This window comes from Paroedura picta, chromosome 8, assembly GCF_049243985.1.
Source record: "Paroedura picta isolate Pp20150507F chromosome 8, Ppicta_v3.0, whole genome shotgun sequence".
Classification (NCBI taxonomy): Eukaryota; Metazoa; Chordata; class Lepidosauria; order Squamata; family Gekkonidae; genus Paroedura; species Paroedura picta.
In genome coordinates this window covers 76,392,493-76,536,671 of record NC_135376.1, presented here as the reverse complement: position 1 = coordinate 76,536,671, position 144,179 = coordinate 76,392,493, and the positions used below count along the sequence as shown (strand labels likewise).

The 144,179-nt window shown below is 43.8% G+C and overlaps 1 protein-coding gene across 1 annotated transcript; it reads left to right on the top strand.

The window, feature by feature from the left end:
• Positions 1 to 26,572: 26,572 nt before the first annotated feature.
• On the top strand, positions 26,573 to 143,737 carry MCU (mitochondrial calcium uniporter). Its single transcript, XM_077350423.1, has 8 exons — positions 26,573 to 26,781; positions 121,558 to 121,627; positions 127,725 to 127,895; positions 129,501 to 129,605; positions 134,754 to 134,914; positions 136,090 to 136,293; positions 139,381 to 139,497; positions 141,604 to 143,737. The coding sequence occupies exons 1-8, from the start codon at positions 26,629 to 26,631 to the stop codon at positions 141,679 to 141,681; spliced, it is 1,059 nt and encodes a 352-aa protein (XP_077206538.1). The 5' UTR covers positions 26,573 to 26,628; the 3' UTR covers positions 141,682 to 143,737.
• The last annotated feature ends 442 nt before the right edge of the window (positions 143,738 to 144,179 follow it).

The window sequence follows — 144,179 nt, the reverse complement described above, 5'->3', positions numbered from 1 at the left end:
ATCTTCACGCCATTGGTCAGTTTCGGTTTAATTTCTGTGAAAGAACACTTGCATAATTTTATGGTTGGGGGTCACCACAACATGAGGAAATGTATTAAAGGGCCGTGGTATTAGGAGGGTGGAGAACCACTGATGTAATGGATGAACCCATCATTGGGGAGGGGAGGTCTATGAATTGAACTATAAAAGAAAGAAAGAAAGAAAGAAAGAAAGAAAGAAAGAAAGAAAGAAAGAAAGAAAGAAAGAAAGAAAGAAAGAAAGAAAGAAAGAAAGAAAGAAAGAAAGAAAGAAAGAAAGAAAGAAAGAAAGAAAGAAAGAAAGAAAGTTAGTTCTGAGCCTGGCAATTTTAGTAAAATGTGTTTTTATAAAATAAACTAATAATAATCATATAATAATAAAATTTTCTTTTCAGCATGCTCTTCTCTGGGGCTGCAGGGCAGGTAACAACATGACTTGTTACCTGCCTTTTACATGAGCTGCACTGTCTATTAAGAGGCAGGTGGAAATCCAGAGAAGACATCTATGAATGGTGGTGGAAAGTGCTGTCAAGTCACACCTGTAGGGTTTTCAAGTCAAAGAGACCTTCAGAGGTGGTTTGCCATTGCCTGCCTCTGTGTCACAGCCTTGGTCTTCCTTGGAGGTCTCCCAACCGAGGTGTGACCAGGGCTATGATTAGCAGCCCAGATCTGATGAGATTGGGTTAGGCTGGGTTATCCATGTTGGGGCAATCTATGAGCACCAAAGCAAAATTGACCAAATAAGAGTATGTATAAAGGCCCTGGATCTGTTCCATAGAGTACTCAAGAACGATTGCAGTTATTTTAAACTATGCTGTTGTTTCTCCAGGCAAGGCTGCCAGAACTGCACAGAGTAATCCAGATGTCAGTATAATCATGAGGAAATTTATATTTCCTATATAGTTTTGTTTCCTGCTCATAACTGTTTGCCTTTTTTCATCATAGCAAAATGTTGCACTGTGATTTCCTCTGAGCTATGTACAAAAATTCCAAAATCTTTTTTTTTCTTGAATAGAAGGAGACAACACTGAGATTACTTTTCCCCCCAGTATGAATCTTATTATATAGCAGCAGTGGATTCCTTCTGCCATCTCATTACCTGCTCCTTCGGAGTTATGAGAGCCATCATTAACTACCTTAACGAGGAAAGAGATTTAAGTCATAGAATCATAGAACCATAGAGTTGGAAGGGGCCATACAGGCCATCTAGTCCAACCCTTGCTCAACGCAGGATCAGCCCAAAGCATCCTAAAGCATCCAAGAAAAGTGTGTATCCAACCTTTGCTTGAAGGCTGCCAGTGAGGGAGCGCTCACCACCTCCTTAGGCAGCCTATTCCACTGCTAAACTACTCTGACTGTGAAAATTTTTTTCCTGATATCTATCCTATATCGTTGTACTTGTAGTTCAAACCCATTACTGCGTGTCCTTTCCTCTGCAGCCAATGGGAACAGCATCCTGCCCTCCTCCAAGTGACAACCTTTCAAATACTTAAAGAGGGCTATCATGTCCCCTCTCAACCTCCTTTTCTCCAGGCTGAGCATTCCCAAGTCCCTCAACTTATCTTCATAGGGCTTGGTCCCTTGGCCCCAGATCATCCTCATTATGCTCCTCTGTACCCTTTCAATTTTATCTACGTCCTTCTTGAAGCGAGGCCTCCAGAACTGCACACAGTACTCCAGGTGTGGTCTGATCACTGCTGTATACAATGGGACTATGACATCTTGTGATTTTGATGTGATGCCCCTGTTGATATTTTCTTTGAACTGTCTGCCCTCTATTCTGATTTGGAAATGGGCCCATAAACATATTTCCAAAAATCATTCCAACCAAAGTGTCAGGAAATCCAAGTATTAGACTGGAAACCTCAAAATGCACATCTTAAGACAGCCTTTCTCAACCAGGGTTTTGTGAAACCCTCGGGTTCCTTGAGAACCCTGGAAGGGTTTCCCAAATGGGTGGGATTTAATATATTTTTTAATATATTTTTAAGAATCTGTTAAACATTTATTGGGTGATATCTCCATATATGGCCATTATTATTATTATTATTTAATTTTTAGACCGCCCTTTTCCCAATAGGTCTCAGGGTGGTTTACAACATAAATAGTTAAAACACAATAAAATCCCCATAAAAACCCCAATTAAAAGTTACATATAACATATAGCGGCGGTGGTCACAATTCTGATCTTAGTTCAGCCTGGTGGAGAGAATAATGTTCAGAAGACGGTGGCACCAATACAATAGATCTAACCATGATCTCGATGTTAGAGATCTCAATATTGGAGGGGATCCTCTGATGGATTAGTGGGAGAGCTGCCCTGGCCTCAACCATATGCCTGGCGGAAGAGCTCCGTCTTGCAGGCCCTGCGGAAAGCTGGTAGGTCCCGCAGGGCCCTTAGCTCTTCTGGGAGATCATTCCACCAGGTTGGGGCCAGGACTGAAAAGGCCCTGGCCCGGGTCGAGGCCAGGCGAACATCCCGTGGGCCCGGGACAACCAGTAAGTTCATACCCGCAGAGCGGTGTGCCCTGCGGGGGGCATAAGCAACCAAGCAGTCCCGCAGGTAGACGGGACCCAGGCCACGTATAGCCTTAAAGGTCAATACCAATACCTTGAATCTGATTCGGAAACAGACTGGTAACCAGTGCAGATGACGAAGCACCGGCTGAATGTGGGCCCTTTTACCTCCTCCCCCTCCCCAAATGGCCAGTGATGGGCCTGGGAGTAGGTGGAAGGAAGGGGCCCCAGGTGGGTGTGTACAAAGTAGGGATGTGTGCTTTGGCTCGGCCACCTCGGGGATCACTGATCACCACCCCTCCTCTCTGCGCCATGGTGCTGGCCCCCTACGCACTTCGGTGATAGCTGAGACAGCCAAGCCGAGGCGCACATCCCTAGCACAGAGCTATGCTTCTCAACCATATTCTGCATGATCGCACCCCCTCTGGGGTTTCTCAAAGCCTGAAGAATATTTCAGGGGGGTTGCAATGGTCAAAAAGGTGATAAAGGCGGACCTAAACAGTTACACCTTTTAAAATCCACTGACTTCAATGGACTGAGATCACTATAACTTGGCTTCTGATTTCACTACTGGAATTGTAAGCTGCAATCTTAAGAACAATTTCCTGATAGTAAACCATGATGAATAAAATTGGATTTGTTGCTGAGTAGACACGTTTAAGATTGTTCCATCTGGCTGGATCTTTGTCTAGCAGCTACTATAGTGTACTCTCAAGAGCTCAATTGTTTCCCCAAAATCAGGCAGCATGAAACCTGTGGGTTGGCCAGGCCACTATTAAATACTAGCTTTCTATCTTGGCTTGGTCAGCATGTCAGTATATTCTGCATCCTGCTAGATATTGATTTCATAGGTTCCTGAACTATATAATGCATCATCTAAGTCTTGCTTCAGGAATGGTAATCCACAGATCCTGCTTAGATTCGATAACCTATTTGAAAACTAGGCACTGTTTGCATATGATAGGTCAGGAAAATAAATATTGTGCTTTTCCCCCGCATGCGTTAGATAATGCACTTTCAATGCCGTTTAGAAGTAGATTTTCTTGTTCTGCACAGGAAAATCCAGCTGCAAAAGCACATTGAAAGTGCATTATCTGATATGTGCAGAAAGGGCTCAGGTCTCCCTTGGCCACTGACAGGGGACAGGGGTATAGGGATGCCAGATTTGGGGGAGAAGCCTGGGGAGGACAGGAGCCTCAGTGGGGTGCAGTGCAATGGAGTCCACCCTCCAAAGCATCCAGAGAAATGCTTCTGTAGTCTGGAGACAAGCTGTAATTCCAGGAGATTCCCCAGCCTCACCTGGAGGCTGGCATCCCTATGTGATCTAAGGATGCAATTCCAAGCATATTTACTTTAAAAAAAATTATGGGACTCTACTTTAACTAAACATATTTAGATCAGAGTGTCAGAGGGAAACTATGCTTGCTTCATGAAAAGCAGCAAAATAAACAACAGGTTATGACACTATAAGAAAATAACATCTATAGGTGGTATCTGTCACCTAATGGTATAAGGAAAATGTCCAATCAATTTGACAGTAGCAGTTGGAGATGTTGTGATTCTGTAGGTCTCTTTTTCATATGCGGTGGTCTAGTGAGAAAGTTAAAAGGTTTTGGATAAAAGTTCATGGGGAGCTGTAGAGTGCTGGAATGATACACACATACAAAGAGCTGGTCTAGCCAACTCCAACTCCAACTCCAACTCCAACTCCAACTCCAACTCCAACTCCAACTCCAACTCTCAATCTCTCCAGGCCGGTTTTATTGAAGCACTAGCAAGAAAGCCCATTGCAACTAGGAATACAATGGGCGCTAGGACCCAGGGGACATCGGCAGGCCCAGATCTCTCCCCCCCCAGGATGTAATCAGGGCTCTCTCTGTCTCTGGCAGCAGGAGCCATAGCAGGTAATCAGGGCTCGTTAGCAGGGCTCTCAGTGTCTCTCTCACACTGGCTCCTGCAGCGTCTGAGAGCAAAGTGGCTAGCATCCAGGGTGGGAGGGCAGGAGCTGTAGATGCAGGGCCAATCAGGGTGTGGACAGCTTTGTTGGCTGCACCCTGATTGGCCATATTCCAACTTGGACAGCCAGAACACTCTCCACCCCCAGGGCTGTTTCACAAATATTAAGGGGAACCACGGATAAGCATAAGATTGCGCAGGTGCATAGTTAAGGCTGCTTTTTTGTGCAGCTGCAAGATGATACATTGTCAGCCACAAGCCTCTATTGCAGTGGTTCTCAACCTTCCTAATGCCACGGCCCTTTAATACAGTTCCTTATATTGTGGTGACTCCCAACCATAAAATCATGCAAGTGTTCTTTCGCAGAAATTAAACTGAAACTGACCAATGGCGTGAAGATCCATTGTTCATGATTGTATGTAAATTGTTTTTTACCCAGGGTTTCTCAGTTCAGTCACGCCAAGATGTGCCACCACCTGGAACGCTCGACGGGAAACTGCGCTGCACTGGAGGCACTGCTGGAGTGGCTGGCAGTCAAGTGTGGGCACCTGCAGGAGGAGTGGCAACAGTGGCAGCGCCCTGCCAAGCTGCTCGCCCAGCTGCGACCCCTGTGAAAGGGTTGTTCAACACCCAAAGAGGTCCTGACCCCCAGGGCGGAGAACCACTGCTCTACTGTCTAATGTTTGAAGGTTAGAGTCTCACGGTAACCACATCATGTTAGCCACAAGTCCCTACTGTCTAATGTTTGAAGGTTAAACATCAGGAGGTGATCATGCAGTGTTCTCATGTGCCACGCTTGGACATGGGCCAGGAGAGTGTGCTCTATACTGAAACCTGAGTCAGCACAAACACAGATAAATCCTACAGCTGAGGATACTTAAGATTCAATTTCCATTAGATTCGAAGTATATGTTATTATCTTTAACCGCTCCTGTGGTTAAATAAAAGGATAAGGCCACCTGGGGAGGAGTTAGGGCGGGCCCTGTGTTTACCGGGGAATTTTTCTTCTGCAGCCAGATTCCATCCCTCACACAGTCAGGGTAGCAGCCGGACATGCTGCCCCACCACTAGGAACTGGCAGTGGCCTGGCACAGCATAATCGGTCTAAGAGACCATGCCGTGATGGTGAAGCTCACCATCCTGCTGAACAGAAGACCACCAGAAGAATTTCATGAATGCTGGGATTTCTTCTTAAAGCATTTTGATATATAGTTTGCTGGATGGATAGATTTCTCTTCCTTTTGTTCTTTTTTTCTATCTGTTTGTCTACTGTTTCAGAATGAAAATTCTTATGCCAGATGATGACATCTCATGTTTATTAGGAAATACTGTCATTGGGATGCATTGAATTAATGCTCCTGCCTGTCATAATGGTGTTTCTCTTCTTTCCCACAAGTGTTTCTGAAATAAATAGGTGGTCCCATTGAAAGTGGAAGCAGGAGACAAAGCTAACGGGAGAAGTAAGCAGCATATTGTTACAAAAAAAAGAGGTGGTTCAACCCCCTTCCCCAAGTACAATGAAGTTTCAAGGACCATCTCTTTATACAAGGCTTGTTTTGTTTTTGTGAGAAGAAAGAAAACACAGAGGATTTAAGGTGTCTTTCTAATATTCCCTTTCAAACATTCAAACAGAGCATAACCTTAGGCCAGTCACAATTCTCTTAGAGCTGTTCTTGCAGAGCAGTTCTCTCAGAGCTCTCAGCTCCACCCATCTCACAGGGTGTTTGTTGTAGGGAGAGAAAAGGAAAGGTGTCTAAAAGCTGCTTTGGGACTTTCTCAGGTTGTGCAAAGTGGAGTATAAAACCCAGCTCTCTCTTTAAGCAGACAGTACATATGTTCGTCTTGTGTCAGATCCCCTTGGAAAAACAAAGAATGGTTGCATCACTGATTTATTTTTTGCTTTCAAAAATTCTGTCCTGTCTCCAGGAAACCTGGTGGGGGGGAGGATGCATGGCTCCCCACATTTTACCCTCAGAACAACCCTGAAAGATAGTAACTGGCATGAACATCATGGCAGAGTGAGAAAGCTCCCCAGCTCTCTGGTTCTCCCTCTTATCAAACGTGAAGTATTTCAAGCTGTCTCTGTGCCTCCTCCAGATTGTGATGGGTATGATATTGCAGAGGCTGGAGAGAAATATCCAGTCATTAAAAATAATTAAGCCCCACAAACTCAAAGCCAACTGTATTGTTTCAGAAGAACAAAGGAACACGCTAAAGGCAGCGTCACACTGGGTCCTATTCTGTGTGTCTCAGGAAAGCGAGGGTTCTTCTGCGATGGCCTTTACTGAGGGACATTTTTTAAAAAGCTTACATCTGAAGAGTGGAAATCATACTTCCGCTGAACGTAACAGATGCCCTCATTCATACGGTGAATACATGATGCATTTCCAAAGAAAAGCAGATGATATCCTGTGGGCTTGAGTGTTAATGGTTTGAAGAGGCATAATAACTCTCCTCTGTGTTTCTGTCTTATGGTTCAAGTGTTTTGTACTTCACTCCAGCAATTCTCTCATCATCTCTGAAAACTAAATCAGTACTATTGTCCCCAATACTGACTTAAAGCCAATGATTACTTGGCTGAGGGAAGACGTGGGAGGGGTCAAAGGGGCTGGGAATGGATCTCGGGGGTGTTTTTGATTTGTTTGCAGTAGCTGCATGCCCTCCTCTTTGGATTTGGGCCATGGTTCAGATGGGAGGGTACAGTTTCCATAACTTGGAATGGCCCCTCTATGGCAGCTATGTGCAAATTTAAAATGCTGGAGATCCATCCATGGATCTGCTAGTACTATCTCGAGTTTGGCCCATCCATGGATCTGCTAGTACTATCTAGAGTTTGGCCCTTAACCAGTCTAGTACAATGGTGTGAACAGGTGACAAACTCACCAACATAAATCTTAGGTTACAGCTGGAAGTCAGGTAAGTCAGCAACTTGGCCCTAGTATGGCCCCAGTGTGAACCTGAGTGACAGAGCCCGGGGAAGAAGGGGAGGATTTTGGAAGACAGAAGGACACAAGTTCTGTTAGTTCTTTGTGCAAAGGCCTGGGTCTACATATTTTATTCCACAGTTTTGAGTATATTGACATTAATTGACATGGAATGAAACCAAGCTTCACAACACAGAGGATCCAGTTACAAATTCTGGAAAAGCTTGCAGAACTTGTAGATCAAGTGGTATGGAAGCTTTGGCTAGGCCAGCTAGGAGGTGAAGGTTTGCTTGAAGTGAACATGTTCAGAAAAGAGGCAGCTTGGTGTAGTGGTTAGGAGAACAGATTTCTAATCTGGAGAGCTGGGTTTGATTCCATGCTTCCCCACATGCAGCCAGAAGAAGAAGAAGAAGAAGAAGAGTTGGCTCCCGAAAAGCCCCTTTCTCTTTAAGGAAGGCTTTAAAAAAAAACACGTTGCAACGAATCTGCGTTGATTCGTTGCAACAGAGAGACCCATCTAGCTAGCAGGTGGTGTTTGAGCTGCTGTTTCATCGTTGCCACGCTCCCCCTGAGTGAAAAAAAATACACCCCCCCCCACCCGCACGGGCGTGATTTTCGGCCGAAAATAGAATGAAAAATAAAGGGAAAATAAACCAGCAAACGGGGCTCTGTGGTGCTTGGTGCTTGGGGACTTAAAACAGCTCCGGGGAGGGACTGCAGCCAGGGCAGCCTCGCTGGGTAAACGAAGGTTCGCTGGTGCGTTGATCTCCACTCGCTTCAAGAAAAAAAATTGGCGATCACTTCGCCGGAAGATCAGAGGAGAGAGCTAGGGGTGGGACTTTGCAGAAACCGCAACAATGGTAATGCACAGAACTTTCCCGCTAGTGTCGTAGATTGGTTGCAAGAGTGTAGCGCTTTCTGGAGGGTGAATCCACTTTTTGGGATTTCCCTGAAAGCGCTACAACGAAGCGCTTTTTGCGGATCGGTTTCAGGAGTGTTGCAGATTGTCAACGACATTGTGCATAACAGCAAATCAGTAGCGATTTCAATTTGCAACCATTGTGCAATTTTGAACGAGTGTGGAATGGCCCTAAGAGTCTTGTAGTGAGAGTTTGCGATCAAGTCCTTCTCAGTGCGTTAGCACCCCTCCCACCGGCTTTCCTTTTGTGCCTTTAACAGCAGCAGATACAGAGATCATAAGCAGATGAACCTTTTTTCATCCATATTTACCTACAGGGGGAAACTCCACCTATTAAATTTCCATGTGGTATACTCAGGAGCAGAGCTAGAAAAATGTGGCAACCTTAACAAGGTTTGCATTTTGGCAAAGCATGAAGGACTTTGATGTTTATGTCCTCTGGGTATGCCTTTCTAGCCTCTCCGTCACTATTTGGAGCAGGAGTCACGACACCAATTTGACAAACATGGTCAACTTTGACAGAAGGACTAAGAGATATTGTAACACTGTAGGGCACTTTCCTGGCTTCCCAAACCTTGCCCTGGAAGGTCACAACTACCATTTCTGAGTTTAATAGCAGAGGACCCAGAAGTCTGATCAGTGAGCTATCAAGGCCCTACAGAACTTGGTGATAGTATACAAAAAGATGACTCATCATTTTGGCCCACGTCTTATCCTCTTTCCCAGCAGAGACACACGGAACAGATGGTAAAGTCAGAGGAAATGAATAAAATCAGATAATGATTAAGCTTTTTAAAATGGGTGGTGGGAATGAATATTTTTCATATTAATAATATCTAAAAATACGACAAATATTCCAACAACTGGAAGCAGCCCAGATCCATCCGTATCAATGGATGTCATTTGTTCCTGTTGTTTTACAAGAACCCGGGAATAAAATACTCCCATTGACAACTGTAGGGCCACTTTTGTTCACACTGACATGTCCAACTACACCTCTGCTCTCATGCATTCCTGGCTTGTTCTCTCTGTAGCAATTTACTGTCACAGATCTCAGAGGTCATGACTGCAGGACAGCAGAGGAACGGGGAATATTGGATGCAAAGTGGGCATACAAGTTTGAAGGGAAGGTTTGGGATAAACAAGCCAGTCTCTCTCGTCTGAGAGGCAGGCATTGATTTGATGGGCTGCTTGCATGTTAGAATTCCTAAGCAATTTCCCACAAATTCTCACCTCATTGGACATAGGTCTCTTGCCTTTTTGCCTCTTTACAAATATTACATTGTTCCTGGACTCCAGAGCGTCACTGAGATGTAATCCTGAGGAACTATGTAGAATAGTTTGTGTTTGAGATTTCAAACCCTCTCCAATAGAGATGTGATTTAGAACACTATCAAAAACCTAGTCGAAAGGCACCTTGTTCGTTATCTCTGTAAGGACAATGAATCCAGATGAAATTATTTCCAACTTCCAGCAGGAAGCAGAAGCCACATTCTATTGTTATTTTGGTGATGCCTAACTGCCCATGGCAGCATTTCCCCCCCTGTTTCCATTTACCTGCATTGGTTTTTTAAAATTTTCTCATGGATAGAGAAGAAGGGAACACAATTCAGTGGTAGAGTATATTATGATGATGATGATGATGATTATGATTATTGGATTTGTTTCCCGCAGTGGGTTACACAATAAAACCCCACAATAAAAGACACTATAATATCCCCATTAAAATCATATATCCTGGCAGCAAAATGTCTTCTACCCCCACCCCCACTGTAGGCTGTCTTTTGGTGCACCATAGGGGCTGCAATGCTGGCGATCCGCCAGCAGCAATGGTCTGGCCTGGTCATGCTCTCGTCTATGGGGACCATATGATTTTCCATGCCCCAGCCTCAGCCATAAATCTGGCGGAAGAGTTCTGTCTTGCAATCCCTGTGGAACACTGAAAACTTCCGCAGGGCCCTCAGCTCCATCAGGTCAGGGCCAGGACTGAAAAGGCCTTGGCCCTGGTTGAGGCCTGGTGAACTTCCCAGGGGGCAGGAACCACCACCAAGTTACCACCCGTAGAGCATAAAATCCGGGCAGGGGGGGGCATAGGACAACAGGCAGTCTTTCGGATATGTGGGTCCCAGACTGCGAAGGGCCTTAAAGGTCCTTGAACCTGATCCGGGCTACAATTGGCAACCATTGCTGCTGCCTCAGCACTGGCTGGATGTGGGCCTTCCAAGGGGTGTTCTGTGAGGACTCAAACAGCCACATTCTGCACCAGCTGCAATTCTGCTTGGAATGCAGGAGGCCACAGCTTCAATCCCTGGTATTTTCAGTTTTAAAAGGTATCAATTGATACTTTAAAAAGTATCAAGAGCCAGTGCTCTCCAGAGTCTGAGTAAACAGGACTTATAGACTTTGAAGGGCCAATGGTCTGATTCAGTATAAGGCAATTTCATGTATTTGTGTACTAAGAGATGGGCAACTGGGCAGACGGCCTCTGTGGAGAGGTGCCTGATAGAGAACTCCTCTAGGCAGAGCAAGTCAGACATGTCAACACTGGTCCAAATGGGGTATCTCTGGAGCATCAAGTGTTTCTGCTCATAACTGTGCCAACTCAGTGCCTTGTGAAGGCTTCCTTGTTTTCTCGCCTCCTTGGAGCAACTCTCTTATCTAGAGCTGTACTGAGACTAGGCAGGAAAGGAGGAAACTTTGCTTTGAAGTGATAAGAAGCAAGACCTGGATGGGTGGCTTCAAGCGTCCCCCACATGGTAACATGTAAACAAATATACATCTGTCTGGTTTTAGCTCTCTGAAGAAGTTTCTTCACTTCCATCCATGGTGACTCCATTTACCACAGAACTTAAAGCCTTCTCCATAGGTGAAAACAAAACTTGCCAGCCTTCTTGGTGAATATACAAGGACTGCAGGCAACCAAAGGCTGAGTAAAAGCAGGCCGTGGCCACCTGACTGTACATCACGGGAAACCTGAAGGCCAGGAGGCATTCAGTGCTCCCTTCCTATCTTCCCCAACCCAGAACTCATTCAGAGACTTATGGATGATCTTGCTTAAGCCAACAGATCTTGCTTGAAGCTGCTCAGAACCTGAAAGACATAACTGGCTAAAAGGTGCACTGTGGGAGAGCCAGGGAGGGGAGACCAGATCTCACCTAAGGCAGCCAAGGAGGGGTTACTGGTAGGAGTCAGAAAGGGAAGAGAGCACTATAAACCCCTCTCACTCTCTTCAGAGTTTTTCCCCAAGGCAAAGGAGAAGAAGAGCTTACAATTGCTTTCCCTTCCTCTCTCCACAGCAGACACACTGTGAGGTAGGTGGGTTTGAGAGAGCTCTGAGACAAACTGCTCTGTAAGAACAGCTCTAACAGGATTGTGACTAGCCCAAGGTCACATAGCCAGCTGCATGTGGAGGAATGGGGAATCAAACCCGGGCGGCTCTCCAGATTGGAAGCCGCCACTTTTAAACACTAGACCAAGCTACCCCAAACCCTACTAAAGGAACCCTGAAGGAAGAGACAGCCCTGGACTCCAGCCCATGTCGGAGTCGGACAGACTTATATCTAATTCGTAGGATTCTAGCTTAACCAGTACTCTTGAACCCTTTGTTGTGGTGTGAGGACACATTATGGATGCGAAGTTGTGGAAGGCCTTCCTCCCCCTTGATGTACTGGTTTCCTTCCCCTTCTTTTCCTGCCATGTCATCTGCTTATCTGTGCTCTTCTAGAAGCAACTGCAGTCCCCATCAGCTGGGGAGTCGACTTACAGCAGGACTTGAAAATAGGACATTACTGAAAATGTTGATTTCCCATGATTACCACTGTGCTGGAGCCCATGCGGCAGGATTCTACGCTGCTTTTGAGTGGCTCAAACAAGGTATGAGATGCGGAACTTTGCGGCAATCTTCAGGTGCTTCAAGAAAAACTGAAGCACTGTAGTGACTGTTGCCAAACAGGAATGTTGCCAGAATGTATGAGGAAACAGTAATACGCAAGAATTACTGCTAAATGAAGGACCGTATTAATTAGCATGTTAAGTAAACTGCGGACCTGTGGTCTAGCCCATTTGAGGCTCCACTCTGGGGTAATTATCATAAAGTCCCCCATGGTGAAATGTACACTACTTTCCTTTGAAATACTTGCTATAATCATAAGACAAGAGGAGCAGGGATTATATCATCCAAAACAGAGAAACAATATAGAATATACAATGCCAGCTCAAGGAGCAGAAAAACATTCTATGCACAAACCAATGAAAATGCGGACAGATAGGAGAAAGGAACAGTGTGTGTTTGTGTCTGTGTGCACATGTATACTTGTTTTACTTTTGTACTTTCACACCAGAAGTCAGAAAACTTGTCAAAGCTGTATCAGGGCTTGGATGTACCAGTGTGGTGTAGTGGTTAAGAGTGGTGGTTTATAATCTGTCAAGCTGGGTTTGACTCTCCGCTCCTCCACATGCAGCCAGCTGGGTGACCTTGGGTTCATCACAGCCTTCATAGTGCTCTTCTGATTGAGCAGTCTTGTCAGAAGCTCTCTCAGCCTCACCTGCCTCACAGGGTGCCTGCTGTAGGGAGAGGAAGGTGATTGTAAGCCACTTTGAGACGCCTTCTGGTAGAGAACAACAGGTTATGAAAACCAACTCTTCTTCACCTCATCATACATCTTTCTGTCTGCTCCTGGGAAAAGTTTTCTTTACAATGTCTCATGCTTTTTCAGGTCTGTCTCAATGCCTTCTCCTAAACTGATTGCATAAGCAGGAGAGGTACCATCACAAAGTCTACAGAGCAGAAAAGGTGAGGTTTATTTTTTTTTTTGAGAACTTGCATGTATTCCTTCACTGAGAATCGCACAGCAGGAATGTCAGCAAGGTTTCAGAAGCGTTGTGACTCTCTAGCAGCCATTACAGCAGACCAACTCACCCCTGCTTCATCTCAGATCTATTTGTATGCCTAACAACCATAGTTTGTATTGTTTGCAAGTTCAGTAGAGGCAGACGCAATATCTTCAGCAATTCCGCTTTTTATTAACACCAACCAAACACTGAACAGTAAACGCTCAAGACCAAAGAACTTTTATACACTTGAGGCTTCCCAACAAACAACCTGATTGGATCTTAATGGAACCTTGTGACTGGAACTTAACTAATGCTTTTCTTTGGTTACAGGAGTTAAGCAGAGTGGTTCCTTACCGATTACATTACAATTTCTACATGCAAAACACAGCAAGCATAGTACAATGTCCACACACAACAGTTTGGAAGGAAAGGGTTACCTTTCTGTATATATGGGCACCATTTTGTGGGCATGTTACTTGTACATCAACATTGTACTGATCATTCAGAACTGAGAAACCAAGAGTGGATTGGTATCCTCTTTGCTATGCTTTTGTTTGCTTGACATGTTTCAGGTCCATCTCTTGAAAGTGGCCAGGAGAGATGAGCCAAAAAGCTCTTTTCCCTTGCTGCTCATGGTCAACTGGTCTGCTGGATCCCAAACCAGCTCCAATGTAGGTTTGCTCTTGTCATCTTTTTGTATCTGATTGTGTTTTTATTTGTGGTAAGCTACGTTGGATCCCCTGGGGAAGGCACTGGCAAACCACCCCGTATTGAGTCTGCCAAGAAAACACTAGAGGGCATCACCCCAGGGGTCAGACATGACCCAGTGCTTGCACAAGGGATACCTTTACCTTTACCTTTACGTTGGATCCCATTGGGGAGAAAAGCAACCAATAGGAATACTAGCTAGATAACTCTGGAAGGATTCACAAAGACATAGTTTAGATATCTACTGAAGTGAACCCACAATTGTACTGGCACTTCAAAATGAGAAAAGGAACCCTACCATTAACAAAAAACAAAACAAAAACCAATTTGAAGAGACTTGTGAACGTTCTTCAAAGCACAGCACAATTTTAAAGAACAATGGATGTTTTAGATAAACCAGTTGAATATCTTTTGACCACTTATTCAAACTTATACCTTGAATAAAACTTAGTTGGTCTTAAAAGTGCCATTGGAACCAAACTTCTGAATCTGCTGCTTCAGAGCAGCACGGTGACCCACCTGACTCTAACTTCATTTCTCCTGTGAGACAATCATTAAAAAGAATCCACAATTTAGTCTCCATTTAAATATAATCACACAGCATTTAGATTCTGAATTACAATCACTACCTTTCAGCTCACCCGAATGCCCATGGAGAATAATATTTTAACAACGTTATCCTTTGGTAAAGTATTACCATATTAGATTTATCTACAAGACTGCTGATTAGCACCTTCATGGTACAGTTAAGAGCACTTGATCCTAGCCTCTTCCTTTCTGTAACGCTGTGAGTTTGTGGGCAGAGCTCAGCAGAAGCAATGGGAGAAGGGGCAGTGGCTCTGTGGCAGAGCATCAGCCTGGCATGAAGATGGTCCCCAGGACCACTCCTCAGCACAGACCAGGCAGTAGTTGATGGGGAAGACCCCTGCCTTAGATGCTGGAGAACTGCTGCCAGTATGAACACTAACCTTGCCCGACCAATGTTCTGATTAGATACAAGGCAGCTTCATGTGTTCAAAGTATGCTTCATGTTAGATGGCACAGGAGGGGGTCGAGAATGGCAGACTCCCCCTCTATCCTACGTTAAATGTTTAGAAGTGTGAATCCTGATTTAGCAAAGTTCTGCAGGTGAAAGCAGTTTCTACATATAGATCACCCTTCTCTTGATTCAGCTCCCACGTACTTTGATGCGGCAGGGGATGTACAATCCTCTAAAGAATTAACTTTGTAATAATATCCCACGTGACTATGAACACATCTTGCTTTCTGTCCACCTACTCCTGCCTCAAACTGTTGCTGAAACATCACTCTTCGCAAACACCATGCAAACTAGCAAACAAGAAAGGACACCAATGGGGGTAAGGTTGCCAGCCCCCACCTCCACCCCAGCACCAGTGGGGGAAGGTTGGTAGGGTTTCTAGATCCAGGTTAGATCTGGGGATGGAGCCTAGGGAGGACAGGAACCTCAGTAGAGGACAATGTCATAGAGTTCAGCTGCGTTTATGTACCTTATTATTATTCTATTTTGTATTGCTATGTTTTAAGATGTTTTAATTCCTGGTTTTAATGGATGTTTTTGCATCATCTTGTGCTGGTCTATGATAGTAATAAAACTAACTGAACTGAACTGAATGTCATAGAATCCCCCTTCCACAGCATCAATGGGAACTGATCTCTGTAGTCTGGAGTTGAGCTGTAATTCTGCGGGATCCCCAAGTTGCACTGAAGAAGAAGAATAAGGGGCTTTCCGCACCGGGATCCTTGTAGCAAATTGTTTGCTGAACGAAAAATCGCCATTTAAAATAGTGCAATTCGTCATTATGCATACCTGACTTTGTAGTGGAATCAGTTGCGTTTCTATCGTTTCCCACAAGCTTCCGGTCTCAGCAAAAATCGCTAGAAAGGAAGCGCTATTGCCAAGCTCGTCCCGCCCCTGGCCGTCAAGCAGCCAATGGGCAGCCGTTAGCATGCTCCCAAACAGCCCCTTTCCCTTTAAGAAAGGTTTTTTTTAAAAAAAAACACACCCATTGCAACGAATATGTGTTGAATATGTGTTGATTCATTGCAACGGAGAGACCCATCAGCTGGCAGGTGTGTTTGAGCTGTCGTTTCATCGTTGCCACGCTCCCCCCAAGTGAAAAAAAAAATCCCCCCCCCTCACGGGCCCGATTTTTGGCCGAAAACAGTGTAAAAAATAAAGGGAAAATACATCAGCAAACGTTGTTTGTGCTTAGTGACTAAACAGCTCTGGGGAGGGACTGAAGCCGGGGAAGCCTCTAAACAGGCTTGCTGGTGGGTTGAACTTCGCTCGCTCGGAGAAAAAAAAATGGCGATCGCTTCGCCGGAAGATCAGAGGAGAGAGCCAGGGGGAGGGACTTTGTAGAAACCACAACAATGGTAACGCACAGAACTTTTCCGCTAGTGTTGCAGATTGGTTGCAGGAGTGTAGCGCTTTCCGGAGGGTGAATCCACTTTTGGGGATTTCCCTGAAAGCGCTACAAGGAAGCGCTTTTTGCGGATCGGTTTCAGGTGTGTGGCAGATTGTCAACGACGTTGTGCATAATGGCAAATCAGTAGCGTTTTCAATTGGCAACCATTGTGCGATTTTGAAGGCGTGCGAAAAGCCCCTATGAGTTGGTTCTTATATGCTGCTTTTCCCTACCCGAAGGAAGCTCAAAGCGGCTTACAGTCGCCTTCCCATTCCTGGGAGTCTGGTATACCTAAACAGGGCCTGATATAGCCTAAAATCAATGGTGCTGATGCAGCAAAAACCCCGCATGATTCCAACAAACGATCACAAAAATACTAGGTGAAACTTAACAGAGGATTCTAAAATTATGCACAGGATGGAGAAAGTGAATAGAAAGACATTTTTTTTCCTCCCTGGGGCATCCAATTAAGTTGATGGGGACTAGATTCAGGATAGACTAAAGGAAGGACTTCTTCAGTAATCCCATTGTGGAATCTAGTGCCAGTGGAGACCGTAATGGCCGCAATCATAGAGGGCTTTAAGAGGGCATTAGAGAGACAAATTCAAGTTGTCAATGGCTGGCTACTAGCCGGGATGACTATAGCAAGCCTCCATATATAGAGGCAGTAAATCTCTGAGTATTGGGGCTAAGAAATGTCTCTGTACTGCTCAAACCAAGAATAGAGGGGCAAGAGACCACACAGTCCTGATGTTTATTATAAAGATTTTAAACCTTCTTTCCCACACAAGCTTCCAAGGCAGTGTACAAGACAATAATAGCTGACTCATAAAATGTTATAAACTTTAAAAAAAACCCTGCAAATACAAAAGCAAAACTCAGCCAGGACAGTGCAGAAAAACATGCTAGTGGATTTACAAGAATCAAGCAGGCTTTAAGAAATTGCTGTTTTGCAGTTCTAAATTTGCACGGCAGTTTCATATTGGCATATATCTAATGAGGAATCAATGTGTGACCAGATCTGACTCCATTTGGTATCACTTCCTTAGCTAAGCCGTGTTCACGACTCTGGCCTTCCTTCTCCATTTCCCAAAAGACGAGTAAAGATATTTCAGGCTCGATTCAATTTACTCCCCCCTGTGCCTATCGGTACAGTTTTCTGCACCGAAGGATGTCGCTTGTCTCACCAAAACATCCATTTCAGTTTTTGGCCTGAATTCCATGCCTTAAATCTCCACCCTCATGTCAGGATCCATTGAATATGCTAATCACTTTGTTGTCAGCAGCTTGTCAGCTTAACTAAGGCTGCGTTTCTAATTTGGTTCTAACATACTTACTTGGTAGTGCTCCGTTAATCTTAATGAGAACTTCCTCCCAAGTAAGTGTACTTTGGTTCAGGTTATCACTTAGAAGCAAGTTCTACCAAAATAAAGAGGGGAAGGGAGGGGGCATAGGATAGCCAGATCACACCAAATCGTGGAAGCTAAACAGGGTTGGTACTTGGAAGGGAGACTACAAAGGAAGACCGTGGAGAGGGGGCACCATGGAAAACCATCTCTGCTTCTAACTTGCCTTGAAAGCACCTTGCTGGGGTCACCCACCCTAAGTCCACAGCGACTTGATAGCCCTTATTGGAAACAAGGTGTCACCAGAGAGTTTTATCAAGGATGCAGAATTCAGCAAGGTCCAAAAACCGGCTCTTGGGTATGGCCCAGTCAAATGTCTAATAAGCAGTAAGAATATATGTTGTGATCATTTCCCATGTTATAGCTCATAATAACGGGAGCAATTTATCAGCAAAGGACAGATGTGCTTGTTTTTCTTGAAGCAAATGGATTTCTGTTTTTAGTATGCATTCCTGGTCCATAAATCTATACAATTGATTGTAACACAGCCATTCATCCGTAAAACAAACTGTTGAGTTGGTAAGAGAGACAGGCAGTCTGGAGGTATCGTCATAAATGATGCTTAATATCCAGAGGGAAAGGAAAGCATTACAACTCTTGTTCTTGTACAAAAGACTGGCGTGCTCTTGCAAGTCACTCTCCCAACTTTGAAATACAACCCAGTCTAGATATGTGCCTGAAAAATGCAACCAAGTTGCTAAACATGGATGTTCTTTTGTAAAGTCAGCCAGACTTCGATTTTCAACATACAAAGACCTGTTTCACCCACAGGCAGAGTTACCTCTTTCCCCATGGCAGGGTTGCCGACTTTTAAACTGGTATGTCTAGCTGTCCTTATCTTAGTTTGATCTGCAAGCAATTATCAGGTGATGTTATTTAAGTTCACACAATGGAAACCTTCAACTGCCCATTTCCACTCAATAAACTTCTATTATAGGAATATCCTCCCCCCCCCCCCCGGGATCAGCTGGCCACCTTATCCCATTGTGTTTGTAGGTATAACAATTATAACCCTTCTACCAGCAACCCAGGTTAGCCCCATCTCATCATATCTGGGAAGCTAAGTAGGGACAGCTCTTGCTCATATTTGGATGGGAGACCTCTAAGGAGGGTCATGATGCAGAGGCTGGCCATGGCAAACCACCTCTGAACATCTCTTGCTTGAAAACGCTACAGGATTGTCATAAGTCAGTTGTGTCTTGACAACATTCCCCCCGCCCCAGCATGGCTGAGGCCATCAAGGCTTGGTGCCTAAAGGTTGCAGACTTCCTCTGGAGCTCTGCAGACCCCTGGTTGGGAATCCCTGCTGTAGAGGCTTGCTCACTAGTCTGAATAACTAGTACACCTTGCTGACTCTGAAGGGCCCTCACCTTGGTCCTCATCGGCCTTTGTTTATCCCACCCTCAGCTTCACAAGAGCCAGGTGCAATGTATGATAAAATGACATTGTGTGAGAATGCATTACCATGCAGAGCAAGATATACCATCAGGCTGGCAGGGTGTGCTTTCAAGAAGGGTAAAACAGAAATTGTATGTAGAGCTGTCCACAAACATGGAAGACTCCAGAACACTTACAGAAAACTGCCTGCAGCTGACATGGTCACGATCCAGTTCTTTCTAATCAGGGAACCAATCATCTTGCACTTTTGATTAAAGCTGGGGTGGGATGGGACAAACCCAATTGCTTTTGAGCCAAATATGTTTCTTCATTCACTGTCATAAATAGCACTATGCGTAAGAACTCCCTGTACCTTTCCTGAAAACCGTGTCTTTTAAAAAACAATTACTTTAATGTATCAATTTCTGGGGTGATTTCCAAAAAAGCAAAACGGATAATGTTACCAGATTGCACCTTTTAATGAATTAAAAAGCAGGTACACAAAATAAGAAGGGAAATAATTCTAAGGAAGCCAACTGAATAGCCAACCTTTCAAGGAGCTCCTGTTCATTTTGCATCACCCATTTATCCTGCATGTGTTGTATTAATTCCTAGTAGGAAATCACCTCTGAGATTAAATATTGTTATACATCCCACTTCCCCAAGTGCTTAGAATGTCAAGCTAGGATCTGGAAGACCCAGGCTCAAAGCCTCACTCTGCCTTTTGTTGGCAGAATTTGAATATGCAGAGAGGGTAAAGCACCAGGCTGCTTATTATTTATTATATTTATATACCACCTTCCCTTGTGGCTCAGAGTGGTTTACGAAGAACATGAGAAAACATAGGCTTCCAGAGAACATAGGAGTAGGTATAATATGATTCAGTAACAACATCAAGTGAAACAACCAACAATAGTGATTTCAACAATATTTCGAATATAATCTGATTAATTATGGTCCCCTCAGTTGCTCAGTTCATGGGGAGGGGTTTGGGGCCCCCGTGGATGTTGCTGGTTCGGTCGACCTCAACCAAAGAGCTTAATTTTGCTGACTCTGCAGAACTGTGCTTGTTCTTGCAGGGTCCTGATCTCTTTTGGGATCAGGTGGCAGCTTAAATAATAAAATCATTTTTATTCAGAAGAGAAACAACTATGGGGGGAGAGAGGGAGGGGGGAGAGAGGGAGGGAAGAGAGGGAGGAGAGAGAGAGAGAGAGAGAGAGAGAGAGAGAGAGAGAGAGAGAGAGAGAGAGAGAGAGAGACCTTCTGTCATTCTTCTATTCAACAACTGTTTTGGAGGCAAGCAGGGAGAAGTGTGCACAAACAAGCAGGAAGTCCCCTGTTGAGCCAAACAGGACACTGAAGGAGATAATTTGAAAATCATCAAGAAATGCCTATTTGAACTATATTAAATACACATCTCCTCCGATGCTCACTACAGGACACCATATTCTGTTATATCATGCACACTGCAGATCTTGCAACACCCTTGAAACATACAGGGTGATTTTCAGCTGGTCATACGTTCTCTCAGCCTCATCCACCTTGCAGGATTATAGAAGTGGATAAAATGGAGAAGGTGAGAAGGACATACATTATCCTGAGCTCCTTGGAGGAAGGGGTGGAAGTAAAGTGTGCTTCATATATAAACAAGGTTGGTTCTTACAGCATTTTTGGAGTGTTTACTATATTTACAAATGTGCAGGTAGCGCTCAAGTACTACAGATCCTGTACAGATCCATGGCCTCACATCAGCTCTCAAAGAGAGAAATTCTGAACCCCTCAAGGTGTTCCACCACTGCATAGCAGTGACTCATGGCTTCTGTCTCCTTCTGCATCAAAACAGTCATTCCTTTTCTCTCACACACACAAGCCTCCGTCACATTCAACTAGACAGAAAGTCATCTCTTCTGAGGTCTGAGGGCCACTTGAACAAGGCCATTTCTCAACATCTAAGAAGAGTTGTTTTTTGGAACCTGCTTTTCCTTACCCGAAGGAGTCTCAGTGACTTACAATTGCCTTCCCGTCTTCTTCCTACAACAGGCACCCTGTGAGGTAGGTGGAGCTGAGAGAGCTCTGATAGCTCTGTGAGAAGAGCCCTAACAGGACTGTGATTAGCCCAAGGTCACCCAGCTGGCTGCATGTGGAGGAGGAGTGGGGAATCAAACCTGCTCTCCAGCTTAGAGGCTGCTGCTCTTAACCAATATACCAAGCTAGCTCAAGGCCCACTGAAGTATATCCATAGTCATTAGGACACACTGCCATTCCTTTAGATATACAGGTCAGGCAGATCTACAGTAACTAGAACTCAAGCAGGTATTTGTTTGATTGATTTTTAACTCGCTGCTCACAAAACTGGCTCGCGGTGAGTTACAGTATTTAATCCCACAGTAGAATAATAAAACACACCCGTTAAAACATTCCCTCCCAGGAGACAAACAATCCTCATCCCCCTCCCCCTGCTCAACAACCTCCCCAAGTGCCTCAGGGGAGATGTCCCTGGGGAGTTGGCTGACATGGCTGAGCTTGGGAGGGGCCTCTGATCTTAATTGTTCTGGCCTCAACCAAAGGCTTGGTGGAAGAGCTCCGTCTTACAGGCCCCGCCAAACCGTGAAAGTTCCATCAGGCCCTCAGCTCTTCCAGGAGCATATTCCACCAGGTGGAGTCCAGGAGTGGTTGAGGCCAGGTATGCCTCTTGTGGGCCAGGGATCACTAACGGATTAGCGCTCACAGAGTGCAAGGCCCTGTGGGGAGGCATAAGGCGGTAGGTGGTCCCTCAGGTATACGGGACCCAGAACACAACTGGAAACCAATGCAGCTGCCTGAGCATTGCCTGGATATGGGCCCTCCAAGGTGTTCCTTGTGGCTGCATTCTGGACCAGCTGCAATTTCCAGGCCAAGGAAATACTAGAGGTGACCACTGCATGCATCACCATAGCTAGGTGCTCCAGGGACAGATAGGGCCCTAGTAGCCTTGCCTGGTGTAGGTGGGAAAATGCTGTGCGGGCTACTCTTGTGACCTGCGCCTCCATTGTCAAGAATCGCCCAGGATTCCTGGTGGAGGGAGAGATGTTAAGCTGCACCCTCACCAGGCTGGGTAAATCTGGTTCGTTCTCTCCCATCCATAGGACCTCTACCTTGGAGGGGTTAAATCTCAGATGACTCTGCTCGAGCCATCCAGCCACAGCTTCCAAACATCTGACAAATGTTTCTGGGGGAGAGTCTGGGTGGCTGTCCATTAGGAGACAGAGCTGAGTGTCATCCGCATATTGATGACTTCCATCCCAAAGCTGCAGACCAGCTGACCTAGAGGGTGCATGTTGGATATTGTTTCAGCAGCTCGACAAGAAAGCTGACAATTATGTTCCCATGGTTTTATAATGCACCCATCCAATCAAATGGGCTACTTGGCTTCCGTGAAAGGTGTGTCCAAACAGCTGCATTTGGAACTTCCTCAGATGCTCTTACAGCCTTGATTTCTCTAATCACTGCTGCCTCAAGACCATTTATCAAAGGCAGGTGAATGTATCTTAGATACAAATAGTACAATCACATTTTTACTTGTAAGTGACATGGATTTAATTGAGGTCGAATGTGCTTTTGACTGCCATCTTTTAATATTTTTCTAGTGATAAGAGAATTGGGCATGACACACGTTACAGCAAAATTTGTCTTTTTTAGCACAAAGAAGCTTTATTTGCGTCAGAATAGAGCACATTCTCTAGTTATTATCAACCCCTAGATTATTATATATTGATGAGCTGAGACACACACATTTTTATACATGCATCAAAAATATTTTGACGGATAAAACCCTCTTTTTTGGAATATTGTTTTGATCTATTCTGCCCATGCGTTTGGTGGCCTTCTCATGACCTATTGTATGGATGTAGAACATTTAAACAATTTTTGTTCAGGAGATGCTCATTCTTTTCTATTGCAATTATACCCTGATCTGAAGATGCATTTCATATTTTATGAAAGGGCTGCGGCCATAGTCACCATGTGACGCTCCCTCAAGTTCCCAGACGCCCTTAAAAACAGCTTGCAGGCTTCACTCGCTGCCCCATGAGCCACTTGATTTAGCCCAGGGGTGCCTCATTTCACGTGTCAAATGATATGATTGAGTCAAGCGCTCCCGCGATAGCCATGATTTGCATCTTTATAGGTAGCTTGCAGCATCATGCTTCCACAGGGGATAAAATAGCAACCAAGGGTCAATCGCTGCATCTTCATCACTCTGAGCCGAACCCGTCTGCATGATGACAGAAATATGCCAAAGCAGATCCACTCCACCTGTTTCCCTTATGTCCCTGTATCTGCACCCTGCACTGTGACCGGATGCCAATGCTGTGTGCAGATGCTGCTGAGTGGCTATAGTGTTGTGCTGTATATCATGGCAGCCTGCTGCAGGGCACAGCATTACAAGGCCAGCCTGTGGCCTGAAGTCTAGAGACACTTTTATTCCTTCACTCTACCTATCCTTCCACACAGCTATCTGTCAGCCTAGGCCAGGCTTTCTCAACCAGGGTTTCATGAAACCCTGGGACTTCTTGACATCCCTGGGTTTCCCATATGGGTGAGAGTTAAATTTGTATATATTTTAAAATGTTGTTAAATATTTATTGAGTAATATTTATTTATTTTAGATTTATATGACCATACATCTGTCCCCCTCCTCCCAAAATGGCTGAGTCTAGAAGGGGTGGGAAGGGGAGGGGCCCCGGGTGGGTATATACTTAGCTATGTTTCCCAAGAATAATGGGGTTTCTCGAAGCCTGAAGAATGTTTCGGGGGGTTCTCAATGATAAAAAGTTGAGAAAGGCTTGCGTAGGCTGTTCTAGAGCAGTGGTCCCCAACCTTTTTATCAGCGGGGACCGGTCAATGCTTGACAATTTTAGTGAGGCCAGGGGGGGTAGTCTTTTGCCGAGGGACGTCGCCGCCGCATGAACCCCTGCTCCACTTTCTTTCCTGCCTGCACCCCTGACTTCCCGCTGCCCACTAGGGGGTGCTGCCAGCAACAGCTGCACAGTGCCACGCCGAGGGGGAGCCCCAGCCATGGTGGCCGCTGGAGAGCACCAAAGGTGAGCCAGCGGCAGAATGGCAGGGCAGCCCTCAACGCAGCAGCCGGGGAGGACGAGGAGGACCCGCGGCCCAGTACCGAATGATCTACGGACCGGTTCCGGTCTACGGACCGAGGGCCACTGTTCTAGAGGAACAACACCTGTTTCTCTGAAGACTTTATTTTCAAATGTCTATGTCGCCCTTCCCCAAAGGCTCAAGGTGGCACATAAAATATCATGAAACAAAACAATGAGAACAAGAACGCTTGTGGAAGGTTCTGCTGGCTGCTTGTGGTTTTCCTCCAGTTACTTTATAGGAAGCCTTTCAACTGTGATCTTCCTTTTGCATATGATGATCCCATCTTCGAAACCCCATACCATGCATCCAACGTCACAACCGTTTTCCCAGCCAGGGTTGTACTCATCTAGCTTAAATACATGGAAATGTACTTAGAAGCTCCTGAACAAACCTGCCCACAGGTATGTCCATTTCGGGCAGCTTACACCAAAGTTTTGTGTCTTTAAAAGAACTTTATTCTAATATGCAGTGGGATTGTTGCTGTTTCATACAAGGTGGACAAATTCCAGCAAATTCATGTTCCTGTGGGTATCAGTGAAGCATTTCAAAGTGAACAGAAGGAAGGGGCATCAATTTTAAGACAGTTATACTTGTTAAATTTTGATTTTGTTCTTGAGGTTTTTAAACTGTTTTTAGCTAGGCCTTCTAAAGTATGCGCAGGGATATACACTGGAAAACAAATCAAACAAAGATTTCAAGGAAAAAATGGGAATATCCTGAAGATTTTCTTAGTCTCAGTGGGCTACTGCTGTATTTTTATACCCTCTCTTTCACTACCCAAAGGACTACCAAAGTGGCTTACAAACACCTTTCTCTTCCTTTCCCCACAACAGACACCCTATGAGGTGGGTGGGGTGGAGAGAGCTCTGAGAGAACTGTGACTACACCAAGGTCACCCCACTGGCTGCCTATGGAGGAGTGAGGAATCAAATCAGGTACTCCAGATTAGAGTCTGCTGCTCTTTAACTACTACACCGCACTGGTATCCGGCATCAATATGTTATGCATTATTTAGATTTACCTTCTCTCAGGCTCTATTTAGACAGCATTCTTTCTGTGGGGCATTAATACTTACAATTACAGCCCTGGCTGAGTCATTATTATTGCTCCATATAACTCCATCAGGAATGGAAGCTGAAAGACAGTGGCTTGCCCTGGGCGGCAAGTCCACGGGAGCGTTCAAATGTGAACCAAAGTCCACATCTGACACACTTCCGTTTCTACTGCATCTTTTAAAAAGATGTTCCGCAAATCCTTGAAGTTACAGCAAGAGATCTTTCTTCAGGTTCCGTTTATGAGTCAGTTCCTAACCTAAAATGAAACGGAAACTCAATGGATTAGCCAGTGTGGTGGAGTGGTTAGGAGCTCCCTCGCTGGGTTTGCTTCTCCCCCAGGCACAGCCAGCTGGGTGACCTTGAAATTGCCACAGTGCTGATGAAGCTGTTCTGTCAGAGCAGTGATATCAGGGCTCTCTCAGCCTCACCCATCCCACAGGGTGTCTGTAGTGGGGAGAGGGATGGGAAGGCGACTGTAAGCCGCTTTGAGAATCCTTCGGGTAGAGGAAAAGAGGCATACAAGAACCAACTCTCCTTCATCTTAAAAAAAAATACATTGATTTTGGTAAATTGGCTTCTTGGTCCAGCAAGTCTGCGATTCACACCTGAACGGATTGTCAATGCTCGGTGCTTTCGTCCGCAAACAGTTTTATGGGAGGAACACGAGGCGGAGGCAAGGAGTCCCCCCCCCGCCCCCACACCACCACACCACCACACCACCACACCGAGCTCTCCGCAAAGCGTATTGCCCACGGCCAGCCTTCCCTCCGCACGCTTCGCTTGCCCCGCAGGGCACCTCTGGCATCGCGCCTGGCTGGAAACCCGCCCGCGCGAGAGTCCCGTTGCAGCCACTTGCTAACGAAGCGGACCGAGAGGCAGATGATCCATGCCGCTGCAAAAGCACATCGGAATTGGGTTAGGCCATGAGTGCGGAAGGAGCCCTGACGACGCCCCCGCGGGCACCCCACCTGCCCACGAACTCGCAACAGGCAGCACCTCTACCCCCCCCCCCCCGACGCCCGGCTGTTGCTGAACAAAGTAGCACTTTCCTTGCTCTCTCCCCCCCCCCCCCCTTTTCCTCTGACAGACAGCTTTCAGGCCGCCCTTGTCCCGCCTCCCTTCCTCGCCGCGCCCCGGCGATTGGTGCCGGCACTGGCGGCGAGCCTCGGCCTGGGAGTGACACGCGAGGCCCGCGCCCTGCGGCCGGCGGAGCCTCGCGATTGGCTGGCTGTCTGGCGCGCGGAGGGGGCGGGCGGAGAGGCGGGGCGGCGGAAGGCTCTTCCCCGCCCCCTTTCCAGCAACCCCGCAGCGCTGCCTGCCGGAGAGCGGGGCGACTTCCAGTCGAGCGATGGCGGCCACCGCGGGCAGATCGCTGCTGCTCCTCCTCCTCTCCCGGACTCCCGGCGGCGGAGGAGGGGCGGCGGCGGCGCTGACAGCCGCCGGCTGCTTCCCAGCGCTGGGCAGGCATCGCCAGCCGCCGCCGCCGCCGCGACACCGGACGGTGAGTCCCCCTCGGGCGCGGAGGCCGGAGCCGGGACAGGTGGCGCCGAGGCTGGGGCTGCCGCCCTTCCGACGGCCAGGCTGAAGCCGTGTGGGGACGCGGGGCGCGGCTGCCGGTGCCGCCCTTCTCCCCTCCGGCGGGGAGCCCAGCCCAGAGCCCGCCCCGACGGCGCAGGGACCGCCCGCCCGCCCGGGACAAGGGCGACCCCTGCCTCTCCTGCCCGCCTTGCCGGGGCTTCCCTTGCCGGCGCCCGGGGCTGCTGGAGGGCAGGTGGGAGCGATGCCGCCGCGGTGCGCGGGGGAAAGAGGCGGAGGAGGGGGATGCCGCGGATTCTGCTGCCGCCGCTGCTGCAGTGGCTCGGAGGAAGAGCCTTTCCCTCGCCGCGGCGCTGCGTCCCTCTGGAGCGCCGCACAGCCCCGGCTGCCGTCCTCGCGTGGCGCGGGCTGAACTGGGCAGCCGGCGAAGGAGCGGTCGGGGGCTTTTTCCGGGGAAGGGCTGGGAGAGTTGGCATCGGCCCAGCTTGCCCGCCCTCCCTCCCTCCCTCCCTCCCTTCCCGGAGCTACAGCCAGGGAGGGGAAGAGGCCGGCCCTGCCGTCGCTCTCCCTTCTTGCTTTCCTGACGGGGGAGAGGAGACAGGGCACAGGGTCGCCCCCCCCCCCCCCGCTCCTTCGATCAATAAAGGGACTGACTCCCGGCCAGCCAGTGATTTCTCACAGTTGCATGAGAAGTACAGCCCCCCCCCCTCCTCCTCTGGGCAAAGTTATTTGTTAGAAGCAGAATCGATGCGGTGAGGCTGGGCGGAATGCAGATCTTGGGGGACAGCGCTTCTCCCTGGGTTTGCCACTGTTTGCTGTTGCAGGCTGTAAGATACGGGGGGGGGGGAGCGTGGGGCCCTGCCTTGATGACCCAGCCGGTTATGAAGACTGCAATGAATGAGCGATCTGAAAGTTTGTACACTGCACATGGTGCCCCAGGGCGAAAGCCAAGCATTCAGTTGGGTATTGTGGGTGCTCCCTTGCTGCAGTTGTTGTGTGTTTGGTCCTCCAAATCAACTTCCTGTTCTTTTAAGTTACATTTTTATTACATTCTGGATCTGGATGTTCATGGTCACACAGTGAATCACATTTCAGGATGCGTTTGGTAAAATCCTGTTGTAGTCTTGTACGTGTCTTATGCTTGCTAGTTCACGTGTGTAACACCCTTCCAAGGATTCTCCACAATCAGTCCAAAGTCTTGGCTTGTCTTTTATGGTCTAAAGTTGCTGTCAATGTTTCATTAAGGTGAGCAGGTCAACTTGGTACAACATAGGCTTTAGTAATATCTAGGGTAGGAGGCGTGAAGGATGAAAGGCCTACAGGATCTTTTTCAGTTTGACCAGATCTGTTACTTTAAATATATACCCAAGTGCAAAAATAAGTTAACTGTGTTACTTCTGTTTACTTTTTTCATGTGGGACTGTTGTGCAGAAGTGAAAGCTCAACTAGACATTGGGTTGTGCATGGTATGAATTGAGGGCTTGTTTGTATAAAACGAACCTTATGATTTCTGGTGGGAGAATATATCAAACTTGGAAAATCTGCCAGACCTTTTTTCCCAAGGGACCAGATATTTAAAAAATAGACCTAAGCATATTAATCAGCAGCTAAAGCAAAGAAACTCTGCAGAAGTGCAAGGAAACAAGGAAGTTCTGATTGTAGTGAATTGCTTAACAACTTCATCTGATAGAAGCCCCTGTTTACTCAAATCCTCTATGCTTTGCTCATTGCTTTTCAAGTTCCAGTAGCAAAACATTAGTTGGTTGAAGTGAATGATGGCAGTATGGAGAAGGAAGAGGCTTACAGTACTGTCCTGTGCAGAGGTACTCCAGTCTAAGCCCACTGCCTCCTTTCCCAGACACAGTAGCCACATGGGAATGTCACCCCCAGATCAATGGAAGCAGCTGGTTTCCTGCTTTTACGGCAAGGCCAGGAATACCTTGTGGCTGAGTCCAGTAAAACAGGATACAAGGGAAAGTCCGGGGGGACCTTGAGGAGCTCTAACGGAGCCTCGGGGTTCCAGGGAGCCCTGGTTGGGAATCCCTTTTCTACAGGGTTGCAGTGCCAATGTTTCACATTGTCAAAAAAGGCCTTTACGATGACAAGCGACGCACATGGACCCTTAGAGATGATGCTAATTCCAGTCAGCCACCAACTGAACTTTGTAACTGGGCTGTACTGTTGAGAAGGTTGTATCTGGTGAGCAGGGCTACAGAAAACTGTTACGTTCTTCCAGTACATGAGGAGACATAGGTGAACTATGGATGGTTATAGTTTCATCCTGCTCTCAGCTTTTATCTTCCCTGCTACCATCATATTAATCATTCTCCCTCTCACACACAAACACACACGCACACAGACAATTGCTTTTTTGGTTTTCATTCTGTTTCAAGGTTATAGTAGATTTCATGGAGCAGTTTTCCTGTGTATGGAGTAAATGACCCCCTACATTGATCAGTCAGGTTATGCAAGGTCAGAATCTGCTCTGACGTCTACAGTTCCCTCAGTCTAGTTCAGTGGTTCTCAACCTTCCTAATGTCGCAACCCTTTAATACAGGGGTAGTCAACCTGTGGCCCTCCAGATGTCCATGGACTACAATTCCCATGAGCAAATGCTGGCAGAGGCTCATGGGAATTGTAGTCCATGGACATCTGGAGGGCCACAGGTTGACTACTGCTTTAATACAGTTCCTTGTGTTGTGGTCACCCCCAACCATAAAATTATGCAAGTGTTCTTTCATAGAAATTAAACTGAAACTGACCAATGGCGTGAAGATCCATTGTTCTTGATTGTATATAAATTGTTTTTTCCCCGGGATTTCTCAGTTCAGCTCTGCCTCTGGTCCCACCATGCCTATCTTGCTCTTTTCTGCTGCTCCAGACAGATGAACACTCTATCTCGATCAACCCTGCACGGCTGTTGTGTGCATGGTGCTCTGCCGGCCAAGCTGCTTTCCCCGCCATGACCCCTGTGAAAGGGTTGTTCGACCCCCAAAGTGGTCCTGACCCCCAGGTTGAGAACCGCTTGTCTAGTTGGTGATAAAGGCATGACAAAATTGGTTGGATTGTACACAGTTCTTGACTGCATGCTGTCGTATGAAGTAGCCACTTCCACTTGACTCGGCTGCTCTCAGGTTGGAGAAATCAGGGTGAGAGAATGTGTTCTGGATCTCTTTCACCTATGTGTGGAAACTAGCTGTAATCTACTTAAAGCATGTTTGAGTTTGGCCTGTTGAACAACGTAGGCCACTGCCAGATAAAAATCATCTTGTTCTCTTAACGTGTATTACCTTTATCCGACTGATATTGAACTGAGGAGGAAAAAGACATTAGTCCAGTGAGCTTCGCTTATTTATTTTGTTTCCAGGCAACGGCAAACAGAGCTGCGGCTGTGCATGGGAAGTTTTCTTCATAGCATGCATCTTTGGGGGATGGCCTTCATCCATTAATTCGCCACATACTTCTTTGGAGGATGGCCTTCGTTTATTTGTACAGCACAAGAATGAGAGTTCCCCCCCCCAGCAGATTATAAGATGAAGAATGCCTTTGGTTAAAGGTGTTGATGTAATTCGATCCCCATGAGGAAACAGCTGTATACAAATGAGATTTGATCCAGATTTGTGTTTTCAGTGACCGTCATTACTGCATATGTACTGCAATGGCCTTGTGTTTTTCTGCACTGATTTAACACCTCTGCGGTGCTACTGTAGTGAAAGTAGATTGGGGAGTGAGGGTGGCGTCTCGTTGGCTTACGCCTCCTCATCTCTTTGCGCATAAAATTTCATGCAATCCTATTTGATGCAGGATTTGGAGCCAAAAGCGAATTTGCGGAAAGCCCTGCCCTCAAAGTCTTGCTGGGTGGATAACCCTTAACTCAATTAACAGCTGTAGTATGAGAGCACAACAGATGAGTTTCTGTTTACTAAGGAACTGTCACCTCCTAGTGGATAAATGGGAGAGTTTAGTAATATTTTGGGGGTTGGTGACAATATTGAATACAATCACTAAACGTCCTGGTTAAAGAGCTGATCAGAGGTTCAGAGTTATGTAAAGCTGAATTCTGTATAAGCTTACATGTGGAAGAAGGCTAGGGTGTGGGGAGGCCATTTGATACGAGAAGGTCCTGTACACATTATCATATAGTTGTCTTGGCTGTGCTATGTGTTTGTGTGAACATTTCAGTCACACACAGCAGTAGTGGTCGGGCCTGCAGTATACTGTTTTGCAAGTTAGCAGTTTACTTTGTAAGCTGCATATTTGGATATTTTCATACATTGATGCCACTTCTGGGGGTAAGGCAGCACATACATTGTGGTATATTACAGTTACTTGCTTTATTTCACCCCACCGTACCAGTTTTAAAAGGATTCCCCCATGATATATGTAAACTGCCAGAATTATTATATGAACATCTTGTGTTTCAAAGAAGTAATCTGTTCCACATAATATTTCTGGTAAGGCCTTGGAGGAGGAGCATGTCTCATGGCTTAAGTGCCACTCAGTGCTTAACACCCACTCAGAGCGGCTGTCCCCACCCCTGAGTGCCTCTTCCCCCAACCGGCTTGCCTGTCTGTCCAGCAGTCAGCCAATCACCTTCCATCCCCCACCCCTGACCACCCCCCTCCTCCTTCCACTTCCCTCCGAGGCTCAGAGGTTGCAGATCCCTGCTGCGTGACAGCTGTCCCTGCTGGTGAGTTCCCTTCCTGGGGGCCTGCAGCCTTTCCAGGTCCTGGGGGGAGGGAGAGGCTATCTGCAGAATTTTTCCACCCTAATTTGTATATAATTGAAAAAGAAAAGAATGGAATCTATGGGGTCACAAAACTTTTGAACCGCACACATTTTAAATGCAGAATTTAACTTTGTTGGTCCTCAAGGCGCCACTGGACTCAAACTGTGTCCTTTGCTTCAGACCAACATGCCTACCCACGTAAATACATTTTAAATGTGTACAGTTCAGAAAGCTAACGTACTTTCAGCCATGCTTGTATTTTGTTAGTTATATACATTCTCTGCCTAATTGGTGAAGCTTTAAAAAGTTATTTCTGAGCAGATACCACCTTTCTTCCTCACAATCACTATCTGGTACGTATGTGCAGTGGTAAACTTCAGGACAGGAATTAGCAACTGCTATTTCATGGAAAAACCAGCAAGGTAAATGAAAGGCCTTTTAAAGCTAAGATTGATGTGGTAGAGAGTTCTAGTGGAACAGCTCTCTGTGCCTAAAAGGAGTAGGACAGGGGTAGTCAAACTGCGGCCCTCCAGATGTCCATGGACTACAATTCCCAGGAGCCCCTGCCAGCGAATGCTGGCAGGGGCTCCTGGGAATTGTAGTCCATGGACATCTGGAGGGCCGCAGTTTGACTACCTCTGGAGTAGGAGAACAACGAATAAAAATGTACATTGGTTATTGAACCAGAGGTTACCTGTGATATGACCATTTCTTTTGTGCTTGGCTCCCAGTTGCCTTGTCTGTCACTCATCGGTCTGCCTTGGCAAACTCTTCAGCCTTCTTCAGGCTTCCCGTTCCTCTGTTTGACGTTTCTTATTAGGTAACCTCTCGAGATGAGCCCTCGCTGGCTAAACTGACTCCCTTCCTCCACCGCAAAAACCATCTGCTTGTGGGTGAGCGCAGAGGCAACCTTGTTTGTGTAGCCTTCTGTTTCATTTCACACTCTATGGTACCGACTGTTCCAATGGGAGTCTTCCCCCTTTCCCTCTCCTTCGTTGGCTTTAAAGGTATGACATGAGAATGGCTAGCATCAGCAGTTAGGTTATTGAAGTTGCTAGTGCTGTTTGTGTGCTTCGTGGATCTTCAGGATCATGAAAGGGTTGCCAGGTTCATTGTACAGATTGATTGGGGAGGGGGGAGTTCCTGGCCTGTGGGGAGATGAGGTAATGGGGGCTGCTGCTCTGAATGCTACTTTTCCCCTGCGTCACTGTTTCTGAGTGGTATTTGCTGCCTTATTCCCATCTGTTTGCCTTGCTCCTGCTTTTGCCGGGTCTAGACCTTTGCTTAGTGGTAGACAAAGCGGCTGACAGTGATAGGAAGGTATCACCAAGTTCATTTTCAAATGAGTGGGTTTTAGAAAAAATAAATGGAGAATGTAGAGTGCAGTAATAACGCTTGTAAGTGAATTTTGCAGATGAAGAGCATGGCTGGAAAACTGTTTTAAACATTACATAAACGACCATGCTTGGGACAGAATGAACATCTGGGTGACTGGCTGATTGGAATTTTTTTCTTCTCTGGTCTAGAGAACGTTTGCTACAAGCACAAAGCGTTGTCATGCTGTTGCTATTTGATCCTTCTGGCTGAGCTGCTCAGTATCCAAAACAATGTTCAGCATCGGGCAACGTCCATAATAAGGAGTGTCTATTTTTCCACTAGCTGCTAAATCTCAGACTACTAAGGAAATGCTGGCATCTTCGGTTCACATCTGCATTGAATTTAATACATACTGAATGGCCCCTTACCTGTTCTTGTTATTATTATTAGTTTTTACTCATTGGTCATCTTGAAAGGTTTTGCTTAATCCAAGCGTGGCTATTTAAGAACCTGGAGAAGATACTGCCAATGGAAACATAAGCAACTTTGATTGCTGTAACACACAAACAAAGTCAAAGGCAAGTCCCTTAAGTAAAGTCTCTCTGGATCCAGTGAGTTCAGCAGTAGTGCCCTGCAGTGGGGCATTGTGAACCTACTGCTCTTAAGATGCTCTGCTGTGAACCTACTGCTCTTAAGATGCTCTGCTGAAAGATAATAAACCTTTTTTTAAAAGCTTTTTTTGTTTAGAACCAACTATGTGTCAAGATTTTATTCTGAATGGCTCAGAGTTATGAGGCATTGCGTTCAGATGAACCTCTTGGAGTGACAGAACAGAATCTTTTTAAAAGCTGCATTTGGATACGTGACTCCCGCTGCTGTCATGGGATGAAATTGTTCCACTACTGAAAGTGTGAAAGAGGCTTGGAAAGGCCCTGGACCATGCACTCGACCACCAGTTTGTACTTGGCATGCATTCCGAGACTGTAATTACTCCAGTACTAGTTCCTGTGCAGCTTTGGTATGTGATAGTAGTGGAAAGTGCTATCAACTTACAGCTGACATACGGTTGCCCCCACAGGGTTTTCAAGTCCAGAGACCTTCAGAGATGGTTTGCCATCGCTATCTCCTTTGTAGTGACCCAGATATTCTTTAGTGGTCTCCCCTTCCGATATAAGCCAGGGCTGACTCTGCTTAGCTTCTGAGATTTGACGGGATCAGGCTAACTTGGGTATGTAGCTGTATAGAATTGAGTAATATTCGCTTATTGGTCAAGGCTTTGAAACAACTGAAGGAATAAAAGAAGATATACTTGCTTTATGAAGGACAAAATCTGAGTCCAGTGGTATCTTTAAGACCAACAAAGTTTCATTCTAGGTATACAAAGTTTCATTCTAGATATAAGCTTTTATGAAGATTTGAGCAGGGCCTCATTGTTTTGAAATAGCACAGCTCTGACATGAATATAATTAAGTTTGTGGTGGCTCTCAGAGCGAAAAGTTGCGAGTGCTAACAAAGAATATTTAAAGTGTGTGTGTGGCTTAGTATGGATAAAATTGAAACGCTTTTCAGAAGTGTTGGGCAGCTTAAGACATTTCTATAGAATGAATTGGGAAGTATGTATAGCTCTGTGCTCATGCTTTTTTGATAGCATCTGGTTTAGGGAATATATGCATGGGTTAGTGATTTGGGGCTGGAATAAGGTTGAGGTTGTTAAATTTGTAAAACCTTTTTTATGGTATGAAGAAACAGGTGAAAGATGCACAAAGTTTGATATGTTTGGTGTATAACAGCAGACTAGTGATTCTTCCAAACATTGCTTCAGAATATACTGTTCTTCTGTTTATGTCATATAACTGTCCTTGTACGTACTCTGTTTACATTTCTAGACAATTTTTCTTTTAACAATAGGAAACCGTATGTCAGTTCTGATTGAGACTGTTGCTCTTTAACAGTGACCTATTTACACTCTATTAATGCTATTATATTACGCAGTATAATTAAGTATTAGACTTTTTAAATTGAGAAGACCATTTTTTTGTTTTATTTAGTGTTCTAAAAGTTACCAGCATCAATGATCTTTGTGGTTTATTAGCCAGTATGTATAATTTGTTTGCAATATACCCATAAAATATTTTAGTAGTACATGTAAAAACTTACTACATCCATGTATGTGATTACAAATTATCTGAGTACGCTCAGCAAGGAGATGGAATTGGCTGCATCTCAAAAGATGAGAGCCAGCTTGGTGTGGAGGTTAATAGCGGCAGCCTCTAATCTGGAGAACTGGGACTGATTTTCCACTCTTCCCCATACGGCCTGCTGGGTGACCTTAGGCCAGTCACAGTTCTCTTAGAGCTCTCTCAGCCCCACCTACCTCATGGGGTGTATGTTGTGGGGAGAAAATGGGTAGGCGATTGTAAGCTGCTTGGAGACTCCTTGTAGAAGAAAGTGGAGTATGAAGAACCACCTTCTTCTTGATCTCCCTGTGTTGAAGAAGCTGGAATGCAAGGCTGACAGTCTTGATAAAAATGGCGCCTATTTCCACACACAGGCATATGTAAAGTCCTATACCTGGTCAATCAGAAAAAGTTATTATGATCATCTCTGTGGTGTGTGTGCATTCCACTTCATAGGTTCTGAAATTTATTTGCTAACAACTAGTTGGCAGCAGTCAGTGTGGTTGCTATGGCATGTGATTTTGTGATCTTTTTGTGGTTGCTATGGCATGTGATTTTGTGCAGTTACAGTGTACATTCAGCCAGTACAAGGGGCAATGAAACCCCAGGCCAGCCTTATGGTCTGCCCCATATTTCATAGCTGTGAACTTTCATAGTGCTACTCACTTCTGGAGTTCTGTACTAATCTGCTGTCGCATTGATCAAGTTTCATGCTGAAGCCATTGCTTATTCTTCCTTCTGGGTCATCCCATAAAATCAGGAAGGAATCTTTGGGCGCCTTTATGTCTAACAGGTTTATTATGGAACTAGAAAATAAGCCCGCTGTACTCTAAATACAGCGCGCGCTAATGGGGCTCGGGAGTATTGCGGGTCGGCTCTCCGGCTGTGCTGGGCCAGGGGCCGGACCCGAGGCTGGGTGTGGGGCGGTGTGTGAGCTGGTGCCGGCTCTTCCTGGCCCCCTTCCACGGCGCGGCCTACCTGGGCCCGTGGCGGTGAGGGCTTGAATGTAGGTGGTGGAGCTTGAGGTGAGGCTGCTGCCGATGGGCTGGCTCTGTGGTGGCAGGTGAGGCCGGCGGCAGCGGCACGACCTCCGGCTCCGCAACGGGCCTCCGAGTCTCTTCCGCCAGGCCGGCCACTGGGCGACGTTGGCTGGTGTCCGAGCGGGTCTGTGTGCAGGCGGGGCTGGCAGTGGCGGTGGCGCCATGTCATCCTGCACTGGGTGGCAGCGCGGGCCACTCCTGGCTGTGCAGGCCAGGGGCGAGGTGTTGTGCAGGAGCCCGCTGCTGGAGCTGATGTGTGCGGGCGGGTCTGCCGATTGGGCACTCCGATTATCAGTCGGGGGGAAGGGGCCCATCGGCACCCTTCCTCATCCCGGACAGGGCCTGCCCTCGGGTCCCTTACTGCTTTATTTAATCCGCTCCGCTCGGAGCGGTTAAAGATAAAAGCTTGTAGGCTAGAGCCTATTTCATTCAATGCATGAAATTTTTCTTTTGTTGGCAGATATATGTATGAGCACAGAGAAGGAAAACAATAAAACAGTGGGGTCAAAAGCCAATGAAATGCAAGAGATACAGGTTGCAGTACTTGCGTGCAAGACATCACAAGATTAATCACAAGATTAAGAAGTGATGATTTCCATTAGCAGTAATTGGTGATAACAATATTTCTTAGGTATGTATAATTAGCTTTCTGTGTGAGAATTTTGCCTGTCTTCTAATGAAACTTGTGCTGAGCCTAGAAAGACTGGGAAAGAATCGTCAGCAGCGGTGGATCCTGAGATATTGGAATGTTCTTCAGCTGGCTTTGGATGCTGCCATATTTAGTGTCCAATTTGTGTATGCTTGTTCTTTTGCATTGAGATCTACCTATTTGGCCAGAAGACCTTTTACTGGCAAGTCATGGTAACTGTTCTGCTAAAGATGACTTAGTCTCTGCTAGTATAGCTATTGTTAGTGGATCCTACTGCTTGAGTTAACACGAAAACAAAGTTGACCCCAGGGCTTGTTGTAAGGTCTAGTCTCTGCTTGTGTTAAGTGTCCTTTTGCTGATGGCTAGTTCCGTGCCTTCATGGCAATACCAGGTATAGCTTGTGGCTGAGTCCATTAAGGCAGGATATAGGGGAAAGGCTGGGGAGCCCCTGTGTGAGAATCCCTACTGTAGAGAATGGATATGTTGGGGTTGTTTTCACTGGTGGGTTTTTTTTTTTTTTTTTTGCTTCATAGGGCAGGTGCTGTACTCTAAAGATGTTACAGCCATGTCCAGTAGCAATGAAAGGCATTCACTGAACTGCAAGATTAGGGGATTCTGCTGCATAAACACTAGAATAGAACGGATCATGTGTTATGCAGCAAGATTTTGAAGAAGAAAATTGCTAGATTTAGTTAGTATTAGATTCTTGTGAGAATTCTGCAAAGGGACAGGGAATAATGGGAACTCTGTTCAAATTGTTAGAAGCTGATGATTTGACTGCAGTGGAAAACCCCCTTCCTTGAAGCATAAATCTAAAATGTTCAGTTTCTCCCCTGTATCCAGGGCATGTCCTACACAATTCTGACTCGTCATCAAGTAGAGAGGGAGGGTAACAATGCTGTGCCTCAGTGGGAAGTGAGAACCTTTGGATTTGTTGCATGTGAAATTTCAAGGCTGTTATAGCTTGGAACATGGGAAGGCCAAAAATGAAAGCCAAAGCACATGGTCAGCATCCCAGTGTAATAACATGCTGACTATATCCCTTCAGATTGCAAAGGGAGGTATGGAGGATGAAGGAAAGATGGTTTCTCTGGGAATACTTTTGATATATGCTTTTTCCTTATATTTCTCTACACTCTGACAAATTAATTGGATGAAGATCTGGTTGTTATATCCCACTTTTCACTACTCAGAGGAGTCTCACAGTGACCTTCCTTCCTCCCCCCACAACAGACAACCTCCTTGGCAAGTGGGTCTGGGAGAGCTCTGAGAGAACTTCTCTGTAAGAACAAATCTATCAGAACTGTTACTCGCCCAAGGTCACTCAGCTGGCTGCATGTGGAGGAATGGGGAATCAAATGTGGCCCTCCCAATTAGAGGCTGCCGCTCTTAATCACTACACCACACTGGCTCGATTATAATCTGGTCAAATTTACAGGATTCCCATATGCCAAGAACCAAATGGCCAGTGTTCATTTGTTTTTTTTTTGCTCGTTGCAGTTCCATTAAAAGTTGAGTTGACGTTGCTCTATTTTACTTATTCCTCGGTCATCTCTTGCTTGCTTGTAGGTACAGTCCTTAGCTTGGCTAAGCGCCTCCACAGATGGGAATGTTGTAAATAGATAATGAGTTGTCTCCTCTTAATGAGAGGGCAGGCTTTTAAGAAACAGTGAGGAGCAGGGAGGTCGCTTGGGCTTCACTTCTGGAGATTTGCACTTCTGGTTAGTATGGGAAAGTCTTCCAAAAGGCGCAAAATAAACCCGAATGTAAGGCTTGACACTTGGAGTATTGTCAGTGAAGTAGTGAATAAAAGTGTACAACGTATTCATTATTTTATCTTATTTCTGGGCATTTAGACACACTTGGAGTCAAATTGCTTATGAAAAGTGAGGATTAGGAATATATCATGTTATATACATACTTATGCTGTAGTTCTTCCTAATGCTTGTAGATCAGATTATATGGAAATTATCTTCTTTTCAAATAGCACTTCTACCCAGGAGTGTGAGTTTCTTATCTTAATTCTAGCTGCTAGCTTACTTTGTGTTTGTATAGAAACTCCTTGCTTGGTGTAGTGGTTAGGAGTGCGGACTTCTAATTTGGTGAGCCAGGTTTGATTCCTCGCTCCCCCAAATGCAGCCAGCTGGGTGACCTTGGGCTCACCACAGCACTGATGAAACTGTTCTGTCCGAGCAGTAATATCAGGGCTCTCTCAGCCTCACCCACCACACAGGGTGTCTGTTGTGGGGACAGGAAAGGGAAGGCGATTGTGAGCCCCTTTGAGCCTCTTTCGGGTAGAAAAAAGCAGCATATAAGAACCAACTCTTCTTCAGTAATATCAGGGCTCTCTCAGCCTCACCTACCTCACAGGGTTGTCTGTTGTGGGGAGAGGAAAGGTAAGGCAAATGTAAGCCTCTTTGGTAGAGAAAAGCAACGTATAAGATCCAACTTTTCTTTTTCTTTTGTTGAATCAGATTTCCAGAAAGGACTGTCCTGTTTTGTTGGAGGTAAAAACATAACATGCCATGTTGGAAGAAACCCTTTTGACTTCCCTCAATAGGAATAGATATTTTGAGTTACCATGCTTAACTAACGCAATTTGCATGTTGCATGCCCATTTTCTTTTTATAAGGAAAGCTGCTTAACGCAAAGGTGAGCAATGGGAATCTTTGGTTTCGACATATTTGCATTGCAAACCACAATAGGTGGAGGCATACCTGATTTGATTGTGCTAATTGTATTTTTGCTCCTTTTCTCCTCAGATATTCTCATTAAGTTTAAACTTGGGCACTGGGAAGGCAAGGATTATTAGGTTGCATAAAGGCTGTTCAGATTTGTGTAAAGGAGGGTTTTGTAAAAGCGAAGTTCAGACAAATTAGCGCTGGGAAAAAAATCTGTCTCTGAATTAAAGAATTAGCACGGATGAGTGTTGCTTCCCACTGATAAGCTGCTGTCGTAGTGGCGTGCCAGAGGGGAAACTGCAGCACTGATTGGTGCATTCTCGGTCTGAGCTAGCATTATGCATCATCTAAAAACGCTGAAGCGGCAGAAGGAAAGATGTTTCGGAAGATCTTCAGAGGCTGAAGCTGAAAGAAGAGAAATTGGAAGCTAAGCTGGAGAGAAATATTTGAAGACTCTCACTGCTTGTTTGCTTGTGAGGATGTTGCCCCTTTGGATTGAAGCAATGAATGTCACTAACTTAATTGTACATAAAGTCCCCTGTGCATGTCTGACCCTTGGGGTGACGCCCTCTAGCGTTTTCATGGCAGACTCAATACGGGGTGGTTTGCCAGTGCCTTCCCCAGTCATTACCGTTTACCCCCCAGCAAGCAAGCTGGGTACTCATTTTACCGACCTTGGAAGGATGGAAGGCTGAGTCAACCTTGAGACGGCTGCTGGGATCAAACTCCCAGCCTCATGGTCAGACAGCTTCAGACAGCATGTGGGCTGCCTTACCACCCTGCGCCACAAGATAGATTCAAATGGGTAGCCGTGTTGGTCTGAAGCTGCACAATATCAGAGTCCAGTAGCACCTTTAAGATCAACAAAGATTTATTCAAGGTGTGAGCTTTTAAGTGCAGGGTCTGATGAAGAGTGCTTGCACTCGAAAGCTCACACCCTGAATAAATCTTTGTTGGTATTAAAGGTGCTATTGGACTCTGATTTAATTGTACATGGAATTTAATGGTATACTGGAAGGGTAATGTCAAGCGTTGCAAGAACTCACAACAAGCTTCTTTAGGAAAAAAGCGTTTATTGAGAAGTTACTTCAATACACCTAAACTTAGAAAGTCAAATCTGCCTGAGGACAGATTTGCCTCCCCTTATCAATACATTTCTCCCGCCTAAAACTTGAAAGTTCCCATGGGAGGGGGGAAAGGAGGCACCAGGTGCCATAAACCATAGTGTTACAACTCACACGTCCTTGGTCGGTCTCCGGACAAGATAAGATGTTATGGTTACAAAAGACAGACCCAGCCGGGAGGTTCAAAAGAACAAATAATTCACAGCTCCCTGTGATAACAGGATGCAGCAACATAGTTTCAGTTTCAAGCATGCAAGCATAATATATGGGCCTTGGGTTACATGGGGCCCTGAGAGCAAAGCAGAGAAAAGACAAGGTAAACAAAGATGGAGAGACTCAGGCTAACTTATGGCAGGATTCAGCAGCAATCCTGACATTCCTCCGCATTAAAATTAGCCCCCACCCCTCACCCCGCATCCACTGGCCGAGGGCAAAGGGGAAAGGCGTGATGAAAGGCACGCAGCAGCCGAGGGGCTTTCACATTAGCAGCCTCCACCCAGTCCCTCTCCCCCGAGGGGAAATCTTTCCAGTCCTCCAAATATTGGAGCCTCCCCTTATGAATGCGGGAGTCCAGAATTTCGTTGACTTCGTAGTGGGTGTCTTTGTCAATAAAAACAGGAACAGGCTTGGAGTGCGGAGGGTGCCAGGCGTCCGGTAGGGGGGCTCGTTGCAGCAAGCTGGAATGAAAAACCGGATGCACATTCCTGTAAGTTTTTGGTAGCCCCAATTCAACAGTTACAGCATTGATCACTCTAGTAACAGGAAAAGGTCCCACAAACTTGGGTCCCAATTTGCGGGACTTCTGTTGGCAGCGAAGGTTTTTTGTGGAGAGGTAGGCTTGGTCCCCCACAACCCACGCCGGGGCCGGGGTGCGCTTTTTGTCCACCAGGGTCTTATACGACCGTTTAGCCTCCTCCAGGTTGGAAACAATAGACGGCCAAGACTCACAAATGTTTTTAGCTCATTTGGTCACCTCAGGGGCCTTGGAGGATACTAGCTCCCAGGTGGGAGCCACCAGCAGGTCAGTGCCATAGACAACTTTAAACGGGGACACCCCTGTGGAAGCATGAACCCCATTGTTACAAGCAAACTCGGCCATGGGCAGGAGGGTGACCCAGTCGTTCTGCTGGTGGTTGATGAAGCAGCGCAAGTATTGCTCCAAAATTTGATTCACCCGTTCAGTCTGACTGTTGGATTCCGGATGGTAGCCTGACGTGAGTGCTTGCTCCACCCCCAACAGTCGCAAAAGCTCCCGCCAGAACTTGGCAACGAACTGGGGGCCCCTATCTGAGAGCAATCTCCTAGGGATACCATGTAGTCTGAAAACGTGGGTAATGAACAGGGAGGCGAGCTTGGCCACCGAGGGCAAACCCACGCAGGGGACGAAGTGCGCTTGTTTCGAAAAAGCATCAACCACAACCCAAATCACGTTTTTGCCCTGGCTCAAAGGTAAATCCGTTATAAAATCCATTGTCACGTTGGACCAGGGACGGGAGGGGGTGGGCAGGGGCTGCAGCAACCCCCTCTTCTTGCCCCCCAGTGGTTTGGAGGCGAGGCAGATACTTCTCCACACCCCCCGTAGGGTCGGCCACCAGTAATGTCTCCTGACCAAGTGCAGAGTTTTCACAAAACCAAAATGCCCTGCGGCTTTAGCACGTTGGCACAATTTCAAAACGTCCCCCCGCGCCGTGGCTGGGATGTAAAGACGCTCGTCTTTGAAAAACAGCCTACCTCTCCACAAAAAATTCAGCAGCAATCCTGACAGGTATGCTTAGTGGTGTCTCAACTTTTCCTAACAAACTTTAGCCAGAAAGTATTTTTTTTTTGTCATTCATGCCTTAGGCATTATGGAACAAGCATCTTCAGGACTACTTCTTAGAAAAGGGATGTAAGAATGCATTTAAAGATACTGGAGGACCAGAAGGGGATGGGAATCAAAAACTTAGTTGGGATAGTTGTTAACATAATATGGCTTCTTGGTAGCAGCATTTTTGTAGAGAACTATAGTCACTGTATTCAGTGACACTTGGTGGGAGTGTAGTTCAGGGGCTGGACACATTCGCTGCATCAATAAGCTTCCTTCAGTTCATGGCCTCTTATATTGAAGATTCTCTGGTTGCAGAGTTCAAGGAGTCTTAGGTTTTGGAGAGTGGTTGCCAGGCAGAATAAATGATAGCACATTATATTGGAGAATGCTTGATTGAATATAAGGCAGGGGAATATGGATAGGGAAGTTAAAAATAAAATTGGTGCTGAACCAATAATTGCTCATAAAAATCTTCATTGAGGGGGCGGGGTGAGAGGCAAGTACCTACTTATATAGAACAATCTGGAGCCTAAGAGTGTCAGGCAGATTGTCACTGGAATTCCAAACCTTTCTGCTAGTTGTGGCCTCAGTGTTGAACAGTTTGTACACTGGAAACTGTCATTCTTGATTGCTAAGAGAAGCCTGAAACTCTGGTCCTTAAGGAAATCTGAGTTAGGTTTTTCCTTTTACTAATTTCTGCAGTAAAATGCTGCAGAGAATCTACACTACACAGGCTTGTACTAAGCACAGGATTTAGGCCAGCATTGGTAGAGTGCTCTTGGAAAATCAGGCAGTTATTTGTTTAGAACAGGGGTAGTCAAACTGCGGCCCTCCAGATGTCCATGGACTACAATTCCCAGGAGCCCCCTGCCAGCATTCGCTGGCAGGGGCTCCTGGGAATTGTAGTCCATGGACATCTGGAGGGCCGCAGTTTGACTACCCCTGGTTTAGAACATAAGGTTGTTGTGAATCCATGGAAAGTCAACAGCAACAACAGAGTAGTGTTTCTCAGTGTTCAGTGTGCTTCACATAGTAGTGGTGGTTACCCCTGTGGGCCCTGGTGTGGCCACCCTTGAATAACATCTAGTGAAAATGTATGGATGAAAAAGCAAGCAACGAAATGAGACGACCTGAGATCCAGCAGTTCAGATCTATTCATAGAGACTTTCTTTAGAATTGTAAATAACGACTTTAATTATATAACTGCTGTAGTTGATTCTTAGATTAAAAATGCTTCAGGCTTTTGTTCATCATCCCAGCCTTTTGCAGAAACTTTTATTGGGTTTTTCAATTTCAGTGGTTTTGCACATGGTCTTTATCCAGAGAATCAAGGGAAGCTTAGCAAATGTGTCAAACAGATATAAAAGCAAGAATTGCATGTAATCTGCTCACCCTGTCTGTGCTACCTTCCATACACTTCCTGCTTGTTTTTTTTTTTTTTTTTTTTGCATATTGGCTTATACTACTGTAATTTTCTGTTGCCCTCAAGCAAACCTCCTTTTTACGAGCCTTGTTGATCAGTACAGAAGGATAATGCTTTGAAAGGTCTTCAGTGTTTTGGAGATCCATCTTCTTATGTTCAGGATGCTCAATGTGACAGAGGTAGGGGGTGTAGTTTGGTTCCAGGGCGTGTTCTGTGCACGTTGGATAATACACTACCAATGTGCTTTTGCAGATGGATCTTCCTGTGCGGAACAGGAAAATCGACTTCTAAAGGGCATTGAAAGTGCATTATCCAGCTTGTGCAGAATGGGCTCAGGTATCTGAGTCTTAGGAGGGGAACCCCCCCCTCCCAATCTGCTGTTTAGTCATAGTGGAGACATATGCAATTTAATAATTTCAGATCATTTAGAAATACCTTTATTGGCATTGTTAACTAAAACATGGACATAGAGAAGTATAGTTAAAAACATTCAGGCTGTAACTCAAACTTGCTATAATAATTATATAATTTTATAACCTGCCCTTCCTGGAATGCTCATGATGGGTAACCGCCTCCTTAAAAACCTCACTGATATACAGCGTATCATGGGGGCATATACTAGAGCAGTGGTCCCCAACCTTTTTATCACTGGGGACCACTCAATGCCGGGGACCACTCAACGCCTTTTACTGAGGCCCGGTGGGAGGGGTAGTTTGCTCCTCTACTCTCAATCATTGCCCTAACGCTCTCTGATCATTATGGTAATGTTTAAACATCCCTTCAAAATAAGATTCAGACACGCAACCACAATGAATTGTGTTGTAAAGGGCTGGGGGGGGGATGAAGTAAAGGGCTGGGGGGGGGGGGGAGAGAAGGCGTCCTTCGGGGCCCACCTCCAATTAGTCGAAGGATCACATGTGGTCCGCGGCCCACAGGTTGGGGATCGCTATACTAGAGGGTAGTACTTTTAAAAAAAGATTGTATTAATTTATCTGAAAAAAATAATCACTTGTCATGCCAGATTGCAGCAATAAATGGTAGCATCCTAAAAAAAATCATTGTAGTAACATCAGCAGCCCAAAATCAACAATAATTAGCTGATACAATTCATATCATTCATGAGATTCCATGAGCACACACAGAATTCAGTAGGAGCATGGACAGAGATTTAAAGTCACTGTCAAAGAACATTATACTTATCTTTCCTTTAGGAGGAATTGGAGCACAGTTTCTTCAGACGACTTTAAAAAGAGAAAAGGGTGGGGGGTGGGGGTGGTTCATATGGGGATAAACTAGAACAGGTATGACTAGAGAATGGTATTTTCTCATTTAATAGCTCACAGCAGATTTGGTTTGGAGGCTTGCTGCCTTGAAAATCCATTCAATTCTTGAACTCTCTCCAGAAATAATTAGTATTTGCTGTGAACATCAAAAATACTCATGACTTAAATCTGGCCGCTTAGCTGGTCACCCAGGTGAATTAGCTGAAACAATGCTGGTGATGTGAAATTCTTTCTCTAGTAATGTTGTGAGGTGAAAGCCCTCTTCAGGAGGAAATGTTTTATCAATCTTGGCTGCCCAGGGAAAGAGAGAACTTTTCCAATATATGTATTTAATAATCCATGAATGAAATTTTCACGCATCCATTGGACTGAGAAATAAAAATTTCCATTTGAGAAATAAAAATAGACAAACATTTAATAAGTTTTCCCATTTGTGAAATTATGAAATTCATTATTTAAAATTGTACAGTCATTTGGTCTCAGACAGAATTGTGACAAGTGTTGTGTCAGTTGCATGGGTCCTTAATTGCTCTATTGTTCGTGCTCAATGTGCCTTGAATTGTGTACAGTACTCACCAGAATTGCATCCAGAATGCAAGAGGCACTTCATCTTTTAAACATGGAGTTTTTCAGGTTCAAGGGTGGGGATTGTATTGAAGATAGAATGTGTCCTTTGTGTTTTGGAGAATTACAGAATACAGTGACTTTTGACTTGCCAGGATAGTAGCTAGCATCTACTCTACATTTTTGCCAGTACTTGTGTACCACACAAGCACTCATGCTTTTTTAAATTGTGGAACAATTGTATGCAGGTGAAGAATAAATGGAAACGCTGTCAATTTGCTGCCGACATGGCAGCCCTGTAGGATTCTAAAGGCAAAAAATGAACAGTGGTAGATCCACTCAAAGCAAATTAAGCACTTCTCCAGGAATATGCACACTTAAAAGTTGCATAAATTACAGAAAAGCTGAAATATGAAGCATCTTCTGATCTTAAAGTAGACGAACGAAAAGAGTTGATTTTTCTCTACCCTAAGGAGGCTCAAAGCCTTTCTTCCCAACAGATACCTTGTGAGGTAGGTGAGGCTGAGAGAATTCTGAGTGAACTGTGACTGGCCTAAGATCAGTGAGGACTCAAACCCAGTTCTACAGATAAAATTCCACACTTAACTACTCCACCATGCTTTGTTTCAGTCCATGAGCTTGAGATTGGCCTTTGTACCACTGGATAATGCATTTGAATCACTTAAGATGGATTTTCCAGAAATGGTATTCTTATAACTTACCCTGTGTGTTGTATGGCCTGGTCTGAGGTGGTCGAATGGTGAAGTGATGTAATGTTACTTCAAACTGTCTGTGATGGGGTTTGGTTTAAGTTGTCCTGTCATTAATAATGGCCTATAGGAGGAAAATTAGCCCACCACATTTTTTCTGATGTGCTTTAAAAAAATTTACAGGGAGATTTAGATCCAGGATCGTGAGAAGTTGTCTTGTCGTTAATAATGGCCTGTAGAAGGAAAATTAGCCTACCACATTTTTTCTTATGTGCTTTTAAAAAGATTTACAGGGATATTAAATCTAGGATCATGAGAAATGTGTCATTTCCAAACCTTCAGCTGAGTGTGGTGTGGCCCATTTTACCACCTTAGGATTGTACTATACTTTTCTGTGGCATGTTTAGACCACCATTATCCCGGGTTCTATCTCTTCATGGAAAAACCAATTGGTACTGACAATTTTGGCCTGTTCTTAAAATCATTTATGTGCCTACACGGGTATCTTCAACTGCTCTGTTTGAAGGCCAGAACAGGTGGGACAAAGATAATGGTCTGTCAGTGGTAAACTTGTGTGTGTCCATTCAATCCTGATTTGGATCAGGGCCATGTGGGGTGGGAGATATTTTAATTAATTGAACTGCTGCCTCCCCTGTTGCTCTTAGCATGTTAAAGAAGGGAAAGAATTTGATCCTTAGCGTGATGATCAGGTCATAGGATTCGCTTTCATGGCCTGACCTAAATTGCTTTTCGTACGTGTGTGTGATATATCTCATTTTGGTTGTTGGAAGTGTATAATATTCTTTGTATCTGTTTTGGACATAAAAGAGAACAATTGTACACCCAGTCACTGTTTTCATAAACAGAAATGCTGATGCTTGAAACTCTGTTTTTGTAATGGAAATTTAAGACCTGTATTTAGACAACTTGTTTCATTGGCCATTCATTTTAATGCCAGGGTTCTTTTAATATCTTGGCATATTTTTGAAATATTCTGTCTCCAACTGAAGGGCAGTTGAGGTTTCTAAACAATAGGCGACTTGACAGGAATTGTTCAGGAAACCTGAAACTTCAATATAAGGAATGAATGCGACTAACGTGACTTGCCTGTTTTATTGGATGGTTATTTGTTCATGTTTGTTTATCCCGCTTTTCTTTTGGCTCCCAAAACGACTCACAAGAATTAAAAAATATATATAAATATAAATGGCATGAAGATTCAATAAACCATTCCGTTCTGGCTAAGCTAGATCAATTCACGTTAGGGATACTTTGATGATTCCTGTCTTTCCCCTGGTGATTTCATCAGTAATAGGTGTGTGTGTGTGTGTGTGTGTGTGTGTAGATTTCAGGCACAATAGAAAACTGCCTTGTTACACTCTGCTCTCCCATGGAAGTTGAAATGGATATTGAAGATGTTCAGAACTACGCCTCTTAAATTTCTGGGATTCTTAAACATTTAGGGTGGGGCATGTCTTTATGATATATATTGTTCATTGAACCTTTTTGAGAGAAGTTCTTCAATGACTCAACTCAAGATTGCAAGGTATAAATCACGCTTCAGTTCCCAAGCAATGTAACTGCCAAATCATACTGTTGTCCAATAATTAGTTCCTGACTGTCTCATACAAGTCATCCTGATTTCTCATACATTTTAATACTCTTTTTACACAGTAAACACAAACAAAACTTCCATATAAAGCCTCCATTAGGAAGGTGGAAACAATTGGTGTTTTGTGTGTGTGTGTGGGGGGGTGGATTTACAATATACTTGTTTAGGAGGTGTAAAACTCCAAATATTAGTAGAGTCTTAATCTCAATGAAGTCTTGAGTCTGCCATGAAAACGATAGAGGACGGCACCCCAAGGGTCAGACATGACCTTGTGCTTGCACAGGGGATACCTTTACCTTTATCTAATCTCAATGAGGCAAGGTTTGGGGATTTAGCCATTTAGTTGCTTACAAATTCCTGTGTCCCCTCTGCTAGCTTTCTAGGTTAGGCTGCTGCCAACTTAAAGTATAATCGTATCTGGTATAATCCTAGACACACTTCTGATAACCCAGGTTTAATCAGAGGTTTTCACAGTGGCACACAATACAGTGGCACCCCAATCAAGGGTAGATTTGTCTACTGCCCAGCCCTGATCTCTAACCTCTAGTGCAGCCTGGAAATTTCTGGCTTGGCTCAGTTATGCAGTTTCATACTTGTAAATAAAGGTTACTATGAGATATTGACGAGCCTCTTGTGGCGCAGAGTGCTATTTGGCAGAAATGCTGTCTGAAGCTGTCTGCCCATGAGTACTCAACTTGCTGGGGGGTAAAATGGTAATGACTGGGGCAGGCACTGGCAAGGCCACCCTGTATTGAGTCTGCCATGAAAACGCTAGAGGGCGTCACCCCAAGGGTCAGACATGACTCGGTGCTTGCACAGGGGATACCTTTATCTTTATCTTTATGAGATATTGATGAGGCTGCATCAGAACTCTGTCCATGTAGGAGGTGTGTGGAGAAACGTTTTAACTCTTCTGTTATAGTATATCTGCTGTGTTTTGATTTGTCATTTCTTTTTTTAAAAGATGTCTTCATTAGCAAATTCACATTGTAACGGTCTGGATTTAAGTGTGAGAGAGTGTGTGGCATCTCTTGTTGACAGAAGGGAACTGCTCAAGCTGTGGCTAATGATGGTATCCAGTCAATCATTGTTCTATCCACAGAGGGAGATCTGTATATGTTGTAGATGAATATTAAAGCCAAAAGATATTGAAACTAAAATTCACACTGAGTGAAAACAAAAAATGCAATGGAGCGCAGTTGTTTTACTAGAATTGCTATGCAGTTACTGCCAAATACTTGTGTCTTAATTTAGTAACAGCTACCACTGGCAAAACTGCATGACAAGTAACCCACTTGTACCAGGCTGCTACTAAAAGTTTCCCCCCCCCCATGTTAACTCAATGTAGATGGTTTGTTCAGCAGATAGAAGGAAGCTGTTCTCTATAAGATGGAAGATATAATAACAAAACATATTCAAAATAACAATAACAATTACATATCCTAAAATGCAATATAAAACCTAATTAAAGTTAGAAATTCCAAACAAAATTATACTCTAATATTGCCCATGAAATCCATCCTGGGGTGGGGTGGAGGGAGGCATGATGTAAACCTCCCTAAGGAGTTTAGTTTGACAGATGCAGATGCAGCTGGCAAGGTCTGTGAGATCAGATGTCAGTTCTTACTAGGCCTCAACCATCGTATAGATATGCATTGACATGGACCACATAGTGACGTTTCTTCTGCCTAGTAAGCAGGGAGATTCATTTCAAAATCAGCGGTAGCAAAATATGTTTTAATTAGACGGGCTAGTTCCATTGAGATTGCTTATTTTGCTAGGTTACTGGGCACTCTGAATTGCATCTAAGAGAACACTACATTCTGTAGGGGTGAGCGCTTTGGCGCGGTTCGGACGCCTTGGCGATCAGCGAAACCTGAGGCAGTCAGCGCTGTGGCATGGAACGGAGGGGTGGCGGTGCACCAGCTGGCGGCTGCACACAGGTGCCGAGCTCTGCGCTTGTGTGCTGGTGCCAGCTAGCGTGCCGGTGCTGCTCCTTCTTTCCACGCCGCAGCGCTGGCTGCCTCCGGCTTCGGTGATTGCGGAAGTGGCCAAACTGTGCCACAGTGCTCACTCTAGTATTCTGTTCAAACTGTTATAAAATTAGGGATACCAGCCTCCAGGTGAGACCTTGGGAATCTGGACTTGCAGCTTATCTCCAGGCAACAGAGATCACATCCCCTGGAGAAAATGGCCGCTTAGAAGGCGGACTCTATGGCGCTATACCCTCTTGACGTTCCTCCCCTCTTCAGACATCGCCATCTGCTGGCCCCGCCTCCAAAGCCTCTAGGTTTTTCCTTTTCCTTGCGCTGGCAACCCTATATAAAATTCTTGTACACTCGTTCTGGTTTTGCTGGCACAGCCTGTTCAGGGACACAGGTTAAGAGCTGAAGCCCAGACGATAATTAAAACAAGCGCATCCAAAACAGTTGTTAAAAGACGAGGAAGCCCCTTATTGCGTACTGTGTCTCTGCTTATCTGAATGGATTATACTTATCCATAAGAGTCCCTTATTAATTTCCTTTCAGGGTGAAGGCTACTTTCTGTGTAGCAGGCTGTACAGGGATTCTGAAATGTAATGATGTAGAGGTGTTGGTTTCTTTCAGCAAGGAAGGCCAGAGCATTACCATACGCCACCCATTTAACTCTGCTTTAGGCAAAACATTTAAATGGTCTGTGCCATTAACTCATAATGCAAATCAATGTATTTTTCATGTTTTGGAGAGTATCAGATTATAAATAGCAAAGTAGATTGGAAAAAAAAAATTCCTGCCAACCTATTTTTAATTTGAGTAGCTGAAAGAGTTGTGTAGAATAAATCAAATTTAGATTGAAGCTTTCAAGCTCTCCTTGTCTATGGGTGCGGACTAGGTAGCCAATTAGCGCTTTATGAAGATGCATTTCCCCCCATCAAGACCGTTTGCCCAATTACTGCAGATAAAAGCCAGCTAAATAAGCTATAGTGATAAAGTAGCTCTTCATTAGGGGTTCGGCTGTAATGAGATCGGGCCTGGAGTCCAACTGTCAGGAAACATTAATATCCATTTTTAACCTTTGCCTTGCCAAGTTAAAGTGTAACAATTTTGGCAGATTTCTGTTGTTGCAGCGATGAATAATGACTGTACTAGGCAAAATATCCAGCATTACTGTGAGGATTTTGGGTTTGTTGTATATATGCTTCCCTTAGTATGTTAGGCGTATTAAAACCTTGACTTTGTTATCATCGGCGAAATCAAGTGACAGTGTTTTTTCTGAATGGCACCACATTAGGTTTTGGGAGTTCCATGCATAGAGACAAGATTGTCATCTGTTAATTTATTAATTAAAATATTTATTCCCCGTCTTTCCTCCTGATTCCAGAGAACCTACAGTTATAACTTAAGTACTACAGATTAAAACTTACGTATATTAAAAAAACCCCAAAGACCTCCCCACCCAGTTTGCCCAAAAATTTTTATGTGCAGATATTTTTGGTAAGGAACCATTCAATCTGCATCTCAGAAAGGATATATGAGCTGAAGCAGATTTGACCCTTCTTCCTCTTTATTGTCACTAGACCTATTAGCTGGCATATCCCTGGTTCATCATTTATTTATTTATTCATTCATTAAATTTCTGCTACCCCTCACTGTGACCTTAGTAAGTTCGTCAGGTGGCCCTAAGTAAGCTACTATTATAGAACATCAGTATTAAACCAAACTGGTTGAAGCATTCTGTCCCCCGGGCATGGTACACTTCTTTGTTACATCTCACTAGTTATGAATGACCTTAGTAAAATCTAGATTTCTGTCATGTAATTTTATTGTTGAATTCTTTTACTAAATTCATACCCCACCTTTCTGGCCTCATCAGAGCTGCCAATAAGTTTTGCAAAGAAACAGTGTATAATAAAATCACAGTTGTAAATCACATAATTAAAACATTAAAATGTTTAAAATCAGAGCTAAAATATATCCAACTCCAAAAACCAACAATGAAAACACAGGGCAGGAAAGAGGGGTCACTGAGGAACACCAAATGAAGAAGAGTCTCCATCACCGGCAAAAAATGACAGCTGAGAGGGACTGATGAGTTGCCCTGGGGAGAGAATTTCAGAGATTTGGCACCATAACTGAGGAGGCCCTCTCCAAGGTTGCTACCCACCCAATCTGAGAAGGTTGGGGGCACCCAAAGTAGGACTTCAGATGATTAATGTAGTGGCTGGGTAGGTTCATAATATGGCCGTTCAGGTATGTTGGTTTCAAGCTGTTATAGGGCTTTGAAGCCCTACCACCTTCCATTGTGCCTGGAAAGAGATTGGGATCCAGTAGCCAGGACAGTCAGCATCCTGGCCATAGCCTTCTGTACCAGCTGAAATTTCAGAACACTATTCAGTTGCCAGCCCCATGCTGAATACATGCAATAATGAACTCTAGATGTTGGCAGAGCATACACCCCAGTGATCAAAAGAAGCACCCTGACCACAGGTACCACCAGTTTATCTAGCTATGGACCTGTTCTTCAAGTTGAGTTCAGCCCCATCCATTAACAGGTAAAACTTTACATCCCAGGTCAGATACTCCAGTAATACTATTCCCTCACTGAGATTAAGCTTCAGTTGATTAGCCTGCATCCCCTCCCAAACTGTCAGCAGGCACTGGTTCAGGGTTACTACTGCCTCCCTGGGACCAGCTACTCACAGCTGAGTTTTGTCCATCATTGGAGACATTTCAGCCCGCATCAACAGATGGCTTCACTCCGTGTTTCCCTGTAGATAGGAAAGAGCAAAAAGGGACAAGTTTGAACTTTGCAGGACCCTGGAGGACCCCCCAGCGCCACCTTCTGAAAACCTACCTTCCATGTATCACTGGAAGCATCGCGACCCCATGGACAATGATCCTCCAGCCTTCCTGTCCTCTACCATTCTTCGTATTTATTGTACCCCAAATAACAGCTGAACAGCAAATCTTCTGTTAAATTCTAACCAGGGCTTAAGCAGTCATCTAAATGCCGATTGAGCTGTGTACAAATAGAAGCGTCACAAACTGCACCTCTCACCTTTTACAAAGGTGCTGTTTACAACCCCTTTTGTGGATTTGTGAACAAATTCACCCAAGAGAAGGAACTGTGCATTGCTTGGTAGTCTGAGCATCTCGCAACAGGAAACAACGAAACGGGTCAACGCATTGTGATGTACTTGGACAGTTACAGGGCACCAAGGATTCCTAACCAGGACTTCTTACAGCCAGGCTCTGGCATCTTCTCTCCTTTGCCGAAGAGGCAGCATCTGTTTGGAAGGAGATGGAGGTAGAACCTATTACTCATAGATGCCGCGCAGACAGTATACAGGCCTAGCCTGTTCACTCAGGACCCACTCAGGTGTTACACAGAACTGATACAGCTCCACGGGGATCTATATCAGCCTTGTGGTTTTTCCTTTGAGTCTGACTAACTTACTCCTCATGAGACTAGAGGTTCCCGACTGTGTTCTCACTCTGCATCATTCAGCACAGCGGCTGCTCTCTTGGGAATCTGACCGTTTACTGGGCTGTTTACCTTTAGTTGGGAACTTCTTGCATATCTACCTATGTGTTTGTTTCAGGGACTTGAATTTATGTCTACTTTAGATGAGCCCTTTCCTCAGGCATTTATACGGCTTATAGGGTCCAGTCCTGTTATCAGTTAGGATGACATCCTGCAGTGAATGGTCAGTCACACAACTTGTACACAGTGCCTGGGGCACTTGTATCAAATTAATTTCCTACTATGAGTACTACGAATCTATCCAACAGATTGGTCTCGGTAAGAGTTGAGGCTCCTTGTAGTTCCACTATTCCTTAATGTTGTTGTCGTTATTATGTTAATGTTATTGTTGTCATTCACCTTGCTGTTCTAGAAATGATGTTGCCTGTATCCTTTTCTTGTTCCATGTAAACTGCCCTGATCCTTTGGGGAGGGCGGTATATAAATAAAATAAATTTAAAAAAAAATCAGTATGTGGTCTGATTTGCACATTTTCCTTACCTTATCTTGTTCACAGTGGCACATAAAAGTGCAAAATGATGATGTACCCCCATAAAATGGAGAGGACCAAGGTATGGAATTAGGTACAAGAACCCCTTCCTTCTTCTGCGGAAGGGTATAGGTTGCCACTATAGAGACTCTCTTTTTTAAAAAAATCAGCACTTCAGACTTGACGGGGGCAGCAGCCATGTCTCTGGATGCAAAAGGCAAGTGAGAATCCTTAATAAAAGTATGTTGTGAATTCTATTGACCTGCCCTTCCCCCCACAAAAAAAAATTGCCAGTGATGGGCCAGGAGGATGATGGGAAGGGGAGGGGGATAAGGTGGGTATATACACGTTTATGCTTCCCGACCCTATTCGGCACAATGGCGCCACTTCTGGGGTTTCTCAAAGCCTGAAGAACGTTTCAGGGGTTTCTCAATGGTAAAAAAATTGTGTTGACTGTAGAACATGAACTTGCAACGTGTTGTTTGTTTTTCAGAATCAGGCTAGACTTTATTCTTGAAAGGGTGTTTCTTGCCCAAGCGATCTTGTGCCTTTCTGAACTGCCGAAGAGGTCTTAATCTGTTTTGACAACTTAGTGCCAATATTTGTTGCGTTCAGTAGCCTGTTTGTTTATATGTATGGTAATGTTCCATGACGCATCATTAGTTCTACAAGAATTTCTCATAGTGGTATGTTCCACTAGAAGGAGTTGTGACTGTCCCTATCCAGAGCTAGTCTTGAAGTACTCCAGATGACTCAGAAAGCAATGGAACTGGAGTGGCAGAAAGCAGATTCTTGTCAGCTGGAACCTCCCTGAATAAATATAGGATTTCCCTCATGATTTGTAGGAGGTCTGGCAGGATGTTTGCACACAGCCAAACCACAAATATCTAAAGAATGCTACTTTATTGGTTTTGCTGTATGCCACTATGAATGTGTGAGTTATATAGCAACAGAAAAACAGCAGCAGGTTTTATGGCTACTCAGGTGGGATTTCGTTTGCAAATGGCTGTATTGCTTTATGATATTTTGTATTGTCTAAATACTGGTTCTTTAGGCCATATGGGCAGCAAAGTCATTTTTGTGATAAGTTTCAATAGCTGTTTTGGGGTTTTCTTGTGCAATACCTTACTGGGGAAAAAATAAAGGATTTCTTGAAGAACATTTAAAATATAATTTTATTACAATAATTTTATTATTATTGCTTATAAAGTTTCATTATTTGGAAATAGGATCACTTTTGTATGGATTTCTGGCAGTTCTGGAAGAGAGAGATATAATCCCAATGATTATTCTGCTCCTTTTAAGATTTGATTTTTTTTAATGCTTTAATTCAGGGGTAGTCCAACTGCGGCCCTCCAGATGTCCATGGACTACAATTCCCATGGGCTTATGGGAGTGTAGTCCATGGACATCTGGAGGGCCGCAGTTGGACTACCCCTGCTTTAAATTGTACAATGTTGTGTATGTAGTGGTTGAGGACTGTGACAAACTGAGTGACTGTTTGATCCACCGCTGGATGTTCCTGGAATTCCAATAGGAGGTTCCATGTTGGGGGAGGCGGCTTCATGTTGGTGTTTCATTTGCTTGTGGCACTGATTCTGAATGACAGTGATTAATCTGTACCACATTGTTTCCCACACTGGCATCCACATGGGGTCACCAGCATAGGGCTGGGGAGCCAGTGGGAGACCCACCTAGTGGGGTGGGCACTAACAGTGACATCGCTGGCAGAATTGCGTCCCTAACAGTGCCAGTGGCTGCTTTCCCCCACTTTGCTCCCTCTGCCTAGGCAAGTGGTAGTGGGAATGGGCAGCAGGGGTGGTGGGAGATCTGCATGAAAACCTTGCATCTGCATCACCTCTGCAAACTGCAATTATTAAGAAGCGCCAGTCCTGAAGTGCATTGTTAGCTTGTGGAAAATAAATGTCACATAATCTTATTTGAGGGCGTTGAAGGACAAAGGAGGGCATTTGAATACAGAACTGTTTAACCCCATGAATGGAGAGTGCCTTATAAATTGTGAATCTACATTTCCCTTCATCTGATTTGTCTTTTCATTTGCTGCATAGATCAAATCTTCGGTCTTTTCCCGTCATCTCCCGAGAACCTTATTTCTAGAGACCTGAAGTCGCTTTCTAAAAGTAATTGAACAGAATTGTCACCTCTACCTGAGCTAGTTAGATCAAGCCAGCTCTTCTGTTACTTACCTTTCTTCCTCTTAGCGTTCTGCTTCTGTTTTCCCCCGGTTCCTCCTAGGACAGCTGAGCTAATGAAATCTCCTGCTTTGAAGGTCAAACATCAATATTTCCCCTTTCAGTCCTAATGAAAGTAGCTGCTGTATTTACGACTAAGCCAGTATTAATTTTGAAAACGTGGCCTGGTTCACACACAAAATGGAACTGTGTTTTACATGAACTGTGGTGATTTTGCAAAATGAGGGGTTCCGCTCACAGATTTTCGTTTAGTCCTAGGTTGCCTTTGCACATCCTACTTTCAGACTGTTCTTACCCTTTGTCAACTTTTTAACTGTTGAGAAACCCCTGAAACGTTCTTCAGGCTTTGAGAGACACCAGATGTGGCACAATTGTGCAGACTATGGTTGGGAAGCATAGTCCCCAGTGTCAGTCACCTCAGGCCTTGCTTTGAGAGACCCAAACTAAGAATTAGTGCAGAGATCTGTATACAGGCAGTCATGCTAATCACAGTTATGGTTTCGTGTTGTGTAAACCAAACTAATCCGCTTTTAAAATCCAAAACGACCAATAGTAGTGTGGGAGAAACAGATACGATATTGTAGAAATCGTATTCAAATTAATGGGATAGATTCATGGCTTCATAAAATACAAGAAGCCGATGTTTACCAGTATTTTTGTTTGATTTTTACCTAGCAAAAAGCTTTATTTTTTAAACCTTACTTGTTGTTAGACCTGTATATCTCTCAATATGTTATATAGGAAAAGACTACAAAACCAGTGAAAGCAGCAGTATACTAGAAATGAACAGCAACAGTTTTTTTAGTGACAGGTCTGACATTACAGAATTTAACTATGTTTGGATTGCCTCTGCTTCAGGGACTGTTGTTTACTTTCAGTTTTGACAATTATTGGACAGAGTTCAAGGGAGTCAGCCATTAAGAGATGGTACATAAAGTGAACGCTTTTTTGAAGCAACCTTATCAGGCAGCCATTTTATAAGACCCTCTGACAGAAATGCTGATTTTATAAACTTAGGCAGAATGTGAGTGGGTGGGCAGGAAGGGATGTGCCAGCGTTTGTCTCTTGTAGCCCATCCTTGCTTGCCCAGGGAATGGCTGATCTTCGCTGTAGGATGGTAAATGAATTCCCTCCAGGCCAGGCTGGTTTCTGGGGATTTTTGGTGGGAGGGATCACTTGGGCATGACATTGGGGTCATTGTGGGTAAGTTGTGAGTTCCTGCATTGTGCAGGGGGTTGGACTAGATGATCCTGGAGGACCCTTCCAATTCTATGATTCTAACTATAAAGAATAGTAATCCAAGTTTCTGCAAAGTGATAGTACTTTGTTGACTAGGGGGGGTGGGTTCAAACAGTGAAAAAGAGGTTCTGCCATCTGATTTTCTACATATTTACATTGATGCAAATGCTTGGAGAGAGATCTCAATTACAGAACGAACATCCCCCCCCCCCCCATACACATACTCTGCTAGTTTCTGAAGCAGGGTTTTTGTTAAACTGATCTGGCTGGCTTCCTTTGTTTAAACAAAATAGCTCAGTAAAATGTATAATCCTTCACAATGGATACTGTACTTACTGTAGAAAAGATGCAACTCAAATGTAGTTTGCAGTGCTTCTTATCATGGATAAGTACGTTGTTCTGAGGATGGCAAATAGAAGGAATTTGGTGCATGAGTGCATTGTGATCATGCATGTGGGTCCCATGTAGATGGATGAGAATTTTAGGCAGCAACACCGGACTCCCCCTAGGAAACATTGGCCAGTAGTCTGGAAGCTGTGGCTGGATGGCTCAAGCAAAGTCTCCTCCAAGACAGAGGTCCTGTGGCTGGAGAGGAAGGGAACAGACCAGGAAGTGTGCTTACCCAGCCAGGTAGGGGTACAACTTAACATCTCTCTCTCTGCCAGGAATCTGGGGTGATTCTTGATGCTTCCTTGTCAATGAAGGCACAGATCATGAGAATAGGGTACACAGCAATTTCCCATCTACACCAGGTTGAAGCTACTAGTGTCCTATCTGGAGCACCTAGTCACAGTGATCCATGCAGCAGTCACCTCTAGGATTTCTGTAACTTGCTTTACGTGGGCCTGCCCTTGTCCCTGACCTGATAATTACAGCTGGTACAGAATGCAACTGCTAGGGTCCTCACTGGTGCACATTGGAGGGCCCATATCCAGCCTGTGCTGAGGCAGCTGTATTGGCTGCCAGTTGCATTCCGGATCAGGCTCAAGGTTTTGGTGTTAACCTTTAAGACCATCCACAGTCTGGGCCTCACATATCTGAGGGACTGCATATTGAATTATGCCCCCTGCAGGGTTTTGTGGTCTGTGGATACTAATTTGTTGGTGGTTCCCAGCCCACAAGAGATGCTCTTGACCTTGACCAGGGTCAGGGACTTTTTGTTCCTAGCCTCAGCCTCATGGAATGAGCTCCTCAGGGCCTGCAAGACGGAGCTCTTCCACCAGGCATTTGGTTGAGGCCAGGGTAAGAAAGATCATGGTGCCTCCTTGAAATGGCCAGAACATTGGCCACCCCCACTTACATCAATACCCCATAGTGATGGATGCTAGAGGTCTTTTGAACGGGGATGGGGGGGGCATGATATTTTCTTTGCTGCTGGGGTTTGTTTTATTATCATAAATAATGGTTTTATTGTGGGGGTTTTATTGTGGGGGTTTTATTCTGTACCCCACTACGAGCCAGTGCCTGGGAGTGGTGGGTAACAAATCCAATAAATAAAAAAATAATAATAAATTATATTTTTATAGTTATAAATGTATACAACTGTTGTAAACCACCCTGAACCTATCATGTGGCTCCTATAAATTGAAGAATGTATGAACCAATAAAATATATAGATAATGAATCTAGCTCTCCCCATTCCTAGTTCACTGATTAATTACTGTATTGCAGGCCTGTTCATGGCAATACTTGAGCAGTGAACATACTATCTTAAAAAGTGTGTGAGGCAATTTGGAAACCACCGTTTTCTGTGCAGTTCGACTTCCTCTTTGACGGCCAGGTAAAGTGATGGGTAGTTTGATTGCGTTAATACCATGGATTATATCTAAGACGTGCAAACATCTGCCAGTTTGCCATTGCAGAACTGGAAGTGAGCCAACCAGAAAGCTGATGGATCAACAGGTTGTTTGCAACTTGTTCCCATTTACTATCAGGAACAGGCCCTTTGCAGCCACCAGGAGTCTCCTGTATGAAGGCATCAGCTGGGAGTTGGCTTCTAATCTTTTGCTGGGAAAGTTTTGCTGTAAATGTAGCAAGTTTTTAGGCGGTGGGGGATTAGGAGCTGATTCCCAGATGATCACAAAGATCAGCAGGAAGTTGGGTTCTTCTGACCCATCACCCTGGAAACTGTGACTAGCCCGATGTGGCTGCATGTGAAGGAGTGGGAAATCAAGTTCGGTTCTCCATATTAGTTCCCGCCACACTTAACCACTACACCAAGCTGGCTCTCCCCATTGTCACCAGAAACAGGGAAGGTGCACACTGAAAAGTAAATTAACATTTAAATGGGTGCTTCATCCACGTGATGGCCTCACAGGTGTGGTATCGTCTAGTATGGCCCTGTTTGGTGGTGTGGTTAGGAGTGCGGACTTCTAATCTGGCGAGCTGGTTCCATTCTGCCTCCCCCACATGCAGCCAGCTGGATGACCTTGGGCTCACCATGGCCCAGATAAAGCTGTTTTGACCGAGCAGTGATATCAGGGCTCTCTCAGCCTCACCAACCTCACAAGGGAGTCTGTTGTGGGGAGGGAAAAGGGAAGGTGATTGTAAACGACTTGGGGACTCCTTTGGTTAGAGAATATTGGCATGTAAGAACCAACTCTTCTTCTTCTGTGATGCATCAAATGTGGGGAGGGGGATCAGAAGCTGTCTTATCACCTGCTCAGATTCTCAGCTTGAACTGTAGAGATAAGGAAGAAATTGTTCCTTTTCTCTCTGACTTGGTTTCTCAGTTTGGGGTGAGGAGGGAAGAAATGGATTGCTTCAACACCAACTTGTAGGGGAAACTGGAAAACTCTCTTTCTCCTCTCCCTTTTACAGTGGGAAGATATGAAACCAATCCTGATCTGTGCCTTTAGTGTGTGACAGTTTTTCTGAAGGGTGTGTGTGACAGATCAGAGACCCCGTTCATATCTGATCCCCCATCATGAGTTGGCTTCTCATTACTCCCAAGTTTTCCTGTGTCCTGGCAGAACAAGGCTAGAGTATAGGAAAGTCCAGGTTTTGCCTTCTTGTGCCAACACAAATTAAATATTTAAATTTGACTAGGAAAATATTCCTGGGAAAATATACCACTGATTGTCATGCTTAAAGTATGACTAATTTGCCACTTATGCTAAGCTGCCATTACTTGATCAGCTGGACTGATTTTGCTGGCCACCAACAATACGTGAGAGGCAAACGAAGAGCCCCTAAGGAATTCGGGCAGAGAGACAAATGGATGTGGAAGGTCCTCCATAACGCAGATACAGTTCTGTATGGTCCACTTTTCTTCTTTTTCTTCATTTCTGTTTGAAGCATGGAGTAAGAAACCAGTTCTAAATGTAGTTTATGTAATTGTACTATCTTATCTTAACCATAAATAATTTAACTTCATATTTTTTGGTGTTTTCTATATGGTTTCCTGCCCCCGGAGAATGTAATGGAAGTTGCCTTTAAATTCATTTTTAAGAAATAGCATTCCACCTTAAGACCACTGAGCTGTAAATTAATAGCTTGTCTGCACAAGGACATTTCTATATTTTTGGTCAACATTTTTGCCAGTAAAATGACAGTGTGCTAATTAAATGGTTGGATTTATGAGCTAAGTTTATTACATTTGCACTGCCAGTAACGTTATAAGGCAAATAAGCATGTGTAAGCTTTTCTTCTGAAAGGGCACCCTAAATCTTTATTTAAAAATATTTTACAATGTCTTAATTTTTTGCTATGGTAGTCCAGCATTGTCTCTCAAGACTGCTGATTTGCAACACTATCTTGCTAATGAATGGACAATCTGAAATCATTAGCATTAAATCAGGAGACTGCTACCTCACTAAACAGCTTCTTAATTATGGGTAAGAATGCGCCTATATTGCATGCATTTTTTTATCACTATGTTATGTTGAAAAACTGCATCAAACTGAGTTTGGTGTTAAGATGTGCAAGAAACAACACATAGTTAAATTACACAACTGCAGTATACTTAGACATTATGGTCTTGAAGATTTAAGGGCATTTGAATTGTCAGAAATTGTACTTTCTTCCAGTTTGTTTTCTTAGAGGTTGTCCCACCTCTTCCTGCACCCACCTGGGGGAGCATTTGACCCAGTGTGCCTCATCTACCCCTGATTTATGTTCCTGCATGGGAGCTGGGGCAGTGAAGTTCCCAGTGCATAAACGGTCTTACTGAAGCACTCTGTGCAGTTCTGGAGTATCTGCTAAGTCTTGTAGGTAAAACTGTTGAAAGCATGATCCATGGTGGGGGGTGGGGATGGAATTACAAAATTGATGTGTTCATTTGCCCAGCTTCTCAAGTTCCCTTAAATTTTTGCAAGTGCGTGGTTAGGTAACAGATGCGTACATTACATGTCCATATGTTTATATATGAAAAGTTGAGAAAGGCTGGTCTAGAACAAGTGTTAAGAGTGGTAAATCATTTTTGTTTTTTGACCTAGGGTTTCAGCACAAAATTTAGAGCTTAACTGAAGGTTGAATGTGGCTTTTAACAGATGCTGACATTAACTTATCCAAGGTTACAGGGTGAAAAATGCACACAGATGGTTCTTGGTGATAATCTGGTATATTGAAAAAAAACCTCATCTGCATAAATGGATCTCCAGTGCATAGCAGGACGTGGGGAAATGGGAATCAGGTTTTAGTATGAATTTAAAGTCTTTAGGGAAATCTTTTCCATGATCTGAGGGAATTAGCCATACTGGAATCTATTGGGTTTGTCTTGTTTAGAGAAGTACGTTTCTAGAAATCAGGAGGTGCTATTGAACATCATTGTGGACAAAGCACAATGAACCAAGGAAATATGGATCCAAAAAAGTTCCCTTCTGCTTCCATTAATGTTAGCTTATACCTGGCAGGAGAGAGTGAACAATCACAGCCTTGTGACTGGATGGGAGACTTTTTCTACCCTCTTTGGGTCAAGGATCTGCTTTGGTATTTAAGTCTGCAATACATGTGAGTGCTCAGATGTAGGCATCGTATTCAGATAACTCAGCCAAGAAAACTTCCAAATATATCCTTTGCTCTTGCCAAAATTATTTCAACCAAAGATGTTAGCTAGATAACATCAGCACAGACATAATTTTAATAGTGAAGTGTAGAATTTTTATTCGTTATGAAACTTTTAATTCAATAATGAAGCTTCTCATTATGCGGTTGCCATGCTTTGCATCTGTTGCCATCTCCCTGTTCCTAAATTCCATTTTTTGTTATTCAAAAGATACATGATACACAATTAGCCCATTTTGCTGTGCTGTGTAACTCTAGGATAATTACAAGGGGGGGAATCTATTTAAACTTGAAATACATTTGACCTAATAATGCGATTTTTCAAGAAGAGCTGAACAGCAGGTCGGGTTGCTTCATACAATTTTTAAAGGAAGAATACGCATCCGAAATCTCATTTGTCTGTGTAATTATTTTAGATTAAATAATTTTGTTATGATCTTGGACTGATGGTAACTGTATATGTCTTTTGTTGCTGAAAAACTCGGAAGTTTCACTGTTTTATTTTTTTCTTTTTCTGAACTTTTATCTTTTGTAAAGTTTATTGTGTCAATGTAGAAGTTGGCGCGGATCATTTTCTAATTGTTTCTTGAATTTTCTCCATTGAGACAATGGGAAGCAAAAACAAAGACTTTACGAAAGGAATTTGAGGAAGTGCAAGCAAAACAAAGAAGTATACCTGCATCTTGTCCCCTACCTATGACTGTTTGCTGTAAGAACACTTGGCTACACATCTGCCTTTGAAGAGAATGTTGCATTATGAAGAAAAGAGACCTTCACAAGGGGAAGTGTTTTGGGAACATAGACAGGATTATAATTTGAGGACAGTAATTACTGGCATTTACTAAATGGCTTTCTCTGTCTGAGAATCTTCTAGTTGTTTGATGCACTGTGCACTTTAATAATTTTTTGGGACTCAGAGAGCCCATGTATGTAAATTGTGAGACACCTTGTGCATATAAAAATGATATATTGTTATTGTTTGTGCCAAATAGAGTTGTTTTGGTAGTTAACAGTGTTTGCTTGTTTCACGTATAGTATTCTCCGACAGTGTTCCACTGCATTTTGTTTTAGGCCTTAGATTAGTGACAATGCTTTGTTTTCTAGGGTTATGATGTTTCTGTTTAATTTTTTAAGCATTGCTAGATCAATTTTGCATTTTAGAAGTCACAATATAGAGCACACATGCTTGGAGAAACTCTGTGGGAATAGAGGAAGTCTCAACTTGTGTGGTTCTGTTGTTAAAATATGCTATTTCCTCATTGGCATTCTTATAAAAGTTCCTGTGCAGTCACGCCAGGGAAGGCAAATACCTGGAGGAAAACATGCAGACTTATGGCTATTCAGATCAGCAAGTGAGAGGAGTATCCTCTGAGCTATTCTGACCTACTGATGCAAGGAAGTTTTCTTTTCTGGTCTCATTGTCGGCAAAGAGATAATAATGGTGGTACATATGCCACTTGCCTCGTTTGATTTCCTTCAGTTCACTAATTCAAGACTCAGTGGGGATTTGAATTTTTATTCATTCCACATTGTTGGTTTGCTCAGCTAGTCTCAGTGCTGAGCTGCTTTGGGAATATTATTATTGTTATTGTTGTTATTAAATTTGTATCCCGACAGTCCCGTTGACCTGGCTCGTGGCGGGTAACAACATAAAAACCCACAACAATAAAATCCCATTAAAAAAACACAATAAAAGCATTACAGAACATCACGTGGGATTCCTCTCCTTTTCTTTAGCCCTTGGCATTTTCTTTTATCTATATTTTCCCTCTGTGCATCATGCTTCTGTTTTACAAGAAAGGGAGAACAGTTTAGGCATTAGTTCTCAGGTGCAAGTGTTGTGCTTGGATTGCTTGCAAAGTCTGATTACTTTTGCAAACCATACTGCTTCGTGCACTAATCCTATGCAGCTTCCAAAGCTGGAGACAGAACATTGCACCCCTTTAGGCTCTATTTTAAAGCAAAACTCATCCAAGTGTCTCGTAAATCCCCCATCAACAATTAGCTTGTGGTGATAGCATCCCTTGGGACTTTCTCACACTGCTGCTGTTCTTAATGAGAAAGAAAAGAAAGAGAGAAACTCCTTTCCTTCTGGGAGCTCTCCCACTTTCCCCCCCATTCATAGTTTGCGCTGCAGCTGGGCATACAGAGTCCCAGCCATGTATATAATCAGTTGGAAAATATGCCATGAGATACATCTCTTGACTTTAATCAGGGTTTCCAAATGATTGTCATACTGATAACTGAGGCTGCCTTCCTTCTAAAGATTCTGTTACCAGAGGCAAGATAAATGAGTCTCTTTATCATCCCTTGGCATGAAACATGACTTGCAAGAATGGAGCCACTCAGAACCTAGGCAATTTTATACACTGCAAGAATTTTAACAAACGATTTCACCTCTCTTAGACATCACAATCTTAAGCTTGTTCTCATTGTTTTACACAAGGCTGAGGTGCTAGCCCCATAGATTAATATATCCTAGATATTATCAATGCATGAGCTGGTCTGCTCTCTAAGCGTTGCAGATTCAAGGTCTGCCGGACATCTCAAAACTCTTGAAATACATATATAAGTAGCCAACTTGGTGTAGTGGTTAGGAGTGTGAACTTCTAATCGGGCGAACTGGGTTTGATTCCTCGCTTCCCCACATGCAGCCGGCTGGGTGACCTTGGGCTCGCCACAGCACTGATAAAGCTGTTCTGACCGAGCAGGAATATCAGGGCTCTCTCAGCCTCACCCACCCCACAGGGTGTCTGTTGTGGGGGGAGGAAGAAAGAGAAGGTGATTGTAAGCTGCTTTGAGACTCCTTCTGCTAGAGAAAAGTGACATATAAGAACCAACTCTTCCTCTTTTAGATGTATTTACTTACCGAGACCATCCTGTTTTAATTACTGTTTTTAGTTTATTTTATTTCCCTTGTTAACTGTTCGCTCATTGAGGTTCTAATTAGGCTGCAAAGCAGGACACATGTGCTTTTTAAATTAAAAAATATTATGAGGTTCAAAAGAGAAGGCGTTGGATAGAGAATAATATTATGTATCACATAAATGTAATGAACTACCTGTAACATATGATAAGGTTTAGCATACAAGGCAAAGGACTTGTGTTTAGGGGGGAAATTACTGATCAAAAGACATTCATGATGCTTAAACAGTTAACTATAAAATGAGGAGTTTCCATTTCTGCCTAATTAACCTGTTTATACTTCATTGTTATTTTGTGTTGGGAAGAGCTACATATTTATCTGAGATTTCCATTACTAGTGTGAAATATCAGCTGTGAGGGAAGTTACATTAAACCAGGCTTTCTCAACCAGGGTTTCGTGAAACCCTGGGATATCTTGACAACCCTGGAAAGGTTTCCTGAATGGATGGGAGCTCATTAACTTTTAATTTATTTTTTAAGATTGTTAAACATTTATTGAGTGATATGAAGATCTGTGGTCAGGTTGACCTCCCCCCCCCACCCCAAATGGTCACTGATCGTGCATATTCAGCACGATTGTGTCACTTCTGGGGTTTCTCGAAGCCGGAAGAATATTTCAAGGCGTTCTGTAGTTTAGAGATCAGGTGTCATTCCAGGAAAATTCCAGACCTTACCTGGAGGGTGGCACCCCTTTCTGGAGTTGAGTTCATATGGTAGTTACCAGGCATATTTAGAATCTGTACTCTTGCAAAATTGGGTCTTCTTTCTCTCTGTTCTTCATATCATAAGTGTTTCATGGCAGTTCTGCTTATGAATTACTGTGCCTCTAGGAGATTCAGGAAACAACTTTCAAACTTCCCCAGTAGTTTCCATTGGAAATCTAATATTTACCATTTTTACTATGTCATCCATGACATATAGATGGACCATCTGTCTTTCTGTGTCTTGTATCTTAATACGTTGGGCATTTTTAAGTTCGACTTGCACTGCAGAAAAAGTTGAGGCTGAAATAACCATTGAAATGCAAGCCGCAGGCCTGTGAATTCTCACTGCAGCAGTTCAATTCAAAAGCTAACTTAATAAACATTTAATAATTTTTTCCTGTAAAAACTGGATAGCAGAAATGGAAAAAAAGAATGTGGCATAGAACTGAGGCTGGATTCTGCATAATTAAATGTCGTGCTTTAGTTTTGGGAAAAACCTTATCACATTTAATCTTGAAATCTACTTTTTAAAAGAGTATCGGTCAAATACCTGCCTTCTGATTCCTAAAATTACATTGAATCCTGGGTATTTTTTTGGGTGGGATGTAACAAGTTAACTGTAGCTACAACAAGAAACCCATAACTTACCTATTAGTATACTGTTGCAATTTTGTTATTTTCCTGACATGCACGTTCATTATTTCTCCTAAGTAGAGAAAGGTCAGAAGTAATGAAACCTTCAAAGATCTTAACAGTGGACCAGAAAATCATTCATTATAGTTTTGCCCTCATTAGTTTACTTACAAATTCCTGTTACCAGCTATTCCATGTTTAGATATGTACAAATAGTTATAGAAAGGGCAGAGGTTGTGTTTTTTTTTTCTGAATTAATGTCTTTTTTGTATTGCACTGGTTTACATTCTGGAGTAATCTATAAACGTTAAGCATAACATTGAGGATACCGCTGTTCTTAGATGGAATACTTACATTTTTAGGTATCTACATTGTTGTTACAACATTATCTAAATTGCTTGGTTTAAATAATATTTGTGGCTGCTTGAGGCAAGGGAAGGCAGTGATAAGCATGTAGCCAGCTGGAGTGACCTTGGGCCAGTCATAGTTCTCTTAGCCCCACCTGCCTTACAGGGTGTCTGTTGCGGGGGGGGGGGGAGGAAGGTAAGGTGATTGTAATCCATTTTGAGACTCTTTTGGGTAGTATAAAACCAGGGTAGGAAACCAACTCTTCTTCTTAAAGCCAACCTCTGGATGTAATTCTCTTCATGTTTGTTGCAGCTCCAACCTTCTAAAAGCTATGCTGAGCAGGTGCAAGGCTTCACTTCCTACCCTTTCTCACAAAGATGGCAGAACTGACTGGTTAGGCATGCTTTCTCAGGGTGGAAGACTACCATGTGGGCAAGCCAGACTAGCCAGGGCTTTCATCTTTTCACATGAGGCATTTTGAGGGTAGCTGCTGCTAATCTTCAGCCAGCCTGGCTTGTTCAGGGCTTGCCCCACACATTGCTGTCTCATCCTGAGCTAGTGTTCCTCGTCAGCCTTCAACTGCTCTCTTCGTCAGCCTCAACTGCATGAAGGCAAAGGGGGTGAGACCCATGCATGGCTGCTCAGGACCAGAGCAATGTGCTGCTGCAACATTTTATAGGTGCATGTAGCGTAAAGAGATGAGTGACCAGGACCTGGCAGGGTTGATGACGCCTGTCTCATCAAAGCCATATTGATCTAGATAAGGGTCTGCGTTATGGGTTGTGTGGGTGCCCTTGGATGGTCAGGTGCAGACCACAACCTGTATATTCAACAACCCCATTCTTTTTTAAAAAGTTTTAAACATTTATATACATAATAATAAAAGATCATATGAAATGCATGATAAATTTGTTCCTCCCTGCATTTAGTTATCATATGTAAGGCAAAACCTATCACAAAAAACTGCTCAGTTACTGAATTCATTCTGTGTATCACAGAATACACATTCTGTGTATTCACCACATGGATAGTTTTGTTATTTTGGTAAGCAGTTAATTTGAATAGAATATACATTTCTTTTATTTTCACCAACCACTACTGCATCATATAGTCATAGAGTTGAAAGGGGCCATACAGGCCATCTAGACAAAGAGATATATTTTGTTATATCTTAGGGATATTATTTTGCCTGGTGTAAACCATCCTAGCAGTTGTTTTCATATGCAAAGTAGTCATTCACTAGGTAAATAAATCAATAATAGTATCTCTGATTTATAGGAGACTAGGGGCAAAGCCCATTGTATTCTGAAATTCAGTGGGTGCTAACATGGGTGCTGGTGGGCTGGGGGGGCTCCGCCACAGCGTCCCACCCGGCCCCTCTCCCCCCCCCTGGTCTGCCGGCTTTGGCGCGGCGACAGGACCATGCCCGGCATGTCTCTGACGTGCCAGGCTGCTCCTGTCAGTGCGGCAAAGCCTTCCAGGGCCCCCCCCCGGCTGCGCCGTGGTGAAAGGAGCAAGCCCAATGCATCCTCGTGTTCTCGCCACGGCGTTGGCTTTTCGGCCGCCCCTCCCCCCCGAGGTCCTGGCATTGGTGCAGCCAGAAGAGCAGGCCTGTCGCATCTCCGACACGGCGGGCCTGCTCTTGAGGGTGCGTCAAAGCCTTCGCCCCCCCCTCCCCACCCAAGGTCCCTGCCTTGCCAGCGGGAAAGGAGCAGGGCCGACACGTCTTCGACGTGCCGGCCTTGCTCCTTTCCCAGTGGCGAAGCTTCTGATGGCAGCCAACTAACTGGGCAGTCCAGGGCGGGTTAAGTGGCTTCGCAGCTCCCAATTGGCTCCTCCGAGTTTTTATCATGGACTCGGACTGCCCCTTTCTCCTCCCACTTTGCCCTTACTGTTTTATTTATACCGCTCCACAGGAGTGGTTTACAGATTTGTACTTACAGCCCCATAGACATCATTTTAACCCCTTTTCCCCCAGAAGGTTGGGGTACATACCCAAACCCACCACCCCATTCTACCGTCATCATGTGGTCAGAACAATAAATAGAACCCAGGATGAGCAACAGGGAGGAAGTAGACCTGATTCTCAAGTTTCTCCCATGATATTGTATAGGACCAAACTGGAAGAACTATTGGGAGAAGTGTCAATCAGTCAAAGGTCAGTCAATAAAGTCAGAAGAAGAGTAGGCAGGTTGAGCCATAAATGGTAATGTGTAGTGCATGCACCATCCTGTGTTCTAGTGTGAGTGAGCAAATATGCATTACTCCTGGGTGGAGAAGAAGAAGAGTTGATTATTATACCACACTTTTCACTGCCCAAAGGAGTCTCAAAGTGTCTTACAATCTCCTTCCCTTCCTATCCTCACAACAGGTACCTTGTGAGGTAGGTGAGGCTGAGAGAGCTCTGACAGGACTGCTCTATGAGAACAGCACTATCATGGCTGTGATGAGCCCAAGGTCATCCAGGTGGCTTCACATGGAGGAGTAGAGAATGAAACCCGGCTCGCCAGATTAGCAGCCACCGCTCTTAACCATTACACCGCGCTGGCTCTGCACTTGCATGATTGCTGTGTTTGGATCATCTTCTGCTCTTCAGGGTCATTGGTCTATTCATGTGTCGAGAACTAGATTCAGGGTAGTCTGCAAACCCTTCCCTCTTCCAATCCTGACAGGTAATTGGCTAGCCACAGAGAAGTGATGAACTGACTGGGCTCTGTGACAGAGGATTAAATTGATATTCCATGGAAGTTAATATTAAACCATAAAAGCCCTTTCCCCCCAGAATACTGAAAACATCTCTAGGTAGGTGTGCCCAGAGCAGTCTAGTGGACTAGACTGGGTCACTTCAGAGACTGCAGCAAGTACCCACTTCACATCTTGAAACAAGTTATTTTATAGACCATGTCATTGCCTTCAGCTTGTACAACCAAAAATGTTAATGACTGTAAAATAACTGGAGCTGTTTTACTATTGCTTTCTCATTTGGAATTACGACGTTTGAGTCCAACGGCACCATCAAGACCATCATAGTTTTAATCAAGGTATATGCATTTGCATACAAGCACATGTCTTCAGAGTACTTATTCTGAACACACACACGCACACGGACACACACAGAGACACACACACACACAGTGGGGCTGGCATATCAGCATCTTAAGCTAAAGCAGTTGATAAGCTTCAGATAAATTATTTGTAAAACTCTGGGAGAATAGTTCCTCTACAATAATATAATATAATATAACACAAGCAAATGACCTGCTGGGAGACCTGAGAATGGATGTTCCAAGGATTTTGCATTGACAAATAAGTTTTACTATACAGGCCCACTGAATAATATATATGTCTCTAGCCTCTCTGTGGGACTTTTTTGGAGGTGGGGGAAGTTGAGGAACAAACGTAGTCTCCTTGTGAGACCACAGATTCCAAACTGGGAGCCCCTGCAGCTGTTGTTTGCTAATTAAAATTGCACAGGAGACTTGGATTATAGGTCACCCAACATCTCATTTACTGTCTAAGCCAGGGATTCCCAACCAGGGGTCTGTAGACCCCTGGGATCCATAGGAGCTCCAGAGGGAATCCATGGCCTTTCCCCTCCTTTCATGGATTCAACAATCAGCTAGGGAACTGGCCACTTCCATTGTTCTCCTCGCCCGTCCGAGTGTGAGAGAGTTCTCCCATGGTTTCTACACCTGGGAAAGGGTGAGCTGGCACGCCTACTCCTGCCTTAAACCTCCTCCTGTCTCTCCCCACCCCTGTCCTCCCCCAGCCTATCTGTTAATGTGAGTGGTGATGTCACTTCTGGGGGACATGACAAGGAGGTCAGCTGACATCACTTCCGGGGCACCTTGAAGCCTGAAACATTATTTTAGGGGCTCCTTTTCTGCCAAAAGTTTGAAAAAGGTGGCTCTAAGTTCAGCATCATGAAAGTGCCAATGTAAATCTAAGAGATGATTTTTTATGTGATGCTGAATCTTTGAAGGTATGTCTCAGAATCATTTTGAACAAGACAGTTATCTGCTGCTAAACTAAAACGGAAGAGACCTCGTTTAGGCTTTTGGGCAGTTTTCTTTCCGCACACTTTGTAGTGATATGCTGTACTTTGCCTCAGGCTCTGTTTTTACCAGCCTGGGGCCTCTCGTGGGGATGGAGGAGGAATATGATGCACAATTAGCGCCAGGTGCATTCACAAAAAGGTAGAGTCAGCTCAAGCTTTCTGGTCAGAATGGCCAGGGGCAAATAAAGGGTTTAAAGCGGTGGGTTTCTGTGCTTGCACCATTGTCGACTACTGGCCTTGGCTTCCTGGGACAACAAATGCCAACCCCGCAGTTGCGACAGTAGCAGGAAGCTTGAAACATTTCCCCTGTTTCATTACAAAGACAGTAATAGAAAAGTAGTACAAGCAAGGGAAATATCTTAAAGGGTGTTACCTTCACAGCATTGCTGACTTTCACCATAATTTGCTCAACAAAATTTAAGCCCAATGGCACCTTTAAGACCAACAAAGATTTATTCAAAGCATGAGTTTTTGTGTGCATGCACACTTAGCTCACGCCTTGAATAAATCCTTGTTGGTCTTCAAGGTGTCATTGGACTCAAATTTTGTTGTGCTATTTCAGACCAACACGGCTATCCACTTGAACCATAATTTGCAGGCAGCTTGGAAATTTTGGTTTTTTACTCCATCCCCTGGACACAGCCTGATTAGGTTAAGTAGTGTGATAAAGAAATATATCTGTATTGTACCAGACGTTTAGCATTTGGGGCTTCTTGTGGGTTCTTAGTTGATGACAGCAGACTTTGTGTTTATGAGGTGTGAGGTATCCTTGAGTGTTAGCTGCCTCAACTGGAAGGTGGAATGTAAAGCTTTAAACATATGGCACTTTCCAAATGACACACTGTTTTAAATTGCAAATGAAAGATTAAACTGCTAACCTAATGAGTGGGATGAAGGAAGTTGAGGGAAGGAGGAAAAATGTCAGATGGACTCTGCTGTTACTTATACACAGTTGTATAATTTCAGTATTTTAAAACACTTTACTTGTGTGTGAAGCTACTTGGAACAGATTTTGTAAGAAAATGGGAGTTCAATATCCTTGAAATTCTGTAACTAATGCTTTTGGGGGACTATAGATATAGTGGTTATGCAATGTTTAAAACACTTTTTTATACCATTTTTTTCTGTTTTGACAATAATGCATCTATTTTTTTTCTAACAGAAAATACAACAAATTTACTCCTGAAAGGTTGACATATAAATGCCCAATGTATTCTTGTAGCGTGCTTCATAGTAAGTCCTGAAACAGCCATAGAAATGTAAATATGAAGGCTTATTCTCCAAAATAACCCTTGTATGTCAGGGGAAAAAACATTACTCAGATGTAGCTGGCATAAATGTTAATAGAGTCGTCAGACGTTTAGACTGGTGGACAGATTCCATAATATCAGACATGAAGAAACATGCACATGGTTCTAAATTGAATATGGTCCAAGCCTCTCTTACCGAGAAAGGATTGTGGAACAGCCTGATATTTATAGGATGTAGCAAGGGAGTTCCCTGCACCAAAAGGTAACTCCCAGACATCCTGAGGAGAAGATGAAAGAAACGGTTTTAAAAATAAATGGCATTAACTGCATGCATCGTAAATCTGCCAGTACGACTGCAATCTCTGTTGTCGAGGAACAATTCTACAATCGTCAAGGGAGTGGGGAATTCCGTCCATTATAGTGCTCCTCCCCTGCCTTGGCTGCTTAGCATGCAGAGAGAGTTTCATCATCCCGCTTGGGTATCTCTCTGCCTCTCATACATCATGCGCTCAGCAAAGCAAGCTGTGGTGGGTGCAGAGAACCCTGGCAGTACAGACGCTAGAGCTCTGCTAATAACCTTCATGCTGCTGCTGCAAGGTGACTGGAAGCTACAACTTTATTTCCATTATCATTTCTTGGTGTTTTGTTTAACACTTCCTGTTCTCTGTAAGGAGGAACTTAAAGTGCAGACTGAGCTTGGTATACGGGCACAACCCTTAGATCAGATTGGAACCTCAGGTCCTGGCATGTCTGGGAGAAAGCTGGGCATATACAAAGGAAGTAGGTTTTTCTGTCTCCTTTTCTCTACTCAAAGTCGCCTTCCCTTCCCCCCTCCCCCCAACAACAGGCAAGTTGTGAGGTGGATGGGGCTGAGAGAGTTCTGAGAGAACTGTGACTGGCCCAAGGTCACCCAGCAGGCTTCATGTGATATAATGAGGAATCGAACCTGCTTCTCTAGATTAGTCTGCTGCTCTTAGTACACCAAGCTTTAAATCCTATAAATAAATATAGGCTTACTGCTCCTGCTGCCTACTTTCTTTCTTTAAAAATTGTGCAGCAGAGTCCAGGGATGCTTTCAGATTATTACAGAACCAAATGTGTTAAGTTAAAAATTGATATGGGGGCTAGACCATAGGTTTGTCAAAGCTTATTGCTAGCAATTTCTTTTTGACACTTCTTCCTGCAGTTAAATGAGAAACTGCGTAATTCCAATTTAATTAAAATGACCTAGCATTTTTATAGTAATGCCTACACTTACTTTTATATTAAAATGCTGTTTTGCCTGACCTTGGACTGTTTCTGCACTGACAGCAGACTGGAATTTGAGCTGGGGCAAGTTGCCCCTCTTCTTCCTGCTCCCGCGCAGGTGAGCATTTGGCCCAGTGCACCTCGTCCACCCCAGATTTGTGCTCCCACACAGAAGCTGAGACAGCGAAGTTCCCAGTGTGGAAATGGTCCTTGTGTGTTTTCTCTTGCCTGTCTCTTAAAACAGCACTTTCCACCTCTCCCAGCCCAGCAGTACTGCCCAGCATAAATGATTTTATGCTGGAATAGGCAGCATAAGTTTCAGAGACTACATTCAACCTTACAAAATTTTCCCTGCATTCTTCTGTTGACAGGATAGACTGTAGCCCAGTGGTAGATTATCGGCTTGGCATTCGAGGGTCAGTTGCCCAGTAACTTCAGTTAAAAGGGTCAGGTGGTAAAGGTAAAGGTAAAGGTATCCCCTGTGCAAGCACCGAGTCATGTCTGACCCTTGGGGTGACGCCCTCTAGCGTTTTCATGGCAGACTCAATACGGGGTGGTTTGCCAGTGCCTTCCCCAGTCATTACCGCTTACCCCCCAGCAAGCTGGGTACTCATTTTACCGACCTCGGAAGGATGGAAGGCTGAGTCAACCTTGAGCCGGCTGCTGGGATCGAACTCCCAACCTCATGGGCAGACAGTTCCAGACAGCATACCGCTGCCTTACCACTCTGCGCCACAAGAGGGTCAGGTGGTAGGTGATGTAAAAGACCTCTGCCTGAGACTATGGAGAGTGGATACCAGTCAGAGTAGTCAGTGATGAACCTTGACTCTGTATAAGGCAGGTTTATCTGTTCATATGAGTGCCTGAATCCCTTTCTTCTGGCATGGCAAAAGGAGGACAAGCAACTAAGTGGAAGCATACTAGTATTGTGGGGATGATCTTTCGGGACCACTAAGTAATCATGTTTCATTTTTCAAGTACAAAATAAATGCCTGACACCAGCTGCAATTTTAAAGTATCGAGCTGCATTTGTGTGAATTTGGGAGGCAAAATATGGTGTACATAGGTGAATGCAATTTATGAATCACAGTTAAATGTTTACACTGTAATTTAAGAAATTGGGTGACCACACATACATTGTATAAAAGAGCCCTTCATTGTTCTTCTGAACCCATCCAGAAAATCTGAATTGGCTTCCAGGATTAGAGGTGGAAAATAGGGCATAATGAAAGAATTTTCTCCTCAGAGTTCACTACTATTTGATGCCGAACACTGAAGTAGACTTTAGATATTGATCAACTCTTGCTGATTATCCTTGGCTGGAAAGGTAGTTAGATTCCACTTATGATCAGTTGTATTGTCAGTGACGAGACATGCTAGCTGTTATTAGGCAAACCCAGTCACAAAACTCAAGATTTTTCTTAGAATCTAAAGGACCAATTTCGTTTACTATGAGCAGGATTTTGTAGCTCTTAATAGTGATGGTGTTGGGGAACTCATTTTCATTTGCCTCCAGTTGTAGGTGGGTCTGGGTTTGGGCATGAGGAAGAGACCAGCTTCTGGAAATATCTTATGAAGGAAATAACCTTTTCCTGATGTGGCTAACTTCAGAGGTGATCAGTTCCCTGTGGCAGTGGTCCCCAACCTTTCTGAGGTTGGGGACCAGCAGGGCATCGGGGTGCGGCCCGTGGCCCACGTGGGCCATGCCCACGCATCGGGCCGCACCCGCGGGCCGCGCCCACGCATCGGGCCGCGCCCACGCATCGGGGTGCAGCCGGCCCTGATTCCCTCTCCCCGCCCTCCCGCAGTAAGAAGCTTCCCGGGCCGCAAGCTTGCGGCCTGGGAAGTTTTTTACTGCGGGGGGGGGGGGGCGGGGAGAGGGAGCCGCGGCCCGGCACCATGGCCTTCGCGGCCCGGCACCGGGCCACGGCCCGCAGGTTGGGGACCACTGCCCTGTGGGATTATCAAATTGGTAGGCAAAACACTCCTGATTCTTCCCAAGGGTTCATTCAATCTTGCAGGTGTTGTTAATTGGCCCTCTCAGCCTACCTGGCCCTTATCATCTTCAAGGCCAATGTTAAGGATGGGATGATTGACTCCTCATCAGAACCTGCAGGCCACAGGAGAGGGTCAGAAGTGTTGGGGTAATTTTCTAGAATGCTCCTGATTGCATTGTTATCATCATTGTTATCATCATCTGAGGCTGGTTGACCCAAAAGAGATAATTGAGCTAAGAGCCTGGAGGAAGACTAGTTTGGATTCTGATGAACTAAAGAACTATGATATGTTAAGATTACAACGACTGCCATCTGTTGTAGATTTCAGTTGTGTTAGATATTTAAACTACTTTTTCTTGATGAACGATTTTAGAGTTGTAGGTTGCCTGAAGACAAAACTATTATTCAAATGAATTCTCTGTATTTTACAAGGATTGTTTTCTTGTGCACACTAGCTCTGGAAACTCATAGCGTTCCGGTTTGAACACCTTGACACAAGTCCTGAAAGTTCCTGGTAGAAACCAGGCTGGGATCACAACTACAACCCCCAACAGAGAATGGGTTGTTGTCAGCCTTGTCTGTGAACTGATCTAAATTTCTGACCAGTTCTGTTTCAAGTGCCAGGGGAGGGGCACAATATAAATGAATGGAATGACATCATACGTATCTATTAATAGCTTTTGAGGACTCTAATTTAGACTGTGATGTTCGCTTCATAGGTAATTATGCTACAGTCTATATAGTTGCATATATACTGTAAGTTCATTGTTGTTTTCTTCCTGGTGAGATTCTGTATATGAAGATCTACATAGGAGCAGAGGCTATTTAGGTCACAAATGAAAACTTATGTGATGGTTTACTTGATTTATAGTCTGCCTGTGCTACTGAGTCTCAGGTTGGCTTGGGAAATTTTAAAAACAATGCAACAAAAACACCTAAGTTATACGATGTATGCACTGCACATTAATTTAGACTCGTTGCTTTTTGCCAGAAAGAATTTAGATATGTTGGGTAGAGTATAAGTAGCTAGGGCTCTTCTGGAAAAGGATTTTGTTTGTGTAGGATAGAGAGCTGCTGAAGTATGAAACTTTAATCAGCAGCTGCTTTTATCGGCAATTGTCGTGAACGTGCTTTTTCAAGAAAAAAAATCGCCAACTGTTAGCCGTAGGTTGCCTTGTTCCGGTGGCAGGTGGCTATGCTGGTGCAGTGTCCAGCCCTGGGTTGAGAAGGTCAGCAAATGGACTGTGACTGTGCAGGAAGAAAACAAGATATTTGTGCAAAGCCTTTATCTGTGCTTTTGACTGAAATGTCTCTAAAGAATAAAGCTCTCTTTCCTCCACAAAGCAATATGTATACAGCAGTCTTCTGAAATTGCCTTTCTACACAAAGCTTATAGGCACTGGCCTTACTTTCACTATTCAATCTATAGTAATGAAGTTATTTCTTTATTGTGATGTTGATAGTAAATATATGTCTAGTGTTTGGCGTGATTCTGGTTTCCCTTGGATGCTCTAAATAATTTTCCATCCCTGGGAATATTTTTTTTTGTTCAGTCAGTAACAGTTCCCACAGTCTTGTTAACTAAGTTATACAAGAAGTATACACGTTTAAAATTTGCTAAATCATTTATGTATTGCAAGATGTGGAAAACTTGGTGTTCTGCCGTTCTTCTTCTGGATGATGCTATGTTAGCAAAGAGCAACAAACGAGATTAGCGGGCATACATTATTTAATACTGCAAAAGTATCAAGAGTTATGGGAATCACATACCCTCCCTGTACAAAGAACATTCCAGTGAATCTAAGAAGCATTTATAATTGCAGGTAGCTTGGAACATAACTGCTAGATCTAGTGTGCTAGATCTAGTGTGGATCAGAACAATACTGCAGACTTTGCTGTTAGGGCTAGATCAGGGCAGAGTCTGCACTTACTTTGTTTTTTCCATTGTCAATCCTGTTGAATCCAGATCGCTTTGAACTTGGGTCTTCCTCTCCCCCCCTCCCCATTGAAACAGGAAAGTGTTCTGCACGTGGCTAGGGAAGCTCAGAAGGGGGGGGGGAGCCCAGCCTCTTTCTTTCTTTTCTGGGATGGGGAGAGAGGATCGAAAAAGGCAGAGAAGGGAGAAAAACATCCAAGACCGACAGAAGTTGAGAGAAATTAGGGGCTTCTCCTTTAAGGCAAGCTGGTCACATGAGCAGCTTTGGCCAGTCAGGGGTTCTTTACCACGGAGCTTGCTTTCCCAATCCGGATTTGAAAAATATTGAGCATTAAAAGCACTCTAAGATATCGCACAGTAAAGGTAGGGTCACTCCGGATCAATCCTTCTTGCTGCAGAAGGAAAATTTAGATGGCCCCAAATCCAAACGGAAATCGCATTCTGTGTAGAGGGCAGGGACTGAATCGACCTGGGATTGGAATAAAAGCTCCATGCAGTTTACACCCCAGTGTGGATCAGAAAAATACTACAGACTTTAGGAAGACACAGTATGCAATGATTTGGCCCATCTAAGAATGTGAAGTAGAGGTCAGTGTTGTTCATGAAATATCGGTCATTTAGATTGGTCTTGGAGGCAGCTGCACTTAAAAGTATTGACAGGTTTTCCCTGCCAGTTAAGAATAGTCTTTGTTACAGAGAAGTCATTTAATTGACTACATCAAAAGTTTGTGTTCAGATGTGGGAGGGGGTTGAAATCTGACACCAAGAATAGCTGAGACACACAACAAGAATCAACACTTCATCAAGACATTGCTAAAGAGCCATAGCAACATATTTACTCCTGACAGGCGATATATGCCTTATCCCCGCCTCCATCCTCCTGCTTTTTCTTGAAAACCTTCACTGAAGGCAGTTCTCAGCGTTTTGTGGGATAACCTCTCACAATAAGGCTGTGCATATGATGGATGTTGATACAGTTAACACAGTGAGTGCATTGCCCTATAGTCACTGGAACAAGCAGTTCAAGAGTGATGGTACTGTACTGCCAAAAATCTGTAAATTGCTACCCTAGCAAGCAGATGAAGTGTTGACGCCTTGGACTGCCCAGTTGGATGAATCGCTCAGTGTGATAGGCTGGGCTGTACTCTTCCAACATGCTCCAGGCTTGGCATTAGCAGCAACATGAATGGGTATGTGAACCCAGTTCTTGAACTTGAAGGTATGTAGCACATCATTATTAACATCAACATCAAGATTGCCAGGATGTATAACTTTCTGCATGGACCTTACCGGTCATGAGGGGCAATTCAAATCTGACAGCTTGCAAGCACAATGTGGACCCTGGAGATCCTTACTGGTTCCTACTCTTATTTGTGTTTCCATTGTACCAAAGACTGGGTAGGGAGACTTGGTAAAGAAAGTACATAGGGTTACAAATCCAGTTTTCACTGTGCCGTCATTTATGGCACTCTCTTCCAATCCCTAGAATTCTCTGGCATGCACATTGAGCGGGAGTGTATGTTCTTTTATGATTTTGTCCTAAATTTTGCGGAGTAGCTCTGGAAGGCAGAAGAAGCACAAGTCCTAGTGCATCTGCCTTCCAAAAAGCACAGCAGAAAATGAAGAAACTTCTTCTAACCCTCAAGTTCAATTGTGGGAGGAAACTTTTGTGTGGAGCATTCAGAATAGTATACTGTTACTAGGAAGGAGTGGTCACCACTTTCCATCAAAAATGTTGTGAATATTCACTGCACTGTGATATCCTTGCACAGATTATGAGAATCTGGCAGTAATGCTAATTGGAAGTTTGCAGGGTGCGCACTTAGTTCCTGCTAAATATATGCTACAGATACCCGAGAAAGGGTGTGTGTGTGTGTGTGTGTGTGTGTGTGTTTGTGGCCATTTTTATTAGATTTTAAATTTATAGCATGTGCAAATTCATCTCTCTACTTGGTACATTTGCTTCTGGTTTTGTTATGGATTATTTCCCCTCAGGGAATAACTTGCTATTTAAAAAACCTCCAGTATTGCATCTATCATGTTTAAAACTGGGCATGTCATATATATACATATCGTTGTTTCATGCCTTGGTCCTGTGATCAGGTTGATGAGGATGAATAAACTGCAACACAGTCCACAAGGCTGAAATGCAACCAGTTAGGAATACTGTTTAGAAATGTACTGGCTTACCTGTAATTGCTGAGGTGATGTGTTCCTTCTCTGATTAAGTCCATGGAGGTATAAACAGGTAGGCATTGCTAAGAATGCTGTTGCATCTGCTTTTGACACATGGGCATCATCTAGGGATGCCAGTCCCTGGGTGGGACCTGGGGATCCCCCAATTTTATAGCTCATCTCCAGGTGACAGAGATCAGTTCAGTACAATAGCAATCAAGACCAAGGATTTTCCTATGAACAGGTGAGGAGGACTTAAAAAAAATTACCAGGAATTTGTCATGCAAGTTAGCTGTTTTAAATTATTTAAATGTGTTTTTAATGTTAAACCTTCTGCACTATTGCTTTATCAGTCTGGTATTTAGACATAGTTTAGATGCTTTGTCATACTGCTTTGAACTTTAGAAAAAACAGCTTATATATTTTAAAATAACACCTTTCTCCTGACACCTCAGGACCTAAAGTCAGTGACAGCATGTAAAATGCATTAAAGCTGTATGTATTTGTGCCTTTAAAAACATTTTAAAAACATTAAAATGACATTAAAATAACCAGGCTAAAAAGAACCCTGTTCACAGCCAGGGTAACATTTCCTTTTGGCTACATATAAGCTGCCCCCAAAGCTCTCCAGCATATTTCCATTTTATAGCCTCTCTTGAAAGTCAGTAGACTCATGACCCATTCTGGGAATCTGTTACACAAGCATGCGGCAGCTGCTGAAAACCCAAGTCTAGACAAATGGGGTATAGAAAATAGACCTTGCTGAGATCAAGGCTGCCAAACTGGAAAATACCAGGAAAGGCACTGCTTCGGTCATGGAGAACATTGTTCATGAAGAGCTTTAAATGTAAGCTACAGCACTTTGAATTGGACACGCAAAAGCAGCCAGCGAGGGTTACGTCAGAATCAGAGCCCTTTGGCCCATGGTCTTCTGTATTATGTACCAACTAAAGGTTCTTGATCATTGACAATAGACGCCCCCTGCAAAATGTGCGGCAGTAATCTCTAAATATTACACAGTCAACCTGGGCTTGCAGCTGCTTCATGACACAAGTATGGCACTACTGTATGCTAGCTTTGTTTTGCATGTAATGTGTGCCTTGCTCAAATGGAACAACTCCTCAACTGATGAAAGCATGGAGAGACTACCTGGGTTTACTTGAATATTCTTGAAACGATAGTTGACCCCATATAGGTGGCTGTGAAGTGAGGGAAGATAATAAAGACATGAGTCTTTATGCAAATGTATGCAGTAAAGCGCCAAAGTTTTATGTGCATTGTTGTGGAAAGGAGTGGGCCATCCAGCGTTTGCTATGATGTCCTCACAAGGATCCCTCCCACCCCCCCATGCACTTTCCTTCCATCCTGAACCTTTTAGCCCTAGAGTAGCCTTAATTGGCTGCTACCACTTTAGTTCTAAAGATTTACTTAAGAGAGCTTAGAACTTCTCCCATGCTGATTCTGCGTGGGCGGAAAAGGCCAAGAGGGAGCTCATATGGAAGCAGGGCCAGAACTGGCCTGGCCCCCTCCTGGGCCTGACCTGGATTGGGCCGTGGTTTGCCCTGCCCAAAGGGAATGCAGAAGAATCCACATTCCATTTTTTTAAACCAGGGGCCAACAGGGCCTGCCCAGCATCCTCCCCATCTTATGGTGGGGGCAAAAAATGCCCCAGTCGGCTTCGCTGCGCTTCACCACATTGCGGGGTAGACCGGGTCTTTTTTTATTTTGCAGGAAGGTGGGACTGCATTACACGCAATCCCACTTTCCTGCAAAATAACGCCCCCTGCTACTCCTCCCCGCACAGCGGAACCTGTCTGCTACCACCGCGTTTCCCGTGAGGTCACATTTCAGCATGGGACCAGGTGCGCCACTGAAATGTGTCTCCCATGGGGATACAGAAAGCTCTCCACAGCACCGATGGCACTGCTGTGTGAAATCCGCTCTTTCATTCAGAGTATGCTTATATGTTTGTCTAAATATAAGATGTGAAGGACCCAGCTTACTGAACAGATATAAAGGTTAAGTAAATAAGAGATCAGTTTAAAAAATGGGACAGCATTAATATAGGGTGGCTACAGTGGCACAGGGCAGAATGCAAACAGAAAAGAAGCCAGCTGGAAAACAGCAAAGCTCCCTAATGTGGCCACCTTACTTAGTTGTATTCCTTTTTCAGTACCTGATTCCAGTAGGTTGGGGGATCAACTCCCTCCAAAGTAGTATTTCCACCTATCCCCTGGTAACTGGCAGGGGGTTGGGGATAAGAATTGATGGGAGAAAAACTAAGCCTAGGCCTACATCACTGGAAGTGATGTTATTGCTTTCTGGTGATGCAGGGACGCTCTAGTGTTTGGGGGGAAATTCTATGGTGGATGTCATTTTTACCATAGATGTATTACCTAAATACCAGAGTGTTCTTTTACCACCGATGATGTAATGTCTGGTGTGGGTAGGTTGCCAGCTCTGGGTTGGAAAATACCTGGAGACTTTTGGGGGTGGAGCTAGGAGTGGATGGGATTTGTGGCAGGGAGGAACCTCTGTTGCTATGCTATAATGCTATGGAGTTGACCCTCCAACCAGCCATTTTTCCAGGGGAACTGACCTCTTTAGTCCAGGGCTGACCTGCAATTCTGAGGAATCCCCAGGGTGGGCCATAAGTTACATCACTGGTAACACAGACTGACCAACAGGGACCTGGCAACCCTACTCCAAAAGAAGCCTCATTATTGCTCAGTTTCAGGGGGTGAACACCCTGTCATCTTTACAATGCTCCGTGTTAAACCTCAGCCTATTTGACAGTGATTGGTGCCTGTTTCCCTCCACACACACACCCCCTCCAAACTTGCAGGGAAATTGGCAACCAGACCTGAGAACCAAGTGATAGGACGACACTGCCTTGACGCCTACGGGCTACTCCACTCCCTAGCCTTAGGCCTAGTAATATTATCTATGTATTTAATGAAGCAACTGGGACAGATGCTTAGCTGTTTCCCTACCAGCTGTTTCTGTATTCAAAACCCTTCTTGGTTGCTCCCTTCCATGAGGTTCTAAATGTGTCTAAACATCCACAGAATGCCACGAACCAGCTGCTCAGAGTTTCAGTAGTTCTCAGTACGCCTGCCGAATGCTGTGTGTACATGAAATTCATGGAATACAAGTGGCTAGGTTAGTGCACTTGCTTTATGAATTTCGCTCTGGATTTCAAGTTCTAAAATGGTATAATCCTGTGTCAATGGAGCAGACTCAAAAGGGGGCATGATAGGATTTGATTACTTAAATTGTCAATCCATTTCCTACTCTCATAGAAATCGATAACTGCTGTCTTTTCAAATAACAATGTCAATAAGGAGAAAGTAGGAATCTGCTGAAATGCAATATTGAATGGCAGTTTTTATTCCTTAGACGTCTAATTTTAAATGGCCAAGACTTATTGACTCAAGGTCCAGATGAGTTTGACTGTATATCAATTTTTCTGGGGTGAAATTATCTGAAATTCTGTCCTACTTCCTTTTTTATGTGTACATATTCGTTTTTATGTGTACATATATTTTTGTGCAAATGGTCCAAGATATACAAGTTTGGATTTGTTGAAGTTTCACATCTTTAATGGTACTTTCTGTTTGGTGCTCTGAAGTTTGAGTTCTATAGTCTGGTGTTTTGAAATCCTGTTCATTGCACACTACTTAACTCTGTGCTATTTCTGGGAAATCTGTGTTCAGAAAGCAGCATTCGGCTTGGTATCCCTTAGCATTCGTTTTCTACGCATATAATTGCTACCACTGTTGTCCATTTTCATATACAGTATATTTTAATCTGGCTGAAATATGTTTGACTAGGAGGCACAGAGGGAAAATACTGCTAGTCTTCAGAAAGCAGATTCTCCATCATTCTTCCTTGCTTAAAAAAGCATTGGTTGGTGTTTTGTTTGGGGGTTGGGTTTTCCCCCCTAGAGTTGTACTACAGTACACAATTCTGGTATCCATCCATTGATACTTAAAGCCTTCTGAAGGAGTACTGGTTAAAACAAAAGCTGTATGAATGAAATCAGAGTAATGAGTCATTCCTTGAAAGAGACTTCACCCGAAATTGGAATGCAAGCCCACTCACCCTATGTCTGAGTTGCTTATTTTCTTATTATGGCAGCAGAGGTGGTGTCGGCATTGGACTGAAATATAAACCTCCCATGGAATTGGTTTTCCTTTCAAGATGAAAATCATGCTGCTCCAAGCATTAATGGGATTCCCTGCTGCTTATTTATTTATAGACCTCTATCAAAGCCCTGTTGTTCAGTAGTTTAAAAAAATACTAGAAGGAACAGTTATCATAGGACACTTGTTGCCAGCATTAATGTCCAGAGCCTAGGCCAGAATCATAACTGTGCTCCCATGCAGCGCTGCTTGTATGAAAATATGGAGTATAATATTAAAAGGAAACTTTGAAAAGTGGGAGAAAAAAGAAAGGAAATACAAGGTACTGGATTTGTCTTGATAGAAATAGTTCTTGATGGTTTTGTTGGCTGCATGAGTCTAAAAGGTTCTTTAACATCTCCCATGGCTAGGAATAACCACTTAGCTTATCCAAAACCCATAAGCACCCCCCTGATGGTTAGTATCAGTTAGAGGCTGAATTAATATGCAACATTATTAGACTATTTTAGCATAGTTTGTGTCCAGAAGACAACTCAGTAACCTAACCTGCTCTAGGACTGCAAATATATTAATTCTTTTATTTTGTGATACTGAAAAAACTATTTGGTTTGAGCATCATGTTGGTTTGTTTGGTTACGTTACTGAAGCAGATAGCACATAGGGGAACTGATGCTGCATTGTGCTATCCACAGGAAGTCCTTGATATTACCTAAGTAGTACTACGCTATGCAAAGAGCACCATAAAGCAAATATTAGAAATATTAAGTCCACCTGAATCATAGAAGTTGGAAGGGACCTCCAGGGTTATCTAGTCCAACCCCCTGCGGAAGGCAGGAAATGCACAGCTACCTGCCCATCCACAGTGACCCCAATTCTATGTCCAGATGATGTCCCCCCCTCCCCCCCGATGATGGAGAGTGTATGCTTAAGTCACCATTTGAACTGAAAATCTGGATTGTGCTCAAGCGCTTTTACTTAATTATGTTGATCATTCAAGCCTTTAAAAGGTCATCTTGCTTGTTTAAAATGTTTATTTTAGATCACAATCTTTTTCTCAAGTTTCATTCAGAGCACAGCAACCTGTTACATTATTAATCTGTGACCATCTTCTCCAATGTGGCTTACGAACATCTTTCCCTTCCTCTCCCCATAGTAGCTATCCTGTGAGGTAGGTGGGGTTGTGAGAAATTCTGTGAGAACAGCCCTAAGAAAACTATGAGTAGCCCAAGGTCACCCAGCTGGTTATAGGAGTAGGGAATTAAACATGGTTCTGCAGATTAGGGGCCACTGCTCTTATGCTGGATTTTAAAAACGATTCTCCTTCAGCATAACTTCAAAGGGAAAACTGATCATGAAATGGTTGAATCAGAATTCATCAAGAAGTTTAATGCCACCTCCTTCCCTCTCTGGTCTTACAGACTTTGGATTTCTCACTTACTCATGTCTTGCAGTGGCAGTGGTGTCCTCAAGTTGCAACTGACTTATGGGGACCCCACAGGGCAAGAGATGCACATAAGGTAGTTGGCTGTTGCTTGCCTCTGTACAGCATCCCTAGATATGCTTGGTGGTCTTTCATCCAGTTGCTAACGAAGGCCCACCCTGCTGAGCTGCTAAAGTCTGACCATCCAGTTCAGGTCTGGTAGTGTTCCTCATCGATTCTCAGTAGATAGACTTTATCTCCTCTTTCTCTTCTGTGCCGCCTTTAATACAAACGCATCAGTCCTATGGATATACACTCCCTGCATCTCATGAAGTGAACTAATGAACATTCATGCTGAAATAATTATTTAGTCTCTAAAGTGCCATTTGATTCTTGTTTTATTTTCCTTCCACATACTAATGTGGCTGCCCATCTGGAACTGTGTTAACAGGGAGTTGCAGATTGTTTCTGCTCTCTCCTGCGGAGGTGTTACATGCAAATGTGCTCTCTCTGTCTTAAGTGATATGCAGTCCTTGCATTTGTATATAGCTTGAAACGGTGCTCTTCCGTTCTGCGTGATTTCCTGTGTAGCTGGAAGTCTTGCATATTTTAGTCGGTGGATGCTGGTCCAACAATAAATACCATCTCACTTGGATCCTTTAAAATTCTGCTTATGAACTGTAAATAGTGTGATTCACATCCATGTGAGGTATTTAATTCATCCTTAATTGGGCTGGTTAGCTTGCATAAACATGCTTTCCTCAGTGGTTTATATATTGGTTCAAGAGGCACAGTAAATGGTCAGACATACATGCATACATTGCTGACTACATATACCTTTTTAAAAGTACCCATTCATGGACAGGAAATAAACATCTGGTTGAGTTTCTAACAAGTTATTTATCATGGATTGTTAGTATAAATATAATTTATTGGTTCCTTGTTGTACTTTCTGCTTTTTCCCCTAGAAAGAGCAGCTGGCTGAATATAGATTCACTAAACTTAATACAACTTCTGTAACGCTTATAAACTATCCAGTATTTGCTGAACACTTTATTTCTAAGTGTATCATTTGAGGAGTAGGTCCTTGTCTGTGCCTTGTTTCTGGTGTATTCATCACAATAGTATGCGCTGGCTTGTGCATCAGCTTGCATGCATTCCTGAGTCAGTCAGATTTAGCCAAGATGCTCCATGGCTTAGTTGTATCTTGACTGGATTACTGCAATGTGCTCTTTTTGAGGCTGCCCTTGAGGAGTGTTCAGAAGCTGCAGTTAGATTGCTGGTTGGAGCTAGTAATTGCATGCACATGTCCCCACCACTACAGCAATTACACTGGTTGCTGATCCATTCTCAAACCCAGTTCAGGGTTTGTCCTTTAAATCCCCTACATCAGGGGTAGTCAACCTGTGGTCCTCCAGATGTCCATGGACTACAATTCCCATGAGCTCCTGCCAGCATTTGCTGAAAATTGTAGTCCATGAACATCTGGAGGACTACAAGTTGACTACCCCTACATGATTGGGACTGAGGTATCTGAAGGACTGTCTTCTCCTACACACTGCAGCCTGAGAATTGAGGTGCTCTCTGGACTGTTCCACCTATTAAAGATGCTTGTTTGTGGGTTCCCAAGAGAGGGCCTTATCTGTGGCCGCCCGACAGTTATGGTACAGCCTCCCCAGGAAAGTGTGCCTGGCCTTCTTATTGTTGATCTTCAGGAGACAGCTGAAGGCAGTTTTATTCAGGTCTGTGTTTTAATTGATTTAGCTTTTAGTATTGGCAGTCCTAAGTGGAGATTTTAAAGTGTGACTTTCATAGGTTTTATAACATGTTTTATTGCATTTATTGTGTTTTACAACAATGTTTTATTGTGTTTTTAATTTATATTTTAAGCTGCCTTGAGTTCCGCAAGGGAGAAAGGCGGATAACAAATGAGCCAGCATGGTGTACTGGGTAAGAGCAGCAGTCTCTAATCTGGAGAACCGGGTTTGATTCCGTGCTCCCCCACATGCAGCCAGATGGGTGACCTTGGCCCGGTCACAGTTCTCTCACAGAGCTCTCTGAGCCCAACCTACCTCACACGTTGCCTGTTGTGGGGAGATTGCAAGCCGCTTTGAAGCTCCTTTCAGATAGTGAAAAGCAGGGTATAAAAACCAACTCTTCTTCTTCATTAGACCTTTTAAACAAAAAAGATGTTCTGCTGTGCAATGCAGCATTCATACTGCACTGGTCAGGTGTTGGGCTTCTTGAGTAAAATTGGTATCTATATTTACAGATAACATGCTTGTTTGGATAGACACTGATATTGACTGACCTGACAACATTAATTGTGTTTACATTGGCAGCTATAACACCACAAATGCCCAGTTCTTTGTTTAATTGGTGCATTTTAGAAAGTAAACTATCTAGTTGCGTTTGGACAGCAATGAGTAGAAAGCCCTGGTTCTTAACATATTGGAGGTGTCCCTGTCAATTCCTTTTATAGCAACACAAATACAGAAAGGTTTTCCTGGGTTCTGTGATCCTGTGTGGGATTATTGTTACCTAAGAGTGCAATTTGCCCACTGTTCAAGCAGTATAACTTGTGAATTAGATACAAATCCATGACATAATTAAACTTTGTTATCCTCTACCCAAAGTTTAATTATGTCATGGATTTGTATCCTCTACCAAAGCCTCTTGTGGTGCAGGGTGGTAAGGCAGCCGACATGCTGTCTGAAGCTCTGCCCATGAGGCTGGGAGTTCGATCCCAGCAGCCGGCTCAAGGTTGACTCAGCCTTCCATCCTTCTGAGGTCGGTAAAATGAATACCCAGCTTGCTGGGGGGTAAACGGTAATGACTGGGGAAGGGAATGGCAAACCACCCTGTATTGAGTCTCCCAAGAATACGCTAGAGGGCGTGTCAGACATGACTCAGTGCTTGCACAGGGGATACCTTTACCTTTACCTTTTAATCCTCTGCCAACGCCAGAAGAAGGATTCTACATCAATCATATTTAATGTATACCCAATTCACACCTTGCTAGAGTCAATGCCAACATTGACTCTAGCACTCCACCACATATTCAAGTATTAAGGTGTTTTTTGTTTCAGTTCTTTTAAGGAGCTTTAGACAGTTTTGAAGAAATTGTCTCCAGGGCAGGGATCAAGCAGAACTGGAAAGAGAAGAGAGGATGAGTGTCTACCCCTTGTTCCCAGAGACCTTTAAGGGGGCCTGTCCCTTTTTTACATTCATGAAAGGAGCCCATCGCTTGCATAACCCTGAATGATGCTCCCTGTCTGGTTTTGCTAGTAGGAATTTGAGAACTCCATAGTGTCTTGGCCAATCTGAACTGTGAATAAAATTCCTTTGCAGCCCTGTTTAACCAGCAGCCTGATTCCCAGGGGAGAAAATGAAAACCATGGGTTGGGATAGCTGGTTTCTAGCTAAGGGCATCAGGTACCTGGCTTGCCTTCAGCCATGTCTCTTTCCAGGCCCATCATGGGCCAATGGGAAGAAGTCTCTTTATTGGTAATTTAATACTGACCAACAGGCAATAGTTGGTGGATGAGGTGAAGGAGGTCGGGACCCTAGGGGGAAGTGACCATGTCCTCATAGAATTCCTTTTGAGATGGGGAGCCAAGGAAGCTTGTAGCCAGACGCGGATGTTGGATTTTCGTAGGGCAAACTTTAATAAACTCAGATACATGATGAGTGTCATACCATGGACGAGAATGCTGGAAGGGAAGGGAGCATGTGAAGGGTGGGTGCTACTCAAACAAGAGCTATTGCATGCTCAATCAATGACTATTCCAGAAATACGAAAACACTGCAGGAGCTCTAAGAAGCCTATTTGGATGAACAGAGAACTTCAAGAGGAACTAAGAAAGAAAAGGAAAATGTTCAGGAAATGGAGGGAAGGACAGAGCTCTAAAGAAGAGTACCTACAGGTTACTAGGCACTGTAGATCAATCATCAGAAAGGCCAAAGCTGAGAGTGAGCTAAGATTGGCCAGGGAAGCCCATTGTAACAAGAAAAGATTTTTCAGTTATGTGAGGAGCAAACGTAAAGTCAAGAAGGCAATAGGCCCACTGTTGGGTGCAGATGGACAAACTCTAACGAAAGACGCAGAGAAAGCAGAAAGGCTTAGTGCCTATTTTACATCAGTTTTTTCCCACAGGTCAAAGTGTTTAGGCACATCTAGAGATGGCTGTAGCCAAAGGATAGTGTCTGGGTGGCAGGTTAACATGGATAGAGAGGTTGTCGAGAGGCATTTAGCTGCACTGGATGAGTTCAAATCCCCTGGTCCAGATGAAATGCACCCGAGAGTACTCAAAGAACTTTCCAGAGAACTTGCACAGCCCTTGTCCATCATCTTCGGAACCTCTTTAAGGACTGGAGATGTCCCGGAGGACTGGAAAAGAGCAAACGTTATTCCGATCTTCAAAAAAGGGAGGAAGGATGACCCGGGAAACTACAGACCAGTGAGTCTGACCTCTGTTGTGGGGAAGATAATGGAGCAGATATTAAAGGGAGCGATCTGCAAACATCTGGAGGACAATTTGGTGATCCAAGGAAGTCAGCATGGATTTGTCTCCAACAGGTCCTGCCAGACCAACCTAGTTTCCTTTTTTGACCAAGTAACAGGTTTGCTGGATCGGGGAAATTCGGTTGATGTCATTTACTTGGATTTTAGTAAAGCTTTTGACAAGGTTCCCCATGATGTTCTGATGGATAAGTTGAAGGACTGCAATCTGGATTTTCAGATAGTTAGGTGGATAGGAAATTGGTTAGAGAACCGGTTAGAGTTGTTGTCAATGGTGTTTCATCAGACTGGAGGGAGGTGAGTAGCGGGGTACCTCAGGGCTCGGTGCTCGGCCCGGTACTTTTTAACATATTTATTAATGATCTAGATGAGGGGGTGGAGGGACTACTCATCAAGTTTGCAGATGACACCAAATTGGGAGGACTGGCAAATACTCCGGAAGATAGAGACAGAGTTCAACGAGATCTGAAAACAATGGAAAAATGGGCAAATGAGAACAAGATGCAATTTAATAAAGATAAGTGTAAAGTTCTGCATCTGGGTCAGAAAAATGAAAAGCATGCCTACTGGATGGGGGATACGCTTCTAGGTAGCACTGTGTGTGAACGAGACCTTGGGGTACTTGTGGATTGTAAACTAAACATGAGCAGGCAGTGTGATGCAGCGGTAAAAAAGGCAAATGCCATTTTGGGCTGTATCAACAGAGGCATCACATCAAAATCACAAGATGTCATAGTCCCATTGTATACGGCACTGGTCAGACCACACCTGGAGTACTGTGTGCAGTTCTGGAGGCCTCACTTCAAGAAGGACGTAGATAAAATTGAAAGGGTACAGAGGAGAGCGACGAAGATGATCTGGGGCCAAGGGACCAAGCCCTATGAAGATAGGTTGAGGGACTTGGGAATGTTCAGCCTGGAGAAAAGGAGGTTGAGAGGGGACATGATAGCCCTCTTTAAGTATTTGAAAGGTTGTCACTTGGAGGAGGGCAGGATGCTGTTTCTGCTGGCTGCAGAGGAGAGGACACGCAGTAATGGGTTTAAACTTCAAGTACAACGATATAGGCTAGATATCAGGAAAACGTTTTTCACAGTCAGAGTAGTTCAGCAGTGGAATAGGCTGCCTAAGGAGGTGGTGAGCTCCCCCTCACTGGAAGTCTTCAAGCAAAGGTTGGATACACACTTTTCTTGGATGCTTTAGGATGCTTAGGGCTAATCCTGCGTTCAGCAGGGGGTTGGACTAGATGGCCTGTATGGCCCCTTCCAACTCTATGATTCTATGATTCTATGGTATACCTGACTTGCCCTCCTCTATAGCCTTTCTCAATGGCTACCATAAAGCATTGGCCAGAGGGGCAAGACTACCACAACAGTACTTGACTCTGTGGCTGGGAGGCCACACAGGGCACAGCCACGCCATGTCCTTTTGCTCCCTCTCCTTTTTCAGCTGGGATGCAGTTGGTACCCAGTCATGGAAGAGAGTCCTTGTTCTTAATTGTTTGTTTTGCTATAGTTTCTTAGGCAGCTGTTTAATGAACACAGATGGTTTATTAAAATAATGTTATTCCTCACAGTGAAAAGCTCAGTGCTATCTGTATTTTTGTAATCCCATGGTAGTTCCGCACATATGTGCCAACACCTAAAGCTTTTTTGTTTCCTGTGGTTCAAAGTTTTCTCTGCTGTGCTGCCTTGGGATCCATTTGTACATTAAGGAGAATGAAGCAAACAATGCAAAAAAGTTTCCTTCAAAAGGATTTGAACGTTAGTGACAGTCAAATGTGGCCATATTTGGCTGTGTCATTAATTTTCAAATCCCTTTGAAGGAAACTTTTTGGCTTCGTTTGCAGTATGTAGCTAGAATTATTCCTGTATACATCGACTTGTGTGTATTTTGAAAATTGCTTTTGTAAAAGCAAAACCATTTATATTTTTATTTCTGTATAAACGTTGATGCTTCAAAGATGGGATTACGCCGGCTCACGAGCCACCGTTAGAGATTCATGTTGCTGGCAATCGTGTCCGCTCAATAGTTGTGGTGTCTATTTTGGAAAGAGAGAAATCCAAATGACACATGGTTTGATAGCGCAATTTGGTGACTCAAATATACCTTTTATCACTGGGCAGCAGGTTCTTCAGTCAAGCATGACACTTTTGGGCATTGGTCCAGGCTGAATGTAGTGACTTTCAAGCCATTGCCATCTTTCTATTCCTGGTCCGACAGTTTATTAATGTGGTTTTCTGAGCAGATCATAGTGTTAAAGTGGCCCATCACAGAGGTATCAAATGGAAGTAGATCCCTGCTGGCTAAGACAAGGAGGCAAAATTCGTTTGATGCTTGTAATCATTGCCTGTCGCTTTCTAAACTGCTGTATATTTTGCTAGCCTCTCTATTTTTCTGGCATTATCTAGGCATCCTTTTTCAACCTTTTAACTCTGGAGGTACACCTGAAATATTTTTTAGGCTTCGTGGTACCACGGAAGTGATATCAGTTGGCCGCACCCCCTGCCATGTTCCCATACAAAAATAAAAATATGCAAATAAACATAAAAACTAGCCCTCTCCCCCATCCCCTCACTGCACCACACTTTGCCTGCAGTGGCCCATATACAAATGAAAGTAAAATTAAAATATGACTCCCCCACTTAAGATAGCCCCGATGCCCAATAGAAGAGCTACTGGGCCAGCTTATCTCAGCTACAGGGGAAGAAGCAACGCTGCTGTGGCCATGGCTACTGGCTCCGTACAGCCGCCCTCTTGGAATCCCCCATGCCATGGTACATCTGAGGAGCTCTCAAGATACACTGCTGTACACTGGTTGGGAAACCCTGATGTAGGCAGTTGGGCGTTAGTTGTTTCTGATGTTCATTGCTGGACAGAACTCCTTTTCCCCCTTCGTGAAGATAGGGACAACATTTGTTCATCTCCAATATTCTGGCACTTGTCAAAAATAATGGACAGAGACTCAGAAATTAAATCTGCAATTTCTTCTATTTCCTTGGATATAATTCATCCGACCCAGAGGACTTTGTTTCATTTAAAGAAACTAGGTGTTTATGGACAAGCCCTACAATGCAGTTCCTATCCCTCATCATATGATATGATTTTGCCATAATGAGCACAATTTCCCTCACAAGAGAAGACTGAGGAGAAGTAGGAATTGAGCCATTTATCCCTCTCTTCATCACCCGCTTCAATTTCACTTTCTTGTCCCCGCAATCATCCTACCATATCCTTACTGTTTTTCTCACTTTGAACATAACTAAAGAACCCTTTTTGTTGTGTTTAGTATTTCTCACTAGCCTAAGCTCATGCTGAGCATTAGCTTTTCTAACACTCTCCCTACAATCATTGGTTATTTGTTTATATTAATCCTTGATTATAAGGCCATCCTTTGATTTCCTAAGTTAATCTTTTTTTATTATTTGGATCTTGTGAAAGCCACCCTGACTTCTTTAGGCTCCTCCCATTTTGACTATCAAGAAATTGACTTCCTAACAGGTATTAAAAACAGTATACTACTACATAACTAAAAAATGAGTGTGGGCAACCCAGAAGAGCTAATAGTGCATGTGGGAGAGTTTGCACACATTGAGCTTTGTTGAGCTCAGAAATTCCCAGTCCAAAGCAGTTTTTTTAAATATTGACTGTAGCCTTATGCGAAATACCTCTTACCACTCAAGGTCAGGAGACCAGCTGAGAAGGAATATAAAAATCTTGGAAAGCTGTGCTGTGAGTTTGAAGTCATCTGTGCTTATATTTGTTCTGGGGGAGGCCGGTATTGGGGCTGGCCATCCTTTTGCTTCCCCCTTCAGTGAAAGAAACTGCCAATCCCCTGGATTTCTAATTCTTTGTGCACCCCAAAGCACTCTGTTTAGTTTTCTTCTGCCACTTCTTCTGCCAGTTTAATAACTACTCTGGGTTCATAGTTTATTATTCGGGCCAAGCTGTATTTCATACAGCTACTTGCATAAAACCTCCATGCTGACATGGGGATTCAGGTTCATACAAGCTTTCTGGGATAGAGAACATTTGGAGATGTTTTTCTTAGCTGAAAAAACACATGCAGTGCTCACAATTTAACCAGTTTTAATCTTCTGTATAGTTAGATCCTTAAATAGTAATCTCAGGGTCATGATTTGGACTTAGGTGGTGGTGGAAAGTACTGTCAAGCCACAGATAACTAATGGTTTTTCAGAGCAAGAGATATTCGGAGGTGGTTTGTCATAGCCTACCTCCATGTCACATCTCTGGTATTCCTTGGAGGTTCCCCATCCAATTATTAGCCAGGATCAACCCAGTTTGGCTTCTGAGCTCTGATGAGATTGGGCTAGCTGTAGCTATCCATGTCAAGGCTTTTTGGAGAGAGAACTGCCCACAATTAGGATGGATCACCAAAGCACTGTGTCAGCATCTTTGAATAAGCTGGGATTTTCTTTGTGTTATGAATATCTGACCACACTGTGCTTTTGATTTCATTAGAGGAAATTGTAATTGCTGCAAGTTGTCTTTGTCGTGAATGTATATTATGTGCTAGAGGTTGGGGAAGGCAGAAATGACAGCTATCTAAATTCAGTAGCACTTATAGTTCATCAGTTGTATGCAAATGTCATTTTTCATCAGCAGAAGGAGTGTCGGTTTTTGCATATTTCCACTTAACCTTCCCCCACCCGTCACTGTTCCTGAATGTTCCTTAGAAGTGGCATTTAAGGAAACATGATAAGTTAGAGCCTCTTGTGGCGTAGAGTGGTAAGGCAGCAGTCTGAAAGCTCTGCCCATGAGGCTGGGAGTTCGATCCCAGCAGCCGGCTCAAGGTTGACTCAGCCTTCCATCCTTCCGAGGTCGGTAAAATGAGTACCCAGCTTGCTGGGGGGTAAACGGTAATGACTGGGGAAGGCACTGGCAAACCACCCCGTATTGTGTCTGCCATGAAAACACTAGAGGGTGTCACCCCAAGGGTCAGACATGACCCGGTGCTTGCACAGGGGATACCTTTACCCTTTACCTTTTAATAAGTTGTAGAATGAAGGGAAAACTCATATTCTACTGTTGGGAAGTGTCTTATATCAATGAAACACAACCTTTGGATCTAACCCTGTATCTCTAAAGAGCTTTTAGAGGTCAATAGGCTTTTCTGATACAGGACACTGAGATGGGTCCTGTTGGCTATTATTCATAATCAGAATGTTCAACCAGGTTCTGAGGATTATCCCTACAAGCCCTACTGTTCTTCTTGTCCCCCCCCCCCCTTCCCAGTCCATTGTGTTAGTGTAAGGTATTGGACTACACCAGCCTTTTTCAACCTGTTGACTGTGGAGGAACCCCTGAAATACTTTTCAGGCTTCAAGGAACCATGGAAGTGGTGACATGCCAGTCAGAGTAATGGGCACAGAAGTAAGATGTGGGAGCCAGCAGTCAGTCGATTGATCATTTACCTTTTCCATTGTGTGTCTATTGAGCAACAGGGGAAGTAGGCGCCAGTCATGTCTACCTATGCCCCCCAGAGAGCCCTCACTCTACTTCCCTGCCCCCAGGGGAGCTCGTCTGTCCTCAACCAGAACCAGGGCTTTCTTGGTCCTGGTCCCCACCTGATGAAATGAACTCCCAGGGGACATCAGGTCCCTGCCAGAGTGAAAACAATTTCAAGGGCCTGCAAAATGGAGTTCTTCCACCAGACTTTTGGTCTAGACAAGTGAACCAACTACCCACCAGAACCCAGAGTTCCCTCCCTCCCACTATCAGCCTCACCCACCAAAGAAAGAACTGAAGCATAGCACAGCAAAACCGAGTTCAAATATTCCATTGTTGAATGCCGAATTGCAAACAGTTTTATTTTGATACAAATTCCTATTGTTAAAAATATCTATTCAAATCAAGATGCTTATTTTATCATTCTGTTTTATGGAAGCCTACTGACCTCTAAAAGCTCTTGCCCTGAGCCACAAGGGAGGGTGGTATATAAATTGAATGAATGAATGAATGTTAGCTGCCAAACGAACTTCTGGGAAAGGCCACATAATGTCTGGGAAGCTCTGGCCTAACCCCAGGGTTCCTTGGGAACCGTGGCTGGGTATTGCTGCTACACGTGGCTACACATTCCACATTGAAGCTAGCACAAGTTGTGTAGAAGAAGAGGGTCTTTTTCCTGCTATTTTGAAAGGGAATGTTTCTAATACTAATACCATCCTCTCAGTTTTGTCAAGAGAGAGCTTCTCAAGATTGCTGAGATGTTACCCTATTAGAGGTCTTCTGTAGGTTGGGGTTGTGGGGATGGTAGCGAATATAGCAAGGGCATGGTCTCCTTCCATGCATGGAAGATATTTTGTGGCTTGTTAGTGACACCTGACTAAACAGCTGCAAGCGTGGTACACAGCAAGCGGCAGCATGTCTCACTGTGATATTTTAAGGCTGCGTTTGTCCTGAGAAACGTGTGAGAGAGAGGCTAGCACACATTTGGATAATACCCTATTATTTAGGTTCCTGTTATAGAGCACCAGTCTTCATGGGTTTGCTTCGCTTTGGTTGTTTTTTGTTTTTAAGCATTTCTGTTGCTGTTTTGGAGTGATAGAGGGGTTACCTCTCGGAAAGCTAGTTCAGGTTGCTGTCTGGTCATGAGCCATCATTTTAAGGTGGGTGCATTAGAATTCTAACATCCTGCTGGAGTAGAAAGGATTATTTTCCTGAAAGAGGTGTTCTTGTACTTCACACAGAGGTCAAGTCTCTGCGAACATCCCAGGGGCTTCTTCCTTTTCCTTGATGTCTGGAAACACAGACAGAGGATAGCTTCCATTATAACACTTCTTGGTTTCTGTTCAGTGGCAGGCAATTGGTGTGATGTCACCATTTTATTTAGCTATATCAGTGCAGATACGGTTCCTGATTGCTCCAAGCCAGCTGAAGGAATGAATTCTTCCCATATCCATGAGCTCTGGATGGCTTCCATTGCTGTTAAGGGCAAAGGTAATCTAAGGGCATTTGAGCAGACAAAGGCACTTATCATTACCCCATGGAAATATAAACATATGTTTATTTTTCCCCTTCCCATATATTTGGCCCAAACTCACCAGGTCAGCATTATGGCAGAAGTTTGGACTCACATCACTCAGGTCCAGTCCAGCACTGCAAGTAATGCCTCATTAAGTTGTCGATATTGGACTCTAATCTCTCAGCCATGATACCTTATATCAGGGGTGGCTCTACCAGATGTCCATGGACTACAATTCCCATGAGTCCCTGCGGGCATAATGCCGGCAGAGGCTTCTGGGTATAGTAGTCCATGGACATCTAGAGCCACAGTTTGGCCTTATATCATAGATGTTATGTGTAGCAAGAGCAAGCGTACAGGTTTGCATTTTTAAATAAAAATGAATAAAAGTGTTCCTGAAAGTTGTGTTTGCAGATGCTGAGGACAGCAAGATAAGAGAATCCCCCCCCCCCAATGTCAGTAACTGGGAGAAGGGCTTGGGCAAAGCTAAGAGAACTGGACGAGCTGAAGCATCCAGAAGGACTCCATTAATAATTAACATTTGTGTAGTGCTTTCACCTTTTCAGAGTGCTTGGAGTTGGAATCCATAGAGTTGGAAGGGGCCATACGGGCCATCTAGTCCAACCCATTGCTCAATGCCGGATCAGCTCCACATATATGACCTGGCTGCTCTTACAAGATCACAGCTGTGGCTTATGAGAGAGAGTCTGTTTAAGGGGACCATGGCAAAGGCAAAATTTGAGGCAGGGTTTCAAGGCTTAGTGTCTTAACGCCTAAACTACCCCAGCTCTCTTAAAACAAATTGAGTAGAAAATGTTATGGCAAAAGAAAATTTCACACACGCCACATATAAATTGCATATTCTTTCAGGAAAAGCAATGGGGGTGGGGTGGGGGACGAAGTTTTTGCATGCCTGGTATTCCCATTAACACAGTTGGGGTTTTAGAAGGGTGTCAAGGAGGTTTCTCATTATTTTTCTACTTAAGCCATGTTTTGTATTGTTAAGGAGAAGATACTGGGGGGGGGGGGGAGTGTCCTTTTAAAATTATAACAGTCTTACGAATATGCTGTTAATGTCAGAATTATGTGTAACTTGAAACTGGTTTGAAGAACACTTTCAAACACCTTTATTACACAATGGACAAATAAAAACTGAGATGTTACACAAAAGCTGATAGACTTGCCTCAGAGACTTGAGAAAAAATTCTGGCAAATAGGAATCGTTCTCTGAAGTAAAAATAGCATTTGCTTAATCTTTCATATCAGTATTTTGGGGGGTGGGGGAGCACCCAAGGCATGGATGGAGTGTGAAGGAGAATTAACATTTCATTTTTTATATTCTTTGTCATGTTACAAAACTAAATGAAGTTCATCTTTTAGAAACACCTTTTTAAAAAAAAATGCAGGCTTTCAAATCCCACTAGGTTAATTTCAGGCAGAAATAAAATGCTTGAAGAGAGATTTAATGAGAGCAAGGATTTTTCCCCCCAGGCTCCATAGTTCTTGTTGGCAGAAACACAAATACTGAAGCCAAATGTGCTAATGTGGAACGAGTCAGATTTGACTAGTGGTAGTGTCTTCAGTTAAAATGGAGTGGTGGAGAACAACCTGCCACCATGAAGTTGCCATGTAGCAATGAGGGAAGCTCTCTAAAAAGGCCATTGCACCACTGCCTGCTTCTAAAAGAATTTTAATTAAGTAGTGTGGGTTCTCCTCAAGGGTAAAGACACAGGTATTAAACTGGGACATGTGGCCCCTGACTGAGTGTGACGTATGGCCATAAAAAATAGGTAGTATCTTAAATCAGTGGTCCCCAACCTTCTTCTGGTCGAGGACCATCTCCGGGGGTGGGGGTGGGGGAGAGCCGGCGGCCCACGCGTAAACGCGCATGCGTGGCAACCGGGTGGCGCTAACACACATGCACAGAGTTGCCACGCATGAGCGTTTTCGCCAGCCGGACAGAAGGCTCCCTGTGGTTGAGGAGTAAGGGACCTGGGGCAGGAAAAGAGAAGGGAAGACGTGGCATCTCTGCTCCTTTCCTGAGGGCGAGGGGAAGCTGGCCGGAGGAATTACCTACGAGGAAGGCTTCTTCCTTGGAGCGGTGACTCCCCGGCCGGGCTAGGTGAGGCTGGGCCAACCAGCCAATGGGGAGCCGTGCTTTAGGCGGCTCTCGATTGGCTGCTTGGCCCCCCGAGTGACACTCGGAGGGCCCAATCAGGAGCCCGCCCTATCTCCTCCCCTTTAGCCCTTACTCCTTTATTACTACCGCTCCACAGGAGCTGTTTAAAGATTCTATGATTCTAGTAGGAAAAGCTTGTTGTTACTGTTATTGATATTTATCCTATGCCATGTGTAGTGTAGTCAGGAGAGCCAAGGATTGTCTGGCAGCCGGAGAAGGGACATTTGAAGGTGATTTGGCGTTTCCTGCTTCCATGGTGGTCTTTGTGGGAGTTGGTGGTCTCCCATCTAAAGATTAGCAGGGGTTGGCCTTGCTTAGCTTCTGAGATCTGACAGGATCCGGCTTGCCTAGGAAAAGGTTGAAAAGGCTGTAATGTTTATGAGAGTAAGCCCTGCTTGCACAATGCATCTTAACGCACCCATAGTGAGAATTGTTGCAGTAAATAGATCACACGGCCAGAGTGTGTTGCTTATAAAATACTCTGTGTGTGGTGAGGAAGGCAAAGAAACATCAGGATGTTGCTCTCATCATTGAACAGACCTTCACAAACAGAGTTTTGTGAAACCCTGAGGTTTCTTGATGGCCCTGGAAGGGTTTTCCGAATGGATGAGAGTTAGTTAATGGTTTACATGTTTTTTTTTAATTGTTAAACATTTATTGGGTGATATGATGATCTAAGGTCATGTCCATCCGCCTTCCCAAAATGGCCAATGATGGGCCTGGAGTGGGTGAGTTGGGGAGAGGCCCTGGATGGGCATGTCCACAGCTGTGCTACCCAATCATATTCTGCATGATTGCACTACTTCTGGGGTTTCTCAAAGCCTGAAGAATGTTTCAGGGGGTTCTCAACAGTAAAAATATTTTAGAAAGGCTTCTCTATAGTAAGTTCCATTTTCGGTTCGTTCCAGTACTGCTGAAATGAGTGATTACTTCTTCCTCTTAATATTGAGTTAATTGTTGTTGTTAGGTGCAAAGGCGTGTCCGACCCATCACGGCCCCATGGACAATGATCCTCCAGGCCTTCCTGTCCTCTACCATTCCCCGGAATCCATTTAAGTTTGCACCTACTGCTTCAGGGACTCCATCCAGCCACCTCATTCTCTGTCATCCCCTTCTTTTGCCATCAATCGCTCCCAACATTAGGCTCTTCTCCAGGGACTCCTTCCTTCTCATGAGGTGGCCAAAGTATTTGAGTTCATTAGGCAGGGGAAATTATGCTGCAAGAATTCTGCAAATAGTTTTGTTTAGCTGTAACATTTTGCCATTGGGGGATTCCATTAACAACCTTATAATTCTGTATCATCTGTTGGATAGCAAAATGAACTACTGTGATCTTGGCGTTCATTTGTTTCTTTTGGACTCAATAATTCCTATCTGCCCCCCCACCACCACCACCACACACACACACTTTCAAAATCAATTTCCCACCAGTTTTGCTGTTGCTGTGCTTTCACCAGGACTACTCCGCATGAGTACATCTTAGCTAAAATAGCTGCAGCCTAATGAATTTGTCCAAGTATAGTTTCTTTCCCTAACAAAGGAGAAAACTCTTGATAGTTTGAGACTTTTCCGTTGTGACGTTTCAATATTTATACGATGCCAGACTTTCCAAATAAATTAGACCTGTGCCCAGAATATACAGTTCAAAAAGCTTTCTGTGCAGGGCTGTAGAACAGTACCGAAGCAGTCAGTACTCACTGCTCAAATTGATATTGCTTGTGTGTTCCCATTCCAGTCAGGTGCTCAGTTATGAAAGTGATTGACGGCGCTTATAAACAGATGTGCCCATTGTATAAATGCTGCTCCATCTTTCATAAAGACTCACTGGTCATTGCAACACTTGATTCTACCTGGGCAGAGCATACTTTTTCCCACTGGAAATATGCTTGCCAGTTTTAAGCTGGCATGCAGCCAGGAACAAAGAACACTCAAGCAGATTTGCTATTTTTGCATACCCGATCCCCACTTTCTTTGTTGCCTTCCATCAACACTAGGTTAGGTTGGGATCTCTGTCATGTAGCTTCCCCCACACACACACACACACACCAAATTTTCCTTTTCCAGCTTTTACTTCAGTGCAGTTCTGTAAATATTTTATGGTAGACAAATGTTTAGATGCCTTTTTTCCCAAAAAGTTGGGATGGATGGCTGTTCTTACAGAAACAGCTGCATGTTGCTCATTAGAGCAGGGGTAGCAAATGCTGGCAGGGGCTCATGGGAATTGTAGTCCATGAACATCTGGAGGACCACAGGTTGACTACCCCTGCATTAGAGGATGGAATTATAATCTATCTATCGATCTATCTTTAACTGTTTTACAACATAGGCTTTATTTGAATAGATGTTACTCAGTATATTTGCAAACACCAAAATAACTTTTAAGTAGCTAACTGTTAAACCAAGTAAAGATATAAAATGGTATAAAAACAAAAGGAATTAAGGTGACCTAATGGGAAAGGCCTTGGGAGGGGTCTGAGGGGAAAGGACTTGGGAGGGGCATCCGTAAGAAGTAAATCAAACATTTTAACATTGCTGCTGTTGAACAATTTCTTGATTTTGCTGTATTATCCACCCAGAAATTCTAGGTGTGTTAATTTTTTTAATCCCTTTTTCTCCTATGAAAATATTCTAATAACCATTGTGTTGTGCATTTTGTGGTTACTAAAATAGTTTCTATTAATCATTAGTTATTCTGGAGTATTTTTTAAGTATATTTTTGTTTGGTCAAATAGCTGAAGAGAACTATGTAGATCATGACTTATTTTCAATTCATGAAGAAGTCAAATCGATTTGTTCTGCGTATGTTCTAGTTGTTGGCTACTACTAAATCAAGTACAAATCTAATGAAAGTCTGTGCGTTCATCTTTCTGCAGGGCCTGTAGGACGGAGCTCTTCCACCAGGTTTAGGGTTGAGGTCAGCGCCCTAAGTAAGAGCTGGACCCCCCCCCCGGCTATTCTTGGTGGTGAAATGATTAATGACCCCCTTTGCCCTCTGGGCTGTGGGTGGGTTGGGTTAGGTGTGTTAGTTGTTCCACTGCTTGGTTTCCTGTGTTCTGGTTTTTAGGTTTGTTGAAATACTTTCAATGTACTAGTGGGAGTTTTTATTGGGGATTTTATATGTATTGTAACGTGCCATGAGCCTTTGGGAGTGGCAGGCTAGAAATCAAATAATAACAACAATAACAACAATTTTGCTCTGGATTTGAGAAATATTATGTTCTGTATCCACTAGTCTGTGTTGCTCAAGAAGTTTAACAAGAGTTAACAATTCTTGTGCAAGTATTGTTTTACTCAGCTTCAGATGGGGTAGTATGGATGGCCGACAGAAAACCATGGAAGAGGCTTGCAGAATGGATATTGGTTTTGTAAAAGGCCATAAATCATGGTGTAAAACTTTTTATTTACCTTTATTGTGGAAGCAGAGAGAGAAAACTGCATGGATGAAAAATGATTAGCAAGAAGAGCTAATAAGATTGTAGAACTTCAGTCTGTGCCCCTTCTGGACTTCTTCTCCACTAAGAATATGCACTTTTTCAGTTGTTTTTTGGGTTAACTGAATGAACAAAAGGATAGTGCAGAAGAGGTGAGAGAGATTCATGCAAGTTTGCTGAGAGTTTTCATTGGTGCTGGATTCTCTTAAATCTCCTGCGCATCACCTGCATTCTCTCTCTGTATATGCAGCTTTGGACAAGGGATGCTTTTGAGCACTCCAGAAATGTCAGGGCTCCTGGGCCTGCCGTTCAGTTTCAAAAGCTATCTGGTTTTGTATTGAAACAGTCGAGGCTTGCTTTCTCCAGATCAGTCTTGCCTCGTGTTTGGGAGCCTGTGAAAGAGGGTGAGTGCTGGTATGAGATTACAGCCCATTGAAGGTTGTAAAATTACGGCCAGTCACACCACATGAGTCAGTTTCCATTTAAGCTTTATGTGGCTGATCTTGGAACACTTGTCTGACCTTTGTAGTTTTGCTGCAGTAATGAGGTCTTTTCTCTTTCAGCTTCAGGAGAATGATATAAAAACAAAAGGAATTAAGGTGACATAATGGGAAAGGACTTGGGAGGGGTTTGTGGGGGAAAGATTTGGGGGAGGGGGATCTGTGGGAAGCACTTAATTATTCCACTGGCTGTGATAGCAGAATTGTCATCAATGTGAAAATCACAAAGATATATATTTTCTAATGGAGAAATGAAGTTTGATAGTACCAAATAGCCTGAAATCTTGTAAAATGTAAAATTCTTCTTTCAGTACTTGAGTTCAATAAAATCAGAGTCCTGTAGCACCAACAAAGACCAACAAAGATTTATTCAAGGTGTGAGCTTTCGAGTGCAAGCGCTCTTTGTCAGACTAAGAACTGACCATCATAACAGCAGGAATTTATAAGCAAAAGTTAATTCTGTTACATTAGTAAACTGAGTCACAGCATCCACACACAGCCACATGATAATTCCCCATCAAACTTGAGTTGTACTTGAGTTGTGATGAATGTTTGCGGTTCCCTATAATATATTGTCATTTTTTACGATTGTATAAGCGGGAGCCCACAAAAATTAATGGGGACACTTCATTTCTCCCTGTATCCCCTCCCCACGTCAGTTCATCCTTTTCTTTCTGGCAGCACCCATATCCCCTCCCCTTTTCCCTGTTTTCCACTCATCAGCTTTCATTTTATCCCCCCCCCTCGTATTCAGCTTTATTTTTTTATTTACTTTGTATATATCCACATTTCCTCTCCAGTGGGGACTCAAAGTAGCTTACATCAGTTTCCTCTCCTCCGTTATATCCTCACAACAACCTTTCATGGCAGAATGAGCTTTTCAACCTGGGTCTCCCAGATTCTAGTCTGATACTGAGTTTCAACTTTCCCTTCTTTCTTTCTCCTGCCACCCTCTCCCTGGTCTAGCCAAATTACAGAAGTTGTGTGGTTGCAAGTTGCCCAGGTGAGTTGCATGGTAGCTACTTGCTGGGCCTGGCCAGACCAAGTTGTGCGGGCATTGCCACCCGGCCTAAGTGAGTTATGTAACATCAAGTTGTAGCCATTGCCACATCTGGATGGCCCGCGCAAACTGCATGGTAGCAGGCTGCCTATGGTTGCTATTGGGCTTAGCCTGGCGAGTCTTCCTTCCAGGGCAGGTGGGAGGAGTGCAGGGTTGGACTGAGAAGCCAAAATATTCCCTGAAAGAGCCTTCCCTTTTCCTCCTTCCTTTTACTGATAGAAGCCAAGGTTTGCAGGCTGATAATATTGTGTGGTTGCCTAGCAATCCCTACAATGGCCATTTCTGAGTTTTCAGATAGAAATTTTATCATATTTTTTCTAAATATGATGTGCATAATTAACAACATTTATGTCAAGAGTAAAAGCATAAACAGTTGCAAAGATAATTTGTAGACATCAAATGTGATATGGAGCCATTCATGGGATTGCCTGTAAATACTTTAGTTTTTTCCATTGGTTTTTGGCCAAGTACTGAGTTACAGGTAGCAAGTGTCAAGTGAGGATAGAACTGACTCATGGCTTTCATAGCTTTTTGGTGGTAAATTGTATAGTATGGAGACCAGATGCTGAGTTTTAGCTGTGCCCCTGGCTTCTACAACCAGAAGTTCAAATACCACTGCTGTCTACAAGCATGGGGATGCAGAAGAAAACAAATGCATCTTTCTGCTACACCTGCACCCGCACCTCCCTAACTGATTGGTGGCTACAGTTAGATCATTGGGAGCCTGGGCCAAGAGGATTAAAATGTGCCTGGATTCTCTCTCTTCTTTGATGTCTGATCAGGTGGTCTTTGATTATTCTGTGAACATTTCAGGATTGGATTTCTGTGGCATTTCATATGTATTTAATAAGAGTGGCTCTCCAGGGAGAAATGTATTGGAGAGTTCCGTTTTCTCTCCTAGTTATTCTGCTGTGTGTGGTAGGAGCAGGACTGTTGTAAAGATCTGAGTGTTGAAATGTGTGTGTGTGTGTGTGTGTGTGTGTACACTGTAGTACCAGTCTATCATCAGGTTCTGTAAATTATATTATTATGTTCTGTAGACTATAATAGAAGAATTCAATTGCTTTGGGTTTTTTCTGTTTCAAAATATCAAGATTAATAGCTTCAACTAAATGTTTCAAAGACTACCTTGTAATGACAGAACATTGTCCCTTATTCTCCAAGTCACTGAATTGCAACCTGTTGACTACTTTACTGTTAAAGTGGCACTGTGTCTTTTTAGAACTATCACTTTGACATTGTATTTAGTATCTTTCTGCAGCCACAAAACTAAAATACATTCTACACAAAGGAAATTTCATTTTTTCCAAGATAGTGTTTTATTGGATTTCCATCGTGCAGCTATACTTCTGGGAGGAAAATACAGCTGTATAAATCAAATAGTCCCCCAATCCTTCTGGTATGTATTAGGTCAGTGATGACCCCCAAATCTCATTTTGGTACAATGGGAACGCAGTTGCTTATTTCTGCGGAAGATGCAAATATACCTTGTGAATTAGAAGAGTATTAGCAGGCCTAAAATAATTGTGTACTATTGGGAGGAAATGAGTTTGCAACAGCTACAGAAAAGTCTTCCTATGAATCCTGAAATTTCAACTCTCCTTGCAATTTCCATTATTACAATTCCGAATTTTTTTTTTTTTTTATTTGAAGGGAAGTATGCATATCAAGCTAACAGGACTGAAGTAGAGGACTATACTGAAGAATTCAGTTTGTATTCAGCCTTGGGTCTAGCTCTTTTTGGTAGCTTTAAATATAAGATTGGAATGCATAGAGATCTTCCTTTTTACATTTCTGCTGCTTGCCAACAGCATTATGAGTTCTGACCAGAAGCTCTAGTAACAGAGCAGAGGTAGAAAGAAGCCCAGAATATCATTGGGTCATTTACCATAACCTTTGCAAGCAGGTCTGAAGAGCAGGCATGCAAATAAATCCTTGTAAAATACCAGCTGATCCCAAGCTTGGAGATGAATTGGAACACTGGGGTGGGGAAGATGTAATTGTTAAACCTCATTGATTGGCAGAATACTTTGAATGAATAAGAGTCTTTTTCTAGCCTTGACGAATTTTCTCAATCTAGGAGCCAGACTCACTTCTAAGATTTCAGAATTTTTTATTTTATTTACCACTTTTTCTAATTAATGCTACCACAAAACCCTTTGACAGGTTATGTACTTTATTAATGCTATAATGTAAGTTTTGTAGTCTATAAATAACAGTGGGGAACGAAGTCTGTCTGTCTGTCTCTTTTTGCCGTCTGGTTGCAACCAATTCATGGCAACCTCATGGGGTTTCCAAAGCAAGAAATAGTGACCCTGGTATTCCTTGGTTGTTTCCAATCCAAGTATTAACCAGGGACAGCCCTGCTTAGCTTCCAAAATCTGACAACACTGGGCTCTTCAGGTCAGGTCATCATACGGAATGAAAAAGCTAACCTCTAACCTTATGTAACGTTCCCACAGTTTCTTATAGTACCATTGCTTATAGTTCCATTCAGTTAAACTGGATATTGGAGCCAGTATAGAAAACTGCTGGCTAAGAAATTAATCCATCTGCCATCTTTGAATGATGTAAAATAATGTTTAAGTATCAAAAAACAATGAGAAGAACTTTATGTACCGTATTTGCCGGCATATAAGACGACCCCCCAACATTTCCACTCAAAATATAGAGTTTGTTACATTACATTATAGTACTATGGACCACTATGGGCAGGTATGTCTATCCCAACTGAAGTGCACCCGGCGTATAGGACTACCCCTCCACTTGGAGGCATGTTTTTCAGGGGGGGAAAGTAGTCTTATACGCCAGCAAATAATGTATGTACATTTAGTTTACTGAATTTTGTTGTGAAATGAAATCATCTTTGTATTTCCATTGAAAACCGCTAAAACAAACCACAATAAAATAATTGAAAATAGACACCTGAAATTTGTTGAGGACTGATGTACCCATGAATTAAGTTTTTCTTCCATCTGTAATTTGCTAAAGGAAGTTCCAGCAATTCCAATGTTTCCAAAATAAAATGGCCCTTCCCTAATGCACCCATGCAGATCCAGTCAACTTTCATCCAAGTAAGGCATTTCTTTATAACTGGTGGCCAACAGATTGTGTATACTGAAGAACAGAGATCACTTTATAATATTTTAAATAACATCCTCCCTCACATACCATGTTTCTTTTGGGTTTGTTCACTGTATGTGATGAAGAAGTTATTAAAATTTTGTTTATGTTTTAATGATTGCATTGTGCTTAAAAATTGAAAGTTTTCCTCTTATAGCAAGATGAGTTGCACCTTGAAATTTTACTGAACTTCCAGCAGATACATGAGCAACAAAAACATATGTCCCTTAAATCCTTATGTGAACTATTTGTGGGTTAGTACAGTGAATTTGTCCCATTAACTTTAGTTAACAGGGATGGGCATGAGCCAAAATTCAGCACCAACTTGGGCTAGTTCAGAGCCCCTGAACTGATGCTTGGGGAAGAAGCCTTCCTGAATATTTCCAGATTTTTGTCTGTTCCATTCAGCTGTTCTTGGCCAATTAAACAGCCGAGCAGCGTAGGTTACATAGCTAAATCGTTGGGTTTAAATGGCTGTGAGCAAAATGGTGAAACAAAATGGACCAGTAAAATGGCTGCCAGACATCTCATTCCAATAGCTGACAGGCAGATCTATAAGCCACAGCTAGGGGAAAGGGGGAACCAAGCTCACTGAACCAGCGTGGTTTGGATGGGGGCCCTTTGGCTCAGTTCGGGGTTCAGTTTGGGGGCCACCTCAAACCAAAGCGGGTTTTTTAGGTTCATGCCTATTCATACTAGATAATATTAAAGCTTGACTTGTTTAAAATGCTATACAATTATTTTTATAGTATGGCTTTTTAATATTTTTGTATCTTATTGCAAAACAACCACATTTAAAATACAGTAATGGTATTAATTAAAATAATAAACATAAACATTCCCAAATCCAGTACACAATAATGATCTGGGGCCTCTTATTCGCTAATAAGGGGGAAAAGCCTACTGACAGTCTGACTCACAAAGGTTTTCTGGGACATATACCTGCTCTGGGGCTACTTGGTTGGGACCCCTCCCTCCCTTGCAAACACACACACACACACACACACACACAAAGAGAGACATACAGAAACACCCTTCCTTTCCTCCCCCTTTCCCCCACTTACCTGTTGGTTTCCCAATTTCCTCCTCCCTCGCAAACACACCCACACACAAACATACAGAGACTCCCTTCCCCTCCCCATGTTTCCCTCCTTATCTGTTGGTTTCCCAACCTCCTCCTTGGTTCCTCCCCCTCCCACACTTGTAAACACACACACACAGACTCCCTTCCCCCCTCCCGTTTCTCCTTTACCTGTTGGTTTCCCAAACTCCCTCCCAAGCAAACACACACAGACTCCCTTCCCCCCTCCCCCTTCCTCTATCTGCTTATCTTGTCCTCCGGTCTGTGCCACTACCTTAGCTCCTGCTGTGCATGCAACGACTAACAAGTCCCCTGGGGCTTGTGCAACCACTGCCAAGGCCTCGGGGGTGGGGCAGCCACTGCCTTGGTCCCTGCTGCCAAGGCCACAGGAGCGAGGCAGCTGCCGCCTCAGCCCCCTACATCTTCTGGTGTGCTCTGTTGGCGGGACTACGGAAGTCATGTTCGTATTCATTTCTGTTTGACAAGGTGCGCCAGAAGATGTGTCTCACATCAAAAATAGCAGCAACATAATATTTAAGTCATGTATCTTGTGAGTTATCCCTTGCTGGAATTTTCTGTGTTCTCGGACTGAGTATTATTATTTATTAGATTAGATTAGATTTGTATACTGCCCTTCTACATGAAAATTGTCTTCCCTTATTTTACCACTGAATAAACGATTTTGTCTTTGAGAGAGAGAAAATAGTGTCTCCCCATTTCAGGAAAACAAGTGACATATAAGACAAGCACAATAAATCTTCCCAAACGGTAATTGTTAAACTATGATGTCATGACACATAAGACAAACCACTATTTTTCATTGCTCGAGTAACTAGATAGGATTTATAGGTGTGCTGCAACTGGAAATGCTCAGGGCCATGCTGTGTTCTGAAGGGTGCTGAAAAGGAATGTGCATGGCCCAGGGTTACAGCAACAGTTGTGAGTAGACGCCTTCTCTAATTGGGGGTTCTGTGAAACTGACATAACGAGTCAGACCATACTTCAATCTAGCTTACTACCTCGATGGTAGTTCCTTGAGGCCCCTCCAAGTCTTATCACACTTATACACACTTTTCTTGGATGCTTTAGGATGCTTTGGGCTGGTCCTGCATTGAGCAGGAGGTTGGACTAGATGGCCTGTATGGCCCCTTCCAACTCTATGATTCTATGATTCTATCCAGCCTCACTTTAACCAGGGATTCACAATGAGACACTGCATGAAGGCATGCTTTCTGCCACTAAGCTGTGGTTCCATTTCTCTTGGAAAAAGAGGTTACCCTCCCTAATCTGGTTCACGAGTTGGCCTTGATAAGTATCTGTTTTCTCGTCTGCATATGAATGCATTAGAAAATGTGTGCTGCAAACCAAGGGCTCTTCATCACTTTTCTAGAAGAGCCTTAATAGCGGCTATGTCAAAGTTCTTCTGCATGCCAGGTGTGAGTTTCTATTTGCCTTAGTCTTTGGAGTGAATAGGTGATAACAGCAGAACTTCAACAGAACCTCTTTTGACATCTGTGGCCCTTTGTCTTGTATGAAAGCTCTCATGGAGTTAGTAGGCAGAAGACCGATTAATGTTGTCCCTTCAACCATTTCCCATTTAAAAACATGTCTCTAACCTTTTAAAAAAACGTGAGGCATTTGCAGCCAAGTGAGAGACCTGACCAGTACCCCAGGATAGAAATCAGTCCCAAAGGCCTTAGCATTAAAAGAAAACATGTCTACAATTTCATCCTTTCTTCCCTGAAGCACAGCGACCATGTATTTCTCTAGCACATAAGATATTAAGTTATCACTATAACACAAATCTTCCTAACTTTCCTAATGTAATACCTGCAACAGAAGAGAAATGCATGGCCCTATTTACATCTACAGGAATAGAATACAACTGGATTAAAAAAATCTAGTTTAACAGTTTCACTGTAGATTTGCTCTTTCGACATGTTTTTTATATTTCAGGTTAGCAGCAGAATTTTTTAATGTTCTGCTAGCCAGGGCTGCTGAGAGTCGCCACAAACCCCCCAAAGTCACTTGTCTGGCTGTTGCCATATGTCTATTATAATTATCCGGGGGGGGGGGGGAGTGCTTCCTTTAACTACTTTGATAGATTATGGGAAAATATTAACTCCCCCTCATCTGTTCATAATATTAACAACGGTTTTCTGCTATATTACTATTAAATATGTTCAGCATTGCCAACCAGGATGGATAAAGAGTTGAGACCAAGACTGAAAAATAAATGGGGAGATTAGAAGATGGAAGAGAAGAATGAAGGCAGATCTTATAAAGAAGAGAACAAATCAGAAGAGGAAAAAAGTGTGGAAAAGAGGAAAGCATAGTGAAGGTTTTAAAGTTTTTTCTCCATCACACTAACCAGATCTGACTGCAGAGACAAAACAGTGGAGCTTGGAAAAGGCTAATGTAGATTGCAGCCTTGTCAGGAAGCTGCATATGACTGTAGCAGCCATGGGGTGTGTTGGCTGGCCTTGCTTGTCTTGTACCAGTGCTGACATGGGTGATGGATCTGACCCACAGCCTCTTAGTAAACTTTGCAGAAAGCCCGAGCCAGCAGAATCAGAGTGACGGCTGCTTAGTGTGCATTGCCTTGCCTGTGCCCCTTGTGACTCCAGTGCGTTTTAAAAACTGAAATTGCATCCCTTGTTGGGTCTATGAGGCTGACTTCAAGGGCCCTCCAACTGACTTGAGTCCTGGGATTTATGCCCCCAGTCCCATCCCTCAACAGCTCTGCTGCTGGGCCCTGAGTGCCATTCTAAATGTCAGATATGTCTGATAATTCTCCTTCATGGAGATATCCAGCGTGCTCAGGTGTTATATCAGCCCTGGGTATAGTAGGATTAGCAGTAGCTATAACAACATTAATGCATCCTGTGTGATGCTAATATGTCAGCAGTGACACCAACCTAGGAACTGGACCACTGCCAAAACACACACATATGTGTGTGTGTGTGTGTTTATTAAATATTTATCTGTGATATTGCCATATATGGTCATGTCGATTTCCTCCTCCCAAAATGGCCAATGGTGAGTTGGGGGGGGGAGTGGAGGGGGCCCAGGTGGGTGTGTACATAGCCATGCTTCCCAACTATATTCTGCACAATGGCGCCACCTCTGGGGTTTCTGAAGAATGATTCAGAGGTTTCTCAACAGTGAAAAAGTTGAGAAAAGCTGCTTATGTACTGACTTAGTTTGTTCCGTGGTTTGGTTGTTTATTTATTTATTTGGATTTTTATACCACCCATTCTTTACAGCTCTGGGCGGTTTACATGGAACATTTAATAATCTATAACAGGGGTAGTCAACCTGTGGTCCTCCAGATGTCCATGGACTACAATTCCCATGAGCCCCTGCCAGCATTTGCTGGCAGGGGCTCATGGGAATTGTAGTCCATGGACATCTGGAGGACCACAGGTTGACTGCCCCTGATCTATAACATACAAGTTTCAAGACAACATCATAACAACCAAGTAACAATTTATAACACACTATAAATAACAACAACACCATTGTTTAATAAAGAATTTCTGTCATTTGGTTTGTAGGCTGTCTGGTCCCAGGAATAGGAGTGGATTAGATACATAGATGGATAGATACGCAGCTAAGAGTCCTTGCATGCATTTTCAACCCATTTTCTTACGTAAGAGAAAGGAAATCTCTTGCCTTTTGTGCCTGGGAAAGCTACCGCAGCAGGCACATTTTCTTCCCTAGTCAGTGCTCAGAAGCAGCAAGAACTATTTAAATTCTTAATAATACCAGCACATTAGTTCTAAATGGGAATAACCCTACGAGAAAACGGTCTTGACTAAAGTAGAAAAGGCAAAGGGATCTTTAGCCTGCATAGTCCTTCATATTTTTTTCTGCCGTTCTATGTGAATGTGGCTGGATAATTGCTCCTCATATTTGCATTGCTGAAAACCTCTACATTACTTGCTAAAAGATGCTCTGGGATCTGATTTCTAAAGAAGGCGGGGGTGGGGGGGAAGGACAAAAGAAAAAAAACGAGAGGGGTACGCAGTTCAGTAGCCTGATTGACACTCAGGGGTATTGAGACAGCGTTAGGACAGCTTGCAGCAATCCTGTAATGTTACTGGGACTGCAGCCAACAGGTTTTGAGGTACTTGTGTGTCAGAGCCAAAAATGGATTTTTTACTTCCCAGGCTCGGAGCTAGGAGGAAGATTTGTCTTTTCAGTCATCGACAGCTAACTGGTTCTCCTTCAGCTCAGATGTGACAGGATTCATTTTTTTTTTGGACTTCAGGCACTATGCTGCAAAATATTTTCAATTTTTCATGGAAACATTTAAATGTCCCCATGTGAACATTAGGAACCAAGCCTCTCAAAAGCACCAGTATTTGGCTGATTAACTACACATGTTTTAGTCCTAATGACAAAGAAATGAAAAGAAACGGACTCACAAAAAAAAAAGAAAAAAAATTACCCCTCCCCACAGATGTATTTTCAGAATGTTCCATCCATAACCCACTAATTCAATAAATTTGATACTGCCAGCTTGGTGTTAAGAGTGGTGGTCTCTAATCTGAAGAACTGGGTTTCATTCCCCCACTCCTCCACATGCAGCCAACTGGGTGACCTTGGGCAGTCACCATTCTCTCAGAGCTCACTCTGCCTCACCTGTCTCACAAGGTGTTTGTGGTGGGGAGAGGAAGGACAGGAAATTGTAAACCACTTGGATACTCCTTTGGATAGTAAAAGGCAGGGTACAAAAAAAAATCAGCTCTTCTTCTCATTCCAGATTCATTATAATGTTAGTAAGATTTTGTTTCCTTTTGGGTCTCTGCCATCTTGGACAGCCTGTGTTCCGTTCTCGAGCTCCTAAGTTCAGAATATAAAATCACTCTGCGCCCTTCAGGCTGAAGACGATTGATGATTTCATAAACTGGAGCCTGCTTTTTATGTGGCATTGAACAGCAGGGGGAGAACAAGGAGAAGCCCTGAAGGGCTGTGAATTCATTTATCTCCCTGTTTTTAGTCACTGTGCAATTAAGTCCATTTATCTGATATCCATTAGCAGTACCTCACAATAGGATACTGTGCTTGATTTCTCTCATTTGACATAATCTTTGGGGCAGTACTGTAAGCCTTACATAGTCCCAAAACAGTAGGACTAGAATTTACCTGAAGGTCATCTAGTTTACAACCCTCATGATTGAAACTCGTATACATTAATTGATAGTTTGTCTTAAACCTGGCACATATGCTGGTCAAATCAGATTCTGCACTGTGTCAGAGATTGGTTTTGAGGCCAGAAAATACGTTACTTGAGTCTTCTGAGCTCCTGTAACTGAATGTGCTTTGGGCCCGTCTGTCTCTTTCTATAAGCACCTGTCAGATGGATTTTTATAACAGGAAGCTTCGTGTTACCTGTTTCAGTGGCTTCCATTACCCAATTACATTATACCTTCCAACTGAAATGCAGTTTTTGTTCGCTTCCTTAAAAAACTATCCCAAAGAATCCATTGCAGTTCTGAATTAGAGGTTCTGAGGTGACATACAGCTTCTTTTTCACTCTCTCCTATCCCCAGTTTTCTAGAGCCCGTTGTATTTTCTGCACAACGGGTATTATTAATAGTCTTGAATAAAACTTTGTTGGTCTTACGGGGGCCACTGGACTCAGACTTTGTTCTGATGTTTCAGACCTACATAGCAACTCACCTGAATCTACTGATCTGAGTTAAGTTTCTTATAACCTTTGAGATGGAGTCGGTAATAAGTTAGTCGCCCGGTCAGTGCGGCTCGCGACTTGGTCCCAGGCAATTTCCCAAATAGGTGCCAGAGGCTGAATTCACACGTGCACATTGTTCAGCACTTCTGCTACTAGTATGCAAGTGTAGAGAACAGGAAACTCTAAAAATTCTTTATACTGGTTTTCTAGATGAACTGACTATGCAAGACAGTTAATTTACACACTCTCCTGTTCTTTACAATCTAGGTGTGGTCTTGGACTTAAAATACCTTATTTGTTTAGTCACAACAGCAGCAGAACCGTATAACACGCCTTGAATGCCCAACCAAAGCAATACACCCTCTTGGTTCTTGAGAAACAATAGTAAAAAAAAAAAAAACTTTGCCAGCTGAAGTAAGGTAAAGGTAAAGGTATCCCCTGTGCAAGCACCGAGTCATGTCTGACCCTTGGGGTGACGCCCTCTAGCGTTTTCATGGCAGACTCAATACGGGGTGGTTTGCCAGTGCCTTCCCCAGTCATTACCGTTTACCCCCCAGCAAGCTGGGTACTCATTTTACTGACCTCGGAAGGATGGAAGGCTGAGTCAACCTTGAGCCGGCTGCTGGGATTGAACTCCCAGCCTCATGGACAAAGTTTTCAGACAGCTGCCTTACCACTCTGCGCCACAAGAGGCTCAGCCAGCTGAAGTACCTGGCCTTATTGCTGCTTGATAAGGTGTTCCTGGAAACAAAATGATGAATCGTATCCATTCATAGCATCATAATTTCACAGTTTCTCAGTTATACTGTCTTCTAGTGTAGTTTTGGAAAAGGAGAACTTTTCAAATGCCTTTCAGTAAGTGGCCAAGCAGCTATGTGCTAGCCACATGATAAAGTGTAGCCATTTTGTTCTTATGAACTTTTTATGTGAAGCAGGTGTCCTGGCTTCGGCCTAGTTGAAAAACATAGGAAGCCAGCTGTAGTGTGAATTAATGACCCTGTCTCCCTGCTCCTGTGAGCAAACATAAGCAGCTGAGTTGGAGCTCTGGGCTGGTTAGTCAGGACAGCAGCTGCAGAGAGCAAGAGGGGCCCAGTTAGGTAGGTTTAGGCAACCCAGGAGAGGCAGGGAGAGCGTCTTTCTCTAAATGGTCAGTGTAGCAACGAGAGCAACTGGAATGTACAAGCAATAGTGTGGAATTTGAGTGGTTTAAAATGCACATTAATCAGATGAAGTGGAATTAAGAAAATTAAGTAGGATCTAGTCCTTTGCAAAAAAGGATATGTTAACGAACCAGGCCTGTGCTGATCATAAACTGAAATAGGTTCAAAGCAGTTTGAGAGGGGGGCAGAGCTATTTCTGGTCCCGTGGGTTGGGTTGGGACGCCATTCCAGCCTCTTTGGGTGGGCCCAAAACAGCCCCAATTTTTTTTTCCAGTGGATAAAAATAATCCCAGGATGGAGTGGGGTCCTGTGAGTACGTTCTGAAGGAAAAATTGCATGCTTGCTGCAGTCTAGACGAGGCTAGCTGGAAGTAGGTTCTGTGGGCTGCAGGAAAATCAAGCTGACTCCAGGCAAGGCCCAGTTGGAATAGTCTGGATCTCTAGGCTCACCCAAGCCCAAATCCTTTGGGGAACTGGGTTTGGCACTGCTGAGGCAAGCACTTAGGGAGTGAGGGCTTCCTCTTGCGACAACCAAAGCCACCAAAAAATGTCTGCCCCTACCAGCTCTTTAGAGCCTCTTGTGGCGCAGAGTGGTAAGGCAGCCGTCTGAAAGCTTTGCCCATAAGGCTGGGAGTTCAATCCCAGCAGCCGGCTCAAGGTTGACTCAGCCTTCCATCCTTCCGAGGTCGGTGAAATGAGTACCCAGCTTGCTGGGGGGTAAACGGTAATGACTGGGGAAGGCACTGGCAAACCACCCCGTATTGAGTCTGCCATGAAAACGCTAGAGGGCGTCACCCCAAAAGGCAGTCGTGCAGCTCTTTAGACAGCTTGGACCTGGGCAAGAGATTCTGCTGGCCTTGCTGAAACTATGTCTGAGGATGTTTTGATTAAGATGGCAGAGAGGTGTTGGAAGATGGCTTTAACTCAATGGATTGTGGGTTTTTCTATCTGGCACATCACCACCTTTGCGTGTCACTTCAAAAGCACACTTTTGACTAACGCTCATTCTGCACATGTTGGATAATGCACTGTAGAAATAGATTTTGTTTCTGTTCTGCACAGGAAAATCCACCTGCAAAAGCACACTGAAAGTGCATTATCCATCATGTGTGGAATAGGCCATTGTGTGAGATCCAGTGTGAAGCACTGTCAACTGCGTGCAAACTGGAACTCCCCTTTAATTTGCACGACTGCCTTTTTCCTTACGTTCTGCCATGACATCTTTGCCTGTGTCATTATGGACTTCTACAGGTGCCAAACTGCAAATGGGCAAAATAAACAACTGCTCTTGTACCTGCTTACTCCATTCTGGTTCCCACCCTTGTGGAACAGAGGTCAAAAAAGGTCCTTCTCTTTTGGTCTTCTGCAAATTATGCAAAACTGAACTATTTAAGAGCGCCTTCCTGCACAGAAAGTACAGTAGCCTTGTAAAAAAAAAAAAAAAAGAGTTCACAAACTTGGATAAATAATTGCAGTGTTGCCCCAGAGGGTCAGACCAGAACCAATGGGATTAAATTAATTCAAAAGATTTTTCAGCTAAACATCTGGAAGAAGTTCCTGACAGAGCAGTTCCTCAGTAGACCAGGTTTCCTCAAAAGGTGGTGGGGTCTCCTTCTTCAGAAGTTTTTAAGCAGAGGCTAGATAGCCATCTGGCAGAAATGGTAATATCCATGGTTCCCCATCTCTATGTGAGCAGCAGTCGAACTGCTGATTCTTTCCTTTAAGGCCCATAAATGGCTTGAAGATAGGTTGCTTGAAGGATCGTCTCTTTCTGTACCATCGAGCCTGCCAGTTAAGATCTGCCTCTCTATGCCCCCCCCCCAGACACATCTTATTCTGAGACAGGTGGTGACAGATACAGGGCATTTTCTGTGGTGGCATCTTGCCCTTGGAAAGCCCTACCATTGAGGCTCATCTGGCACCTTCTTGACTTTCTTTTAGATGTCAGGCTAAGACACATCCTATTGCCACGACTTTTAGTTTGGGGTGCGTGGGTATCGTAACAGCTTTTTGATCTTCTATTTTGTGGATGGCTTTTAATATAGCTTGGGGTTCTTTTTATGCAGCTTGGTTTTTAATATGGTGGTTCTCGTAAGCTGCCTATGGCAGGGCTCTGAAACACAGCATGGTGGTAGAAAGGGCCATAAAGTCACAGCTGACCTGTAGCTACCCCATGGGGCTTTCAAGACAAGGGATGTTCAGGAGTGGTTTGCCACTGCTGACTTCTGGATCACAATCTTGGTACTCCTCCCATCCAGTACGGGTATACCATGGAGGTCTCCCATCCAAACCCTGCTTAACTTCCGAGGTCAAACAAGATAAGGCTAGCCTAAGAAGCAGTATGAAGTTTTCTAAACAAAGTAACAATAACAAAAAAAATTCCACCCTCAAGAATCCAGCCCTGCGTAGGCTGGGAAAAAAATAGCTTGGGTTGTTCGCCCACAGGGCATAAAGGTAACCGTACGATACACTGAACTCTTTCATGCTTCGCAGCTATGCTCTGTTGACAGAGGAGCCTTAACCCCATGCCAGCCCTGTGGTCTGATGGTGGCTGGAGTTGAATGTTTTCCTACTGAACGCTTGAAACTCCCGTGAACCACTGATGTAGAAAAAGATCTTGTTGATCCTTCTTAAGCCTGTCAGTTGTTCCTGAGACACAGATGCCAGCACTGATAGCTTGTGCCTTATGCTGTCATATGTTTATAGCATGTGCTGGCAGGGGTTCATGGGAATTGTAGTCTTTGGACATCTGGAAAGCTACAGTTCAGCCACCCCTGCTGTATCGGAACCAGTATGACTTGCAGGAAGACGTTACCTGTACAAGGCGATCACTGTTGCCCTTAATTCCAACACTGAATAATTTATTGTTCTTTATGATAGTTGAGATTCAAGTCCAAATAGCTGCTGTCCAGCTCTTTGTTGACAACAAACCCACGAGGAAAATAACAACATTTTAATCAAGGTTGAATTGTATGTAAGCTGGGTTGCAATGTACCATAAAAAACAACAACCAAACACCCCAAATTTCTTTGCCAGCCTTTTGAAAATACCTGTTTGGGGAAGTACAGTAATTAACTACAGTGCCAAATCATGCCTGCACACTTATCTTCCGTAACGTTTGGTGCAACAGGACCATGAAATCTACTGAGGCTAACATTGGATTCTTCATCCAGACATCCCAATGAGCTGTGTTTTGTTTAAGCCGGAGTTCATAGCATATGGCTCCCACTAGTCTGCTGCTAGCCTTCAGAGTCCTTGAATACTGTTCTGGATACTATACTTGGATGCTGTTCTATTCCGATGCCCTTTGCTTTTCTAAATTGTTGGCAAAGCTTCACTGCGTAATAGCCTACAATGAATGGGCATGGAGGTGGGGGCGGGAGTCTTGGATAGGCGAAGCTGACTTGCTTTCCCATCTCTGTCAAACCTCTTCGCTGAATTCCTGAACTGCTGAGTACAAACAAAATGTGGTCTTCTTTCAGCCCTTCCTCCCTCCCTTGGCAATCATCAGCTGTTCTCCTTCAAATCCAGCCACTACAGAATCTACAGGATTCCCTAAATGGTATTCTGAGACAAAGTCATCCGCAGCCTGCACCTCCCCCTTCCCTTCCTCCCTTGTCATCTTTTCCTCTTTTGAAGTGTCCTCTCTGCAGAAGCTGTCATCTCTGAAGTGCATTCTTGCTTGTGAGTCATCAGTAGCAGGGGATGCAGGAATGGGGAGCAGACAAGGGGAGAAAGCATTCCTAGAAAGCTCTCTTAGGAGTTTCCTGCCTGCAGGGCAACAGGACCCTTGCCTGTGCCACCTGCATTCAGCTAAGGGATTCTGACATTTATTTATTTGTATTGGTGCATTTAGATTTTTTTTTAGTCGCCATTCACCCAAAGGGTCTCAAGGTCACTTACAGCATTAAAACCAATAAGGTAAAAACACCTGAAACCAAATAACAAATATAGAACATTAACATTAAAATATCAAACTAGTGAAATATATGGCTATCACTGTATCGCTAATAAAAACAGCTCAAACATGTGGTTACCCTCCTAAGACCAACCTAAACAATTCCAGTTTGCAGGCTTTGTGGGAACTAAACAAGACTGGCAGCACACAGGTGCAATCGGAGAGTGCATTTCACAGGGTAGGGGCCACAACTGAGAAGGCCCTTCTCCTGGTGACATCTAATGGAGCCATTGTGGGACCTGGCACGTGCAAGAGGCCCCTATACATTGCTCAAAGGGAGCATGGCGAGTTGTAATGCGAAAGGTGGCCCCATAGGTTTGGGAGCCCCAGACCATTAAAGGCTTTAAAGGTTAGCATCAAGACCTTGAATTGGATCTGGAGAACCATTGTTAGCCGGTGCAGCTGCTACAGAATTGGAGAGATCTGAACTGACTGTGATGTTCCAGTCAGCAACCTGAGAGCTGCATGCTGGACCATCGGCAGTCTCCACTGTGTTTTCAAGGGCAGCCCTACATAGAGTGAATTGCAGTAGTCCACTCTGCAGGTGATTGTTGCATAGATCGGTGTGGCAAGGTCTGACCCAGACAAATAAGGAGCCAGCTGGCAGGCCTGGCGTAGGTTGAAAAACACCAGCTGTGCTTTGCAGAGTTTGCAGCTGTCATAAGCTGATATTCAAGCTGTAATAAATCAGTCATGTGAAAACAATAGTTTATTACCCCAGTTTAGCAGCTACCAACCAACCATGGTTTAAACATGTCGTGCGTACATACATCACATTAAACAGACTAATCGAACCTTCATAACACGATTATTATGACCTCAGTAGTTCCAGAATCATTAGGTGGATATAGCAGCTCAAACCGCTGAATAAAATAGAAGCTTAATGAAGCTGCGTAGTGATATATTTCAATATACCTCTTAAACTGCAGTACTGTATTTAAGGATCAGAGGGGAGAAATAATTTTTCCAGACAGAAATTAGATGTCCTCTGAATAAATGGTTCCATATTTCATTTATACACTGCTTTTCTTTCTAGTGGTGATCCAAAGAAGCTTACTTTTCCTTCCCCCCTTGTTATAACCTGTGAGGTTGGTTACGCTGAGACTGCCTGACCTGCCCAAGGTCACGCATTAAATGTCCATAGCAGAGTGGGGATTTGAACCTGGGTCCCCCGAACCATAATCCAACACTCTAACCAAGGGGATTTTATTTGGCATCAAGTCTGTTTTTGGGAAGTTTCAATCAGAGCTGGGGTAAATGTTGTGACAGCTGGTAACCTCTGCTCTTGTGAGTGAACTTCGCTTATTTTTAAAAAGTGAAATAGGGATACTTGGAAGTCTCCTGTGGCTGCCCACATGATGAGCAAAATAAGATTCCCCCCTCCCCCAATGGCAGAAGTAGCCACTAGGTGTCCATATTTCATGGGTTAATTTTTGTGCAGGAAAAATCGGTCAAGATACTGCCTCTGGGTAAATATCAGCCTCTTCTCTCAGCTACATTAATGTCGTCGTCCCCCCCGTTGGAAAAATGTAGATGTAAATATGGGTTTGATGACATGTCAGCGCAGATACCTTTGATCTTTTTAAACAGTTCCTGAAAAACCAATAGGGATCCGTCCTTTTTTGCTTTCAATGTCAGAAATGTGAAAAGTGCTCAGAGGTTGCCATTTTTTTAAAGCTGGCTGTTTAATTGCCACATAAATGAGTGTAAGATCTCTGTGCAGTTGTGAGCAATTTTGTTAGCTTCTTAAATTTTTCCAGAAATTTAAGCAATCGTTTGCTGAGAGCGCGGCTATTTTTGCATTCTGCGGCGGTAAGATGGGCAAGACAGACCATAAAGGGGATTTCATCTGAATGTTTTAAGTTAGCGATGGAAGATAAACACTTGAATATCTTGCCTGCTAAACGCTCCTTCCCTAAGAATCCAAGGATGCAATTAGGTAACTGCTGTTATCTTTCAAGGACGAAACTAAAAAAAAAAAATCGTTACCAGATAAGTGAAAGTGATATTTAAACTGAATTTCTTGTAAATTGCTTCACTGTGCGTGACTCTGCACTTCGCTCTTTTGGGCAGAAAAGTGGGTTATAAGTATAGACATGAATGTGTGCAATTGATGTATGAGACTAGTTGGAAGCAGAATGAATCAGTACTTCCCAGTTTCGCCCACCGCTAACATCAAGCAGTCTGGTTAGTTGTGCTGTTTGGGGTTCTAAAGGAACATAGCACATCTGTGTGCTGTTAACCCATTTTCTTAACATGCCTCTTTCTTTAGTGTATTTTCTGTCCAACCCCCCCCCCCCCCATGCCAATCTTTGTGGATAAATTTGCATCCTAGGCCAAACAACTGTTTGGCTAAAGTGCTGCTTAAAGATTGGATGGCTTTTAAATGATTCTCCTTTTCCTTCTAAATTTGGTGCAGAAGAATTAGCAAGGCATGGTATTTTGGCTCAGGAGGAATATCCATACTGAATGACAGATGGCCACAAGAGATGCTGTTCTTGAATGGCTCTCCTGATACGCTTGTTCCCCTTGCAGCGGGTGGTAGGATGTGGCTAGATTGGCATCCTGGCGTGGGTCATCTGAGATAGACCAGCCTTTGCTGTGTTATTAATAATTCTTGCCTTGCTCTGTGTGTGTTTCTTGTAGGTACACCAAAGGCTCCTTCCGTGGCAAAGCATGAGGGTGGTGTATTGCAGTACTGTAGTGCCCTCTGATGGTAAGTACAAAAATACATTAATAAGATTTCCATTTGGAGAGTTTTTCCGGTTTTTGAATCAAGCTTTGTTTTCTTTCTGCTTATACTTTATAATCTCATTTTGCATGATTTAGGGATGTACTACTGAGTTTTCTCACAGATTAAAACCAAAAGGCAAACCCTCATGGGCCTTTTATATTTTGCTTGGTCTTTCTCCATTGCTGAAATACAAGTTGGAATTGTGTTTTAAATTTTTTTAGGTCAATTGCCCTCTTTTCCCGTTCTCGTTTCTTTCTTGTTTGAGAATTCTTCATCATGATTGGGCTTTTGGTGACTTCACAGTTACTGTCCAAAATTTCATTTTACCAGCCTAGTTTAGGGCCAGCTTTTCAAGGTCAGTCCTGTATTTGAAGGGCAGTCAGATTCTTTCTTGCAGAAATTCTAAATATCCCAATGCAACCTTGTCTTTACAATTAAAAAAAACACACACACACATAGTTTCACTCTTAAACTTTCTTTACTTTTGCAAGTAAAAATTTGACAGACAAGTTTTCTAGAAAAGTGTTTGTATCTTCCGTAACTTATCATAAATGTAACTGGCTCATGTGACCTTAAAGAGAAACGGTTTAGTTTTCTCTGCCGTCTATTTGCAACTAAATCCAAACTAAAAGAAGGTGCCCCCCATCTTCCATAATTTCCAATGGGAGGAAAAGCAGCAAAAAAGCAAGAACTGATTTCACAGCAGAGTCTTCTGCAATAGAAACTGAAGGGGGAACATTGTTGGCAGAACCAGTGCCACTGTGGCAATGCGAGCTCACAAAATCCAGGTTAGGGAGTTTGCAAGCTTAGCACTGCCAGGGTGTGTACAGAAAGCCCAGCAGGACCAATTCTACTGTGGCAATGCTAGCTCAACAAATCCAAGGTGGGAGGGCTTGCAAGACTAGTGTAGCCAGTGCATGTACAGAATGTCCAGTAATGCCAACTCAACAAATCAAAGCAAAGGGAGGTTCGAAGTCCACCATAGCCAATGTATGTATAGAGTGATGAGCAATACCAACGCAGTGTACTAGGGCTCAGCAAAACCTAGTACCTTCTTCCCTTCCACTGAAAATAATGAAGGATAGGGTCACTGACTTTGGGTACTCTGTACATGCACTGGGTTCACTGGGCTCTCTGTACATATACTGGCTGTGTTGGGCTTGCAGGCCCCTCTTGCTTGGATTTGTTGTGCTGGCATTGCCACAGTGGTACTAGTTCTGCTGGGCTTGGACTCCCCCCCTTTCAGTTCCTACTACAAAACCTCTCCAGTTTGCCATAAGTCCTCCCCCCTTTTCTGCCCCCCCCACTATTAGAAACAATAGAGGATAGGAGCACATTCTTTGGTGACCCATAGAGTTAGACTCCCTGATCCAATCTTTTTGAAGCTTGGGGGGAGGGTCTTAAATTTCGGTGCCTCTACCTCAAAAAAATTCCTCTCCCTCAAAAATTCCCCATTGACTATAAGGGTCCCATAAGGCAGTGGTCCCCAACCTTTTTATCACCGGGGACCAGTCAACGCTTGACAATTTTACTGAGGCCGGGGGGGGGGAGTCTTTTGCCGAGGGACGTTGCCACCGCCTGAACCCCTGCTCCACTTGCTTTCCTGCCGGCATCCCTGACTTCCTGCCGCCCGCTGGGTGGTGCTGCCAGCAGCAGCTGTGCAGTGCCACGCCGAGGGCGGCCGCTGGAGAGCACCAAAGGTAAGCCGGCGGCAGAGTGGCAGGGCAGCCCCTGAGGCAGCAGCCGGGGAGGAGGACAAGGTGGAGTCGCGGCCCGGTACCAACTGATCCATGGATTGGTACCGGTCACCGGACCGGGGGTTGGGGACAGCTGCCATAAGGTATAATGGAGCTGGGAAAATTTGCAATTTCCAAAACCCCCTCAAATTTAAATACTATACTGCTATTGCAATTCAAGTTTTTTTTTTTCAGGAATCCCAAATTTTGGGGAGGTCAAATATATCCCAGTCTGGAAAAATCCACACTTTATGTGCATGCACACCCCTAATTATAAGATAGGACTTTCTGCCTGGCTAAATTTAGTGTTTATGGGTTATGCAAATGGATTAATGAGTTCCCCATAACCATCTTCTCTGTTTTACTGTATTGATTTACAGTTTGTTCAGCTTCATCAAGTTTTTAATTATTCCCAGAATCCTTTCAAGGATCTCACTGCTTCTCTTGGATCTGATTAAAAAGAGAAATGGTGCTGGGTATATTCAGCATATTGATAAACCCTCATTCTGTATCTCTGGAGTAGATGTTGCCAGAGGAAACAAAACAGAAATCTGAATAATCGTAAAAGAAAACAATACTTTCACAGCACCATTTTCTGGATGATATCTTCTTATTGTTTTATTTATTTATTACATTCATAGACTGCCACTCCCAGCAAGCTGGCTTGTGGCGGTTCACAGAATTAATATAAATACAAATCTCCCATAAAAACACCCCAATATTAATCTCCTCCAAGGTCTCTAGCATTAAAATGGCGGTATACAATTCAAGATAAAACTCCTCTCATGCTTCGGCCTTCCAGCATTGGTCCAGATAGTGATCAGTGGTTGATGATCAAAAACCAAGGTGGCAACTGGGTGCAGCCATCAACAGCTCTAATGTTGCATCCAAACCTGGGGGGGACGGGACCAGATCTCATACCCCAGGGTCTTCCCACCCAGCTTCAACCAAGCGCCTGGTGGAAAAGCTCCCTTCTGAGTCCTGTCAGAGCCCACAGCTCGTCCAGGAGCTCATTCCACCAGGTAGGGGCCAGGACTAAAAAGGCTCTAGCCCTGGTTGAGGCCAGGTGCGCCTCCCGGGGTCCAGGGACTCTCAGCATACGAGAATGATGGACCTTCTACAGAATGGTGAATTGTAGTTCTGAGAGATGTTTCTGAAGGGACCTATTGCTGGTGGAATTAAAAGCCACCAAGAAGTTCCATAGGGTTGTAGTCCACCAATAGGTCCTCTGTCAAAGATTGTAACTCTTCTTCAATCTAAATTCAGCCATGATGACAAAAACAGTTTCTGTTGGGAAACCAGGCCTGAACCCAAAAGTGAGTTGTGAAGCCTCTTAAAGTAGGTTGCAGGCCAGCCTTCCCTAATGGCTAACCCTGCCTGTTCCATTGCTCGCTTTTGTATTTTGAAAACCAAGATGTGAACTGGAAACAGCATCTTCCTTGTCATGTTTAGGTTGGTTTTTCTCTCCTCCCCAGCATATACATGTTCATGAAGTTGCAAAAGTGTGCTTTTTAGAATCGGGGGAGTGGGAGTTAGAAGGAGTAATGAAGAAAGAGAGGGTGATTAAAGGCTACGTATGCTGGAATGCCACTTGCTTGGGGCTCATAATAGGGGCAGCTGTGCTCTTTGTGAACATTTGGTTAACCACTGTAGAAAGTGGAATGCTGACCTAGATGGATGCCAAAAAACCTTGGACCAGCCCTGGATGTATCACCATACCAAGAAAGTATTGGACTTCTGGATGTCCAAAAAGATTGGGATCCACCCATCTAGATAACCGTCTTTATCCAGGAACCCCTCAAGTTATTGAAGAGCAGTCTGAAATTCCCATGGTCAGTGGAGTTTTCCCATTTAGAAATCTGTCCACTGTCTCCTTTAATTATGGATGGATGCTCTCCAGATAGTGATGCATTATCTGATTAGTGTCTCTTGACTAGTTTTTGCAGCGAAGGATGGTTTAGGGCACACTGTAGAATTGACATCTCCAGAAACTCATTGGCATTCTCATATGAAATGCACATCAGGAGTTGTGCCAGGAATAATTTCTTGGGGTGCCTTCTTTAAGTAACTGCACTTACTACAGGAACTGCCATTCAGTGCTGTTTACAGCTATCATTGAAGGTTAGCTGGAAATTTAAATTAGTTAAAAGTGCGGCTGCTCATGTTTCGGCTCATATGAGCCAAAGGGAATTTAAGGACATCCGCTGGATCAGACCAGTGGCATCCTACTTCACGCAACAGCCAACCAGAATGCCAAGTGAAATGAGTTGTCGGCAGAGATCCGGAACCTTTTGGAGCTGTCAAAGTTCCAAAGAACCTACAAAATGGCTCCCTTCCGTCAGGCCTATGGTGGAGGCCAATTCTAGCACGGACTGGCATCAGAAAGGTTCCCCTCCCCTCCTCTCCACCTCCCTTCCCATCTGAACCTGGATATAAAAGGCCAATAATGGTGACTTCACGCAGAATAAGGTGGGTGGTGGTGGTGGTGGTGGAAGGGTGCTCACTGGAACCACTACAATTTGACAGAACCAAATTGGTTCTGACAGATAACTAGTTAATTTTTAATGTTTTTTAATGTTTAAAAAATGATCAGGTAATATGACCATGTATGGTTAAGTCAACCTGCCCCACCATGGCCAATAATGGACCTGGAGGGGGTGCAAAGTGGAGGGGCCCCAGTCATAAAAATGACTTTCAGGGGTGTGGCAGGGAGGTGTGGTCTGCTGACATCACTTCTGGGGTTTCTCGACACCTGAAGAATATTTCAGGGGGTTCTTAACAGTAAAAAGCATGAGAAAGGCTATGTTAGGGACTGAGCACGACAGAGTCTCCACCCGCATTCACAGCCTAGATAGTTCTCATTGGGTATATTGTCGGAAGAGGCCTTTTTGTTAATTTACGAAGTCATGTTTTTCTCCATATCTCTCCCAGGCAAGTAGAGATCCCTCCCTTCCCTGTATTTTCCCCAGAAGTCCTGCTTTGGCTATTCCTACTTCTGTTGTCCACATGGTGGCCAGACGGCTGGATCCAATGATGTGGCTATTAATGCCTATTGCATAGCAGGAGGACACGAGGCCTTAAAGGAGGACACAGACACCAATCTCTTTTTGGCAATAATTATTGGCCACAGCTTTATTGGCCAGCACATGCTCCTGGCAAGGAGGCTTGGCGCTTCATGGGCAGATCCTGCCATCTCACGGCCAGCAGCCACAAAGAAGCCCAGTCCAGCAGGCCTGCCCAGAGCAATCAAGCACCTCTATCTCCATTCAAAGACACCACACACCCCTCTAGAAACTGAATACGTTGACTAGTGAGCAGATTTTTAAAAAAAACTGCAGCTGTTCATCCAGATGGTGGAAGGTTCTGGCTTTTCGTCTGCAGAGTCATTGTGTGTTTAGGTACTCAACGGAAGAGATTTCCTACCAAAGACAAAAGGATGAAGTCACCTTCCCTGGTCTGTAAGAATTTTAAGCCGTGTCAGTTTAAAACACCCGGCGCAAACAAAGGATCTTTTGATAAGAAAAAGATCATGTTTTTCATGCTAATTATTCTGGTGGCCCTGTGCTTTATAGATTAGGGTTTTTTTGTGTAAAGGTAGACTTTGCTTTTTAACTTCTAACTTCATCTGTCCATAACTTTTCCTTCCCCTAATGAGCCCGAGAAGTAATTACTAGGGAACCGAAACTTATCTAGCAGTGTGGACAAAAAAACTGCTTTCCGTGCTGAAAACCCAAATACCTGCGTCTTCTGTAGTAATGAATATTTCATCAGTGATCTGGATCCTTTTGGGTTAAGGTTGATAAGGCAGTTTGCTTCTTCTCGAGATAAGAGGGCAGTCAGCCTAATGAGTCTCTCTTTGAGAACTGGCCAGGCAGGATGCTCTTAAAGTTCCCAAGAGAGGAGAGGTTTTCTCGCACTATCCAAGGTTTTGTTGAAACTGGTGACCATTATCAGCATGGTTTTGAAAGAAACCTACTCCAGCATACTCCCCAAACCAAGCCTATGATTTATTTAACACCATTGAGGATGTGGTGGAATCTACCATCTCAGCAGTCTAGGGCCTATTCTGCACACAATAGATAATGCACTTTCAATGCACTTTAGAGGTAGATTGTCCTGTTCTGTACAGGAAAACCCAGCTGCCAACGCACATTGAAAGTGCATTATCCTGTGTGTGCAGAATGGGTCCAGGATTCTTCCTGTTTCATAAATTCAGAAATATCATGCTTTGTGTTTTTTTTTTGTTTTAAATGCCATCACATATTTTTAAAAAATATTTTATTTATTTATTTTACTTGTTGATCGCCGTTTCTTTCTTGACTGCCTACTCTCTTTCCGCCCAGATGTAACAGTGGTTTATCAAAACGGGTTACCTGTGATATCTGTGAATCTTCCATCCCGCCGTGAGCGTTGCCAGTTTACACTTAAGCCTATCTCAGACTCTGTTGGAGTATTCTTACGGCAGCTGCAAGCAGAGGACCGGGGAATCGACCGAGTCGCAATCTATTCACCAGGTACTGTTTGGTATTACTAACCATCACATGCCTTCAATAGAATGTTCAATTCATTATGACACTGTGCCTTATGCTAACGAAATTAAAGCGATCATTTCTCATAATGGCATGGACACTCTTTCCAGTTAATAGCATTACACTAGACTTGTGAATTAGTGTTAATGTTGTGATGGAAAAGGAGGATAAAGTTCAGTTTCGGAGCTAACTTTTTGACTTTTAAATAGGAATGCTTAGTATTTGGAAGCTTATAGAGCAGGGGTAGTCAAACTGCGGCCCTCCGGATGTCCATGGACTACAATTCCCATGAGCTCCTGCCAGCGTTTGCTGCCGCAGTTATAAAATCTCTGTTATAGAGCTTATGGTGCTTTTGTCACTCCAACTTGTTGCTGGTTAATTTGGGGTGGGATAGTAGTCAGTGTGTTCTGATCTTGGACTGCTTTGCACCTGCATGGAATTCAATTTTAAGCATTAAGGGAGTCTGTTTAATCTCAGTACAGCTGAAATATAGTTGGATTTCACTTCTACCAGTGAAGAATCCTATGCACTTCACACGTTTGCTTCCAGCTAGATCTGCAGAAGCTGATACAGAGCTACTTACCTTTTCACCACAAACTGAGATTGCCAGATAGGGCAGTCACTGGAGGGGTGTACCGCATTTGATGGCAGCATGTTAAAATAAGATGGGCCTTGTCATAAATTGTTGGGGAGGGGACAATTTGGAAATCCTAGCCCATCTAATGAAATCTCCTCCTCTAGGACTGTCTGAGCTCTGAAGGACTTGAGCAGCTTATCTGTCTGTGAGTCAATTTAAATCAAAATGGAGTTCGGATCAAGCCTAAAATTACTATTGAAGAAAGAAACACAGAAAAATGTAAAGTTCTAGTTACACAGTTTGATAGGTCAACCCACCAGCTCTTTCTCCGGGCAGCATTCATTTCTGTTTCCTGCACATATTCAGAAGAAACACTGTAGGAGTGGTTCGGATCTCTGCTTTGAACACCATCACTTTATACAAGCTCAAATTCTGGAAAGGTTTAATTTGAAACCACTCAAGCCATGAAATGCTTTTTTAGAAATTGATGTTATAGTAGCCAAGTTGGAGATGAAACGTTAGGAAGGAGTACCTCAGACCATTAGCTGGACAACCAGTGACCCAAAATTTTTCTTATAGCATAATATGTAGTCCATGAGGTAAGCTGAGGTAAAAACAAAATGGCTACTGTACGCGGAGTTTCTTTGGAATAGCAAGTTTCTAATCCAGTACGACATTAGAAACTGACAAGATTTTCAAGTTGTATAAGCTTTCGAGGGCCAGAACTCCCTTTGTCAAGTACCGTCTATGCCAGGGGTAGTCAAACTGCAGTCCTCCAGATGTCCATGGACTTCAATTCCCATGAGACCCTGTCAGCATTCGCTAGCAGGGGTTCATGGGAACTGTAGTCCATGAACATCTGGAGGGCCGCAGTTTGACTATACAGACCAACATAGCTGCCCTCTGAAACTGACTTTTACTGCAAATGCTACATTACTATTAATTGTAGTAAGAGACTTTCAATTCTTAATACAACCTAATTCTTAATACAGCCTATACTTTCTTTTTCACAGATGGCACGCGAGTAGCCTCCTCGACAGGCATAGATCTTCTACTCCTCGATGATTTCAAACTAGTAATTAATGACTTGACTTACCATGTTCGTCCACCAAAGAGAGGTAACCACTTGGGATGTATTTCCAGAAGTCATATTCAGGAAGACCCTCCTCCATCTAGCAGTTTTTGTTTTTTTTAAAGATAATCTCATCTGTGATGGCAAAGAAAATTGATGATACGTCTTCTGCAAACTCACGCGTACAGAATTCTGCACAGATCTTGCCATGCCTTTGACCCTTGTGATGAGGATATGAATATGAAAATGTTCGCGCAGCAGGTCTTACTCTCCAGAGAGCAGAGAAACCATTCCTTGCAACACAATTCCCACCCGCCCCAGGTCTTCAGTCATGGTTTCTCCTTTCATACATGCGCTCTCGCTGCCCCCTATGTCACCTGTTTCTCATTCTTCATCTTTAAGAATTTTTTAAAGAAGGGCTTCGTATTGGAGAACTAGTAAGCAATCTGGTAGAAGGAACTCCTGGTGATAAATTACTAGCCTCTGACGTATGATATATCAGTAAAAGAATGCCTTATGGGGATATCCACTCAGTAAGAGCAGTGAACTAAGATCATTGGATATGTGGCAGATTTATTGATGTTATGATGAACTGATCACCTGTTGGAAAAGTTATGACCCCATAATGCAGCTAGGCTTCCTGCTGGTAGCTGTTGGTAAACATGGGTAAATTTAGGCGTCTTTAAACAAAAAAAAGACACACATTGGATCATCACAGCAAAACCAGAGTACAATACTGAATATGTACTGTTAGCCACATGATCCTGCTGTTGACTGATGCATAAGCCAAACATGGGCAACAAAAGAGGGAATATATTGAGGGATAATTCCTACCTCCCAGATTTGGCCTAAGAGCTTTAACTAAGTTGTTATAATGGTGGTCAGTTTTAATGTTTTCTTGTGCTGTTTGGAATGTGTCCAGGCAGGTCCTTGAAGTGGCACAGAACATCTGTGGTGTCCACAAGTGATGTAGAGAGGGGATAATTGGAACAGCCAAAAGTCCATAATAATTTTTGGGAAGTTAAACTGTTTCAAGCTGTCTTGAACTTGACTCTCTCTTGGGGGGGTGGGGGTCTCAGAAACCTTGCCTTGTACATAAGTAACATCAGGATGTAAGAAAGAATGATGATCAAGATGATCTGGACCAGATCATGGCTTAGCTGATCACTTTCATTAGTAGCCCAATCTCCTGGCCATTTCACCCTCACCGCCATAAAGTTTGAGTTGTGCACTGAAGCTGCTTCTGCTTTGATATCTTCATTCCAAGTTTAAGCATTCAAGAAGCGTGTTTCAGCAAGGAATAAAGTTGATACAGTCTATTTATTTATTATTGTATTTATAGACCGCCACTCTCAGCCTGGCCGGCTCATGGCGGTTTACATAAAACATACAAGCCAGATTTTTAAAAAACAGTACAATCAAAATTGGTGGCAGCAACCAGCAGTCTACATCCCCCATACCATCCCTCAACTCTCCCAATAGCAGTCGCCGTTGGTAGATGTCCACAGGTGACGTTTGGCCCAGAGGGGCTATGGCTACAGAGGGAGGGACCTGATCTTACTACCCCGGCCTCCACCAAATGCCTGGCAGAAGACTTCCGTCTTGCAGGCCCTGGGAACCCAGAGAGCTCCGCCTGTGAGCACCATTTGGCCATGGAAAGATTGTCCCCATTGTATAGGAGTTAACACAGTTTTGAATTACTAGACACGGCCAGATACTTGCTTTGGACAATGATGACCCAACACGTGTGTTAACTAGAAAATTGTGCAAGCAGATGATGGCAATTGTGAGTCTTCAGATTTAGTGAGTACATATTCCTTTCTACTCTCAGAGTAACCTGGACTATTATAATTGGGTTGAGTCGTGGTCTGGTAGCTGAAGGGTTGACTCCTGGATGGGAGACCTCCTAAAGTCATGGTGTGGAGACAGGCAATGGCGGACCACCTCCCAACATCTCTTGCCTGGCTGCCAGACAATCCTAGGATTTCCTGGCTACACTGTACACAGGCCATAGCATAAAGCAGGATGGATGGGTGGAAGTGCAGATGGTTGCAGATCTTTCCTTTATTCCCCTCTCCTCATCAGTCCAGTGTAACCCTGGGAAAGTTGACCATTGGGGAATCTGCTTTATTGAGATCAGAAAATCTGTTGGCGCAGGGGAGCACACTACCTTGAATTTAAGAAAATATTCGTAAGTTGTCTTTCACATCATTTTAATCAGGAAATACGTTCTGCAAAATACCTGTACGTAAAGTACACCAGGTAGTAGTTCATTGTTACACATTCATTTCATGCTAAAGAGGAGGCTGTTGTGTTTTGCAGCTTCATATATGGTCTGATATCATTAGGTGCATAAGTGAATTGGTGGCTTAGGTAGGTACTATTAATAGTGCCTACCTCACAATTTGTCGTGAGGGGTGGTATAAAAGTATAAAATAAATATCAGGAAAAAAATTCACAGTCAGAATAGTTTGGCAGAGGAATAGGCTGCCAAAGGAGGTGGGGAGCTCCCCTTAACTGGCGGTCTTTAAGCAGCAGCTAGACAGATACTTATCCTGGATGCCTTAGAATGATCCTGCATTGAGCAGGGGGTTGGACTAGATACGCTGATGGCCCTTTCCAACTCTGTGATTCAGTAGATTGTTCTGAGTTTACTTCTCAAATGACTTTGCAGACAAAATGTAATTATATAAACATTGCAGAGGCTGTAGATTTCAAACCTGGAAGCTGGGAGTGCATAACTGGAAACAAATATAGATTATGGCTGTTTTGCTTGTTAAAGCTACTAGTTTAATTGTCCATTGACAATCAGATCTCAGGGAATTCTTCATCTTCTGAAACAGAGGAATGCTTGCAATAAATTTAAGTAAAAACTGGGAGCTGATCCCCAATAAGAAAAAGCATTGGTGCCAAGCTGGTAGCGCTTTGAGAGCCCTGTGTATCTCCGAAATTTTAATCATTTTCCCATATGAGATGTGGGCTCTTTTTATACCTAAGGAATGAGATGCACACAGAAGAGCTGATGGATATTAATATTAAATATACATAGTTGGCACAGTAGCTTGTCAATCTATGATTAATCTTCTAATGTAGATGCAATCTAAAGGTTACGTGAAAGCTATCTTGGAACCAGTGGAAGCCATTAATATAATTCAGTTTATATGTTGGCTATATATAAGTGGGTAGGTGATCCCTGTAAAGGAGCAAAAGAAGTGCTTTGGGCATTCTTCCAAGGCTGTTAATTGCAATCCTAAGCAGAGATACTGCAGTTCATGCCTACTGAGTCTGATGGGCTTAAACTGGAGTGACATTTCATAGGTTTACACTATAAGAGTTATTTGAACACCAGCAGTGCTGAGTAGCTGGAGTAGAAACTTGGTATCACACTATTTAGCAGGATGTCCACCAGAAAGCCTCTTGTGAGCCTCTTGTGGCGCAGAGTGGTAAGGCAGCCGTCTGAAAGCTTTGCCCATGAGGCTGGGAGTTCAATCCCAGCAGCCGGCTCAAGGTTGACTCAGCCTTCCATCCTTCCAAGGTTGGTAAAATGAGTACCCAGCTTGCTGGGGGGTAAACGGTATTGACTGGGGAAAGCACTGGCAAACCACCCCGTATTAAGTCTGCCATGAAAATGCTGGAGGGCGTCACCCCAAGGGTCAGACATGACCCGGTGCTTGCACAGGGGATACCTTTACCTTTACCTTTACCACCAGAAAGCAAGAAATGGTGAACATGTATCCATTTCATCACTGAATGTTTGATAATATGTCAAATGACTCTCAAGTGCTGTGAATCATTTTCTTATAAACGACCCAAAACACTGCTATTTATTTTGAAATTGTGAAATCGAGCATTGGCACTCAAAAGCATTAGTGCGGCTCATCTGTTCTGCCGTCTCTGTCTCTGAGCATTGCCCAGGGTTGCTGAACTGCTAAACTGATGTCTGTCAAACTTGGCTTGTTTTGTAGATTGCACTGAACTTAGAAAGGCAAGCTAAGCCTGAAGACTGTGTGCTGCAAATTACTGCATGCAAGGTTCTATCTATTTTAGTTTGCTTGGCCTTAATAAAATGTATGTAGTACATAATTACATTAATCTTAGCCACCATAACATTTTTGGGGTTCCTTTCTAACACTTAAAAAGTGTGTGCATTGTGATATTGAAGAAATAGGGCTACAGTAGGTTGCATGCACTGTTGTATTATGTGCTACATGGCTGGACTTGTAAGTGCATCCTCCTGTTTTGTACTGGGATATTTTATTCTGTTTGCTTATGCTAATATATCAGTGGATAATGCATTAGTGCAGGTACTGCTAAACTCAGCTGATTTAGGCCAAAGAACAGTGGAAGTTACATAACAAATGGCAAGTATTGGACACTGGCAGCTCCATGTTGGCTTGCTACATTTTTCTTCTTCCTGAGCTGTGCTCCAGAACAGTTGCTTGATGATAGCTGCAGAATCTCTGTAAGCCTGTGGAGCAAGGAAGAACGTAGCATCCAAGCTTGCCTAGTAGTGAATTGTGGGCATTGGAAGACCGAAGGGCTGGTCCTTGTGATGTTGGTGAAAATTGATCCTCTTTATTGAGAACTTAAACTGTTTGTTCATTTTTAATCTCAGAGGATGCAAGTACAAGTAGATTACTAACCCCTGTGTTTGATTTTGTGCAAATTGAGAACTAGGTTCTCCATGATTGGTGACATGATGAAGATTCTTCCCATGAATATTTTGGCACACCTTAGTTTGGAAATGTGGGTGGAGTATGGGGTAGCTTTTCCTCTCAGGTAGCAATGTAAGAGCCTCTTGTGGCGCAGAGTGGTAAGGCAGCAGACATGCAGCCTGAAAGCTCTGCCCATGAGGCTGGGAGTTCGATCCCAGCAGCCGGCTCAAGGTTGACTCAGCCTTCCATCCTTACGAGGTCGGTAAAATGAGTACCCAGCTTGCTGGGGGTAAACGGTAATGACTGGGGAAGGCACTGGCAAACCACCCCGTATTGAGTCTGCCATGAAAACGCTAGAGGGCGTCACCCCAAGGGTCAGACATGACTTGGTGCTTGCTCAGGGGATACCTTTACCTTTACCTTAGCAATGTACATTTCAGGGTGGTGTGGAACAGGTTTGTCCCTTGAGTTCTGATAAGCTTTTGGAAGGAGAACTCCTTCAGGGAGTGGAGCTCTGAAAGGTCCTTCTGCTTTTTTAGACCTTCTAAGCCACGAAGATGCAACCACGCTGAATGACGTAAAGACGCTGGTTCAACAGCTCTACACTACGCTGTGTATTGAGGAGCACCAGCTGAATAAGGAGAAGGAACTCATCGGACGGCTAGAAGACCTCAAGCAGCAGCTAGCTCCCCTGGAGAAGGTTGGGACTTCTATTTCATTGAGTTACATTCAGATTTGCTCCAACAAGTGAGTAAATAGATGCAAGGATTTAAATTGGATTGTAAGCTAGGGGTGAATATCATTGACAAAAAATAGAACACAACGCCTTATTAGTAGTAGAATTTAGAGCCAAAGGGTGTATGTCACTGTCAGTGAAAATTCACTTTCAAGGCATTCAAAATGTCTGTGTTGTGTTAAAGAGGGGAACTACACAGTCATGTGTGAAATGCATTTCCCAGGCTAATGTCAATTATTTCCAGATAAATGTGTGATATAACTTCAACATCCCCCTCCCTCCACTGGTAATGCTCACATCCTCCATCTTTCTTGGCAGCTGAGCCAATTCAGAGCTGTTGCATTTGGGAATGAGCAGGTTGCCCCAGCAGGGCCTGTCTTCCAAGCTCCTTTGATCAAATATCAGCAGCAGAGAGGGGGAAATGTTCCGCCAAGTGGCCACCCAATTCTGCTTGTCCATCATCCTTGCATTTTCATACACCTTGTACATATCATTCTGTCAAAAGAATGCACTCAAAATACAGCAAATGAATTTGACCACATTCGAGGGGGCATTGCTCGTTACTGCTCTGTTTCTGGGCACTGCTGCTGGAAAGGGAGCCCCAACCCCCCTTATGAGAGGGGCCCACAGACTTTGCAATGTTTGAAGAAATGTTGCTTGTTACCCTGACTGCAAAACGGTCCAGGCTGCTGCTTGAAGTAACAGGCCGGAAACCTTCCCAGCTTGCAGTTCTGTGCTTGAAGAAGAGACGCTGTTGTTCATTAGGCTGGAGAAAGTCTATCTGGCCTTCCTTTGAAGCAGCAGGCAGGACTGTTCCCAGCAAAACAACTACTGAGGGGAATCACCAGCCTTTTCTTTCATGTAGCAAGCTAGGGAGCTTACTCAGAAATCACTGCTTTGGTATTCAACAGGAACGATGGTTGCAGAAAGAAAATGGAAACTGCATTTCAGCTTCAAATGTCAGCCATGGAGTAAACGCTAAATACAGTTACATCATGTCAGTACTGAAAATGCCAGACTTCATGAGCCTGCTTTCTTTTATGTTGCATATCTTCATTAAAAAAACAACAACACACAAAACATGGCTTCCATGTGATGAAAATAGACCATGCTGGCACTGACCATTTTTTATTGTGCAGGTTAGAATGGAAATCTGCAGAAAAGCAGAAAAGAGGACCACCTGGGTGCTGTGGGGCGGCCTGGCTTACATGGCCACTCAGTTTGGGATTCTGGCTCGACTCACCTGGTGGGAGTACTCTTGGGACATTATGGAGCCTGTTACCTACTTCATCACGTACGGTAGTGCAATGGCCATGTACGCATACTTCGTAGTAACGCGCCAGGTGAGACTTATGCTTGTTTTTCTACCTTTCCTCAAAACCATTATCCAAAATATTATTTGACCTCCTAATTATTTGCCAACCACAATGTACAGTCTTCGACCTGATTCTCATGTGCGTGTTCAACTGCTGGGTGAAGGCAATGTCAAGCCAATGTTTTCACAGATAGAACTTGACTGTCATCTTAGATGCGAAGCTCTTTAGTTTTTACTTCATGCATTCAGATGCCAGACACCAGGTGTAGATGAATCAAGCCATGTGGAAGCCATCACTTTCCACTTGAGGACAGGAAAAATTCTGGAATGTTCCGGTATTCTCCTACTCACAATCCCTGGTGGCAGGAAGTAGGCTGATCTTTCAGTCTCCATTTGGAGACACAGTTTCCTGCACAACAATCCACATTAATCAACTCCAGGAAACTTGGCTGCTTTTCCCCTGACATTTACTGTTCATTTCTCTTGGGGTCACCTCTGTGAACTGGCAATTTCCACCAGATCTGACATGGTGGACAGTGAAGGATTTTATCCTCAGATGGAAACCAGTCTGAATATGGACAGACCTCCAGATGATCACCAAAACAAGTGCGACTCCACATGTCACAGGCCCACGTTTAGGGGTTGTGAAATTGCTTGGGAGAGTCAGAATATTCTTTGGAATTCGAGACCATCTCCAACTGGTACTGGTTCACTTCCGATAAAAAAAAAAAACGCAGTTCATAATTTGCCTTTCCACAAACCATGACAGTAAAGGCTCGTATCAGTTGCCAGGTGACACGAGACAAAACTACAGAGAGAAATGGCAAGTCTGGCGTAATAGGAAAAGAAAAGTCTCGCCTCCTGGAGAGCAGAGGGTTTTCTGGATTAACTACATGCCTTAATGCAGCTCCTTTGGAACCTCTGAAGACAGTATCACTTAACTTACCCTTGCTAAAAATCTTGTTCTTTATGGCAGTGACCTTTTTCAGACAAGCATCAGAGCTGGAAGCCATTGCTATTCTTAAAGATCTCTGCATTTTCCACAAAGATGCGGTGCTGCTCTAACCTTACTCTTCTTTTATGCTAAAGGTTTATTTGTTTTCCACCTGTTGGTGTTGACCTGAAACCTGGTGTTGACCTGAAAGAAGGGAAAGGAACCAGCATGTGCTAGACCTTAGAAGGGCATTCACCTTTATCTTGGAAGTATGAGATCCTTTAGGAAATCAGATCAGCTTCTTTGAGACCTTCTGCCTAGCCATCAAGCAGATCACCGAAGTGAAACTCTTCAGATGGGTCAAGAAGGCATAGCTGTCACATATTGATAAGGGCACCTGAAAGTGTTAAGACCCTCTTGGTTTGGACTGCAGCCTCCTCCATAGCATCTAGCACTAATTCTTTACATTTTTGACATCTGCATGGCATGGGCATCTGTATCCTAATTTTTTCAGTACCACATCACTTTCAGCTGATGCAGCTTTGGGGCAATGACTTCTGCAGTGAGTTATCTGGGCCTGCCTTACGTGCTTTGTTTTTTTTTCCTCAGATGTTAGTATTATATTTTCCTGTGTTGGCCAATGTTGTTTCTTGATCCATTCAGTGGTATCACAGCTTCTGTTTACTTGGGTAATACACCAGTTTTCCTGTTCAGAGATTTGCCAAGAATTTTTCTATGTGGTTGAAGGATCCTGGCCTGAAGACATACACGGTGTAGTCAATTTGGTTTGCTATGAAAGTCTTCAAACTGAAGATGGGTGTGTAAAGCAGCCTACTTCCTGCCTTCAGGGATTGTAGCTAGGAGAGAACCCAAACATTCTAGAATATCCTCCTCTAGCAGGTCAAAAGAACCTTCATGTTTAGTCCAGTGCTTCATTTCCTGTTCTGGAAAAAATCCCCTTTGAAGGTAGCTGTGATAAATTCTTCTCTTTAGCTTTATATGTCTTCCTTTCTATTTCCTTCATACTTCTGCTCTGGACTCCGGCAGCTCCCTGTGCAGAGCATCTATGATTCTATGTCATTTTAGCACTTTGTTGTCTAGGTTTCTGCAGTGTATAAATCTCAACAGACAATAGAAACACTGTCACTTCTGAGATCAGAGTTTAACCTCTCTTAACTGAAGCTTTTCGCTGTGGTTACCCACATATTTGTGAGAACATTATCCATTCCCAGTGAATCTTGACATTTTTCTAGGATTAGCGTTTTAGAATTATGGATATGTCACCAGGTTAGAAGATAAATCCTACATAGATCTCTGTGGACACTGCTTCTTACAGCTGCCTTTTGACCTTTTTTTGTACAGCTCAGAGGCCATAAACCACTTCTTAGCATAAGATTATTGCCAGAGGATTGCTCGCTTTCAGTTTTGAATGCTGCAGTAAGATGAACTGGATTCCACATGCATCACATTGCTTGTGATGGTGCAATATGCCATGACATCTTTTGTGTGTCATCCTTGGCAATGTGTATTGCTGTACTTTGTCAGCAGAGTTAACCTGCATTTCCTTGACCCATGGTCACCGGTGTGGTGTGTATTAGGTTTTGATTCCTGTAGCTGGTACAGGTGTGCTAAGCAATATTTCTGGTAGGAGATGGCGGTACGGACTTAAACAGCCCTCAACCCTTTCATTCCCTCACCCCCTGCAGAGGTTTAATGAGCACCAATTGAACGGAGCAGATTCTTTCCATAACCATAGGGTTTTATGACCTGACTACTGTGGCTCTAATGAGCCACTGCAGGATCGCCCTGTTCCAGATGGCTGAGCTGTCAAAACTTGCCTGCCACTGCATCTTAGAAGAGGCAAAACAGCCGTGGGTGGTATGAATAAGCTGCCATAACTCAGCCCCTCAATTTGAGTCCAAGTATGTGTTAGATTATGACCTGGTGATTACTGCAGCCTCTTCTTTGGAGACATGCCGCAAGCTCTGTTGGGCTAACAACCAGAGCCTGGTGCTTAAGTCTACACTATAGATCAGGGTTGACGTCCTGTGATGAGAACAATAATCTATCTTATGTTTAGTCAGTGTGGGAACTAATGGTCCCTTTCCCTCCCAAGCATTACTTAATAAATGTTAATTCTTTTCCTGATCATTTATCTTCTGTCGTTCTTGCCTTCCGCAGGAGTATGTATACCCAGATGCCAGAGACAGGCAATTCTTATTATTTTTCCATAAAGGAGCCAAAAAGACACGTTTTGACCTAGAAAAATACAATCAACTCAAGGATGCTATTGCTCAGGTAAAGGATGCCCTTCCTCACTTGTGATTGGGTGAGGAGATGCTGCTTCCCTGCTCGAAACTGGTTGTTGCGCTTAAAGCAAGAAGATGAAAGGATTGAATGTGCTTTCCCACTGGGCAAAACTTATTCAAGGAATTGTGTGATAACTTATCCTTCAGGGATCCCTGAAGAAAGCTGGAATGGTAAGAGTTTAGTACAGAAAGACGCAGCCCTAAATCAGTGGATTCTTTTATGTGCAAAATCAGTTCATGATGTATCTAGTTTCCTGCCAGCCTCTTATTTACAGTATTTGCTGGCGTATAAGACTACTTTTCCCCCCTGAAAAACATGCCTCCAAGTGGAGGGATCGTCCTATACGCCGGGTGCACTTCAGTTGGGATAGGCATAGCTGCCCATAGTACTGTAATGTAATGAAACAAACTCTATATTTTGAGTGGAAATGTTGGGGGGTCGTCTTATACGCCCAGTCATCTTATGCACCAGCAAATATGGTATTTATCTATCGAATGGCATGTGTGTAATGTCGCCAGGAGATGCTTCAATTACCTGATTTTCCAGTCACCAGGCAAGAAACATTCGGAGGTGATTTGCCATTGTCTTGCCCCCATCTCATGACCCTAGTTTCCTTTGGAGATCTCCCATCCAAATACTAATCAAGGCCGACCCTGCTTAGCTTCCGAGATCTGATGAGATGGGCCTGCCTGGGCTATCCACTTGAAATACCTGCACATATCGGATCCTTTCTCTCCTAACCCAGTGGTTGCAACATACCAAACTTTATATGAACATTATATGTGGCAGAAGCATTGTCATGATTAGCACATCATCAGCGGGGATTCCATATACACTGGAATATCATACAACTGAATGACTAGAAGTCCCATGAATTGCTTGCAAAACATGGCTTAATCTTCCACTTTCCTCTCATTTTCAGGTTTAACACCACATGACAGATCTTGGCCCTCAAACACGTGTTGCAGGTGCCATAATCAAAAGAATTGCTAAGTGCACAGTTTTTATGGTTTGAACTCTGCAGGGAGGGAGGTTATGCCTTCCCTCCATGCTGTTTTCCCAGCCTGAAATGGCCCTGGGGTAGAATTTGCCCCACTTGGGAAACCATATGTGCTATGTGTCTCCAAGGGCCATTTCAGATTGGGAAAATGGTACATTGAGAAACTTAAGCTTTTTCCCCGCTGTGGTCCCAATCTAAATCAGTCAATTTTTCACCCAAATATTGAGTTCCAAGCATGGAAATCTTAGCATACAATTTATTACCAGGACCCAGGGAGGCATGAGAAAAACATAATGTGGTGTTCAGGTGAGGGGCTGCCCTAAGCTTTCCGACACTGCTTCTCTTGCAACAAGTTTTGGAAATCCTGGGTGTGGCGCAGTGTATTCTTTTCAGAGAATAGAAGAGAATGATAGAGGAAATGGGATTGGGGCTAACAGACAGAATTCTTAAGTTGCATCTGTTCCCCCAAAATACGCAGGCCACTGATCTGTAGAACTTCCAGGGAATTGGGTAGGGTTCAAGCCCAGAAAGCTTTTGACGTTTGTTTAGGTAGAGTTACCACCTACTGTCCAACCACTGTAACCACATTTTTGACATATAACCAGTTTTGTGCTTTTAAAAGGCAGTTAATTTCTTAATGGCTCAGTAGGGTTCTTGCCCAGACCTGGATAGGCCTGGGTAGCCCAATCTCACCAGTCGGCCCTGGTCAGTGTTTGGATGAGGGACCACCAAGGATGACCAGGGTCACCATGCAATGGCAAGCCAACTCTGAACCTCCCTTGCCTTGAAGACCCCATAGTTCAGCTGTGACTCAATGACAAAAAAGATGGCAATTTGTTGGTTCCACCAACTTTGGGAGGTTGCAATGCAAGTGCTGCATTTTGGGCAAAGCAGTTTGTGAGAAAGGGAATGATTTTACCTCAGGATAGACTGTCCTTCAGCTGGGTGTACGCAAAGAACGTCTCTGTTTTTATCTTCTTGTCATTTGCTCTAATGCGTTGTGTTTGAAATGTGTTTTCAATTTCTCGCTGGTTGGGGCTTCCAGAATGCTGACGGGGCAAGATGGTTCTCATGACCCTGTTCTTCCTTTCCAGGCAGAATTGGATCTTAAGAGGCTTCGAGACCCCCTGCAAGTACATTTGCCTATCCGACAAATCAGCACTAAAGACTGATTACCTGAGGACCTCTGATCCCTGGCAGAAATATCTCTGCCTCTTCAACTGAAGCATTGCAGGTGGAAGCTGGGAGTCTCCTGTGGGGCGGAGGACTTTTTTTTTAACCAGTAAAAAACAGAATGAAGATCTTGGCTGGGGAGGGGGCCACTACGTTCAACCCGGAGATCAGGCGCTGTGAGATGTTAAGTCTTTCCAAAGGGCTTGGCGAATATTGTCACACTCAAGCGTCCTTTGTTTCTCGATGAAAAATATATCCTTAAAAGTCAGGTGTTTCAAGAACAGATTGTGAGGAGGGGCATATGTTCCCAGCTTTGCAGTGTCTGCCTCTTGAGGATGCACCAGCAGCCTGCTCAGCTCTTCTTTTTTTAGGGGGGGGGGAACAAAACAAAAACACCCTATTTCAAAACACCAGTAATAATAGTGCACCAAAAAAAAAGTGAAGACAAAAATTTCAAGCCATCCTAAGAAGCTGTGGCTGGTGGTGGGAACCAGTGCTCTGCCTTCACACGCACCATGTGCTCCAGTTTGGGCCTCAATGGCGTCATCAGCGTGCACTCTAGACTGGACCTACAATGTCTTTTATGACATTGATGGGAAGCTGCTTCTTGACTCTGGAAGGATCGGGAGCTTCCCGTCCCTGCTCACGTACTGGCAGCCCGGTTTCCTCCTTGGACTAGGCGATGACCACATTGATCAGTTTTATCAGAACCACAAACTAAATAACTCTTCTTCTGAATGTTGGATAATTGATCACTTTGCATTACTCTTAAATAACTCCAGTAGACCATACTGCCCTGGATCTACTTCTAGATATAAATGGTGATGTTGCATGAAACAGTTTCTTATTCAGTCTTAAGGGAGCAATCTGCCCACTCACCCACCCTGGCCACCCTTTCCATCCCAAATCTGGTAGCCAAGTGGGATTACCAAATTAAAAGGGTGTGGTGGTGGTGTGTTTTTTTTTAAATAGGGGTGAATGGAATTTTTTTTTTCCAAATGGAAACTTAGCTTGAAATCATGGCTTTCTAACCCAGCCGTATAGAACGGGGATAATTAAATTTGATGTTTGCATAGCAGAATAAATTATGTGTCTTGATGAGATAGCCTGTCCTGCAGGCTTTATTGAAAGCCTGGAGCAGAAGATAGAGGAAAAATTCCACGTTGCTTCTCAAGCCCTCTTTAAAGTAGCTTTAAATGAATGCTCTGTTGCTTTAAGGGCCGAGGTTTCGGTGGGGTGACACAGATCGCAATGCTCTTCCTCATCAGGAAATGGCTCTCCTCACCCTCCACCTCTTGCAAGCCAGCTAATTCCCCCTCCCCCCAATGCGGGTTTCGAATCCTGCACTGAGTGGAATCAGCCTCTGGCCATCCTGTTTGATAAAAGCTTGCGAGGACAGGATGGAGGCCGGAGAAAGAGATCGGAGCTTCATCTGCAGAAAGGCCGGGGGTTTCCTTTTTAGTTCACTACTTCTCACTGTGTCAAGGCGAGAGGCTCCCACTTTCTGGAGAACCATGTTTTAAAGTGTACAAAATAAATATAAACCAGACGCCAGGTGCCTTGCAGCTGTGGAAACACAAGACGGGATTGTTGCCTCCGCCACTCCCTCAATGGCATGTTGGACTGAATGGATGCATGTTCCAAGGTGTTTTCTCTCCCCACTTTTCTTCCTTTCTCTCTGTCTCCTCCTCCTCTCCCTCCCCCCTCCCTCCCTCCCTCCCCCCTCCCTCCCTCCCTCCCTCTCCCTCCCGTTCTCTCTCTTCCCTTCCCTCTCTTATTTTGTTTTCAATTATGTTTTAGATTTCGTTTTTCCCCGGTTCTTTTTTTTGTTTAATTATCCGTTTGATCCTCTTTGTATGCAACATTTTTAAAAGAAAGAAAATGAACAGTCTTGTTAACAGAATCATTTGTGCGTGTTTGGGGTGAGGGAGGGGGATGGAGAAAAGTCCTTAAAAATAAAATAATGAACATGTGTAAAAATCCTGTATCATTTATTAAATATGTATAAAAGAGCAATGTACTTCCGGAACAATAAATAACTATTCAGTTTTTGAACCGGTGTGTTGAAATTTGTGTTGTGCCTGATGAGGTAAAAATAAGGTCAGTGAGCTCTCAGCCCTCAGTATGGTACCCGTCCACACACAGTGTGAAGAAGTAAAATGGCTAGGCCTCCCCAGTTAGTCAAGACAAGGAATGGCCTCACTTCAGCAGCACACACGTTAAGATCAGAGATGGGCACATATGGGCTGATGAACTAAATTTTGTCACAAATTTTCAGGAATTTTGATTCAGTTTATGGCAGTTGATGAAGAGCAGATAGCAGGTGGTTAAACCCCTGCCTTCTACTTTTCATGAAAAACACAAACATTGCATTTTTGTGGTTTGTGCTCATCCCCAGTCAAGACCAAATCAAGTTGTCTTGGGATACTTCCATACATTGCACACACAAAAATATGATGGAAATCCTATGTGATAGCTATAATGTGTGACTGTTTTT

Excerpts from the sequence above, each read along its gene's own strand:
- MCU (XM_077350423.1), top strand. The coding sequence starts at position 26,629 with ATGGCGGCCACCGCGGGCAGATCGCTGCTGCTCCTCCTCCTCTCCCGG. Across the intron at positions 26,782-121,557 it reads CGCCGCCGCGACACCGGACG|GTACACCAAAGGCTCCTTCC; the intron begins GTGAGTCCCCCT and ends TGTTTCTTGTAG. Across the intron at positions 134,915-136,089 it reads AGCTAGCTCCCCTGGAGAAG|GTTAGAATGGAAATCTGCAG; the intron begins GTTGGGACTTCT and ends TTTATTGTGCAG.